The 144,179-nt window shown below is 36.9% G+C and overlaps 8 protein-coding genes and 1 pseudogene across 19 annotated transcripts in view; 5 read left to right on the top strand and 4 right to left on the bottom strand.

The window, feature by feature from the left end:
• LOC306878873 (rhomboid-related protein 3-like) overlaps nt 1–55,840 on the top strand; it is a 74,396-nt gene extending 18,556 nt beyond the window's left edge. Inside the window, exons 1-8 of one of the 4 annotated variants that reach the window (XM_079431452.1) lie at nt 20,509–20,597; nt 23,239–23,397; nt 33,108–33,332; nt 36,978–37,126; nt 41,711–41,823; nt 47,317–47,417; nt 50,490–50,550; nt 53,405–55,828. In XM_079431452.1, the coding sequence (XP_079287578.1) occupies nt 20,535–20,597; nt 23,239–23,397; nt 33,108–33,332; nt 36,978–37,126; nt 41,711–41,823; nt 47,317–47,417; nt 50,490–50,550; nt 53,405–53,676 (1,143 nt within the window). In that variant the 5' untranslated portion in view covers nt 20,509–20,534 and the 3' untranslated portion in view covers nt 53,677–55,828. Of the gene's footprint in view, nt 1–20,508; nt 20,598–23,238; nt 23,422–33,107; nt 33,333–36,977; nt 37,127–41,710; nt 41,824–47,316; nt 47,418–50,489; nt 50,551–53,404 lie in introns of those variants that run through there. The other 3 variants (XM_079431451.1, XM_079431449.1, XM_079431450.1) reach the window with 3 other exon arrangements.
• Nucleotides 55,841–67,363: 11,523 nt separating this feature from the next.
• On the top strand, nt 67,364–76,253 carry znf207b (zinc finger protein 207, b). Of its 4 annotated transcripts, XM_079431231.1 has the most exons (12): nt 67,377–67,556; nt 67,958–68,084; nt 68,170–68,308; nt 68,404–68,586; nt 68,675–68,750; nt 68,833–68,903; nt 69,456–69,598; nt 69,991–70,083; nt 70,550–70,762; nt 70,950–71,115; nt 74,267–74,449; nt 74,672–74,761. In XM_079431231.1, the coding sequence occupies exons 1-11, from the start codon at nt 67,516–67,518 to the stop codon at nt 74,425–74,427; spliced, it is 1,413 nt and encodes a 470-aa protein (XP_079287357.1). In that variant the 5' UTR covers nt 67,377–67,515; the 3' UTR covers nt 74,428–74,449; nt 74,672–74,761. The 4 variants fall into 4 exon arrangements, with proteins under 4 accessions (XP_079287359.1, XP_079287357.1, XP_079287356.1 ...); XM_079431233.1 differs by lacking the exon at nt 69,991–70,083 and having other exon boundaries at nt 67,364–67,385; nt 67,491–67,556; nt 74,267–76,253; XM_079431230.1 differs by having other exon boundaries at nt 74,267–76,253.
• A 1,125-nt stretch (nt 76,254–77,378) lies between these two features.
• cd7al (cd7 antigen-like) lies at nt 77,379–81,391 on the top strand. Its single transcript, XM_079431229.1, has 4 exons — nt 77,379–77,555; nt 77,829–78,182; nt 80,025–80,131; nt 80,731–81,391. The coding sequence occupies exons 1-4, from the start codon at nt 77,492–77,494 to the stop codon at nt 80,905–80,907; spliced, it is 702 nt and encodes a 233-aa protein (XP_079287355.1). The 5' UTR covers nt 77,379–77,491; the 3' UTR covers nt 80,908–81,391.
• On the bottom strand, nt 81,269–96,630 carry rhot1b (ras homolog family member T1). Of its 3 annotated transcripts, none has more exons than XM_079431225.1 (20): nt 96,305–96,630; nt 95,370–95,428; nt 95,211–95,292; nt 95,001–95,044; nt 94,856–94,909; nt 92,182–92,234; nt 90,640–90,748; nt 89,740–89,841; nt 89,533–89,631; nt 87,781–87,889; nt 87,257–87,377; nt 86,790–86,874; nt 86,439–86,584; nt 86,206–86,306; nt 85,671–85,801; nt 84,936–85,019; nt 84,582–84,704; nt 84,205–84,407; nt 83,396–83,518; nt 81,270–81,968 (listed from the first exon to the last, which is right to left on the bottom strand). In XM_079431225.1, the coding sequence occupies exons 1-20, from the start codon at nt 96,339–96,341 to the stop codon at nt 81,851–81,853; spliced, it is 1,983 nt and encodes a 660-aa protein (XP_079287351.1). In that variant the 5' UTR covers nt 96,342–96,630; the 3' UTR covers nt 81,270–81,850. The 3 variants fall into 3 exon arrangements, 2 of the variants coding, with proteins under 2 accessions (XP_079287352.1, XP_079287351.1); XR_013784964.1 differs by having other exon boundaries at nt 81,277–81,968; nt 83,396–83,460; XM_079431226.1 differs by lacking the exon at nt 83,396–83,518 and having other exon boundaries at nt 81,269–81,968.
• On the bottom strand, nt 96,305–104,273 carry rnf135 (ring finger protein 135). Of its 2 annotated transcripts, none has more exons than XM_079431227.1 (5): nt 103,758–104,273; nt 99,333–99,428; nt 99,090–99,236; nt 97,733–97,847; nt 96,305–97,633 (listed from the first exon to the last, which is right to left on the bottom strand). In XM_079431227.1, the coding sequence occupies exons 1-5, from the start codon at nt 104,088–104,090 to the stop codon at nt 97,104–97,106; spliced, it is 1,221 nt and encodes a 406-aa protein (XP_079287353.1). In that variant the 5' UTR covers nt 104,091–104,273; the 3' UTR covers nt 96,305–97,103. The 2 variants fall into 2 exon arrangements, with proteins under 2 accessions (XP_079287353.1, XP_079287354.1); XM_079431228.1 differs by having other exon boundaries at nt 96,726–97,633; nt 97,766–97,847; nt 103,758–104,126.
• A 9-nt stretch (nt 104,274–104,282) lies between these two features.
• Nucleotides 104,283–107,356, top strand: LOC306878721 (transcription elongation factor, mitochondrial-like). Its single transcript, XM_079431223.1, has 4 exons — nt 104,283–104,327; nt 104,792–105,261; nt 105,350–105,499; nt 106,032–107,356. Exons 1-4 carry the CDS (start codon nt 104,285–104,287, stop codon nt 106,455–106,457), a joined length of 1,089 nt encoding a protein of 362 aa, XP_079287349.1. The 5' UTR covers nt 104,283–104,284; the 3' UTR covers nt 106,458–107,356.
• On the bottom strand, nt 106,583–115,621 carry LOC306878720 (ATPase family AAA domain-containing protein 5-like). Of its 2 annotated transcripts, XM_079431222.1 has the most exons (16): nt 115,129–115,621; nt 114,873–115,039; nt 114,637–114,768; nt 113,815–113,965; nt 112,978–113,371; nt 112,277–112,359; nt 112,001–112,146; nt 111,743–111,896; nt 111,393–111,557; nt 110,940–111,085; nt 110,654–110,747; nt 110,521–110,585; nt 110,136–110,321; nt 108,658–109,463; nt 108,398–108,547; nt 106,583–108,265 (listed from the first exon to the last, which is right to left on the bottom strand). In XM_079431222.1, exons 3-16 carry the CDS (start codon nt 114,637–114,639, stop codon nt 108,193–108,195), a joined length of 2,616 nt encoding a protein of 871 aa, XP_079287348.1. In that variant the 5' UTR covers nt 114,640–114,768; nt 114,873–115,039; nt 115,129–115,621; the 3' UTR covers nt 106,583–108,192. The 2 variants fall into 2 exon arrangements, with proteins under 2 accessions (XP_079287348.1, XP_079287347.1); XM_079431221.1 differs by having other exon boundaries at nt 114,637–115,039; nt 115,129–115,618.
• Nucleotides 115,622–115,974: 353 nt separating this feature from the next.
• On the bottom strand, nt 115,975–135,543 carry LOC306878734 (polycomb protein suz12-B). Its single transcript, XM_079431243.1, has 16 exons — nt 134,467–135,543; nt 134,096–134,142; nt 133,927–133,991; nt 131,301–131,369; nt 130,644–130,693; nt 130,486–130,571; nt 130,069–130,300; nt 129,304–129,412; nt 129,088–129,193; nt 128,689–128,863; nt 128,439–128,527; nt 121,247–121,390; nt 120,761–120,918; nt 119,438–119,636; nt 118,067–118,146; nt 115,975–117,367 (listed from the first exon to the last, which is right to left on the bottom strand). The coding sequence occupies exons 1-16, from the start codon at nt 134,612–134,614 to the stop codon at nt 117,067–117,069; spliced, it is 2,058 nt and encodes a 685-aa protein (XP_079287369.1). The 5' UTR covers nt 134,615–135,543; the 3' UTR covers nt 115,975–117,066.
• Nucleotides 135,544–135,555: 12 nt separating this feature from the next.
• On the top strand, nt 135,556–142,061 carry LOC306879230 (U3 small nucleolar RNA-associated protein 6 homolog; annotated as a pseudogene). The gene is made up of 18 exons (XR_013785868.1): nt 135,556–135,755; nt 135,850–135,934; nt 136,105–136,146; nt 136,257–136,349; nt 136,437–136,484; nt 136,596–136,659; nt 136,815–136,933; nt 137,057–137,134; nt 138,830–138,911; nt 138,999–139,080; nt 139,413–139,490; nt 139,612–139,795; nt 140,900–140,979; nt 141,086–141,098; nt 141,169–141,278; nt 141,488–141,550; nt 141,657–141,729; nt 141,829–142,061. The product of XR_013785868.1 is annotated as a U3 small nucleolar RNA-associated protein 6 homolog (transcript).
• The last annotated feature ends 2,118 nt before the right edge of the window (nt 142,062–144,179 follow it).

Below are 144,179 nucleotides of genomic sequence, written 5' to 3'. Positions count from 1 at the left end.
TTACTGTATGCTGCTGCCACACAGATCTAAAATAATCATGCAAATTAATAAACATTTTTTTATTATTTTAGGATGGTTGTGTATGTACACACACTGCCAACACACATTTAAATTCAAACACCATGTAAAAGTGAATTTTGCATCTGATGTGTCCTTCAGCAGAATTACAGCTTGATTGGAAAATGACACACTAATGATATGGTCTGTCTATTTCAGCTCTGTATTTATATATCATAGTTAAATTAATATAATAATTAATAATAATTTTTGATGGTTTTGCAAAGGGAGGTCTGAGACAAGGTTACAAAGGGTATAAAATGATGGCATTTATGTTATGTGTTAGTTTTAATAAAACAAGCAAAAAAGGGACATAAAAGGAAGAAACACTCATATTAGGCAGGGAGATCGAATAAAAAAGAGAGAATATAAAAAATATCGGTAACACAATAAGGTTCATTAGTTAACAACATTAGTAAACATGAACTAAGAATGAACAATACTTCTACAGCATTTATTAATCTTAGTTAATGTTAATTTCAGCATTTACATATGCATCATTAAAATCACAAGTTGTGTTTGTTAACATTAGTTAATGCACTGTGAACTAACATGAATAAACAATGAACAACTGTATTTTCATTAACTAACATTAACAAAGATTAATAAATAGTGTAATAAATGCATTGTCCATTGTTTGTTCATGTTAGTTAATACATTAACTAATGTTAACACATGACACCTTATTGTAAAGTGTTACCAAAATATCGATGAAAACAAAATAATCAAGGGAGGGAGAGAAAGTAAGAGAGAGACTAAAAGTAAGAAAAAGAAAGACAGAAGAAAAGAGAAAAAGAGAAGGTCTGACCTCTGGGGATTACAGCAATAGGATTATGGCACAGATAGAGAATGGAGAGAGATCTCTGCTCCCACGACCTCCACATGGCAGCCTGCTGGATGACTGAAGCAGAAAGCAGAAACACAAGTGAGCCAATACCAAACAAAAGCCCTTTGGCCTTAACAGAACTGAACAATTTCTTCAAAAGAGAGCTTTTTTTCTCTTTATTGCAGAGTTTTTTAACACTCTGGAGCCTTATAGGAATGACAATAACATGGAGGGCCAATGATGGGTTCTTTTGGGCCCAGATGGCAACCTTGAAAATGTCTCAGACAGTGACCTTCTGGTCCCATGGCCCTCTACAACATAACTCCCTCTGCTGAATATAGAGAAGAATCCGAGCCCCCTGTGAGTCACTTCTGGCCTGGTCCCCCCCTATTAGAGACCATAAATCTCTATGGAGAAAGACACTGATTCTTTTTCGGCTGAAGGTCAACTCAGGGTGGGTTGAAGAAGAAAAAAAGAGTGAATGAAGATCAAGACAGTGAAAAACTGTTGCTCTTTTCTTTTGCTTACTGTGATGAGTGCCTTTTGTCAGGGTTTATGGTGAGTGATTGCAGTATTGAGGATGAATGGTGCAATCAATTACATTTTCACTTAAGTTTGTAGAAGAGCTTTAAAAACAGGGGCGGGCGGCCTGATCTGCTATTTTTGACTGGCTAATCCCACTCCTACTTCTAATCCTACAAAAAAACATTTCTTAAAAATATGTACAAAATAAAGAAAAACATGACAGACAGACAAGTGCAAACACAATATTTTCTTAATTTCAAAACTATCAGAATTGACACCAAAAGATGTGGTGCAATCGCAAATCTCTGTGACAGAATTTTGTGAGGTAGAAAGTAGAATGTAAGTTGTTAATAGCTAAAAATCATTTACCAGTCCACTCCACGAAAGCATGCATTTCTCAATCATTTGCACGTCACCCTAAAAACGGCATGTCTGTCTTTGTGATGACCCTGCTGAGAGCATATAAATAAATATATATATATATATATATATATATATATATATATATATATATATATATATAAACAGGGGCGGACTTAGTGATGTGGGGGCCCTAAGCAAATTCTAGGTATGGGGCCCCAACATAATAACCTGGTGCTCTTTTATGCCTAACCCTTATTTTGCACTCTCGCTCTTACAGTTAGTTTATAGTTGGTTTATAGTTTATTTATCCCTTCACAACCAGTAATTAGTCAACCTGATGCTGTTCTAAACCCATATTAGGGTACATAATTTTTTTTTCAGATCACTGAAGAAGAAAATGCTTGCACTTGGCCATTTAATAAATTGTAAACTTTTTCAATCTTTTTACAAACATGAAATTATCCCATGCAACTCATTCCATAGTCCAAGTGTTCTGAAGGCATACGGTAGGAGTTGCCGAGAAACAAATCTAAAATGTAATCTATTATTAAGCAAAAATCTCCAGTCATCGCATTCGTGCATTTACACAAGTACATTTATACGTGCATTTTATATGATTATGTGGCAGTGTGCACTGCCGTGCCAAGAAAAAGCACACAAGAGAGTCATTTTAATACATCAAGACAAATAAAATTATGACTGGAAACACAATACTTCCTTTACTGAGGTGAATATCTCTGTTCTGAGACAGTCAAACAGTAATATACAGCCTAGAATGGTCACAAAGAGCGCCCCCTCATATAATCACTAAAAGCTGTCACTCACTTCAGTTTATTGCAATCTCACGACGTTCCGTTAATAAGCTCTCTGCATTGCACAAGCAATCTCTTATTTTCATCACATCTACACTTTGTTATAATGAGAGGATTCCTGAGCTTGCAGAACTCCCCAAACTCGCCATTTTGTGCGGTGAGTGGATTCTAACTTAAACACTACTGGTCATTGCGTTCAAGAAATTAACAGATATGTCTGTGATTGGCTATATTGCTCAACGCTGCAAATATGTTTCTGCAATATCAGATGGGGCCCCCTGATTCCCCGGGGCCCTAAGTGGCCGCTACTTGAACGCAATTGACATGTTCACCGACAGCCGATTAATGGCCGTTGCGATAAATTTTTTCCTCCGATTAAATTCTGGCAGTGTCAGAAGATTTCAGACACTTTCCTGCAGTGTAACATCTCCTACGACGACCGTCAAACCAAGAACCAATAGGAGCACTGAACTTGATGACGCAATTAGCGCGACAACTTCAAACTTCAACTTCGTTATTTGTAAAAACAATATATGTACAAAGTAAAGTTTACTTAGTTTATTTAATAAGGGGCAGGATGTTTAAACTCGAATAACAAAATTACCTCAAGTTCGCTCTGTAGAACTGGAAGTCCATAAAGGCCTCTTTTGCCCAGCCATGACTTGCTCCACACACGTCGTCTTTTTCGGGGGGGTTTTTTAACATCAAGGCATGTAATTAATAAAACTAACGCTACACATTGCTGTTGTTTGCTAGCTACCATTATAGCGAGAGAACGCGGGTCACGTATTGATGACGTAAAACTCTGGACAAGTCTTCTTGAGTACGTCCGTTTTTATCGTACAGTCTGACATTAAGACAACTGAGATCCTACAGTCTGACATGGGGATCATGTTCATACAGTGTGACAAGCAACAATCGCAAAAGACTATTAAAAATCGCACAGTGTGAGCCCAGCTTAAAGCGAAGGACATCTGGGAAAAGGGAAGTGGTGTGTGGCCAAGTATGGTGACTCATACTCGGAATTTGTGCTCTGCATTTAACCCATCCAAGCGTACACACAGTAGTGAACATACACCTGGAGCAGTGGGCAGCCAATGCTGAGGCACCCGGGGAGCAGTTGGGGGTTTGGTGCCTTACTCAAGGGTCTCACCTCAGTCGTGTTGGTTATTCACTCCCCCCACCTACAATCCCTGCCGGACCTGAGACTTGAACCCACAACCTTCGGGTTACAAGTCCAACTCCCTATCCAATAGGCCGCGACTGGTGGTGGTGAGCAGACAGAAGGCTACGGACTGGATTCATGACAGTCCCATGATGATGTAGTTTCTTCTCTCTTGGACATGTGGTGATGCAGACAGATGCTGTATTCACATTTATCATTGTATGCAGCACCTTTCATGAATAAGGTACTCTTAATGTCCTCAAAGGAGGTAAAATACAATATAATGTCATCTGTTTCATTTTCCATAGATTTTATTTCAACGCTGTGACCAAAATTTCCAAAATCTATTCTAAATACAGTTTAAAATCCCTTTTTTTTTGCATTAAACTTAATTAAATTATTTAAACAACATTTATAAATATACATTTGGGATCAAATATTGGTTTATAATGAGTATGATTATAGTACAATTGTGTATTTCCCATGAAAATAAAAAGAGAAAAAATAAAGAGCAGTCACCATGTTAAAGGCCTAGATACATAGATACATTTACTAGCTATATTCTATGTGAATTACATGTTAGATTATATGTTATTTAATATATCTACTTCTCATTACAAAAACATTGGATTCATGGAAGGCACCATGCAGTTATTGAAATTCATAAGCCATACAGAACAGCTAATCTTTCTCTCTCTTTCTCTCTCTCTGATTCTGTGTTTGGCAATGGTTCATTGGATTTAGCATTATACATTATGATAATGAGCTGAAGACTTCCAGTGGAGCATCTGTGAGAGGTTTATGGTTGGTCTCCATTAGTATTGAATGAAATTATTGTGTTTTGCTTTGGCCTTCACTGAAAGTGTAGCTGTGGGTTCTCTCTCACTTTGGCTCATTATTGAAAATTCAGTATGCTTAAGTTACTTAGGAGGAAAATCAAGGGAAGAATATGCGTGTTGAGAACACACATGGACATATCTCAAAGTTAACATGGAAAAAATCAAAACGAATGAACAGACCATGCTTACAATATCTTACTGTGCATATAAAATGTAATGAATAATCTTTCATTATAATCTAATACTTCCCCTGCTTCTGAAATAACTGCACACTCTAATGTAGAAGGCAGTTATGTGACTAATCCCTGCCAAGACAAACAGAATGGTCAAATCAACTGTTTTACGTGGGTTTAAACTATTATATCATCGTGATTTTATTCTATTTCTGTTGTCTCTGACATCAGAAGAAGTGTGCTTCATTCTCAGGGAGTATCGTTTTGTAGTGTGAAGGCATTGTGATTTGTCCACAACACACAGGGAATTGTGGGATAGCTGGTCTCTGAGGCAGCATTGATTACCCTGTCAAGCTGCCAGCACTTTCTCTCTCTCTATTTCTGTCTGCGTCATTGCGAGCCTGCTGATAACACCTCAAAACTGCTGCTGACGACAAGGGCTTGGATAACAACATTCTTCATCTGCTGCACAAACTGCCCTTTTCCAAACTCAGAAGAAAAACCTGATCCATTAGTAATGTTGCTGATACATTTTGGTCAGTTGTAACAGTAACTGCGGTATCTGCAAATCAATTCCACAAACTTTCCAATATGCAGTGTCTCCCTATTACACTTTAGCATACTTTTAAAAAGAGTACTTATTACTGAAATAAACTTTAAAAGAATATACTTAAGTGCAAACTAAATCTAATAATTTCAGACACATGACTGCATGTTAATTGTATATATTTATCTATGAAATATGGTTGAAATGAACTGCCAAATGTACTAACAAGCATTTCTTCCATGTCAACTCTTGGAATAGATCTGGTACACTGCTACGGCAGAGCAAGTACCGAGACTTGCTTCTGCCAATAATCCACAGACATGCTTCTGTGAGCATGTAAGAAATACTGCTGCTGCACATATAACACAAATTAAATAACCCCTATTTTTATAAAACGTGAAATTACCCCAAAGCATATCTATACTGGTGGAGCAGGGGAAGGTGGAGGGTTTCTGAAGCACACTGCAACTCCTACTGCAAGCACTAGCCAAGTATTTGAATGTTGAACAACAAGCTCATTGGCTGCTGAAAGAAATCAATTGTGCCTGTGAATTTTGATGTAATTATATCAGATTCAGTTAGAACCTATCGACCTGCGGTCCTTTGCCTCTAGAATTTCATGACAGAACTTTGTATTTATAGTAAACTAAAATACACAGTCAATTCTATTGAATTGTCATTATTTTAAATAAGTCATAGCTTTCTGGAACAATATGATGGTGAGTAAACAAAATGTACATGTGCTGGCTGAACTATTCCTTCAGTCTTCAATCTAGGTAGAAGATAGAACATATAAACAGGTTTTGCTTAATGAGCTAGTAGTTCTTTCTAAAAGGCTTCACAGTGACACCAGGGTCAAACGTCTTCTACAAAAGGACATTCTTTGTGTCAGCTGATGTCACCTGAAGGCTCAATTTGATATGTCTTAATTTCTCAAGAAGTTCTTTTTCTTCTAAACATATCATATGTCTATTGTAGATGGTAAAATTGCAAAAAAAATCTAATTATTGAGAAAATCGCAATAAGAAGTTCTTAGCAATGCATATTACTAATCAAAAATTTTGACATATTTATGGTAGGAAATTTACAAAATATCTTCATGGAACATGAGCTTTACTTAATATCCTAATGATTTTTGGTATAAATTAAAATTGGTTAATTTTGACCCATACAATGTATTGTTGGCTATTGCTACAAATATACCCGTGCTACTTATGACTGGTTTTGTGGTCTAGGGTTACATATGCATTTATATATCCTGTGGAAAATATGTACAAAGAAATGTTCTTCCAATCAAAATGTTTGTTCCGAGCATTTTCATTGACTTTCTGCCTGCCTGTCAACATATGTATTTGCATATGTCTGCACATCCTGTTCGCACAGACAGGATACGTCATCAGCCTGATCAGTACTCTCTGTGCAGACAGAGTGAGAATGGCAGGCAAACATCAACAACCTGATCTTCCTTCCTGGTATTGTAGTACTTTTACTAACTGTGCTATAAAGTTTTCTCACCGGTTAATGCCATTTGATGTATTGTAGTCAGAGGTGGGTAGTAACGAGTTACATTTACTTCGTTACATTTCCTTGAGTACATTTTTTGGGTAACTAATACTTTTAGAGTATATTTTAAAATGGGTACTTTTACTCTTACTCAAGTATATTTTTAGAGAAAAAACGGTACTTTTACTTCGTTACTGTGGGCGACTCTCCTCTCGTTACTGTATCTTAATGCAATACAAGTTAAAAATGCTTCGGTTTATTCCAAACGCGCCGTCTACTTTTCTCTGGGCAATGAACGATGCCCATTCGCGAATGATTCATTCTTTTGAGTCGATTCTGTTCAAAGGCTTGATCAAACCAGTTGGCAAACCAGTGAATCGGTTCGAGAATTAGTTTGAATGATTCGTTCAGTTCCCTGCCGCACGCTCTGAGTCTCTGAAGCAGTTCTCACTCAGATAACAGAGAGTTTAAGAACATCAAGAGCGCTGAAGACGTGGCTTTGGATCTACAGTCAGTTGAAAGCAAATCTGCAAAGGCTTGTTTGCTAGAGCTATATGAAGATCTTTTATTAGATGAACACCGTGTGTGCTATAGGCCACGATACCACTATGACATTACCAGTTTGTTGTACATGTACCTTACATTAAATACAATGTATAATTTATACATTAAATAAGCTGTCACAGAGTATGAAATGAACACTCGCGGAACCCGCGTTAGCTCTGCTCAGCGGCGCGCGAGCTGTTCTAGACACAATTAATATTCATATTTTTACTATATTTACGCTTGCAAAAATATAGGCTACATTTGTTTACATTTTGCAGAACAGAAGATCCGTCAATATGCATTTGTTTCGTTATGTTCAGAGCAGTCATGTTAGGTGTTTTCAGAGGTTTCAGAGGTTATAGAATAATACATAATTAATTTACTTTAAAATATAATTTAATTCAGTGATGCAAATCAGAATTTTCATCAGCTGTTACTCCAGTTTTCGGAGTCATATGATCCTTCAGAAATCATTATAATATATCGATTTATTACCAGTGTTGGAAACAGTTTTGCTGCTTAATATTTTTTGGAACCTGTGACATTTTGTTCAGTATTCTTTGATGAATAGAAAGCTAAAAAGAGCAGCACTGATAATAATAAATCAACATGATTTCTGAAGGATTATGTGACTCTGAAGACTGGGGTAAAGGCTGATGAAAATTCTGATTTGCATCACTGAAATTACATTATTATATATATATATATATATATTTTGAACGGCAGTGTGTGTGTGGGTGTGTGGATACACATACACATTACATAAATGTAATCTATATATCTAAATAAAAATAGACTATATTCAGTACCAATATGATCCAAAGTAACTAGTAACTAACTACTTGAGTAGTTTTTTTATCCGATACTTTTTTACTCTTACTCAAGTAACTATTCAGACTATTACTTTTACTTTTACTTGAGTAAATATTTCTAGAAGTACTTTTACTTTTACTTGAGTACAGTTTTTGGGTTCTCTACCCACCTCTGATTGTAGTAATGTTGTCTCTGGTTGTCTGGTCTGTGTGCGTAAATACATTCATGAGGCGTGGCTTTGGACGGCGATTTTCAGGGAGGGTGGGACGTTCGCTTTCATCACTATAAAGGCTAGTTAGCATTTTCCAAGATCTTCTACTGCACCTTTAAATATTTAATGCATTTAAAAAATTTAGGGGGGGCGTATATCTGCCACTTTATCCGTGTAACTCTGGTAAATGATTGTATTCTAACTGCATTGTGTGAGGGAAAGAACAATTTACTGCCTAAATTGTTATCCATGCACATGCATAAACCAAAAACGTACTTTGTATTCTAAATAAATATGTATACCCTACCACCTTGTGAGGAAATATAATAAAATGATATGTTAAAAATACAAATGTAGAGGAATTATAAATCTTACAATAAAGATGAAGAAATCAAAAATAACCTTAATGCATGTGGTTTTATTGTGAATAATTAATCCATGCGTTTTTTATAGATCTTATGTAGTCTTTAATCAAAATTTCATAACTTGTTTTATAATAGTTAAAACATCTGCAGTTGTAATAGTTTTCCTATACAATTGAAGTTAAAGGGATAGTTCACCCAGAAATGAAAATTGTCAATAATTCCTCACCCTCAAGTCGATCCAAAACCGTAAGACCTTCGTTCATCTTCAGAACACAAATTAAGATATTTTTGATGAAAACCGAGAGCTCTCTGATGCTTCATAGGCACCAAGGGTCCTACCACGACCAAGGTACAAAAAAGTAGTAAGGATGTCATTAAAATGGTCAATGTGACATCAGTGGTTCAGCCGTAATTTTATGAAGCTACGAGAATACTTTTTGTGCACAAAAATAACAACTTTATTCAACAATTTCTTCTCTTCCTGGACAATCCTCCGCCATTATCAACGCATGCACATTGCTTTCCTCTGCTTGTGAACAAGGTGAAGTGGATGCATGTTCTACCTCAGCACCACACGCATGCGTAGATAATGGCGGAAGATTGTCCCGGAATTGAAGAAATCATTGAATCCCTGCTGTCTATGCAGGTTTAGAAAGTTCTTGGATTTCATCAAAAATATCATAATTTGTGTTCTTAAGATGAACGAAGGTCTTATGGGTATCGAACGACATGAGGATAAGCAATTAATGACAGAATTTTCATTTTTTTGCTTGAACTAAACCTTTAATGTTCCAAAATTGTTTGGTTACCAGCATTCTTTAAAATACCTTTGTCTTCCACAGAAAAAAAAATTATTAAATTCTTACAGCTTTGTGATGACATGAGAGTGAGTAAATGATGACAGGCATGTTTTATTTTGTGATTGCATTACCCTGACCTGCACTGTGTGGTGCTATTACCATCCCTGCTCCATTTTGGCTTCTAGCAGGTTTTTTTTTTTTTTTTTTTTTTTTGTAATAGGGTGACTGCTTATCCTGTTTCTATGGTTTAGACAAGATACAGATAGAGCAGTGAAGTAAAGCACAGAGAGCTGCTTGGAACAGGCACAATCCCGTGAAATTGGGCCAAATATGGGGCTCACGTCAGAGCTGTCTCTGCAGACTATGCAGAGAATGTCAAAGAATGTTGCGAATGCCAGTATACAGCACAACTCAATCAGTTAGTTTCGCAGTTAATTTGTAATTCTATATTGGAAATGCACATTGTTGTTATTGTTGTTGTTAAACACATGGTAAAGACATTATAATTTGGTCAGATATAGCATTTAGTCTAACAACAAAGTTACTAGGTTTCATTTACTAACCATGCAACTCCTTGTGGCTTGAATGAAAAATTTTATATATTAGGACGGTTTTCAAACTTTAAACATGTTTTCAAAGAGATTAAGGCTAAATTGAGCACGTTTGTGTACAGGTAAATATACACAGAATAAAAAATTGTAATAGTATTTTTAGTTTTACATTTCTGCAAAATTTAGCCTCAGAGAGATTAAATGCATGATTAGGGCCAATCTGAGCTAGACGTAACCTTTAGTGCAAATGTGAGAAATGGTTTCTGGGCAATTAATGGTGTGAAGGATGGCCTGCAGACAAATGCCCAGTGGCCCTGACCGTTAATCCATCAGTTCAGTGTGGCTTCATTGATGGATCTTGTTTACTCCGAGCAGCATCTGAATGGACTGAATAAAGTCTTGTTTTACAATCCTAGGAGAAAGAGACAAAGCATTGGAAATGTGGTACATATTTTTGACTATACATATTTGACTGTAGACCCAGGCAAGGGATTTCATACACAGCTTTGCTAGTTTAATGCATTTCATATCAACTGAAAGCAACATTACACATACAAGACTTCTTTTTTTGCATGCGGGTGCTATTTTATGATAATGGCTGGCTATACATTATCAATTACTTATATTACATGACGGGCTGTACAGGTTGTCTTTAATTTTAGGCAGTGAGCTGAGTCGGAACTGCCTTGATAAGCTGTCTGCTGTTTTGTTTTGGTGGGAGGAAATTCCAGCTGAAGTAGACTCATTTCCGTCTAGACTGTGCATGTTCAACTTTGAACTTTTGGCTATTTCAAGTAGTTTATGGCAATTACACCACAGGAATACAAGACACAAAAACAGAATATCCTCAAACTAAAAACCTCTGAAGGTTGTGTGAGATTTTCTGTTGTTGTTGTTGTTTTTCTGTCTGCACGAAAGATGCAGCAATGTAAAAAGTTGCCTGATTCTTAAAGGAATAGTTCGCCCAGAAATAAAAATGTCCTCATTAATCAACCCCATGTTCTTGTAAAACTAGATCACTTACATTTTTTTTTACCATAAAAGACGTTTTCAGAAATATTTAGTTTTTTAGTCCATTCGATAGAAGCCAAAGGTCACCAAAACAGTCTGGTCAAAATATACAGGAACGGATTGTATCTCTTTATAACACACAATACAAGGCAACTATTTGGCTCTGATTGGTTTCAGCTGGTTAAATCAAATAAAGTAATTTATATAGAACTTTATACAATGCACACTGTTTACAGAAAATGACTGCAGTAGTAATGTTTTATATTCAATTTACAGTGACACTAAAAATGAATATGTGTCTGTAAGCTGTTGTAAGCAAACCAAAAGCCACTGTGTCTAGGAAGGAGAATCTCCAAAAGATCCTTATGAAGAAAAAAAATCCTTGGGAGAAAGCAGGTCCTGCTGGCATGTGTGTCCATCGCATATTGTTTGTGGTGATGAATGTAGATTGGCCCTGTTGGAAGTAACTAACTGAAGCAACTACACCAGCTTCCTAAAACAGTCCTTCAGCACTGAGAGCTGTTCAAAATTATCTGCGCATTCCGTCATATTGAAATTCTCCTCTAAATCACTGTACCCAGCCATTTTCTGGATGTTCGCAAACATGGTTAGGTGCTTACAGAAAATTGTTTGTTCAGCTGTTTCTTGAAAGATGTGGTCTCAGCAATTTAGGTGTAGGTTGGCAGTTCATTCCACCAGAGAGGAACGGAGAGGGTTAAGGTTTTGGCAAGTGATTTTTGGCATCACTCATTCAGAGATCTTATCTGGCAGAAAGGGGCATACACTTGTAGTAGTGTACTTAGGTAGAGAGGTTCCGTTGTAGTGGCAGTCCTAGAATCCAGTCTCAAGACTTGAAATTTGATTCTGGCCACAACTGGGAGCCAGTGGAGTGAGATCAAGAGGGGTATGGGCGTATGTTCTTTTTCACTGATTGAAGACCAGATGTGCTGCTGCATTCTGGATCATCTGCAGAGGTTTAGTCGCAGTGCCTCGAAGGCCCACCAGTAGTAACGTTTCTGTGTAACATTGATCTGATTCTGCAGATCAACGTCATAATGTGATGAAATCTGAAAGGAGTCGTTTTCTGAGCTTGGTTTCAATAAAAGCCATTTTTGGACTAATGAGGAAGTTTTGAGCTCTGAAATTCACTGAATATTTTTATAGTACAGTGACCTCTTACATTTCAAAACAACCAAGAAAATTTGATTTCTCAGTTCATGACCTCTTTAATGATCATTCAGATCAATTCAGTTCGCAAACAGAAACACAGAGTGCAAAATACAGACATTTGACATTCATGAATACTGACATTTACATACAGGGAACATGTGTAACGGACGCCTCGCAGATACAAATGGGGTAAATAATGTTTTGTGTTTTGATGAAAATAAAGTTAACATTGGCTGGCCGCATATCACATTGTTTATGATTCACACTAAATTCACACTAAAGCCTGTGTGCGTTAATGTTTACTCTAACTGTATAGAGATTCTCACAGAGGAAATTAACAAATATCCTGCTCATTTTTTCTGACTTTGAAGCATAGCCTACTACGACATAAAACTCCATGCGATCGCCTAAATATGAGTTACTAATAATGAAAACTGATCAAGCACAGTTTTATCCAACTTTATCCAAATACTGAGGGTGCTTCAGAAATTTGTTTGTTCTAGCCTCAATGCACATACATTTTCATGTAGCTATATTTTTGTCCTGTCCATTGCTCTTGTCATTCCCGAAAATTTGCAGCATGTATGTGGCTGAAAAACAAAAGTTTTATACAAATTCTGAATAGATTATAGCCTAGAAAGCACACAAAGAGCACTTCCCTTATAACCCCCTTATAATCACTAAAAAGCTGTTCCTCGTCATAGTTCATCGTCTTAGATCTGTTTTGCACGAGATTGGCGCCTATGACTAAGAAATTTTTAGTCATTTATACATTTCTGTTGTGCAGCATCTTGCTTGACTATAAAAATGGTATGTTTTGTTATAAATACATTTTATTTGATTACACACACACATATATATATATAGAGAGAGAGAGAGAGAGCGAGAGAGAGCGAGAGAGAGAAACATCAGTCACAATAAAATAACAGTAAAAGAGTGTTTTTATGTCACGTTATATCAGATAGGTTTAGTTTAGTGTAGGTGGTCCGTTATTTTCAAACAAGATTTATTATTAAAATGAGCATTAACCTTACCACCACTCACCTGATATTTCATTTCCAAACTGCCATTTGTACAACAACCATTATAATAAAACATCGCCACATTCGTGCTCATCTGTTTATAGGACGAACTGAGCACACTTCTAGAGCCAATCACTGAACATTTCAATTTGAAAGTGTCAAGAAGCAACATCAATATCATTTTGCAGAAATGACACCACAGGCACATTTTTCAAATGCGCCTGGGTGGTTTTGTACACCCAGTGAAGCTTTTGTTGGTTCACAGCCTGAGGGTAGGGCCGATTTATACTACAGTCTTCTAAAGCTGCTGAGCAGTAGCTAACATATGCAAAACCCTGGAGGCCATGAAAAAACTCAATGGTACTGAGCACCCAGAGAAAACTGGTTAATTTTGTCTGTGCATAATGTTTGATGACACCCTTTGTTTGAAGTGCTAATTACGATTGTCTGTACATTGTTGACTTGTTTCCACACACAATTGCTTTGTAATTTTGAATAGCGTCTTCAGTACTGAAGGCACCAGCCATGAAATTACTGTGCTCCCAAGCAGTGAAAATGAGCTTGTGTTCACACTCCGTGGATAGTGTTCTGTTTTCACATTTCTTTTAATAGCTGCTGTGAATGACATCATACAGTAATCTGGGCACAGTGTTTGTGAATGTTGAATTTTGAGACCCCTCTGAGCAGTTGTTTTTAATTAGCAGATTTTAAGTCATGTTTGTCAGGTTGGTTCTTTATCTAAATGCTGTATGGAGGCTGTTACTCACACCTGATGGCATTTGTGACCTGGCTGCTATTGTTTCATGTCATTATTTGTAGAGATACCACCCTCTGGTCTAGCCATTAATGAGAGAACAGAAGGTCTTGTAACAGCGGTCTGTAATGACATTGAGCTGAAGAGGGATAGCCAGTGTTCCTGTGTGTGTATAGTGTGTTTCTGAATCTAAGCTTCCGAATTTGCATTTTGTTTTGGCACTGAATTTTACAATTGTTCTCCCTTTGAATCAAATAAATGAAACTTACTTATGAATGCAGTATTTGTATTCAGTATCCATTTTTTATAAAAAATTAGTTTTATCTGGATATATGAGCTCCATAATTTTGTTTAAAATTTGCAAACATATTCATGCATTTTGACGATGGAGTTTTTCCCTTTTCTTCAAAGCAAATTTTCTCACTCTCATGATAGAGAGTGTTTCTTCTGCACTCTGACTGCCTTGGGTGGGTCATATGGATGCCAACAATCTTCTTTATAAACCCCACTACCATAAGTGACAGAAGGGCCAACTGATTCATATGTACACTGCATAAAACTAGGAAATATCTTAAGGATTTGACTATTTGACATCTTTAATCTCTTTAACATGGCATAAAAATAAAAATATGCCATTAAGCAAATATTTAAAATATAAGAAATGTAAAGTATTGTCTTAAAGTTCATTCCTCACTAATTTTGAGATTCAGTAAATATTTTTATATGTGTGTGTGTGTATATATATATATACATATTACGAGGGGCCGTACAAGCCATAATTCATTCTGGTGCTCTCACACACATACATTTCTACTCTCATACACATACATTCTCCTTACATATACATACATATATTTCTGCTTTCACACATATACATTCTCCATTCACATACATACATTCCTACTCTCTCACACACACACACACACTCTCCATTCACATACATACATTCCTACTCTCACACACACACACATTCTCCATTCTCATACATACATTTCTGCTTTCACACACACACATTTTCCTTACACACACATACATTTCTACTCTTTTTCACACACACACATTTTCCTTAAACACACATACATTTCTACTCTTTTTCACACACATACATTCTCCATTCACATACATACATGTCTAACTTTTTTTTGGTATCCATTACTTCCTGTTTAAGTAGGAAGTCACTCTCAGCCCAGGAATTACATGTTCAGACTTGCTCAGCTCATCCTAACACAACAATGCTATTCAAAGTCATCCTGTTTTCTTTTCAAGTACATTTTTTTTTTTTAATCTTAATTTTAAAATATCGTTATGTAACCAACTTGTTCTACAGATCTATGCACAAAGGATGCACTGATCAGGATTTTTCGTGACCAAATCCAATTGCCGATTTTTTATATTAAAATGGGCCGATTCCCAAACTCGTTGCCTATTTATTTATTTTCATTTATTAAAGGTGCAATAGGAGATCTCGGAAAATACTAACTTTAGCCTGATAGCACTTAAAGCGAATGTCCCACCCTCCCAGCAATCGCCGTCCAAAGCCACACCCCCTGAACACACAAACGCTCAAAGAGCAGAATATCAGAGACAACATTAAATTACTACAATAGGCTACATCAACGGTTTCCAATTACAGTCCTCACGCCCTCCCTCCCGCACATTTAATATCTTATCACGGTTGTTCTATTCGACCGTATGTCATAAGTGCCCTGCGAAGTGGACATCGCCAAATATTCCGCTATGATTCCAGTTCAAAGCGAGCGTACCATACAAAGGGCATTAAAGTGTCCGAGACATGAATTTAAATTGTATTTATTTACAGAGGTATATTATTTCACACTTCGCTAGTAAGTTTCATCTGTGTGTGAAGACGCTGTGCAGCGTGAATGAATGTTCCGAAGTTAAATAAACTTCAACGGATTTTCCCTGCTCAGGGAGTAGGGAGCAATGAACACTGTGTAGGGAGCATGTCAATCGGAACACAGTTCCTGCACAGAGCTCACTTCTAACGAGCTGGTTATGTAAATTGGGTGTGTTAACTAAATTAAATACATATGTTGACAGGCAGGTAGGAAAGCCAATTAAAACGCTCGGACCAAGCGTTTTGATTGGACGAACATTTCCTGGTCCAACACCTTCCACATAATATATAAATACAGATAAATACATTTAGACCACTTCACTTAATGATTGCTATCAGGATGTGAAGAGACTTTCAACCAGCATAACAAAAAATGTTTCTGAAGACAATCACCTATTGCACCTTTAATTGTTTATTTTGCTCTGTTACTGGTCAAACTAACCTTAAGCAAACAAACAAAAATATCTGCAACATGAAGCAACTGCACAAAACTAAAACATCAGATGAGCTGAATAAATATTTTATTATTACTCTTTATTATTAGTGTTTTATTACCTTAATTATATGCATGTCTGCACTATGTCTGTACTTTCTGTACTGAAGCTCCTGACACCAAGACAAATTTCTTGTGTGTGTGTGTGTGTGTGTGTGTGTGTAAACACACTTGACAATAAAGCTCTTTCTGATTCTGATGAAAAGACAAATTCACTTTATGACAGCAGGTGGCGCTTATAGAACAGCAATAGAAACATAGCGTTTGCACTGCTGTACACAGCTCCGCGCTTATAAACAGGTAAGAGGTAAGAGGAAACGAAAATGCCATCAAAACTTTTCTGAAGACAGTTCTCCTCAGAAATATATTCATAATAACCCCCATCCCAATTCAATATTTATGGTTTTCTTCCATTTCGAGCATCTCAAACAATGAATTTGTTCTCTGGTACAGTATTTTATCTGCTTTATCTGACTATTCTCTCCTCTTCGTGTCCGTCTTCGGTGCATCTTTGTAATATCATGATGATCACTACGTTTGTGTTACCGAATGGTGTCCTGTCAAGAATAACCTTCCCGCACTGTATATGGACCATATGGTGTCTACACTGGACGCGCCGCGCTGCAACAGTCTAGTAGTCTGCACTGGACGCAACAAAGCGACTATTGCAAATCATTTGAACTTTGTGTCAGTACGCCATGAATAGAATGATGCATCAGTTTTACTGTCGGGAATTTATCATGTTGCGCCGCATCCCGTGTAGACAGCATCATTATATACTATATTGTATCACGCCAGGCCGCTTGCGTCCGGTGTAGTAGACACGTGTCAGTTTAAATGCCGGAGATGCAGTGTTGCCATATATTGCTACGAAAAACAAACAAAACTATCTAAAAAGAAATAAACCGCAATGAGTCCAAATTTTGAGTAATGGAAATAATATAAAAATATCGCTGACCCTAACCTGATTCTGCCACCTACCACTTTATTCACTTCCTAAATTGTCACATAGTGGAAAAAATCCATAGACGCTTATATTAAGTGTCTCTGGCAACACGGCTGAGGCTGCGCCTACCTTTCTTCCGTTTTCATCATACTCTCTCACACATACATATATTCTTCTCTTACATATACATATTTTTTTTAGACATGCATTTTCTTCTTACACACATTTATTTTTTATAATATTAAATGTATACTTTGAATACATTTGCATAAGAGCAAAATGTATAAACGTGTGCGTAAAATATATGAATATGAGAGTTAAATATATGAATGTGAAAGGACAATGTAAGTGTGTGAGAATATAAATATATGTATGTGAAAAGAGAATAGAAGTGTGTGTGTGAGAAAAGAAATATATGTGAAAGGACAATGTATGTGTGTGAGAGCACCAGAATGAATTATGGCTTGTACGGCCCCTCATAACATATTGCAATACAGCAGAATAATACATAATTGATGGTGGTGATTACTTTCTTATTGTATGATTGTGTGTAGGGTCTGTAATGTGTTTTAATCCTGTTGTTCGTGTTTCCTATTCATGAGGAGATAATTATGCTAATCCTCTCTGAATTACATTTTTTCCACATGCACATGTATGAGTTTGGTTACAGCGTAACATAAGGTATATGCTGAATGTTATTCTATTCAGCTGCATTTAAAGAGTATGTGAGACACACACCACCCCTTTTCTCCTGTTATTTGTTTGTGCAGGTTTGTTATGGATCATGTCTTCTACGTACTTAGCCCTAAACTTCCATTAGCTAATCAATTATCTACTTTATAATAATACCTTGTGATTATCTATAATAACTCTGATTTGCTGGAGTTTTGTCTATGAACATCCATTTTACCAATAAATTTTACAAGATTTGTTCTATATGTGTAGGAAAAAAATAATTGCCCACAGTTCTAAGCTAAAATGGAGATGTCTGGTGATGCAGAGGTGCTCTAGGTTAGACTTAGTGGGGTGTGAAATTACATATGTTAGTGGTAGAACTAGAAGAACATTTGCAGTTTTGCAGCATTTTGTGTGGATGTGTATACAGTACATCTGTTAATGTGTAAGGAAGGAACAATGAAATTTTACATTTGAGTTTATATATAAATATATTTATTATTATTTATTTATTTATTTATCACATCCAGTCAGCATTGCCAACAAAAAATGAAAATGTTTCAGTTTTCTCTATATTACTAGTGATGAGTCATATGTATTGCTCATGAATCTGCCTCAGAGTAAAAGAAATAAAAAAAGAAGAAATTAGTTTATATTTCCCAATAATATATTTTTTTAAATCAAGTGTTATAGTGGCAATTATTTGCACCTCAGTATTGTAGTAATTATAAAACAGTACGCAATAATAACGTATTGAGTGTAAGTTATAGTTTTAATTCAAATTATTAAATGGATGACCTTATTGGGACAATAAAGCCCTCCCTACACCTACCCTAACCCTACCCAATACTTTATTTTCAACTTTGTTATTATTTTCTTCATTTTTATTGAAAATAAATGCCTTTCCGATGCAATATGAGATTTGAAAAGGGAGAAAAAAGTTCGGGTCAATCGCATCAAAAAGCACGCACCTCACCATCTATGCCACTGAAACTGATGCTGAACAAGCGTCTTTTTTCAGTCTTGACCATCCCAATCACACATTGGTTCGCAGAGTTAGTGTAAATAGCCTTTGCAACAAGGCCAGTAGCCCTCCACTGCATAACAAAGATCCAGGAAGTGGGGCTGGATCCACATCTAGGGGGCGAAGATTGGTAGGTTTAGGGTTTGAGATGGGTGGGTTTAGGGATCAGGGGGTGGAGACAGGTAGGTTTAGGTATATATATGGTGGGAGGAGTTGGATCCTCGCCCCCTGGATCTTGTGTTCTGGATCTCAATAAGGCCAGCTATTTGCACTTAGTGTAAATAAGCACTCCGTTTTTTTATTGCGCATTCCAAGTAATATCAATCAAACTGCAGTTAGGTTGTTTAGATTAAGTAATAATAACTAAATAAATAGAGGCAATTAAAAAAAAAATTTACATATTAAAAGTTTGTTTTATAGCAAAAGCAGATAACTCCACATGTTCATGTTCATGTTTTAGAAATATGTTTGATGTTTGTAATCTCCTCAGATGACAATGTAGATGCCTGACAAATGTTGTTGTTGTTGTGATCATAGATTTATGGATGCGACTTCTCATTTTTTTTTTATGTGGCATTTATCTGTTTTTTCAAATGAACTCTTCATATATATTTCTTATTTATTTCTTAGTTTATCTCACAGTTATTCTTTTATTATAATTTTACTCGGGGGGTGGAAGTAGTTTCCATATGAATCAAAGAATTCAACAATTGTTACTATTTTCAGATGCATTAATCTTTTTATCCCTCCCCTTCCAAACACACACACACACACAAACACACAGATTGTGGCAGTTGGTGAACTCTATTCTCTCTTGTGTAAAGAAGACTGTTTAATATGCGGCTGTATGAAAATGAGGCCTGGAATACCAGGGGTCTCACAAACACACACCACCCCTTTTCTTAGCACTGTAATGAAAGATCAGCTCCAGGACTGTCTTTAAGCAGGATTAATGTGGTATTTAATTATCAGTGCTGCAGTGGTTGGTGTCTACAATATAATCCATTTTATGTACAACAGGGTTTCATAAAAGCACTATCAACTTCACAAACACATCAAAATAATAGAATGAAATTACATTTTAGGAAAGGACTTAGCTTGCTTACATTTAGCTAAGTCATTTTGTGATATGCATTGGTTATATTTGTGCTTTTGCAGGCTCAGCAGAGAGAGTATGTGTGTGATGTAATTAGGTAAGGTGGCAGAATAAACTAGGCCATCAAAACCCCATTGTTGGAGCTGGATTCTCTTAAATCTATCTGTTAGCCAGTTTACTAAAACATAGTTCATGTTGGTATGGCACCAAGAATGTAGGCTAAGGGGTTGAGGGTGGAGTTTGTGGTGGGTGTTTGTTTGCGTGTGTTCTGGGGGTGGGGGTCTACTCTGCACTGAACTGTAAATCCCCAATGGGTAGAGATTAGTCTCTCTCCAGCTTCTCACTCTTTCCCTCTATGGGGACAGTGTGGGAGAGGAACAGATCATACCATGAAAACTTGTGGGGACAAAATTCACAGCACGCAGAAGTTAGCAGAGATCATTCAAGAGAAGGTGGGTGAATCTTTTGAGAGGCTGTTGTGTGTTTGAATGTCTGAATAACAATGGAAATATTTTTTTCTCTCTCTCATATCATCCCTAGTTATCTCTAGATGGTAGCATATTGATTGATCAAGTACATTAATTAAAATAACTGGATAACTAGGTACTAACCCTGAACCTAACTCTAACCATGTAGTTACTGTATTACCCAGTACGTTCTTAGTTAAGTACACTGTAACTACATGTAAGTGCACATACTATAAAATAAAGTGCAACCAAACAGATAATCTATCAATTCCGAATGGATGAGCCATGTTTGAAGCCATTGACAATAAATGCACACCTGTGACCCCACATTCTATATCAGGGGTGTCCAAACCTGTTCCTGGAGGGCCACTGCCCTGGAGAATGTCCTAAAGCCTTAACTAAACAGCTACTCAAGGTCTTCAGGATTACTAGAAACTTGCACAAAACTGTGTTGGAGCTGGTTTGAGGTTAAATCTGCAGGACATTGGTCCTCCAGGAGCAGGGATAGACACCCTAATAAATGCACATGGTTACAGTGTTACTTGCCAATTGTAAACATCCTAATGAACTATATTATGTTTAATGTAATAACTAGCAATAATTGCTTGAATGATTATAAAATTATTCATTATTAATGATTAATGTAATAATTAGAAATTAACTTTCTTATTTGAAATTATTATTATTTAGGAATTAATTTATTAATTTGATCTTTTTTTTAATTTTGTGTATTCCAAAATATATCCATATAATAATAAATATAATTCTTTATGAGTCTTTTATCATGCTGTTTGGTGCACCTTTTGTTAAATTAATAAATAAATAAGATAAAAGTAAGAAAAGAAAAAGAAAAAATAAAGAAAATGATTATGTGCATTACAGTGATTCTACAAAGGTTAAGGGATCCACAAGCCCCACCTGTGGAAAAATCAGTGTAATACTTGGTAAAGTATGAGTGGTTGATTAGGGTTGTACATTAAAGTACTTTTACCTTCCAATCTTGTGTAAAATAAATAGTTTTTAGCAATACTTAAATGAAATTGCAGAATGTTTTGCGTTAACATGATGGGCCAGCTTACATTTAAAGCCTCAATGTTCCCATTCAGTGAGATAAATTTTTCTCTTGGTTTATGCAGATCCATCTGATACTGTATATGTATGTGTTGATTGATCATTTTTAGCTGTAATAATGTTTAGCAAACTGTGTATTAATCTTGAGCCATATTTATATGCAAATTCTCTAGTTTAGAAGAGACTCATGATGTGTGTGTGTGTGTGTGTGTGTGTGTGTGTGTGTGTTTGTGTGAGACAAATGAGGACATAAATTTGTATAATGACACAGGTATGACATATGTATTACAAGGTGAAGGTGACTTTTCAGGACATTGTCTCCTGTGAGGGCTAAGTTTAGGTGTTGGGTAGGTGTAGGGCAATAGCACATACAGTTTGTACAGTATAAAAACCATTACACCTATGGGATGTCCCCACTTTTCACCCAAAAAAAAATGTGTGTGTGTGTGTGTGTGTGTTCGCTGCCCAAGCAAACAATGAATGAATGTTTGAAAGCCTGAAGGGCTGACACATTGACACCAATTACTAGTCAAGTCAAGTCAGTTACTAAAACAGGATGAGCTCTTTGAACTTTGACTCAGTGACACAAAACACAATGTCAGACACAAATAATGTTATTGACATTATGCCATTAAACCATCCTTATCTTTCTGATTACCCAAACACACATTTTTATGTTTGTAAGCCCCAATGGTCAGACTTTAGTTTGGGGACCAAAAGTCACTATTAACTATGATGATTTTGCCTCAATAAACTCAAATACATATGTAATAAAACAACGTTTCACACACTTTATGGACATAATCTGACATGTATTAATATGTTTTGTCACTGGCCTTATGAACTGATGTGGGTGGTATTTTACTTGTTGAGCTTCAATGATAAATATTTGATCATTAAATTTTGCCATAGAAAGAATGCAAATGACTTTTCTTAACGCCCCATCCAACTTTTTCTAGCATATCTGTATAAACAGATCTTTGCCAGAAACTTCGTATGGGACATTTGTGCTCAGTTTCTGTCAGCTCTGAAAGTTCTGTTCAGTTGTTAGAGATCACAGAGAACTGCATGAAACGGTTATAATGCCCTAGTATCAGAGGCAGTTCAGATGCTTCGCTTGTTCTGTGTAAAAGAAAGCATCAGGGCCACCTTCTTCATTGAACACCATGTTTCTGTATTATTAAGTTCATATTAAACAATATAAATATTTAATTCATATTTAATATTTAATTTAATATTTAATTTTGACACTTAAGATACAGTTTCTGTGCAGACTTGGCAGTTTGAAGATGACAATATTCAGTGTTAACACATTAATTTTCGCAATCCCTAATAGTTATTTTCAAACTTATTTAATAGATGAAATTCAGTATGTCCCTCTTCTTATAGTCCTCAGATGGAATGATGGATAAATTCCTCTGTAATGAATATCATCATGTTATGAGTTCAAAGAACTGTTCTTATAATGTTCACCAGTGAGTGTTGTGGAAATGTTTTAGAATCAGAATTTGAAAATGAATTCTAATTTCCTGTTTCTCTTGTGTGATATGTTCAGTATGACCCAGATAATTCAGGCTTCATCAGTACTGAGTGTTTCCGAGACCTGCTTTCGACTCATGGATCAGAACTGGACCCCCACAAGCTGGAGGTTCTTCTTGCCCTGGCTGACGGAAATGCTGATGGAAAGATCTGCTACCAGGATTTTGTTAACCTGGTGAGTTCTGCAGATGAACTTGAGGTGAGGTTTGTAGAACTTCTGACCCTGAACTAAAAGCCAAAACATGGAATGTTTCATTCCACTTGCATGGGAATGCCTTCAAATCTGTGGGAAAATCTGAATACCACCCATCCTCAGTCTCACACCCTCTTCTGCCCTTTTCCCTGTTTCTTTCTCATTCTCTCTCAGTCTTTCTTTCACACATGCAGCAACTCTTCAAAGAGTCTCATTGTTCACCACAGTGGCTGGAGAATAGAGCTATAGTGCAATAAAGCAATGCAGTGAGACTTTGAATCAGATTCAGTGTTTTGATTGGCTGCAGCAAGTCATGTGAAAGTGGGACAGCGAGGAATGAGGAGCATGCAATTGGGGTCTCTACACTTCTTTTGTTCCTGTACAGCTCTCATTCATTGTCCACTATAACAATGTGAGAACAGAGATACAGGGGAAAGACAGATTGTAATAACTAGTGGTGGATGAAATTTTTATTTTAAGGGATGAGAAAAAATAGTAGAAAGGAGATGCAAGAGGGAGACTGGGAGGGATGGAAAATTCTATATACGTGCATGAATTGCCATGTTTCACCATTATGTTCACTGGAACAATGGAAAGCAATTAAAGACAAGTCAAGTTAAGTCAATATTATTTGTATAGCGCTTTTAACAATGCCAATTTTGTCAAAGCAGCTTATCATCGGCTTGATATAAATCTGGGTGGCTTTATATCAGCTTTACAGTATTTAGACGGGGAAATAGTTTGTCAAAATAGTGTCATTCTCCTCTGGCCAGACAAAATCAGCGGTTTAAATCTATGCTAAAGCAGAATCGGATTGTGCAAAGGACTCATCTGGTTCCTGTGGTCTTGTCCCGATGGCCGTCTAGGAGACAGGGTCTTCACTGGGGATCAGTCTCTGGGGCTCATCTAGGTGTCCTGGCTGTAGAAGTCATCTCTAGGTGCTGATCCACCATCTGATCTGGATACAGTCTGGATCTGGGTGGCTACGGTGACCTCGGAATAAGAAAGAAACAGACTAATATTAGCGTAGATGCCATTCTTCTAACAATATAACAATTACATCAGGTGTTTTGGGAAGTGTTCCCGGTTCCGGATGACCTAATTAATGCAGCCTAACAATCCTTTAACAGATTTGAATTATAGAAATGCGATAGTGTATTATGTGTAAACCAGGTTAAAGAGATGGGTCTTCAATCTAGATTTAAACTGACAGAGTATGTCTGCTTCCCGAACAGTGTTAGGTAGATTGTTACAGAGTTTGGGCACTAAATAGGAAAAAGATCTCCCGCCCGCAGTTAATTTTGATATTCTAGTTATTATCAAATGGCCAGAGTTTTGAGATCGCAGCGGACGTGAAAGACTATAATGCGATAAGAGCTCACTCAAATACTGAGGTGCCAAACCATTCAGGGCTTTATAGGTAATTAGCAAGATCTTAAAATGTATACAATGTTTAATAGGGAGCCAGTGCAGTGTTGACAGAACTGGGCTAATGTGGTCATACTTCCTGGTTCTAGTTAGAACTCTAGCTGCTGCATTTTGAACCAGTTGGAGTTTGTTTATTAAACTTGCAGAGCAACCACCCAATAAAGCATTACAATAATCTAGCCTCGAGATCATGAATGTTTCTGCATTTGACATTGAGAGCATATGTCGTAATTTAGATATATTTTTAAGATGGAAAAATGCAGTTTTACAAATGCTAGAAACATGTTTTTCGAAGGAAAGATTGCTATCAAAAAGTACGCCTAGGTTCCTAAGTGATGACGAAGAATTTACAGAGCAGCCATCAAGTATTAGACAGTGATCTAGGTTATTACATGCAAAAGTTTTTGGTCCAATAATTAACACCTCTGTTTTTTCAGAATTTAACAGTAAGAAATTTCTAGTCATCCAGTTTTTGATATCAGCTATACATTCCGTTAGTTTTGCAAATTGGTAAGTTTCATCAGGTCGCAAAGAAATATAGAGCTGGGTACCATCAGCATAACAGTGAAAGCTAACACCATGTTTCCTAATGATATCTCCCAAGGGTAACATGTAAAGTGTGAAAAGTAAGGGGCCAAGTACTGAGCCTTGAGGTACTCCATACTGCACTTGTGATTGGTATGATACCTCTTCATTTACTGCCACAAATTGACGGCGGTCAGATTTGAACCAGATTTGAACCCCTCAGTACGATTTGAACCATGCCGGTGCACTTCCTCTAATGCCAACATAATTTTCTAGTCTATTTAAAAGAATGGTGTGGTCGATAATGTCAAACGCGGCGCTAAGATCCAGTAGCACTAATAGAGAGATACAACCATGATCAGATGATAAAAGCAGGTTGTTTGTAACTCTAATGAGAGCAGTCTCAGTACTATGATATGGTCTAAAACCTGACTGGAAATCCTCACATATATAATTTTTCTCTAAGAAGGAACATAGTTGTGATGATACTACCTTTTCTAATATCTTTGACAGAAAAGGGAGATTCGAGATCGGTCTGTAATTAATTAATTCTTTGGGGTCAAGTTGTGTTTTTTTTAATGAGAGGCTTAATCACAGCCAGTTTGAAGGTTTTTGGGACATATCCTAATGACAATGATGAGTTAGTAATATTCAGAAGAGGATCTATTACTTCTGGAAGCACCACTTTTAGGAGCTTAGATGGAACAGGGTCTAAAATACAGGTTGTTGGTTTAGATGATTTAACAAGTTTATACAATTCTTCATTTCCAATAGAAGAGAATGAGTGGAATTGTTCCTCAGGGGATCTATAGTGCACTATCTGATGCGATACTGTGGCTGACAGCTGCATGGTTACAATTTTATCTCTAATAGTTTCTATCTTGGAAGTAAAGTAGTTCATAAAGTCATTACTACTGTGCTGCTGCGTAATGTCTGCACCTGCTGATGTTATATTTTTTTTAATTTCGCTACTGTATTAAATAAATACTTGGGGTTGTGTTTGTTTTCTTCTAAAAGAGACGTAAAGTAAGCAGATCTAGCAGTTTTAATGCTTTTCTGTAGGATAGGGTACTTTCCCGCCAAGCAATACGAAATACCTCTAATTTTGTTTTTCTCCAGCTGCGCTCCATTTTCCGGGCTGCTCTCTTTAGGGCCCGAGTGTGCTCATTATACCACGGTGTTGGACTCTTTTCCTTAATCTTCCTTAAGCGTAAAGGAGCAACCATATCTAAAGTGCTAGAAAAGTGAGAGTCAATAGTTTCTGTTACATCATCAAGTTGTTCTGAGCTATTGGATATGATGAGGAACTGAGATAAATCAGGAAAATTATTTATAAAGTAGTCTTTTGTGGTAGAAGTGAGGGTTCTACCCTATTTATAACTAGGAGTTGGCTTTACAGCTTTAGCAATGAATGTACACAAAACTAAATAATGATCTGCGATATCATCGCTCTGCTGCATTATTTCAATGCCACTGACATCAATTCCATATGACAGTATTAAATCTAGAGTATGATTTCGACAATGAGTAGGTCCTGAAACGTGTTGTTTAACACCAATGGAGTTTAGAATGTCTATAAATGCTGATCCCAATGAATCTCTTTCATTATCAACATGGATATTAAAATCACCAGCAATTAGGATTCTGCAGCCAGCACTACCTCAGATAGAAAATTAGCAAATTATTTAATAAAGTCTGTATGGTGCCCTGGTAGTCTGTATACAGTAGCCAGTACAAACATCGCAGGGGATTTATCATTAACACTTGTTTCTTTGGATAACGTTATATGAAGCACTTACTTTGAACGAATTATACTTGAAACCCGACCTCGGAGAAACACTGAAAATATTGCTACAAATTGTGGCAACACCTCCCCCTTTACCTTTTGGACGCGGTTCATGTTTGTGACTGTAATCTTGGGGGGTAGATTCGTTTTAAAATAATGTAGTCATCTGGTTTTAGCCAGGTTTCTGTCAAACAAAGCACATCTAGTTTATGGTCAGTGATCATATCATTTTTTAAAAAGTGCTTTTGTAGAAAGGGATCTAATATTCAATAAGCCAAGCTTTATCATTTGTTTATCTGTATTATATCTGTTTTTTATTTGTTGAACATCAATTAAATTGTTACTCTTACTTTGGTTTGGATGTTTTCTATATTTTCTAGTTCGGGGAACAGACACAGTCTCTATAGTGTGATATCTAGGTGAAAGAGTCTCTATGTGCTGAGAATTAACTGACTTCTGTGACGTGAGGCGGCTAGCAGACGGTCGGTTTAGCCAGTCTGTCTGCTTCCTGACCCGGGCCCCAGTTAGTCAAGTACGAACTCTAAGACTATGTGCCATATTTCTAGAGAGAAGAGTGGCACCACCCCAAGAGGGATGAAGACCATCTCTTTTCAACAGGTCAGGTCTGCCCCAAAAATTCTTCCAATTGTCTATGAAACTTGTGTTATCCTGCGGGCACCACTTAGACATCCAGCCATTGAGTGACGACAGTCTGCTATGTATCTCATCACCCTGGTAAGCAGGGAGCGGACCAGAGCATATTACAGTGTCTGACATCGTACTTGCAAGTTCACACACCTCTTTTACATTGTATTTAGTGATCTCCGACTGGCGAAGCCGAACATCATTAGCGCCGACGTGAATAACAATCTTACTGAATTTATGTTTAGCATTAGCCTTTTAAATATGCCAAGATGTCAGGCGCTCTGACTCCCGGTAAACATTGGACAATGGTGGCTGGTGTCTCTATTTTCACGTTCCGTACAATAGAATCGCCAATAACTAGAGCACTTTCATCAGGTTTCTCAGTGGGGAGAACCTGTTTGATGTTTTGATCGGAACGGAAGAGTGGTGTTTTGACCCGCGACTAGGCCGCCTCACAGTCACCCAGTTGCCCTGCTGCACAGGCTCTACCGGAACCGAACAATGTACAGGACTCCCTGAGCTAGTTGCACCCAAAGCAGTATCTACAGCCCTCACATTCTTACTGTCCTCAACTAAAGTTTGGATGCGTGTCTCTAATTCTGAAATGTTCTCTGTCAGCCTAACTATTTCCCTGCATTTATCACATGTGAATCCCTCGTCGCTGACAGAGAGAGAGAGATAAACTGTACATGTGGCAAACAGTGCAAACAACAATAGCAGGAGAAGAAGCCATTACTCACCGTGATTGAAGAATGATTTGCTTACCACTGTTGTTTGATAAACTCGTGAAAAAAAGAAAACAATAATAGGCGCGAATAGAAACGCTAATGGAACCGCGAGTGACAAGCTAACCGGCTAACAAATGATAACGCGCTGCACGCATGGTTTTAAAAAGCGAACGATCAAATTAGTTTGATAGATAATACCAGAAATATGGTGGGAATGAAGTTATATATTATCACTTTAAACAACAGAGAGTGAAAGTAAGATAGATATTCAAGAGAAAAGCGAAGCTACACGGAGCTACAATTGCAAACCTCTCAGCAGCACGACAGACAGGGACAGACAGAAGCAATCGATCAGCAATCCACCGTTCTATGTGTTAAAGTGTGGCAGCACCACTTCATTATGTCATTTTCTGAGAATTCTCTCTTTTCTTCAGCCTTGCAGTCTTTCAGTCTTTCACCATGGTACCCCAACAGTAGAGAACATGATTTGTGTGTGTACTCTTTAAATACCATTTGTGACCCTGGACCACAAAGTCTTAAGTTGCTGGGGTATTTTTGTAGCAATAGCCAAAAATACATAGTTTGGGTCAAAATTATAGATTTTTTTTTGTTTATGCCAAAAAGCATTAGGACATTAAGTAAAGATCATGTTCCATGAAGATATTTTGTAAATTTCCTACTGTAAATATATCAAAACCTAATTTTTGATTAGTAATATGCATTGCTAAGAACTTAATTTGGACAACTTTAAAGACGATTTTCTCAACCTCAGATTCCAGATTTTCAAATAGTTGTATCTCGGCCAAATATTGTCCTATCATAACAAATTTTTAAAAATTGACACTTATGACTGGTTTTGTGGTCACATATTGTTTGACGTTTCGTTGTGTGGTTTCCATGGAAACAAAAATCTTCTACAAGTCATTATGCCACAGAAAAATGCATCCCAGGGAGCACTTAATGTCTGTTTGTTTTTGTGGGGAATGTGTAAAGTGAGTATCAGGTATGTGTATAAAGAATTATGGCACACAGACTGTAACTGTTAATGTGAGATCTTTTATTAAAGCTGATGTGTAACAATAGGAGGAAATTAATAGTGGTTGTTTGTGAGGTTGAAGTAAGCAGCACAAGTCTTGATAAATGCTTTCACTTTCACATCATGATATGGTTATGTTTCCATCTTCAGTGAGTTAATCAAGCATTCACTAACAAAAAAATGTCTGGTGACACTTTTCATTTGGTTATTGTTAAGAATATAGATTAGGCATCATGAATTTAAGAAAATAACAATAATTTGACAGCATTCAGAGTTTATTAATTGCTATTGGTTAATGTTTGCACTATGTATTTTTAACATTTCCAGATTTATACATTAACAATAGTTAATGTATTACAACATTAATTATTAATGAACAACAGCATATGAATAAATTGATAAATGTTTATTAATGTTCATTAATGTAAAGCATTACTAAATGTACCTTTGTGCTTTTTTAGACAAACCGTGGTATTATTATAAAGTATCTTGGAGTATCTTGTAAATACCTGCTAATTCTCATTAGTATATAGTATATATGAAACTGAACTGAGCTAGATGACAACATCGCTGAATCAATGATTAACTGACTTTAAATTTAAAAAAAGGACTGTTTTACTTTTGCATTATCAACACACGCTTTTTCATTCTAATATGCTGATTAACATTTCTTATTCACACCTGAAAACAATTGTGCTGCTTACATTTTTTTTAGGAAACCATGAACCATTTTTTTTTTTTTTTTTTGATGATTCTTTGATTATCTAAAAGTTTCAAAAGAACAGAATTTAAGCTGAAAGTCTTGACTGTCACCTTTTGATCAGTTTAATGAATCCTAGCTGAATTAAAGTATTATTTAATAAAAAAAAATTAAAATAAAAAAAAATAGATCCTTCATTTTTCAATTATAATCTATATCAACACTGGCCAGTGTGTGTACGTATTTTGTTTTGTGTGTCAATGTGTATATCTATATCAAACAAACAGGCCCTGATGTAACATTAGAAACAGCTTGCAGATGGTTGTGTGCACATATTCCTCTACAGAATCTCATTTGAGGTGAGCTGTTATCCAGACAGGGGACTGTGGTCATTATTTTCTGGCTTTAGTTTTTCACAAAGTTGGCTTCTTTCCTGTATTTAACAGTTTTTTATAGCTTTACTGTGTGAATCGTGAAACTGTAAGCTTTGTAGGTCAGCTTAGTCGTGTTTTAAACTATTTCATTTGATCCCAATGTGATGGGAAAGGCAACATCTTTGGGGGCTTTCCAACTAAATTTCTTCATCCTTCTCAGGGCCTCTTCTACAACTTACATAATGCATGACCTGTATTCCTGATCAGGAGCCTGGCATTGGATAAAAGAACATTCCAGGTTTCTGAGGAGGGCTTTTTGCCTCAGCAGTGAAAAGCTTGTTTGAATAGCATTGTCTCATACGCACAAACACACACTCATGCAGTAACTTACACACTGTTTGTTACACAGCTGCTCTGAGACTTGAGATGAGTGTGGAATCTTTAAGCGGTTGCTAAGTGACAACAGTGGCATTCTGTCTGTGGCAGAGAAGAGTGGGGTGGGGGGCATGGGATGTGTGATAGGGTGCACTGTCAAAGACAGAAAGACAGCTCATAGACCAATGACATCAAGCATATTTCCCAAAAAACCCAGGTGGTGAATTACATTTACATTTAGTCATTTGGCAGACGCTTTTATCCAAAGCGACTTACAATTGGGGAATACAAAAAGCGATTCATCTTGAAGAGGCAGTCAGACAGAGGAAGTGCTCGTAACACCAAGTCTCAGTCATTGTTCAAATAAGTACAAACTAGTAGGTGGAGAGAAAGATAGATTTTTTTTTTTTTTTTTTTTTTTGAGTTTAGGATGAAGTCAAGTACTGCCGAAAGAGATGAGTTTTCAGTTGTTGCTTGAAGGTTGCCAGAGATCCGGCGTTCCGAATAGGAGTGGGAAGATTATTCCACCAGCCAGGAATGGTGAACGAGAATGTTCTGGAGAGTGATTTTGAGCCTCTCTGTGATGGTACCACAAGGCGTCGCTCACTAGCAGATCTCAAACTTCTGGAGGGGATGTAGGTTCGTAATAGTGAGTGGAAGTAGGAGGGTGCAGAGCCTGTGGTAGATCTGTACGCAAGCATCAGTGACTTGAACTGGATGCGAGCTGCCACTGGTAGCCAGTGCAAAGAGATGAAGAGAGGTGTAACATGCGCTCTTTTGGGCTCGTTGAAGATCAGTCGTGCCGCTGCATTCTGAATCATTTGTAGAGGTTTGATTGCGTTTGATGGCAGACCAGCCAGAAGAGCATTGCAGTAGTCCAGTCTAGAAACAACCAGGGCCTGGACAAGAAGTTGCGCAGCATGCTCTGTCAGAAAGGGCCTGATCTTTCTGATGTTGTGTAGTGCAAACCTGCAGGAACGAGCAGTCTTTGCAATGTGCTCTTTGAAGGTCAGCTGGTCATCAAAGATTACACCAAGATTTCTGACCGAAGTTGATGGGGTAATCATTGATGAGCCGAACTGAATCGTGAAGTCATGCCGTAGAGTCGGAGTGGCAGGGAAGACCAGAAGTTCCGTCTTTGCCAGGTTGAGCTGTAGGTGATGTTCTTTCATCCATGCCGAGATGTCCGCCAGGCAGCCTGAGATCCGTGCAGCTACCGTTGGGTCATCTGGTTGAAAAGAGAGATAGAGCTGCGTGTCATCGGCATAGCAGTGATAGGAGAAGCCATGTGCATGTATGATGGGACCCAGCGATGTAGTGTATGTGGAGAAGAGGAGGGGTCCAAGAACCGATCCCTGAGGAACTCCAGTGATCAGATGATGTGGTTTGGATACCTCCCCTCCCCAGGTCACCCTGAAGGATCTACCGGTGAGATAGGATTCAAACCAGCGAAGTGGAATTCCAGTGATGCCCAGTGAAGAGAGTGTAGACAGGAGAATCTGATGATTGACAGTGTCAAAAGCAGCAGAGAGATCCAGCAGAATGAGGACTGACGATTTGGAATCAGCCTTTGCAGTTCGCAGGGCTTCAGTGACTGAGAGTAGCGCAGTCTCTGTTGAATGGCCACTCCTGAAACCTGACTGTTTAGCATCCAGCTTGTTGTACTGTGAAAGAAACCGCGAGAGCTGGTTGAAGACAGCTCGTTCGAGTGTTTTCCCTATGAATGGAAGGAGAGAGACAGGTCTGTAGTTATCTAAAAGAGAAGCATTTAATGTAGGTTTTTTGATCAGTGGGGTTACCCGAGCCTGCTTGAATGCTGTGGGGAAGACGCCTGTGAGGAGAGATGTGTTGATAATGTGTGTGAGTGCCGGTAAGAATTAGTGTCAGAGATTCTGAATGAGAAAAAACATCCATAAATATTATTTAGGATTACAGTAAATGAGATCACAGATAAATATAAAAGTTTGTGCCTGTCTGTATATAAAAACTTGATTGACTTTGTTACTGTTACATGATCATTTGCATATTTACAAGAAAAGTGCTGATAAACATGACACAAATTTGTGTCATGTTTTTTTTTGTTTTGTTTTTTCAGATGAGCAACAAGCGCTCAAACAGTTTCCGTCGAGCGATCCTGCAGGGGAGTCGGCAGCTCAGGAATTCTGCACTGAGAGAGGAAGTGGGCTTGGGTCTGTCTCGGAGACTTGTGCGTCACGTTGCCTATGAGACTTTGCCAAAAGAGGTGGACCGCAAGTGGTACTTTGACAGTTACACCTACTGTCCACCACCATGGCTTATGCTGGCAATCACTATAGCAGAGGTAAGAATAAACTTTACTACTGAAGATTATTAAAAGAAAAATATATATTGTCCACTGCTTCTATAAAACAAAAAAAGATATTTTTTTTTACCTCAAAACATAACAGCAGATATGTTTCCACTTTATATTACATGACTTTAGCTATGTAGGCTACTTATGTTAAAAAATGGTGCAGTGTACTTATTGTGTTCTTGTTGGATATTAAAGCATTTGCTATTGAGGTGGGATAAGGGTAAGGTTAGAGACAGGTTTGGTTTAAAGGTGGTTTAAGGGGTATGGGTAGGTACTGTAATTACTGTAAGTATGTAAAACAATGTAAAAGCACAACTTAAAGACTGTTTCAAATTATTGATTTAAATGTTAGTACATGGTAGTTTAAAACATGTATTACTGTATTAAGTGGGCCCATTACTGCTGTTCTAAATAGATTAAAGTCACTAGAGAGCACACTAGTCATCCCTGTGCTTGAACTCTTCTTTAAAATTAATGAACAAATAATGAATTTTAGAGTCATTGAATTGAAAGTCTTCCTCCAGTTCCAGCAGAAATGCAAATGATGCAAGTCTTTATACCAGGCCCCACTTTTCAGTAGGAGATAATATGAATCAAAGCTTAACAGATTCTAGTAAGCTGCTTCAATGCCTACATGTACAACTGCTGAAGCTGCAGATTTTGGGGGAAATTGTGGGAGTACCCAGAGAGAAAGACACATGCAAACTCTAAATTAAAAGGCCTTTCATCTCAAAAGACCTGAACCGGGGATCTTCTTGGTGTGAGGTGACAGTGGAACCCACTGAGTCCAAGTCACTGTACCCCCTGCATGAGTGGCTTGACTAGCAATTAATTTTCCTAAGGTTTGACATGAACATTTTGATAAGCTACAAATCTAATGCTCTAATAAGTATAAAATACTTTGGATAAAATAATAAATATTTAATTAAAATAATTAATTTGTATTAAATTAGTAGTGAATTAAATGTTTATTAATATTGAACATTAACATTTTTCTTACCATCCACACTGTGCTAATTGCTTTAATACATAATATACAAAACAGCACATTGGAATCATGTGACAGAATTACAATTTAATAGTATATATTGTACTGGACTACATCAATACCTCCATTGACAGTGTCACAACAGAGAAACAGATCACAACGTACCCTAATCAGAAGCCATGGATGAACAAGGAAGTGCGGCTCTTGCTGAAAGCCCGCAACACTGCTTTCAGATAAGATGACGCTCAGGCCTACAGCATATCCAGGGCTAACCTGAAGAGGGGCATCAAGAAGGCCAAGCACTGCTACAAGCTAAAGGTAGAGGAGCATTTTTCCAACTCTGACCCCCGGCGCATGTGGCAGGGCATCCAGGTCATCAGTGACTACAAGCCATGCAACTCCACTCCAACGGTCACAGACGTCTCCTTCCTTAACGAGCTAAATGACTTTTATGCTCGCTTTGACAACAACAACAAGGAGACAGCCACCAAGATCACACTCTCAGGAGACCATCAGACCCTCAAACTCACCTCCACAGATGTCTGCACAGCATTGAGCCGGATCAACGCATACAAGGCTGCTGGCCCCGACGGCATTCCTGGACATGTGCTCAGGACATGTGCAGAGCAGCTCGCAGGGGTCTTCACAGACATTTTCAATCTGTCACTCACGCAAGCAATGGTGCCAACATGCTTTAAGTCCACATCCATTGTGCCAGTGCCTAAACACTCCTCCCCAACGTGCCTGAATGACTACCGCCCCGTAGCACTCACACCCATTGTTATGAAGTGCTTTGAGCGACTGGTCCTGGCACACCTCAAGAACTGCCTCCCACCCACACTGGACCCACACCAATTTGCCTATAGAAGCAATAGAAGCACTGAGGATGCAGTAGGCACAGTACTGCACTTGGTACTCACACACCTGGAAAACAACAACACATATGCACGGATATTGTTTGTTGATTTCAGCTCAGCATTCAACACCGTCATTCCCTCCAAGCTGACCACTAAACTTGGAGACTTGGGTGTTAACACCTCCCTTTGCAGCTGGATTATGGACTTTCTGGACCTATGGACCAACAGACCTCAGCATGTTAGGTCAGGCCTCACCTGCTCCACCACCATCACACTCAACACCGGCGTACCACAGGGCTGTGTGCTGAGCCCATTTCTCTACTCCCTCTACACCCATGACTGCAGGCCTGTGCATGGATCCAACTCCATCATCAAGTTTGCTGACGACACCACAGTGATTGGCCTCATCAGAGACAACGATGAGACTGCCTACAGGGAGGAGGTACAGCACCTGGCTGCATGGTGTGCTGACAATAGCCTGCTCCTCAACACCAGCAAGACAAAGGAACTTATTGTGGACTTCAGGAAGAAGAAAAGTGGAACGCATGACCCCATCCACATTAACGGGATGGTTGTTGAACTTGTCTCCAGCTTCAAGTTCCTGGGAACCCACATCTCGGAGGACCTGACCTGGACCACCAACATATCCAGCCTAGTCAAGAAGGCTCACCAACGCCTCTTCTTCCTTAGGACACTGAAGAAGAACCACCTGTCTCCAATCATCCAGCGGAACTTCTACCGGTGTGCAATTGAAAGCATCCTGACCAACTGCATCACAGTCTGGTATGGGAACTGCTCAGCTGCTGACCGCAAGGCACTACAGAGGGTGGTGAAAACAGCCCAACGCATCACAGGGACACCACTCCCTGCCATTGAGGACGTCCAGAGAAAACGCTGTTTACGTCGAGCTCGCGGCATTCTTAAGGACTCCTCTCACCCTGACCATAGACTGTTTAACTTACTGCCCTCTGGGAGGCGCTTCAGGAGCCTCTGAACAAGGACAAGCAGACTCAGGAACAGCTTTTTCCCTACAGCTGTTTCCCTACTAAACTCTGCCCAATGATACCCCCCTCACACACCACTACAAACTCTTCACCCCTCCCCATCATTAAATCGATTAAAAAAACAAAACAAAAAAAACAACCAATCTACACACTGAGTACTATGTACTGTAAATTTTTATTTCTATGCACTTTCAGTGTTCATTGCACTAGTGTTTATATATCTTATTCATATCCATTTGTAATTATTTTCATAGTTTTTGCTCATAGTGTACATACATTTACTGCACAATCCATCTGTATAGTATGTTCATATCACCCATCTGTATATCATACTGATAGTATTTAAAAACTTGTAAATTATGTCCATAGTACTGCCTTATCTGTATATTCTGTACATATGTAACATATTGTAGGCACTGTATATCCTGTACCTCTGCTTATTGCACTTCTGGTTAGATGCTAACTGCATTTCGTTGCCCTGTACCTTACATGTGCAATGACAATAAAGTTGAATCTAATCTAATCTAATCTAATCTATATTAAAATAGAAAAAGGTTTTAAACTGTTTTTAAATTGTAATATTTCTCAGTGTTACAGTTGTTGCTGTATTTATGATCAAATACATGTAGTCTTGGTGAGCATACAATATTGAAAACACTTTTAGAGCAGCCATTGTGTGAAGAGTGCCCTTAAAATGCTTCCTCTGTAGGCGGCCCACTATGTTTTGAAGGACAGCACAAGTGTCACATTAGTAACAGGCTCTTACTTTCCACATTGTTCACAGGTTGTTGTCTTTATGTATTACGGATTCCAACTTAACCGCTGGGTTCTGCAAGTCTCATCACCATACTTCCTGAAGGGCCCATTGCCATACCACCCGCAGCTCAGAGCTCAGGCCTGGCGCTACCTTAGCTACATCTTCATGCACGCAGGGTGAGTTACACACTAGTTATATTATTACGAGATAACTCATTATTAATATGAATATATGAACATAAAATAGTTCTTTGATTTCAAATTATTCTAATATTAAATGAAGATTAGCTTAAACTTCCTTTGGAGAAAAATAGTCCATGACAATCATCCTGGCAGCAATATAAAAATATTAATTTCTATACGAGAATTTAATTGAAAGTTAGGTAACACTTTCTAATATATTATAAAGGAATTTTTAAGGCATTATAATGAGTGTATAATGCATTTTAAAAAACCTTATGTTATATCATCTTATGAATGTTCATAAGAAAAGTTTTAATTATAATATTTACTTATTTGTGTTTATAGCTTTTAAGAGTATGATGATTTATAACACACAGTGAACACGTTGCACCCACTTAAGTTACAATGGATTTTTCTCATAGTTATAATGTGTAGTCTCATATCTTGTCACCTTTCTTATGCTACTTTACTGAAATCAACAATGACCACTTATAAGTATAATAATAATAATAATAATTGTTTTTCTCTCAAAAAGCCATTAGATCAGATATCAGATGAATGTGTAATATGACATATTTGCTTTGAACTATTTTTATTTTAATATAAGTTTGATTAATTTGATGGTCCCCTTTAGACAGCTGTTGATAAGTAACTCTGTCAACTACATGTCAACTAGCAGTCATTGGAGTATTAGTAGTATGCTAACATTTTATTTTGATGGTTCCCCAACAGGCAAACTGACTATAAGTAACTTTGCAAGTACATCAATATTATACCTACCCTAACCTTAACCTAAGCCTACTAATACTCTAATGAGAGTTAGTTGACATGTAATTGTAAAGTTGCTTATAGTCAATAGACTAAGGGGACCATTGCATTGGACCAAAACATTGCATTATAACTAGCTCACATCAAAATTAATATTAGCCTCACAGGGAATACTCAAGTAACACTCCACACCTAACCACTTACAAGATGTACTGTAGTAAGATACTATACAGATCTTAAATAATGTCAAGATATATAGTCCATTATAAATGTACAAGCAGATTTAATATGGTGTTCATTGTGTTATGAATAATCATAATCTTAAAAGTTATAACCACAAATACGTAAGCATTATTATGTATTATAATTGTTGTCATGATTATTTATAAGATGATATAACATATTATAAGGTTTTGTAAAATGCATTATGCATTCATTATAATGCCTTAAGAATAATGTATTATAAATATAGGTTTCATAGAAATTGTTACCGAAAGTTATTTTTGTACTAGCTAGCTAACATAGTCAGACCTGTGTCCTGTCTTGTTGTTTTCTGTCTCGTGCTCCCCTTGACCTAGTTTTACCTCGTGTATGTTTTTCCTGTTTCCGTTTAGTTCCCATTTAGTTAGTTCCCACCTGTGTTTTATTAATTTACCTCGATTAGTTGATAGTATTTAAGCCCTGTGTTTTCCTGTCTCAAGTGTCCGGTATGAACACCGATGTCCTGTTTCTTGTGTCTCTGCCTGCCTTGTGTTACTCTTTTTGGATTAAAGACTGTTATTTTGAAGTTTACCTCTCGTCTCCTCGCTTCCCTTGTGTGTGCTGCTCGTGACAAACATACATTAATCATGAGATCTCTTATGATCTCTTACCCACAGTTAAACCTGTCCTGAGCATGGTAGTTGTTGCATGTAGAAAAAAGCAGAATTTGCTCAAACTAAACTCAAACTACTTACTACATTTTCTAGTTAATGCTTTTGAGATACTGTAAAATTGGTATGAAAAGAGAAAGAGATCTCTAAATGAGATAAACTGCTGGTGTGTTATAGTTTAGTTGTCATTACACAGAAATAGTTGACAGTGCAATGCTACAATTGACAAATCTAAATACAGAGAGCTGTAAATAAGCAGGAATAAAAACTTTCTCAGGTGCATATCAGGCTTTCATGGTGCTTAACAAATGTATTACCCTTTTCTCTGTTGTAATTTAAAGATGTATTTGTGTCTCAAATCATCCAAGAGTATTGCAGCCTCAAAATGTGGTTCACTGCTGCTAATTCATGCCATTTTTAGATACTGCTTTGATTAGCTGTTTCTTTTCTGGCATTTTAAAATGCTTACATCCTCAATGCAACATTTTCAGGCACACAAAATGCTATTAAACCACATTTCTAAAAGCTTTTTTTCTGGCATGAAGGATGAAAGGCCTGTGTCAGAGGTTGATAGAGGGCTTGAGCCCCTGTAATATGTCTGATATGCTGTGATCTGTGGGGTTTAATGTTTTATATTACACTCATCTACAGAGTAATCTCCCCATTAACCCAAGCTAGTGATCCGCTCTGTCTGCTGTACCAACAGAATCCCAATAGGAGAACACACAGACTCTTTCACACAGACACAGGCTTTTCAAAAGTCACTGTCTAACTTGGTTTCATCAGCAGCAGTGGGTAGGACATGACTCATTCTGAGATGGTGTCACAGCATTGCAGCATTAAACACCACATGATCTCAGATGATGTTGTATCAAAGTTGTATCAAACATCATTTTGTTTGGAACAGAAACAGAAATGTTTTGCATTGACAAACAGAAATTTGCATTGTCCACTAACCTTTTATTTTGCCCTTCTAAATCCCCTTCAGATGATTCTGCTTGTAATCTGATGGGTAAAGGCCATTTTAAAGGTCAATGCCAGATGAAAACTGCTACTTACTGTACGTGTGTTGTTTTTGGTATTATCCTGTCCTTGAAAGTTTTGAGATTCTTTTAATATATCTCACCACACAAAAGACTGCTGGGACAATTTTTAACATGCTAATGCTATTCCTTTTTTTTTTTAAATATGTTTTAATATTTAAACTATACATTGGATCACATCTTGACACTTTTTAAAATGTTTTTTTCCTTTTTTACATCTATAACTTTTTTATGAGAGGCGAATGTTTACTGGAGGAGCAAAGCAAGTGTGTTGTTGCTCTGATCTCATGTGGTGATAATTAAACCAACAGCCTGATTACGATCAGTTCAATAAACAAGAAGTCAATACCAAACAAAAATATTTAAACGAAGCCTCAGCAGAATTATTTGTCACACGTCTTTATTAAAGTACAGTACAGTGTGTACGTACAGTATCTTTTGTATGTGATTGTATGTACTGTAGACACCCTTTTTTCATGAAAAATGTGTGAAATGTGTTCTTGCTTTATCAGATTAAAATGTCCCTCTTATTTCAATCTTTTCATGGCAGTGATTGAATTATCTTTTATTCTGGAAACTGGGTTTTGTTGAAGCAGAGATCAGTTTCAGATCAGACCCCTAGCCATTCATAATTCAAGCTCATTCATGCAGATTGTCCTGATAAGTAATTCAGTTACTTTTAAATGTTGTTTCTGGGGACATGAACTGTCTTTTGTTTTGAAAGATGGACAGTGCTCGTACTGAAGATTGGCTAATATATTCAGAGATGTTCACATTCAGTTCAGATATTTTATTAAAGGCTCTTCGGTTTCATTTCTTTGTTTCTTTTGTCTGTCAGGCTGATGTCTTTATCAGCAACCTGAATAAGCTGTTTGTCAGTGATTCTTTCTTTTAGCTCTGTATGATCATCCTACACCATGATTTAAGTTATATGCCCCAGTTATCTGAAGCTTTGGATTTCAGTTCCTTGTTCTACAAGGATAATTATTCTGACCTTGTCCTGCTTCTTATTATTTTATTTATCTGGGCCCAAATTTTGCCCCACTGGGCTTCTATCGGATCTGTTTGGCAATGTTGGGGAGAGCCAAGTATGTGACATGAGCAACATTAGTTAAGTGTTTCTCTGTCACCCAGATATGTCACTATGCTTAGATGTGAAGGACTTCAAGTGTAACAGTTTGCATGTGCAGTACTGAAAGTCAAATAATTAGAGCAGTTGGTGAAGTGAACAGGGCTTTAGAAAAAAAGCTGGACTAAACAAAGTTGGAATGGGGTGGAATTGGGAAATGATTCATGCCAGAATCAGGTCACTCATGTGTCAGAGCACAACCACTACAGGCCTCATCTCTGACAGATGAGTTTATTGAAAGAAGAGCTTGTAAAGAAACAAAATTTAAAACTGTTCTCTGCTATTGACTGACCATATATTCTTGAGTTCACCACTGACATCTGGAGGTTGATAAGGGCAGGTGGTGGTAATCATATTATTTTTTGCACTTTTGATCTGTGCTCAATTAGAGAATCTTCAATGAAAAATGAAGTCCACGCAACCTTCAAAAAGAACTTGAAGATATTGTAAAAGTAATCCAAATGAATAGAGTGATTTAATCCAACTCTTCTGAAAAGATATGATTATTTATATGATAAACAGATTTAATTGAGGCTTTTATTCATGTATAAACATTAACGAGTGCACATACATAGATACATACAACACATCAAATATGGTAAACAGAAGGAGGTTTTTATGGGAGTGCACCAAATTGTAAATTCTAGCTACTTCTGAAAATAACTAAATATACAGACACTCTGATCTAATCTAATCTGGGGAAAAAATATCAATCCCTTTCTCAGGCACATCTGTAATTGTGCTAATGCTGAATTATATGTTTCAGAATTGAACACCTGGGTCTAAATATGGCCATGCAACTTTTGGTGGGTGTGCCATTAGAGATGGTCCACGGCGCTTTGAGAATCGGCCTGGTGTATGTGTGTGGCGTACTGGCAGGTGAGTCAAACTCAGCATATATTTTAGCTTTGAGAATGATTTTGAGATGAGAAAGTATTTTTTAGTGCAATATCCTTCAATTGCCCGCTTTTTTCGGATATTACCTTTCATGTTGTGTGTAATATAGCTGTTTGTGAATGTAAAAGGTCTGCAAAATTTCAAAGAGCAAAGTACATAACAATTGGAGTTATTGCCTCCCAGAATAAATCACCAATACTGAACTGTCTGAAACATGTCATCAGTAATTCCACACTTTACATTCTGCATAAACAGGATAGGTTACATAGGTTACAAATTTGCATAATTCCTACCTATAGTCTTCTTTGGCTGCCTATGAACAATGTGTACTTTGACCTGTCCTCAAAAACTGTAGCTGTGGCCTGGAAGAGTTTGGTTCGTGTTGTCGTCATATTTCATAGCACTGCGAAAGTAAAAAACACTTAGCATGTGCTCCCAAAGGATAAGGATGTGAATAGTCAGTGGTTACAATACATTTTTACAGTGACACCACAGCAGTATAACTCCAACCTTTTGTTGTGTCCCTGTCATTTTACTGACGACAGCTTCTCAAATCTTGCTGAGTTCAACATGGGATTTACAAAATGCTTATTCACTAAAGATAAAGCAATACCCACTTTTTTTGTACTATCTTGCACTTCTGGGTCACAACCATATGATTAATCATTTATGTACATATTTTCTACCGGGTTTTCAAAACATGTTGTTTGCTTTATATGTGTACACCCAGTGCACTGCTGTCGCCTTCTGCTAACTATTATTAAATATTATTGTCTTGAAATACTGTGGGCCCACTATTACTGTCTGTCTGTTATTCTTACTACTTTGAGTAGTGATACAGTGTAGAGCAAGGTTTTGATACTGTTTATATCAATGTGTATACAACTGCTGAGGAAGCCTACTGAGCTGGCATTCAGATATGGTAATGGAAGTTTAGTTTCTGACATCCACTGTTAGCAGTAGACCAGTCACAACAGATTGGTCGAGTCAGAGCAGAATAGGTGCTTGGAAATGACTGGTTTAGAGAGATGGGATCCTTACAAACCATTTCAGAGAAAGAGCTAATGCTGCATTGTATATTAATAGAAATTTAAAGTGTTTTTGGACCTTGAATGCATTTACACCTCCAAAACATGTTCGGTGAATATACATTTTTAATTTTAACCAAAGACTGAAAGCTGTGATTACCACAGTTCATCTTTGTGTTTGGGGATAATTATTTGAAAGTCATTAATATGTAATTGTAATATGTTAATTATAGAAATGCTAATAAACAACTAGTTAATAGTGAGAATTGGTCCCTATACTAAAGTGTTACCCTATACTTTCAGCCATGATGAAGGCCTGTGTGCCGAAACACGTTGGCAAAATAAACAGTTTTATTGGTTGGCAGGGTCATTATGGTTGGCAGTACTGGCAACATTCACATTATATACTGGGAAAAAAAAAGGAAAGGGAAGTGGTGTGTGGTGCTCTGCAATTTGTGCTCTGCATTTAACCCATCCAAGTGTACATACAGTAGTGAACATACACCCGGAGCAGTGGGCAGCCAATGCTGCGGTGCCCAGGGAGCAGTTGGGGGTTCGGTGCCTTGCTCAAGGGTCTCACCTCAGTCGTGGTATTGAGGGTGGAGAGAGTGTTGATTATTCACTCCCCCACCTACAATCCCTGATGGACCTTAGACTCGAACCCACAACCTTCAGGTAACAAAACCTAAACAAACGTAGGTTTTGGCTTCAGGTAGGCTCCGACTGCCTAATGGATACTGCTGCCTGTTGATCCCTTGATATCATCCTAGGGTTCTTTTTGACTTTCTGAAGCATCTTGTGCTCTGCTTTTGAGGTGAGTTTGGTGAAGTGGTCCAGCCTGGACAGATTACCAGTGGTCTGAAACCTTCTCCTTTTGTAGGTTATTTCAGATAGATTGGAATAGAGGATTTAAAGAAGTTAGAAATGACTATAAGGGTGCTTCTCAAATGGAAGAGCACATCCATTTTGGGCTGCATATCTAGGCTGCTATGTCATCAAGCTTTGTCAAAGGGCATCTCAATTTGAAGGATCCTTAGAAGACAGTCTGCATGTCCTTTATTCAGCTTGTTTTGAAGGATGCATCTGGTGCATCCTTCACGTCCTTCAATCATCGACAATCCTTTGCATAGATTCCATCCAATTCATGAAAAATTGATTTGCTAAAAATAAATCAAGACTTTCATTATGTTATGTAAGAATGTGTTTTGAGATGAATGCAATATGTCTTCTTTCGTGTTGTAAATGAATCACATAATGCTAAACTGTGCATGAAAATTGTCCAACCCAAAATGAAAATTTTGTCATTAATCACTCACCCCCGTGTCATTCCAAACCTGTAAAAGCTTTGTTCGCTGTTCTGTGTCAGCCGCACTGCACGGATACGTTTGTTTAGGTTTTGATTAGAACAAAAACAGCATATCCAGAACAGCGTACGCTGCTTGTGTCCAAAATATCTTAAATTGTTTTTCATTTTGGAGTGGAGTAACCCTTTAATACAGCAAGTTAATATAAGTAAAGTGTTCTTCTAATTATAATTTGAATAGTATTTTCATTCTGTAACCAGGCAGGCGGAAACATATATGACCATGCACACTTACTAGACCATCTCATTCTAGCGTTTGATGCTTAGAAGGACTCTAGTCTCGAAGCATCAGAAGGACTACAGAACGCTTTCCTGTAGCTCAAATAGTAGAGCATGGCGCTAGCAACGCCAAGATCATGGGTTCGATTCCCAGGGAAAGCAAGAGCTGATAAAATGTAAAACTGTAACTTGAATGCAATGTAAGTCGCTTTGGATAAAAGCGTCTGCTAAATGCATAAATGTAAGGACACATCCTTACTAGGATGCAGCCTTCCCTTTGAGAAATACCCATCATCCCTTTCCAGACTCAATACTCAACGGCTTTCATTCAAGGGTTCAGACAGCTCTTTTGATCATGATGACACTTATGATTTAACCGGACTAGTTTGAGGTTACATTTATCTTTATTGTTGTTCTATTAATTTTCCCTTATTTCTACAAATTGCCGTTAATTCATCTAATCATTGGGCATTAGATTAAGTGACACGTGCAAACTTTTCCCACACATTTAACCATACAAATCATTACAAAATGTATAAAATGTTCAAAATGTATCCAATAGTCATCAATTATATGAATTTTATACATTGTCATTGGTAAAATGTCAATTTTGATTTGATGTGGTACTCCAACCACTATAATTGTATGTCATTTACTTGTGAAACAAATGAAGTCAAAATCCTGGAAATTATTCAAATGAGTCAACTGGATGGAAGCAAATATGTTGGTATAACACGATGATTATATAATTGTTTCCATGTCCAGCCATGTGCTTTCTGACTTGTGAAGATTAACAAATGGAAAGCTGATTAAACGCTACAAACACTGAGCTTTTCCAACATTAGAAAACCTCACACAACAGTCTGTGACTCCTGCTGAGAGGAACAGAGAGGTAAAAACAGCAAAAAAAACAAACAAACTGGAGGATACAAGAAAAACAGATATGAAGAGGCATGAGGAGTGAAAGTGAGAATGATGCAGAGCAAAGGAGAGAAGAAAGGAGGGGGGAAGTTCGCCTGCATTTTCCATCAGCTGTGGGGTTTTATGTGAGGTGGAAATGTCATTTCATTCTCCCTGATGACATTAGCAGCTAATATCTCTGTCTGTGTGTGTGTGTGTGTGTGTGTGTGTGTGTGTGTGTGTGTGTGTGTGTGTGTGTGTGTGTGTGTGTGTGTGTGTGTGTGTGTGTGTGTGTGTACGTACTCATGGAGAATCAGTAGCAGATGTCATGAGGGGGGAGTTTAACCCCAGCCCTCACTTTACTGCAGCCCAGAACTGGGAAATTAGTCATACATTTTTGGAATATTTTGGAAAAGGAGCAAGTTAGAATGTGAAATGCTAAAGACTTACAGCATATATAAACTGGTTTGGTTATGCAAGTTCATAAATTTTATATACTGCAATACTTTGTCAAAAACCTTTGTGAATGACATAGCCAGAGGACTTACCTGGTCTAATCTTTTGTTCTAAACTGAGTGGAATTTGAGAGAAAAAGCTTGATAAATGAAAAGATGAATATTAAAACCTCCCGCTTATACAAACAGAAAAGACTGAACCAAGCTAACTGAGTGTAAAGAACGCAATATCTCATATTGATGTCTTTATTCTCACATTTCATAAAAAAAAAAAAAATACAAAATATAAACAGATTTGAAGCCTAAAATAAAATATAATTCCACAACAAAAGTGTTTGTATTAAGTAAAAACCTTTATAAACCATTTGGGGAGCATGTCCCATGAATATTCAGATTTATGGCCATCATTTAAATTCCTACATTATTACACTACATTCATTACATTTGTTTCTCCCCAATCATAAATATTTGGTTACATAATTGAGTTACTTGCATGAGGGTGTGTAAATGATGACCATTTTCGTTTTTAGTGAAATAAACTTTTAATATCTGATGGTTCTTCTGCACATTTAAATTCCTTTCTTAGCACATGGATATCCTATTAGAACGTGTAAAAGTTGTAGAGACTTATGCATTGCAGCTACAGAAACATGAACAGTCCAGTTAAAGATGAAATAACCCCATGAGGTGTCACTAAGTCACATCCCTCTACTAGTATTTCACATTCATCAACAGTGGTGTGTAGGTCTGATCACAATGTGTGTATTCACTGTGTGAATGTGGATGTACATAATTACATCTTTACAAGGCACTGCCATTGTCTGCCTAGAGAAACTTGATATAGTAATTAGAGGATGCGTGTTTGTTTTCATCTCCACATGCAGACGTTACACTTTTTACACTTGTTCACTTGATATTGCTGTTTTCTTTAGTAGTATCCAAATATCATGATCAGAATGGGTGCCTAATTTTCTCCAGATACAGAACTTACTTGTTTTTGCGCGTATGTGTGCGTTTTACCTTGCATTATCCCACAGAATAAATATTGTGCAACCTGCATTTTTAAATTAATAATTGTACATAATAAATAAAAAATTATAATAAATACATATTTTTAAATATATATTCTATGTAAATTTTAAGTTGGTTATATTTGAAAATACTGTACATATTTTTAAATGAATTCTTCAACTGGATTTTCATAATCTTGCAGATATGTCATGAGAATCAGCACGAAGCTATCATAGTCTCAAGAGTCATGTGCTATGAATAAAATATTTACAAGGATGCCTTTATACAGTAAATCAAGTTTCAGTTTGTTCTGATTTCATTAAAACACTCACATTAAGGAATAGTTACAATTTTATATAAATTTTGTCATTTTTGTACCCATTCCAACCCCATTATTTTCTTTCTTCTGGGAAACACAAAAGGAGATCTTAGGCAGAATGTCTCATGAACTTACGATAGCTTTTAAGTCATTGTTCACTGATACTCTTTCCATTTGCAGGTTCATTGGCAGTGTCAGTGACGGACATGACAGCACCTGTGGTCGGTTCATCAGGCGGAGTCTACGCTCTGGTCTCCGCCCACCTCGCCAATGTTGTCATGGTAATAAAGAAATAAGTATATATTCTTGTTATGGCAGTTTGAGCAGTTGTGAAAATGTTTTGTTCTAGAAAATGAATATTGTTCAGCATCAATTTTGTGATAATGCTTAGAAACATCAAATCTATAAGTGGAACTGTATGTGTAGTATATAGACTTACTTAATTAAATCGTAATTCAGCTCCTGTTTAAAATCTCTTTTGAAAAATATCAGGATGCCCTTGACTCAGACTAAATCATTTATCCTAACTTTGTCAGGATAAATGATGAGTGTGAAGTTCAGCCTGATGTCTCTTGTCACAAAGAATTACTAAAACTCGAACAGTTAACCCTCTCTGTCGTGTAAGCGCATGATTCATCTGCCTCTTTTTCCACCTTTATTTTCAGATACAGTTATATATTTATAGATACAGTCAAATAGCTGAAAGATTGTAAGGTTCGCCTTTTAGTCATGCATATGATATTGAGTATGTTTTACTTGCACACCAGTAAACTGATAACTCACAAATATCCACTATTTAAAATAATAGTTTTCCCCATTTACATGCACATCAGTAACCTGACATTGCAAGTAGCTGCGTTTACATAACTTAATTAACAAATCAGGTTACTTCCCTGTAGTGACTTCAAAATACAATTATTTGTGTGTCTGACTCCGGGTATTCCATACATTGTCAGTTGTGATGTTAAATAAAGCTTTCAACATGTCTTAGGGAAACTTACAGCTCATATATGTGACCCTGGACTACAAAAACAGTCTTAAGTCGCACAGGTATATTTGTAGCTATAACCAACAATACATTGTATGGGTCAAAATTATCGATTTTTCTTTTATGCCAAAAATCATTAGGATATTAAGTAAAGATCATGTTCCATGAAGATATTTTGTAAATGTCCTACTGTATATCAAAATTTAATTTTTTATTAGTAATATGCATTGCTAAGAACTTTATTTGGACAACTTTTAAGGTGATTTTCTCAATATTCTTATATTTTTGCACCCTCAGATTCCAGATTTTCAAGTAGTTGTATCTCGGCCAAATATTGTCCTATCCTAACAAACCATACATCAAAGCTTATTTATTCAGCTTTCAGATTATGTATAAATCTCTATTTCATCAAATTGACCCTTATGACTGGTTTTGTGGTCCATGGTCACATATTATTTTGACTGAAACACATTTTTAGCTTTTTCTGAGTCATGATAGAATCTGCTTTTGTTATAGGCCTATATTTCCTTCTTTCTTTACTGCAAAATATTTGCTTTGTCTAGATGCACTTAAACGTTGCATTCCTGTCACGTATCACACATGCACACTTTAAAGGGATAGTTCACCCAAAAATTCTAATTTGATGTTCATCTGCTTACCCCAAGGGCATCCAAGATGTAGGTTACTTTGTTTCTTCAGTAGAACACAAACAAAGATTTTTAACTCAAACCGTTGCAGTCTGTCAGTCATATAATGTCAGTCAATGGTACTCACGGCTTTGAAAGAAAAAAAACATACACAGACAAAACCAAATTAAACCCTGCAGCTCGTGACGATACATTGAGGTCTAAAGACACAAAACGATCAGTCTGTGCAAGAAACTGAACAGTATTTATATGGTTTTTTGCCTCTGATCCACCACACGGTCCAACGCTCCTGAGCGCGTACACAACAGACGGCACGTGACACATCTTCTTCTTCCTCTTGCTTTATGGCAGATCGCAGACTTATAAGTGCATTACCGCCACCTATCTCTCAAATGGACCATTGACACTCCTAATTGAGATTGTAGATAGTGTCAATGGTCCATTTGAGAGGTAGGTGTCGGTAATGCACTTATAAGTCTGCGATCCGCCGTAAATCAAGAAGAAGAAGACGACGCATAATGCGCCGGCTGTTGTGTGAACGCGCTCATGATAGTTGGACAGTGCAGCGGATCAGAGGTAAAAAACTATATAAATACTGTTCAGTTTCTTGCACAGACCGATCGTTTTGTGTCTTTAGACCTCAATGTATCGCCACGAGCCTCAGGGTTTAATTTGGTTTTGCCTGTGTATGTCTTTTTTCTCTCAGAGCCGTGAGTACCATTGACTGATATTATATGACTGACAGACTGCAACGGTTTGAGTTAAAAATCTTAATTTGTGTTCTACTTAAGAAATAAAGTCACCTTCATCTTCGATACCCTCGGGGAAAACAGATCAAATTTTCATTTTTGGGTGAACTATCCCTTTAATGAGCCGACAAAAAACGTTTTATTGTGTTTACATACCACGCGAAATCGGGGTAAGAGGCAAAAACTACCGGTTTATGCTTACGCTGTTTATGACCTTACTCCGATAAAAGAAAATGGGTTACGTTCACATGACCATGTGCGTTTTCAGCTTATTAAGCATAATAAGCATAATCTTCTTGTTTCTGTTTTCTTCAGTAGTATCTAAATAACACGGTCAGAACTGATGATATATAATAATACAATACAATAACTGTCTACTTTGTAGCTCCTCCTTCTCTGTCATTGACCAATCAAAGACCTATGTGCTGTTTCCCAAAGCTTTGACCTTCTCTCTAAGTGAATGGAGGTGTTTTGTACTGCATAATGACCTGGTCAGAGTCATTAAATATTAACACCGGGACTGTCCCTATTCTGTTGAGTCAGGTCATGAAACCTCCTGTACTTGCTCAGCATTTCAGATAGAACTTTTAGTGTCAGCTCTGGTATGGTATGGACTCAGATTACATATAGACTGTCTACAACAAAAACTGAACTCTCATTAGGTCAAATCTGATTTAGTTATTATTTATAATACATGCAGAAATGCAAGACTAACCTTGAATTAGCTGATGAATCACAGGTGCTAATGCTGCTCCCTTTGCCAGCTGTGAGAGTCACAGCATCACTGAAAACCAATTGAACAAATATGCATCTTAGTCTGAAGCAACCTTAATAAAATTATGTACCAAAACCAATTCCCTGGAACAACACCAGAAGATTATAAGAACGAATACTGAAGTGTTTTCTCTCTTAACTACCAATTTTCTTGTCATTTCTTCTAATTTGATGTTTCTCTCCCTCGCTTTACAGAACTGGTCAGGGATGAAGTGTCAGTTCAAGCTCTTTCGCATGGCAATGGCTCTGGTGTGCAGTATGTAAACTGTTTTTTTTATGTTATTCATGTTAAAATAGTCTTTAGTTTATAAGACTGTAAGTCTGTGCTCGAAATATTGAATGACCATGATATTCTAGGGGATTGACAATATATCTATACCATATTGGTTATCAGATTTTTTTTTTTATTTATTGGATATTTATTTGTGCATTTTCTTACCCTTTAAAAAATAATAGATATGATCTTGTAAATGTCAAAAATATAAAAAATTTTATATTGCAGTTATAATTATTTTTTATATAATTAATTATATTTTTTAGAATCTATTTTATTTTGCAGTGCTTAAAGGCGCCATAGAATGGAAAACTGCGTTTACCTTGGCATAGTTGAATAATAACAGTTCAGTTCATGGAAATGGCATACCGTGAGCCTTAAACACTATTGTTTCCTCCTTCTTATGTAAATCTTGTGAATGCAAAAGACCACTGAAAAATAGACGAATCAGAACATAACACTAATCACTAATATTTACGTCCCCAACATTTGCATATACCTGCCCATGTTCTATGCCAGCTGCCAGCCGAACCTGCACAGCCGAATCATCAGAAGTTCTGCAGGTATTGTGAAGAAACAAGTGAGGACAACAGTGAAAATGACAGATCATGGAAATAAATGTTATGTTCCAGGCTGTGCAGGGATGGGTTGGTGTCTGTATTCAGAAAGGCACGGAAAGCAAATAACGCGTTCTAATAAAATAACGCAAGCCACTAAAGGGACATTGTTAGCTTTTTGCTAGCAGTAGCCTGTTACATTACAGAACATAAGATTTCACTTACCACATAAACAGAGTAAGGAGAGATGACTGAGGTTAATGGCGAATGATTTACAGAATCTGAGCACCACTGACAAGCATCTGATCTTGTAAAATGTGTGCAAGAAGTACTGCCGCTCCATAGTGTAAACAGAGTACGTACGACTCTCGAAAGTGAAAGTCAAACTAAAAAGCGATCGTGCATTCCAAAGCAGTTTCAATGCACCGTATATTAATAGCGGTTCCCTGATGCCCGCATTTTATTTACAGTATAACTACCCACCGATATAACTGCGTGAGAATGTACTGAAATATATATTTCCCTGTGTTTCCTTCCTGCTGTTTTAAATTTAAAATATTGTATCAGTGCATTCTATGGCACCTTTAACTTTAAAGGGGTCATATGATACGATTTCAAATTTGGAGTGTTACAAGCTGTTTGTGCATAGATAAGATCCCTGAAGTTGCAAAGACTAAAGTCTCAACACCAAAGAGATATTCTTTATAAAAGTTAAGACTTGACCAAGCCCTCCTAAAATGCATAATTCAAACCCACCCCCACATGTCTACGTCACTGTGTGGGAAGATTTGCAAAACACCGCCCAAATGTATACGCAAAGAAAGAAGGCGGAACTATTATTCTTGCTGTAGTATTGTTGTTGCCACCGGCACCATGTCATGGAGACGTTGTGTGTTTCGTTGTGAAAGCGAAACTACTTTGTTTGGGCTTCCAAAAAAGGACACAACTAGAAATCAGTGGTTAAGTTGTATTTACAACACTGTTCCAGAACAGTTCAACCCAAATATTAGAGTGTGTGCAGCGCATTTTACGGAGGACTATTTCCTGAACCTGGGAGTAGCCTGCCAGCTATGTACAAAGGCTGTTTCTATAAAGTGGGGCAATTCCAACTTTTTTGCAAGGGCATTCTGGTGCTTCTGACTCACAGCCTGTAAGTGTGTTTTCTTATTTAAAGAATTTGCCACTGACGATTCAAACACGAGTTTTGAGCTGTGTAGAGTAGCGTTTGTTGTTTGTCGTTTCTCCGATGACAAATGCAGACATGGTAATGTTTACACGGCGCGATGCATAAAAAGACTCATTTATAGTGGGTTTTATTGTTTTAGTCTCATCACGCCGGGACACGGCATCATGTCACACGCTTGAGGTATTTGGCCAATCACAATGCACTGGATAGCTGGCCAATCAGAGAACACCTCGCTTCTCAGAATGATGAGCTTTGTAAAAACCGACGTGTTTCAGAAAGGCGGGGCATAGAGGACCAACAATAATGTACAGTGTGTGGAAAATAATGTTTAATTTTTTTTACCTTAAACCGCATAAACACATTGCATTACACCAAATACACAAAATAATGTCCTTTTTAGCAACGTCAGATGACCCCTTTTAAATTCAACAAGAAACACTGAATTTTAATATAGTTGTCAGGTGTTGTAGTTCACATGCACAACACGGAATAAATTATAGACACTTCACTTAGCCAGGAGAATCAACACTACAAGCTACACAAAATCACAGACAACACTGATCAATGAACAGAAAGAACTGAAGGCTTAAATACAGAGAGGGAACAAACAGTGGAACAGGGAATAGGTGTGAAGTTCAAACAGAAGCCATTGGAATATGGGAACCACATGAACACTAGAACAAAACCAAAACAGAACATACTCATGATAATAGTCCAGTTCTTCCAGAACTAGGAGGATATGTACAGAATTGTTCTAATCAATGAAACTGCATTAAGTAATTTTTTCCCCACAATTTTATTGTGCATATCATAAGGTGGTTCACAAGATAAGAGGACATGTTGAATGCTACTCACTTTTTTTGGCATACAGTTTAAATAATTATAGTTACTAAATACCTGTGAATAGACCAACAATGGCACGGATAACTTTTGCATCCATTGTCAGTATAAGTCCAAGAAACAAAAATATAAACAAAAGCAAAACTTAAAAATTGACTTAGTGCACTTAAGTTTTCTGCATTTAAGATTTGCTGTCTTTTTAAATGAAATGTGTAATATATCTAAACCCTCACATTGCTTTCTGTATCTACAGTGAGTGTGGAGTTTGGTCGTGCCGTCTGGCTTCGATTCTATCCCCAAGCCTTCCCACCATGCCCTAATCCCAGCTTTGTGGCCCATCTGGGGGGTGTGGCAGTGGGCCTCACCCTTGGCGTTGTGGTTCTTCAGAACTATGAACAGCGTTTGCAGGAACAGTCCTTGTTCTGGATCTTCTTCAGTGTCTACACACTCTTTATCCTCTGTGGAATCTTCTGGAACATATTTGCTTACAGTCTATTGGATGTCAAGTTACCCCCACCACCATAAAGCCCAGAGTGTGTGTTTGTGTGTGTACGAAATGACAGGCAACATAATTTAACAGTTGTAGAGGTCATAAATGAGAAACAAATGCTAAGTACCTTACTGCAGTCCTCCTGCAATTTTGCAGTTTGTGTTAGTGCCTAAACCATGCCAAGTCATCAAAGCAGCTAAAACAGTAGATTCCGATTTTTGAGCAATATTGAATGTAAATTTGCAGGAGAAGCCCAAAGGTTGATGCTTTTTACAGCTACATACTTTGTGCCAGCCATCGAGGGCTATCAGCGATGGCACAAGTATTCATTTCAAAATAAAACTTGGGTTTAATAGCTGCTGCTGGTTTGTCAGCTTTTCAAGGTGCCAGGTAAAATCGTTTTCAGTAGTTGAAGGAATGAATATAGTCCTTTAAAGCACAGCATCTGAAGTTGCATGAGCAAAGAGAAATATCAGTATTTTATGAGGACATTTTAGTAAGTGTTCTATATTTTTATAAACATCTAAATATAAGTACATGAGGTAGAGAGCACTGTTACAGCTCATTGTGTGTGAAGGACCTTTAAAAGATATTTAAGAGTAACCGAAGTAGCAAGGAAACAGCTAGATTAACTTCTTTCTATCTTTCAAACAATGTGTTATTTTCTGATAAATGTTTGAATGTTAAAAGGTCCCTTACCATTCTCAGTGGCGGTCTGCAACACAATTCCCCGCTTTTTAAAATATCAGTTAATATTAATCTAATAAATAAAGGATTATATAATAATGTTCCCATACAACAGGAGATTTGTCCCTTATATGTGACCCTGGACCACAAAACCAGTCTTAAGACGCTGGGGTATATTTGTAGCAATAGCCAACAATACATTGTATGGGTCAAAATTATAATTTTTTCTTTTTTTGCCAAAAATCATTAGGATATTAAGTAAAGATCATGTTCCATAAAGAAATTTGGTAAATTTCCTTCCGTAAATATACCAAAACATAATTTTGATTGGTAATATGCATTGCTAAAGACTTCATTTGGACAACTTTAAAGGTGATTTTCTCAATATTTTGATTTTTTTTTTTTTTGCACCCTCAGATTCCAGATTTTCAAATAGTTGTATCTCAGACAAATATTGTCCTATCCTAACAAACCTTATCAATAGAAAGCTTATTTATTCAGCTTTCAGATTATGTATAAATCTCAATTTCAAAAAGATTGACCCTTATGACTGGTTTTGTGGTCCAAGTTTACATATATAAAAATATTAGTAATTGGGCTGACTTGATAATTAATGATAACTTATAATCTTTTTGATTGGAGTTTGGACTTTCATTTTTAGGTTATGTGTTTGAAAGTCTGTAACCTGTGGCTTTAAGCACAGCCTTCATGATGTACTAAAATAATACTGAAAGCTAATTAATTTTAATTGTTACCTCATTTATGCCAAAGGAAGTAAAACTAATAATTTTTTTCTCAGCTACATTGCATCATTTGAATATTCGTTCTATCAATTTACTAATCAGTAGAGCACCACACTGAGACACTGGTATTCCTTTAGTCATTGAAGCTCCTCTGACAGACCAACACTGTTTATTTTTGTTGTTGTTGTTGTTGCTATCAAGAAATGTGATTTGAAGTACAACATATTACACACTTGATTAGATTAATTGAATCATATTTATTTGTATATATTTGAATCATGTGTTAGTGGAATGGACAGCATGACCGAAGAGTCATCAGAACTCAATTTCAAATCATTGATCAACTGAATAATAACAAAAAACAAGTAATTTACTACTATACATGCTACAAATAACTAAACTGATCTGTTCTGCTGTTTATTATAAAATATGTATTGCAGTAGTTTTTGAATGAATTGTGATTGTGTGACATCTACTGTACCTCAAATACTGTAAGTGGTCTATGTTATGAAGTTTATTTCTATTGGTGCTGTAGTTTTGGACAGGTTGCTGAATGTCTGTGCCTCTGGTAACTGGTTAGCTCCTCTCGGTTCTGTGCACAGTCATTCTTTACAGCAAAACTGATCCTGGTACAGCTTTGTATGTACTCTTGAGTATCTTCTGCCTGTAGTGTATGTGTGTGTGTGTGTATGTGTGTTGCCTCTGATTCTCAAACTATGAGGAAAAGAGGAAAGTCTAAATAAAGACAACTTCTGACAATGTTTGAATTCAGTACTTCAGTCCCAGTTTATACTAGTACTCTGAGAACAACTGGATCTGCTTTACGCTAATTTTGAAGTGCCAGTATACTTGTTTTACATTGTGCTGACTTCACTGTATCAAAATATAATGCTGGGATGTAGGTAACCTGAGATTGTGTGTAAAGGGCTATGGCACTGGAAATAATGAGTTATTTTAACTTGCCAAGCATATTTTAACATACATTTTGTAGATTTGATATGTAAATATAGAGTGATAAAAATCTGTGACATTTTCTGTACTTTCATTGTGAATCAAGACAGTGGTTCTGTTATAGTGTGTATAAACCCTGAAGCTTGTGATAAACTTGCTTAAATGTTTTTATTATTTTAGCCAAGTTTGGGTCAGATAATCTTAAAACCATTGCTCAAAAGTTAATGACTCTTGATACAGAACCATTTACACTGATAACACTGAGCACTGAGGACACTAAGTGAGGCCATATTTTGACATTTAGGAAATTAACCAAGTGGTTTATAAAAAAAAATTTTATAAAATCAAACAAATCAAGTCAAGTCAAGTCACCTTTATTTATATAGCGCTTTATAATATATAGCGCTTTTTTTGCAGCTGTCAAAACAGCTGCAAAATAGGAAAATAGTGTGTCAATAATGTAAAATTACAAGATTAAACACTAAATTTTCAGTTAAAGGCATTTCATTATTGAATTCAGTGATGTCATCATCCAGCTCAGTTCAGTTTAAATAGTGTCTTTGCAATCAGGTCGACGAGATCACTGGAAATGAAGTGTCCCCAACTAAGCAAGCCAGAGCGGCAAGGAACCAAAACTCCATCGGTGACAGAATGGAGAAAAAACCTTGGGAGAAACCAGGCTCAGTCGGGGGGGCAGTTCTCCTCTGGCCAAACGAACCAGCAGTTCAATTCCAGCTGCAGAAAAGTCAGATTGTAAGGGCTCAACTGGTTCCAGTGGTCTTTCCCGATGGCTGTCTAAGTGGCGGGGTCCTCACTGGGGATCTGTCTCTGGGGCTCATCGAGGTGTCCTGATCTCCGCTGACATTTAGGGCTGTTAGAGGTCATCTCTGGGTGCTGATCCACCATCTGATGAACTGGATATGAACTTGATCTGGTGACTGCAGTGACCATCTGGGCTGGATACGGACCAGATCGGGTGGCTACGGTGACCTCGGAATAAGAGAGAAACAGACTATTAGCATAGATGTCAATCTTCTTACGATGTAACAAGTACATCGTGTGTTATGGGAAGTGTTCCCAGTTCCGGTTGACCTAGTTAATGTAGTCTAACAATCCTTTAACAGATTTGAATATTAAAAGCGTATCAGTGTGTTATGTGTACGCCAGGTTAAAGAGATGGGCCTTTAATCTAGATTTAATCTGATTCAATTTTGCTTCAGTGTAGTTATGCATCAACAAATGTCATAAAATCTAACACAATATTGTTCAACCAATATTAATTATTTCAAAGAAAAAAAAATTCTTTACATACACCATTATAAAAATCCAATGACTATGTCAGATTGTTTGCCTGATATTAATACTCTCTGTTTGAATCCCGCACATCACATATGAATCTATGCTTTTGTAATTAATTAAAGTTGTGATTCTAAACTAGTGGATGTATAACAGGATGTGACAGCATCAGGATCTAATTTGGTTCCATTTTATTTAGTGAATTCACCGACTTGATTAGCTTGCCCTCAAATCAATAGTGAATCTTGAACATAAATGCAATCGTGCACTAAATATTACATTTATGCATTAAAAGTGAACTAATATTCAGAACAAAATTATGTTGTCATGGAAATATTTCAACATTTTTCTAGTTTTACAAATAAAACGGGACTCCCCCCTTTTCTTTTTTACCATACATTATGTGGCAATCTTGGTTTTACCTCCAAGGCCACAGTATTTTTCAGTACAATTACATATTATACAATGTTAATCCATTTACATTTATTCACCATAACAATTAATAATTAATTCAATCTCAGGGCCAACTCACATCTATGGTAAATTTTGTGTTTTATTTACACCTATCATGTATGTCTTTAGATTTTGGGGGAAACCAAAGCATATGGAAGAAACCCACATTAAGACACAAGGGAGAATATGCAAGCTCCACACAGAAAGTCATCCTGGCTCAGAGACCAGCTGTAATGTTCTTAGTCTGAGTGAATTGTGCTGTCACCACAATAATGTTCGTAATGTTAGTCTAAAATTACTGATTAAATATTGAAACCAAGCCTATCTCTGTATGCTCAGATTCCTGTGTCAAGTTCTGCAGCATTCATTCTGTTTGTCTGAGTCTCTGTCAGTACTCATTAAGGCCAACACTGTGAGTCACTTCTTTGTCATGTTGCTCCTTAAAGGTGAAGTTTGTAAGATTTCAAATGTATTATCTTAACCCATTTTATTGCTCATTGACTCATATGCCTTAATGAGTGTATCTCACCCTTAAATGTGTAAACACTGAGCCTCCCAGCTACATTAAAAACATTTAGAGCTCCTTTCAGCTCAACCGTGAGAGTTTTGGGCTACTGTAGCAGGCAGAGTCAGAGGGTGCTTAGCTGGTGTGGGACCTGGTCACTGTGTTAAATGTCTAAAGAAATTCATATTCGGTTACAGAAGTGCAAGCCAAAATATGCAGAGACAGGAAATGAAGTCAAACAAGGGTAAACATCAGTGGTGCTTTTACAAGATGGAGAAATTTGGTGTTCAAGATGCTGAACTTCACTGTAAAAAAAATCAAAAGTTGAGCCAAGTTGAGCCATTTTATGGCAACCAGCTTCAGCAGATTTTTTAGTTTTCTCAACTTGTTGTTTTAAGTTTATACAACAAAAAGTTGAGAATATTCTACAAAAATAAGTTGAGAGAATTCAAAAATCTGCTGAAGCTGGTTGCCTTAAAATTTTAAGTTGGCTCAACTTTTTTTCTTTTTTTTTTTTTTACAGTGTTGCAGAGTTTCAAGTCCCAGATAAAATAATAAGTTCTTGTAAGTATAATAATAATCATATGGCAGTGATGAGTGTATAGGGCATTTGCAAAGGTTATATCAAGGTTAAAAGTTTAAATATACTCTATTTATTTCTTATCTTTCTTATATATGGTGTGACCATTTGAATATTCAAAGTGTCCCATAAGATGTCAGTACCATCTTACACTGTTGTCAAATTTCCAAGTTAGAGGTTGTTCAAAAAATATGGAGCAAGGTCAATCTCGCTCCATATTTCAAAAGCATAAAAAGATAAATCATTATGTGAGCAAAACAATTTTATTTTCTCCTCACTAGCTTTCACAAGATGTACTTTAAAGCCCATTTCGTAGAGGGGTTAAGAACTGCAGTAAACCATGACGCACTGTCACACTGACTATATAATCAAATGACTCCATTGCTCTTGTGACACTTTCGTGTAACTGCATTTCCAATCTATCTCTGACTATATGAGAAATTGTGGAGTGCGAGTCTGTTTCATTTAATCAACTCTTTTCAAAGAGGCATATTATGAACGACTGGTAGCTTTGTAAACTGGACAAAAGCCAAAGGCATGATTCATACAGAGGAATAAAGTACTCAGATGTTTGTACAACACATAAATTCTTGTAACTTTGAGTCCTAGATGGAGTCAAAGTTTGTATGATAGAACTTTCCATAACTAAAACCAATTAAGACACTGTAAAAGATGCAATTCTGTGATACAATAAGCGAAGGAGTCTGTTGAAACCTAAATATTCTGTGTGCTATGGGAGCTCTTTTTCATAACAACTGTATATTCTAAATTCCTGAGAAAATGTTATCTTGTTCTCTCGAAGAGGAAAATATTATTATGTATTGTAGGGCAATGTCCTTATGCCTGTTTCACAACAGGGAAAAGCCACTTTTAAACATTTGCTAAAAACCTGTGTGAAGGATCTAAGGATCCTCAAATGCAAACTGTGTGTTGCATCAAAAGAGCAATCATACATTTGTGTTGTTTTTATTTCCTTGTTTGTACATTTACATTTAGTCATTTGGCAGACGCTTTTATCCAAAGCGACTTACAAATGAGGACAATGGAAGCAATCAAAATCAACAAAAGAGCAATATGCAAGTGTAAGGGGAAGTCGTGGCCTAATGGTTAGAGAGTCGGCCTTGTAATCCAAAGGTTGCGGGTTCGAGTCTCCGGCCGGCAGGGATTGTAGGTGGGAGGAGTGAATGTCCAGCGCTCTCTCCACCCTCAATACCACGACTGAGGTGCCCTTGAGCAAGGCACCGAACCCCCAACTGCTCCCCGGGCGCTGCAGCATAAATGGCTGCCCACTGCTCCAGGTGTATGTTCATGGTGTGTGTGTGTTCACTGCTGTGTGTGCACGTTGGATGGGTTAAATGCAGAGCACGAATTCCGAGTATGGGTCACCATACTTGGCTGAATGTCACTTCACACTTCACTTCACTCTATGACAAGTCTCATTTAGCCTAAGGCAGTACACGTAGCAAAGTTTTCTTTTTTAATATAATAAATAAAAAGAAAACAGATAGAACAGAAAAAGAATAGGGCAAGCTAGTGTTAGAGGCCTTTTTTGCTTTTTGTTAATTGTATAATAAATAAAAGAAAACAAATAGAACACAAAAAGAATAGAGAAGCTAGTGTTAGGGTTTTTTTAAAGAAAACAAGCAGTTAGAAAATGAATAGAGTGCAAGTCTAAAAGGGGCAAGTTTTTTTGTTTTTTGTCTGTTTGTTTGTTTTTAAGAATAGAATTAGAATAGAGAGTGCTAGAGTTAGAGGGTCAAATAAAGATGAAAGAGATTTAGCTGATTCTTGAAGATGGCTAAGGACTCAGCTGCTCGGATTGAGTTGGGCAGGTCATTCCACCAGGAGGGAACATTTAATGTAAAAGTCTGTGAAAGTGATTTTGGGCCTCTTTGGGATGGCACAATAATGTGCCGTTCACTTGCAGAACGCAAGCCTCTAGACGGCACATAAGTCTGAAGTAATAAATTTAGGTAAAGGGGTGCAGAGCCAATGGTAGTTTTTTAGGCAAACATTAATGCCTTGAATTTTATGCGAGCAGCTATTGGTAGCCCGTGCAAATTGATAAATAAAGGTGTGACGTGCATTCCTTTTGGCTCATTAAAAATTAATATTTCTGCCACGTACTGGATTAATTGTAAAGGTTTGATAGAACTGACTGGAAGACCTGCCAAGAGAGCATTGCAATAGTCCAGCCTGGACAGAACAAGAGCCTGAACAAGGAGTTGTGTTGCATGTTCCGAAAGAAAGGGTCTGATCTTCTTGATGTTGAATAAAGCAAATCTGCAGGACCGGGCAGTTTTAGTAATGTGGTCTGTGAAAGTCAGCTGATCATCAATCATAACTCCAAGGTTTCTGGCTGTTTTTAAAGAGTTATGGTTGATGTTCTTAACTGGATGGTGAAATTCTGATGAAACGATGGGTTTGATGGAACCACAAGCAGTTCTGTCTTGTCAAGGTTGAGTTGAAGGTAATGGTTCTTGCTCCAGCAATGACTGTTAGACAAGCTGAGATGTGAGCAGCTACAGGTATCGTCGGATCATCAAGATGGAATGAGAGGTAGAGTTGAATGTCATCAACATAGCAGTGATGTGAAAAGATATCAATAAATATAATATGATATAAATAAATATAATTATTTATTCATATATTCACATAATCATTAATAATCATTGGCCATTTATGTAATTTATTACTTGGTTATTTTTATCATTTATCATTTTAATCATTTATATCATTTTTATTATTTAATCATTGATGCTTTTTATATTTTACATTTCTTATCATTTTCCTTGCTTATGCATTTTCATTGTTTAATCTTATGATTGTGGAGATTCATGAAATGTTTTGTCTGTATGAAAAAGAGATAAGAGGAAATGTTTATGAGAATTTCTAGGTTTATGGGATGTTGTAATGAAGCAGTTTGTATAACACTACTTGTTGGATTTGTGCTGACAGACGAAGTCTGAGCATTGAAATATACACAACTAAGATTATTCAATAAACTCTGTTCTTTTTTATAATCATTACTTTGTCTCCTGCTTCGGCTCTTCTCTGGCTTTAATCAGTCAACCCTTGGCTGATGGAAGACTGTTAATAAAGTTTTGGGTACCAGACAAAACAGTGGTTTTGGGTTCCAGACAAGACTTGATATTAATTGGTTTTGGGTAGCGACAATCCTGCTGACTAGTTGTTTGGATACCAGACAAAATGGATATGTTATCTGGGGCTATCAGGCCTGGAGACTCAATCTAACATGTGGGACTAATGACAGATTGAACAGGATTCTTTAATACTTTAGGCCTATCCAAGTATGCAAACCTAAGGAATTATCTGTGAAAGAAGTAAATATTTATGTGAAAGTAAACCAAATCAATTATTCTGACAAACTGATCGACGGAGCACTGGTGTCAATAACCTGAACAAATATTTCTAGAAGCTTGATTAACACAAATACTGTAAAACCAAAATGGGGCAAATTGATAAGCATTTACATTGAACTTTACACTGTTCATTTACACTGCTTCACTTTATATTTTACAAGCTGCAACAGTTTGGAAAGAGAACTCTCTCCCCTGATATCCCTATTGAACAAAAAAAAAACAATATTAGGTATGTTTTGAAGCATGGTGGCTGTTTTGAGCTGGTCCTTAGCTGGTTATAAGCTGGTTTAAGATGGTCATGTGCTGGTCCTGAGCTGGTCCTAAGCAAATAGCCCCTGCTCATGACCAGCTCATAACCAGCTTATAACCAGTTTAGGACCAGCGTAAACCAGCTCATGGCCAACTAAGGACCAAAAATCAACTCAATCAGCTTAAATCAACTCAAACCACCCACCATGCTTCAAAACATACCTGCTGTTTTTTCAACAAGGATAGTCCCATCATATGACCTTAGCCTTGCACTGTGCCATGAGAGGAGTGCAAAATTAGGTCATCACAGAGATTTCATCACAGAGGACTGGTTTTGGCAACCTGGTGCCTGTCTCCTAATTTCCTAGAAAACCTGGTAAATTGACAAAACCACAGAACTCATTTAACGCTTGTGTTGCTCATTTAAACATCATCTGGCAGAGAATTATTAAACGAAACAGCATCTTTGGGTGGAGATGGAAGATCACTGAATCCATTTTTACCATGTCCATCTGTCTGGCTTAACTTTTGGGTGTAGGATCAGACAAGCAGGTTAAGGTTAACAAGGCAAAGTACTTTACTTTTTTCATCTCAGTCTGTGCTGCCTATCATCTCAGCATCCAAGTAGAGATCAGAGAGACACCACCAGCTTCCTGACTCCATTGGGCCTCCAGCACCTGTTGCAAATAATTCTAGGCTCTAATCTTCCTTATATCCAACTGGAATAAATGACTGTTTACTCAGCAACTAATTGGTCCCCCATTTATTTTTTCAGTCTGTCATCATAATAAACGCAGGTCTTTATCCCAGTAACAAAGCAGATATGGATGGGTTTGAGCCCAACCTTATTAAATGCAGGGAAATGATCCAAATACCCTGGAATAAAAATAAGAAAATACCCTGGAATAAAAGAATAAAAAAAGATTGTGCCCATTCTGACAACATATAGAATGAGAAGAGACCAGCCCTAATTTCCATTTAACGGGGGAAGATTTAATTTATTTCCTTTAACTCATGCAGATAGAAAGAGTGCATGGATGGGGAAGGACCACTCATTTTCTTTCCTTCTTTTTTCTAGCTTGTCTGTGAAACATACAGAGTTGTAACTAGAACTTTCATTGTCCCAATTGCAATGATACATAGGGCATGCAAGGCTATCTGCAAAGTACTAATAAAACATCTTCCATAAAAAGGGAGAATTTGAGCAGCTGCTGCGATATTGATGAAATATTAATGGCTGCCACATTACAGTAAATGCCATGACACACCAAAACCCCATCAAAACATTAGCAGCAAAGCCAACTATAACCAACATCTAGCTTGTAGTTTTGTGACTGCCTGAGAAGAAATAACTATCTATTTTGGAAGGTGACAGTAGCCTATATTTGTCATTCAAAAAGGGGCCAAAAAGCCCCTGATGGGTTCCACCTAGCACAGACAGTGCAAAACCCACCACACAAACTGAGCTGAAAGACACTCAACGTCCAACGTTGGCCAACGAGTATTTGAGTAAAAAACTATTGAATTTAAATGTTGTTAGTTAATATTTTAAAATATTTGTATTCACATTATTTTATTTAAAATATTAAGAAATAACAACTACAAGACTTTAAGTTCATTAATAAATATTTTGTTTAATGAGACATTATTAGGCTATGTTTTGTACACCTATTGTAACAGTTTAAGAATCAGTCAATCAAACAAACTGTGACAGGAAATGCTCCTCTCCTCTTCTGCTCTCTCCCTTGCATCTTTTTCCTCTTCCAACTTCAGGAAGTCCAAAAGGTAACTGGATCTTTTCCTTTTGCATCCAGCCAGGGTGAAGTGCGGAGTGGTATCTACAAACAAATGAATCTGATTAGTTCTTGCTGAGCAGTTGAGGATATTAAAACAGGTGGTGTAATAGAGCAATGATTGTCAATAGCCTCATTCATTAGGATGAACCAAGGCCATGTTGCAGCAGTAGCCTCTCCTGACTCTGATCCTACTGCTAGCCATAAGCCTCTAAACCACAAAAAGATCAACTTTGCAAGAAATTATAGAATTATTTAGAAGAAAAATAATATTTCTGGAGATGATACTAACATACCACTGAAAGAAATTTCAAAAGCATCAACTGGATGAGTCTTACCTAACACTTTATCACACTTAACAGCTGGTCATCCTCACAGTTAAACATCCACATCTGCACTCAAATCTCAGCCTTCACAATTTACATAGTGCTGCCATGTTTCTTGCCCTCATGCGGTGGAGATGTGAATTGCATCAGATGTGAAGGCATAAGATTAGATTTATGCCAAATTTGTGAAAATAGACTGAAACCTTTCAAGAAACACAATTATAAACTGAGAAATGATAAAATCACTCTGAAACTTCCATTAACCCTAAGATGCTCTTGTCAACTTCTACATTACAAGATAGAAGTTGGCAAAACAACCAAGTGTCAAAGAGTGAAATACCTCTGTTATGCAGAACTACTGAGTAACAAATGTAGTAAACGAAGGTGCTGTTTTGCTTTCAAGGATTTCATGCAAATACTCAGTTATAGATATCTTGTCTGTATGCATGTTCTTTCTAAATAATTATATTTTGCTGAGGCTTTAAACGTCTCATGACAAACACTCCACCCTATAGCTTGATCATGGCACTAATTGTAGTGAACTAAAAACACTTGTTGAACTCATAGAGCTTTACAAACCTATATAAGAACAAATTTGTGCCAGGTGTTCTACCAAGTAATGCTACCTATCAGATTATGCTACCAACACTGTATTTTTTATACTGTAAGGGTAGGTTTGGGGTTGGGGTGTACACCTTAAGCTGGAAATGGGGGGGGACGCGGGGGGACGGAGTCGAGATTGAGGTCTCTGCAGAGTAAAAGAGGGCGTTTCTGAATTTGTGGGTGTTTTCAAACTGCTGGGAGTTTCTCAATCATACAAACAAAATGATCCCCCTTACCTAACCCCACCCCTAAACCTACCATCACTATGACGTCAGCCAATCAGGACACATGGTCTAAAAACGCCCCGATCTGGTAACTCCCATTACTTTGCTGCAGAGACCTATACTTGGCGGAGTCCGGGGAGTGAATTTCGAGGGGGACGGCGTTTCATTTCCAACTGGTTAGATTTATTTGAAAATTAAAATGATTTCTATATTATATCCATTCAAAAGACTACAAAAGCGATCCCAGTTCTGCATAAACCGTAGTGCAGTGCAGACTAAACAAAATGTAGCGGGATATTTGTGTCTATGGTTTGCTGGCAATGCCGTCTTTGATTGGCCATCAAGAGCAGACTGCAGCCAATGGAAATGCTTCTCTATTGCTGCGCATGCTGCTCCTCACAGAACAGATCGTGAAAGCAGACTGCAGTTTGTCATTCATTGTAACAAAGTGTAGACATAATAGATTCAGTTTGCAGTGTAGAGAGCTTCATTCACTAAAATAGAAGTTTGTGAGATCGCGATGAACTTAATGATTATAAAGAGTTTGCAAATGTGAAATTTAATTAATACAACAGATTTATACATTATTGATTTTATTCAAAAGTTAATATAAAGCGACTTACATTTTAGGAACACTTGTCTGATCTGTTGAGAACTATTTTGTTGATGAAATAAAATCACAGCTGAGCCACTGCGCATTTCCAAGCAAACAGCGCTGTTTCAATTATGAATGAATCTTTGTTTTTGAACAAATCTAGTGAGTCGATGATTCTATGATCCATTCATAAAGAGAGTCACTTGCTTCATTCCTTAATGAATCAGCAGTTTGAACGAATCGATTAGATGAATGATTCAGTGACAGACAGTGACTTGCTGCCACCTACTGGGAGTTTCATTTTTAAAGTATAAATTTTAATTGTTTAATGTTTCTGTATTCAATCTCATAACATTGTTTTTATTAAATGTATTAATGCCACCTCTGAGTCTTGTTAAAAAGTCTGTAAATATTCCACATTTGTGCTCTTCTGTTCCGTGCAAAGATTAATTGTTGATGCTGATTTCAGGTCTTCCTGATTGTATCTTATTATTTTAAATTAATTTATTGTTTAATAATTTATTTATTTATTTTTTACAAAAAGTTAATAAATCTAATTTTGGCACAACATATGACATACATTTAATAAAGATAAAAATGGCATTACAAAGGTTAAAAAAATACTTTAAGGAGTCAAACATCATCTTATAATAGTAAGTTTAATTTCTGTCATTGATCAGAAGGTGTTCCTAATTTCTTTATTTATTTTTTAAAGTATAAGCACTAGTGCTCCTGAAAAGAAACGTAAGTGTTGAGTCCTTAAGAATGTAATGTTACCTTTTAAAACTAATTGAAAAGGTTTTTGCAAAGTGTAAACTATTAAATATAATCTACAAATCATGCAATACTGTACCGCTAAATAAGACGTGTTTTGAGGGCTTAGCTAATCAGGCCAATGAGAGACAATCATTCTAATATTTTATGAAATCATTAGTTCATTTCACTAATCAATGTTTTTTTGTTTGTTTTTTATTAAACACAAGAGGTCATTAATAATAATTATATTATAAGATGCACAAATTCAAACACAACGCATCTTTAATTTGGGCAGAATTGCAGGTGCCTGTCTTAATGTACAAGAAGGTTTAGAGAAAATATGACATAAATTCTTAATAAATGTTTTCATAGATTATAAATGTTTTTATGATAAAATACATCCGAAAGGTAGTCTAAAATTATCATTTTTAACATAATTGTGCATTTGTGATGCAATGAGACGGACAGAATCCCCTATTTTATGGAGTGATGGGTTGTGCATGTTCTCTAGGGGAGGGGTTGTGTCACGCCGGCGCACGGACGACATTGCGTGTTGCGTCTTGCGTCTTGCGTCTTGCGTCATATCCCGCTGCATTGTGGGTGAGAGACATCAGCAGAGTCGCTCCATTTTTTTTGTGTGTTCCGAACTGAAATCAAAAGCTGCGTTTGGTGACTGTTTCAATCCTTTCCCCCCTCTTGGTTTAGGAGACAATAACGACTTATTGTTAAAATGGGACGAAAGAAGAAGAAGCAATTGAAGCCGTGGTGCTGGTATCCTTTTCATGGCCCAATGCGGCCTGTTCAGCAGCGTGATCATGAATTTGAGCGCATGCTGTCAGTTTCACACTGCAGTCAGAAAGACAGAAGCCTGCATGTTTCTTCATTTAATGCCATGTGTGGTGTATCTTGTTTATTAGGATTAAGAGCGTATTATTGACACAATAGCTGTGTCTCGCTGTCGCACTAGACCGTATTGGGCATCATAGGCGCTTTTTGGGTTGGGAATGTATGTATGTTAATCTATAACCGCAGTCAGATGCTTATTTGACCATTATCAGCGCATTTAACTTACTTGTTCTTTACACACTGCAGTTTGATCTCAATCTCATTACGTATTTCCATTCATAACGTTCTCTCCTCTCCTTCATTGTGATCCTTAATCAGGCTTTCAGGTACTGCAACAGAGATTTCGACGATGAAAAAATTCTTATTCAGCACCAAAAAGCCAAACATTTCAAATGTCATATATGTCACAAGAAGTTGTACACAGGACCTGGATTAGCCATACACTGCATGCAGGTATGGATAGTGGTGATGTGTTAACTGATACATTTGCTTTGATGTTTGTTAAAGGTTGTTTAGTTATTAAATCTGTATTTTAAAGGTGCACAAAGAAACAATAGACGCAGTTCCTAATGCTATACCGGGAAGAACAGACATAGAACTGGAAATCTACGGCATGGAGGGTATTCCAGAAAAAGACATGCAAGATCGGAGAAGAGTACTTGAACAAAAGTCACAAGGTATGGTGTTATAGTGCTTAGCCAAACTAATTTGTGCATAAAGTATATATAGAATGATTTGTGACAAATATAAACTTGTTCTGCTCTCCGAGCAGAGAGTCAGAAGAAGAAGCAGAACCAGGATGATTCTGATGAGGACGATGATGATGATGAAGCTGGACCATCATCATTCCAGCAGCCTGCTGCTCAGCCTCAGGCTGCCTACATGCCCCCAATGACCCAGGCGGGCATGCATCCTGGTCCTCGGGCTCAAGGCATGCCACCCGCTGGTTATGCAGGTGTGTATGCCAATAGTTTAAATAGCCTAAGTAGTTTAAATACCTCTCAAGCTAAAGTGTGCCCCATACTTCATATCTCTTCCTAAAGGCATGCCACCGATGTTGACTGGTGTCCCACCAATGATTCCTGGGATGCCACCATTAATGCCAGGCATGCCACCTGGGTAGGTCTTAATTTTCAGTTATAGAGGTTATAAGATGATATATTATGTTCCAGTGATTTATCTTTGGTCCTGTTTTGCATAGCATGATGCCAATGGGAGGGATGATGCCCCCAGGTCCAGGAATGCCTCCGATGATGCACGGCATGCCACCAGGTCTGTGTAGTTAACAATTATTGGTGATAAATTACTTTAAGCCCAGTTCATATTATTAATAAACAGTCATTATTTTTAGTGTTAAAACGAATTCTGGTGTGATTGCTCTGTTAGTGCAGTTCATTTGAGTAAGTGTGAATGCTGCCATCCGAACCCTGGTGCGCACACCAAACAAGCGGACCTTATTCTATTCTATTCTTTTTGGTTCAATTTATTTAAAAAAAAAAAAAAAACTTGCTATGTGCACTGTGTTAGACTAACTGAGACTTGTCACAGCACTTGTATATTGTTGCTCTATCGTTGTTCTGATTGCTTCTACTTTGTAAGTCGCTTTGGATAAAAGCGTCTGCTAAATGTAAATGCTCATTTTGTTTTTGATACACCGCTCGTTCTGTGTCGTTAAATCATGTCGCGTAGCATCGCTTCATTTGATCAGCGCTAGTTGAACATCACGTTTTTGGTTATTGATAATAGCCATTTTTTGCATCAGTTTGAGTACAAAAAAAGTCCCAGTCAAACGTTTGTGGTTGTTGATAATTTTCTTGTTGTTAGGAATGCCGCCTCATGTTGCCAGGCCTGGCATGCCTCCTATGGCACATGCAGCCCCTGTCACTGCTCCTGTAATGGCCAGCAGACCAGCTGTACCAGCCACACAGTCTGCTGCATCTAAACCTCTCTTCCCCAGCGCTGTGCAGGTACTGAATATAGAACCAGACTTGTTTGCCGGTTGAGAATGTGTAGCCACTGTTTGTGAATAAATAAACTTAAGGGATCATCAAAAAAGGTATTGGATTTAGCCTAAAGAAACTATCAAAAGTTAGTTTTTCTTTTTGATAAATACAGTGCCAGTAAAGGACAATAGCTAGTGTCACTGTAAAATAAGAATTTATATGTTTAATGTTACAACAACTTGCAATTGAAGGAGTACCCTTTTAGAGATAACGTTGTACCTTATCTCCCACTAAATCTTCTCTTTCTGTAAAAACAGATCTTGCCACTAAAGAGAATAACTGAATAAATTCAAGGTTCAGTTTTCTCTGGAAGTCAAAGGAAACTGTTACTGTTATCCTTTCTCTCTGTGCTTCAGATGGGGACTGGTGTTGCGAGCCCCAGCGCAGCCCCTGCGAGTGCAGAGACACAGTCTGCCTCCTCTAAGCCTCTGTTCCCTAGCTATGCCCAAGTACGCACTAGTTTGTGTGCTTCTCTTTACATCAGTACAACATGCAGATCAGACACGCTTGTCTCTGTCATTAGTAGATATGCACATGCATATAAAGATGCATATAAAGCTGTGTTGCTACTTAGGCAGATATTTAGTTGGTTGGTGTTTTGATTCGTTTCTTCATGCATGCATATGCTTTTTGCATTGGGCATGTTAAATATTACTTGTCTTATTTGAAAAAAAATTGTGGTAAAGAGTTGCTACCTATAATACCCTGTTTGGACTTCATAGGTTATGTAGTTTGCTTTTGTAGGATTTTTATTTATTTGCCAAAATGTTATTACTTCTGTAATTATCCAAAATGGCTTTACTTGACTTTTTTAAAATTATTATTGATGATGATGATTTGGCAGTGTGCACTTTGATTGGGGAGGACCTTTGCCTTAATTGCGAACATGTTTTGAAATTGTTGCTTTCATTTCAGGCGCAGCAGACGGTATCAGGACCGTCATCAACCACCTCTGATTCTCCTAAGGTGACATTCCCTGCCTACACCCAGCCTTCTTCCACTCCCTCTGTTACTACCTCCTCCAGCACTGTGGCCAAGCCCCCTGCCACAGTCACAAGTAAGCCAGCCACCCTCACCACCTTGAGTGCTACCAGTAAGTTGATGCACCCTGATGAGGATATCTCGCTGGTGAGTGCTTGAGTTTTGCTCTAACTACTTTTTTTGACAGTAAGTAATTGTGAATGCATTAACTGGTATTAGGAAAAATTGCTGAAGCACAAATGAAGTTGTGATGTTGTGAGAATACATGCAGTCCAAAGTGTGTTCTTGTTACGACAAGTGTCTGATTTCATTGTTATTGTCTTGGCCAATTCAGGAAGAGAGACGGGCTCAGCTGCCTAGGTACCAGAGGCTATTTTCTCGGCCTGGGCAGACTGTAGCAGCTGCTGCCTCGGCTCCCCCTAGTGGAGCAGTGGGAGGAATGATACCTGCCCAGCAGGTTATATCTCCTCAGCAGCCTGGAATGAGGCATCCCATACATGGTAAGATTGTGTCTGTAGATCATATTATTTCTGTTTAAGATTAAATTAAAATTCAATTTATTTTATTATTTTTATTTGTTACTCCTATTTATTATTTACTACGGCGTTTTAGTGCCACATTAAAAAAATTAAAAAAATCTAAGATTACAAGATTAAAGTCGTAATATTTTGATAATGAAGTCGAAATTACGAGAATAAAGTCGAAATGCTACAAGAATGAAGTCAAAATATTTTGAGAGAAGTCAGTTTCAGGAGTGACAACCGTATTTAAATGCGGGAGTGAATCCCCTAAATTATCGTTACGTGCATGTATGGAACAAGACTCTTCGACTCTTGTTTCGCTGCATTTACTGCATTTACAATGTACAGATAAGTGCAACGGTAATATGTATTGTTTATTGTTCTTTAATTCTAACATTATAACATGAATTGCAGTGAAACTGTTATAGTTGAATTTATACTATAGTCCCACAGACCTACACTATTTGTGGCTGCATATGCAAATTAATTCTCTGCCAGAGGGAGGCGCTGTTGGAGTGGTAGAGAGCGAGGTTTCTCCGGTAACGCTGTACACAAAGCAGAGCTCCGCTCACAAACGCTGCTTTATCAGACATTACATGCAAGATGAAATGAAAATTACATCCAAAATTTTCTGAAGACAGTCGGTTTCCTTCAGAAATACTGTGATATAAAAACACCCGTTTTGATTTTGAAACATGCAGTGCTCAACCAAGCGTACTCCCCACCCGCCAACCATTTGAATTTCTGTAGGTGGGATTTATTTTTGTGATATCACAAATACAAGAAAACAACTTTGTAGTCCAAACGAGTCATTCGTTGGACTTTGAGATTTGTAACTTTGTAGATCTTTTTATGCCCAAACATGCACACTACACACTGACTAAAAGTGAAAAAGCATAATAGGACCTCTTTAATGTTATAGCCTACCTCAGAAAAGACAACACAACTTATGTCAACGAGTTGCAGTCGTTTTTAATTAAATACATGTGAGGAATGAAAGGTTGGATGCCACAGATGTTTTTTACGGAGTAGGTGGTGGAATTTTCACAAAGAAAGCAGTAAAATTTAATGAATTGATTCACATGAATACAGAAATCTGACACGCCACATTAAAGATTTTGAAAAACACATTATTGTAAGACACATTGTTTGTATTTCGCTATAAAACTTATTTTGAAAGCTGAGGCTTTGTTTATATTAAAAGTACCAAAAGCACAAGGGGAGCTGGCACACTACAAATAACAAATGCAATCGAAGACATGAAATATTATTTCCAAGCATACTGTCCCTGCGAGTATGACACGTGGTATGATTTCTGCTAATCCACATATATTTGTAGAGTATTAATAAGGGTTAAATAAGAGAGCTACGGCGCACCCTAAAGGGATGTCGATTGGGTGTGTGAGCTGATGTTAAAGGGGTCATCGGATGCAAAATTCACATACAAGTTGTTTGTACATAAATGTGTTGGAAGTGTGTGTACATATCCATCCTATAATGATAATCCACCCAGTGTTTTTTTTTTTTTTAATCCCTATTTTAAAATCCCCTTTCTCAAATTGGGCTGTTCTGAGATTCCTGTCAGAATGACGTAGTTCTGTACAGGCCGCTCCCACGATAGTTGATTGACGAGATCGTCTTATCTTGCATTCTCCATAATAATCACTGAATATCCAAAGATATACAAGAGTATAACTTGCTGTTTGTTGTAGACGCGCACAATGCGCTGAAAGATTCGCAGACCGTTCCAAAAATGGCAGATGGCTTACATATCGCGGCCCATAGAAACAGTCGATAATGAGGCATTTAGGTATATACAGTCATCAATTAATCCCTCCATAAGTATTGGAACAGTAAAGACAAAATTGCTCTGTTGGCTGTGGAGTCAAGACATTTGCAAATATGATTAAAAGATGAATGAGACAACACTACAGAATGTCACATTTTATTATTAGCCTTTTCAACACATTAAGTTTTACCAAATAAAAAGAACAGCACTTTTACAGTTCATCCCCCTCATTGATGTGAGCATAGGTATTGGGACAGTTGAACATAAGGCAGGATATAAAAGATTAAAAGCTATTATTTAGTTGCAGATCCCTTGCGCACAATCACAGCAGTGATTATAGACATCACCAGACTCTTGCTCTCATCCTTTGAAATACTTTTCCCAGCCTTTAATGCAGCCAATTCCAATTGTTGCTCGTTTTGGGGAGTTTCTGCCTTTACTCTCCTCTCCAGCTCTTCAATTCATGTTCAATCGGATTTAAATCTGGAGATTGACTTTGGCAATCTAAGACTTTCCATTTCTTTGCCCTTATAAATTCCTCGACTGAACTGGCAGGGTATTTTGGGTCATTGTCCTGATGCAATATGAAGCACTTCCCAATGAATCTGGTGGCATTTTCTTGAATATTGGTAGGCAAGAAGGATTTGAAAGACCTGTGAGGTGCTATGCTCCAATACTTATGCTCACATCAGATACAGGAATGAAACTCAAAGTGCTGATCATCTTAGCTGGTAAAACATCTATGTGTTGAATCACCCAATAATTAAATGTGACATTCTATAGTTTTGTCTCATATTCATCTTTTAATCATATTTGCAAATGTGTTGACTCCACAGCCAACAGAGCAATTTTGTCTTTACTGTTCCAATACTTTTGGAGGGCACTGTCTATCTATGGAGCAAACTAAACTTCAGCCACGGAACTGGCTAACTAGCACATTGTTAGGAAAGGCGATTTGCAAAGATTCATAACCTTTATACTCACTTTTTCTGTAGAAGATCTTCTGATTTGCACGAACATAGATGCATATGTAGATCGGGTATGTCGGGAGTAACTGACGACTGCTATATTCATTAAACACTTCAATCGTTTCATCTGAGGCTTAAGACGTTCACCAGCATAACTCTTCGCAAAGTTTGCAGATTGCTTATGTAATATCCATTCCATTGGCTTGCCTTCAAAGTTTAAGACAGAAATATTTCCAACATTGTGACGTAAGCAGCACCCCCGACCCCCGTATCGAAAATGTACGGAACTGAAAGGGAATTTTAAATCATAAAATATGGTAGACCTAACTGCTTCAAGCTTAGGCTTTTATTCACTATGTATTTTTGCTTTCAGGTCAGTATGGTGGTCCTCCACAGGGCATGCCTGGTTATATGGGTGGTGGCATGCCTCCTTATGGACAGAGTGCTCCAATGGTGCCCCCATACCAAGCTGGCCCACATGGGCCTCCCTTGGGCATAAGGCCACCTGTAATGTCTCCAGGCAGCCGATACTGAAACGGCGCTGTCGTCCCACTAGGTTTGGAGGTTAAACCTTTTCTCATCTTGTGCTTTTAAGGTAGCCAAACCAATGAGCTCTAAACCCACTGCTGAAGAAAAACTGCATACTGGACATTTGAGATATGTAATATCACACAAGAGTTTTGGATTCAGCCCTTAGATAAAGACAAAGAAGATAACAGCAGTATCAATGTTACAGTTGATACATGTATTGCTTTTCTTCCTATTGTGTTTCATTCAGGTTGTACAAGTACAGTATATTAGACAAAGGTTCATAATATATTGAAGCCGCTGGCCTAACAGTATCTCCATACTCAAGGCAAGTTCCCAGTAAGATTTCTGCTTTTATCTTAGTAATGAAGCCCTCACAGCACCATACTGTGCTGTTGGACTTTATGTCCCCAACATCAGCTTGGTGAGGGCTTCAGATCACTGTTGTCATGGTGTTAGTTTTTTTTTTTTTTACTACTGCTTGCATCCATTTATTCAGGGTTTAAATAGCACAAGAGTAAATGTGTCTCTCTGTATTTTTTTTTTTTTGCTATATGTATTTGTAATAAAACATACTTAATTAGATTTTGTTTTTTTTTTCTTCTTGATTTTGTTTTTGTGAGTGTGTTTCCTGAACAGTGGAGTCCTTCAGGCAGGTTGGTTTTCTTGATAAAGCCATAATGTCATTACATATACACTCGCTCTGTCAATAACAAGTTTGTTCTGGAATGTTCATAAAGATATTAAGTGTTAACACCATTATAAGTCATCTATAGTGAAAAAGCCGTAATCACTCCTTAATATATTTAAATAACACATTTATGCTTGATAACCTAGTTGCATGAATGATCTTTCCAGAAGTTGGATTTAAAATGCACCACACATTTTTCTGTGACATGCTTGATTGATATTTCTCAGTTACCAGTATTAAATTGGTACAATGGCTTGGAAGCATTTCCTGGTCTGCAGGTAAGAGCCACTGTGTGAATTACATTGTAAAGGATCTGATTTTATTGCATGTTTTTGTATTTCACCCATGGTTTTACTCTTTCACATGTAATGAATTGACCAGAAACTGTTTTAGCTTTTGGGGAAAAGTGTTTGCCAGACAGTCACGCCATTTAGAGTAACGTCTGTTTACATCTATCAGACTTTTAATGCCCTTAAAGCAGAGGTTTGCCAACCCTGCACTCGAAGAGCTACTGTCTACAGAGTTTAGTTTTAACCCTATTCCAACACACCATAACCATGTAACCATGGTATTTACAATTGTCAAAATTACAGATGTGCTACTTCATTTCACACCGTAAGTTTTTATCTTTCCTTCCCAATTCGGTGTTATTTGGAAGGAAAAAGTTCTATATTTATTGCGAAGTCAAAACATGAAAATTCAGTGCCGAAAAGTACTGTAAGGATTTATAGCAGAAAAGTTTTTGTTTGTACTGAGATGTTACAAATGTGAAATAAACATCTGTATTCTAATTTGACTGTTTCATTGCTTGGATTTGTATATGCAATATACAGTCCCAGTTTAAGTTCAAGTTTTCTACACATTACAGGAAAAAAAAGAACAATTAAAAAAGAGCAAGCTATCTGCCAAGCTTTGTGTTATAAGACCACAATTACGCTTCTAATCCAAAGGCTTCATTAACAATATCTTTTTAATTTGGTAATGCCATTTCTAGTTTTGGATTAAAAAAAGAGTGTGAAATATAAAATGATCTGTGTTTATCTGTCGTCTAAATCTAAATCACAGATGATTGCCAGACCATGAGAAATTTGTCTACAGAAATCCAGTGCTTCTGCAGCCCTAAAGGGAAGTTAAATCTTAAAATATTAAAAAAAAAAAAAAAAATCTGATTGACCTGTTCAAAACATTCATGAGAATACACTTGCTCTACAAAAACAAGAAACCACACTCGCTGTGGTTTCCTTTACCTCTTGCACTTTCAAAAGTCTCAAAACACCACCTCTTATAAAGGTGAAGTTGACCATTTTATTAAAATGCTTTTTTTATAGTCTGCGTTAAACACTAATACTTGAATATTTTTAACATTTTTTTTTTTTTTTTTTTTTTTTTTTTTTGAGCTTGAAAGGGGTCTTTAAAGGTGTAAAATCATCTCAACAGGGAATCAATATGGTGTTTATCTTCTCCCACGCTCATGAATTTAAAAAGATCAACAGCAAACTGGTTGGAGCTTTGTTCTTTCCAATTTGCAGCAACTCAGCCAAAAGTGAGTCAGTGCCTGCGAGAATGGCTGCTATTAATACAATGTAATAACTGATTACCCTGTAGTCAATGTATGCTTTATTTTCTGAGCTTTTTGTTATTAATATTATTATTATTCCATGATATGCTAGAGTTTGCCTTTCTTGCCCAAATAATTTTTCAATTTTAATAACTTAGTAAATTTAATGTATTATTTTTCCCATACTCTTTTGTTTTGTGGTCTTTTGTGATCTTACAAAAATAATCCCTATTTGCTTTGCTAAATGACAATATTTTGCTGATCTTGAAAAGGATACAATAATTCCATGGCTCTAATTACATAGTAGCATGTCCTACATAAGATAACAGTCCTTTTTTGGACTACTTGCTTTCCTTTACCCTCTCAGATGTGTAATAGCATGTAATAGAATCTGATGTAAACAGATGTCATTTTTAAGTACTAGTAAACAACTAATGTGTTCTAACATATTGGCTGATTATTAGTCCTTATAAAGCACATATTGCCTTATTCTGCGTGATGATATTCTACATCCCTTAATCCTACCCCATATGTAGTTATAAGAATTGGTCCCCAAACTAAATTGTGACATTATTAAATACATACTACACTTTTGACTTACTAAACAATATAAAGATGACTCCGTACTCAAAAATCTGTATGTTTTCACAATGATGAAACTGAAATTGACAAACTACTTAACACTGGTTTCCTTTTCCTCTTCAAGGTGGAGTCAAAACACTGGTTAAAATTTTCACGTGGCATGATTTCGTTACGCTCAGAGACTATCTGGCTTTCTAACCAGTCACTATTTTCTTTTTTTTCTTTTTTTTTACTTTTTAATGATGTTAGGTTTTAAGTATGCTCATGTTGTTCTCTTGTTTCTTATCACCCCTTCCGTAACGGGTAAGTTAATACTTCATTCAGTTTGAGCCTTTTTGTTGTAATTTTTGAAGATTATAAAAGACTGACTACATTGTGGTAATTTCATAAAATGGCCAGCAGTGAAACTAAAGTTTACATGCAGAAATGTTTGTACTCGACACTTGTATTCTCCTAAGACTTTATGCTGGATTTTATTAGAGCAGTTGTGTTAGGAAACTGTGTAACTTGCATGTGTTTTGCAATGTATGTGATTCATCTATCAAATGTGACTAACTTTAAGTCATTTCACCTCAGCACATGGGGGTATTGTTTATATCAACAGAGTAAGAAATTCAACCATTGACATTTCCTGTGAATCGGCAAAAAAAGAAGAAAAACCATTTGCCTTTTCGCTGAAACGCAGATTGCTGCAGTCCAGACGAGTGATGTATCTTTCTAAAGGATTCCCTCCGTTTATCAATAAATCTGAGGACAAGGATCGCATCGCTGTACGTGATGAGCTGGACAACCACACAGTTCATCTGACAATCTCAAACGTGCAAGGACGGGACACAGACATATACCACTGTGAATTCCACTATGGTGATCTTCCATTTGATAAGAATGTTCCTGGCAAGACGGAGTTCTTCATCTACGTTGAAGACTTCTGTAGGTGACCTTTACTGATATCACTTCAAATATGAGGTCTATGGTAATATCCCCTCCAAATGCAGTGAATAGCCCAAAATAGGTCTATACCATTATCTTAAAAAAAGAAAAATCATAAAGATGCATTTTATTTTCAACTGAAAATTGTTTGATGTTGATTGGCTAGCCATTTATTATACCTTGCCTCAACAAGAACAGACTGATTACTGTTATTTTTCACTACATTGGCATTCTGTCAACTGTATGGAAATGTTGTAATCCATTAAATCATGACAGTAGATACAGTGGCATGCAAAAGTTGGGGAACCCCTTGCAGAATCTGTGAAAATGTGAATAATTTTAACAAAATAAGACAGATCATACAAAATGCATGTTATTTTTTTTATTTAGTACTGTCCTAAGATATTTTCAATAAAAGATGTAAGACTCAAACACAACAATTAAAAAAGGTTCAAACATTCACTGATGCTCCAGAAGGAAACACGATGCATTAAGAGCCGGGGGTGAAAACTTTTGAACAGAATGAAGATGTCCAAATTTTTCTTATTTTGTAGAAATATAATTTTTTTCCATTTAGTACTGCCCTTCTGACACGACAGAAGATACTTGCATGTTTCCTGGAAGACAAATTAAGTGCAATTTACCTTGATCTTCAAATTCAAAAAGTTTTCCCCCCCGGCTCTTAATGCATCGTGTTTCCTTCTGGAGCATCAGTGAATGTTTGAACCTTTTTTAATTGTTGTGTTTGAGTCCCTCAATTGTCCTCAGTGTGAAAAGATGGATCTCAAAATCATACAGTTACTGCTGGAAAGGGTTCAAATATGCAAAAGATGCTGGAAAACTGAAGATTCTGCAGGACCTGGGAGATTTTTCTGAAGAACAGTGCTCAGTTTAACTGTTCAGAACAAACAAGGGACTCATGAACAACCATCACAAAACAAAAAAACAGTCGTAGATCATCCAGGTAACCACACACAGTATTAAGAACCAAGGGTTCCCAAACTTTTGAATGGGGTTATTTTAATAATTTCAGCAATTTTTTGGTCTTGTGGACTAAATGTAAACATCTTTTATTGAAAATATCTTACTCAGGACAGTACTTAATAAAAAATAACATGCATTTTTATGATCTCTCTTATTTTGTTAAAATTATTCACATTTTCACAGATTCTGCAAGGGGTTCCCAAACTTTTGCATGCCACTGTACCTGCGAAACCCCAAAGTACTACTGAAAGAATATCTGATACACTCTAGCAATGAAAGTCTTAAATTACTCAAAAGCAGCAGCCACAAAAGGATTATGATTGTCATTATCATTATTATATCAAGTGGTTCATATTTTCTAGAAATGATGAAAAAATGCTTTAGTGAATATTAGTGTAGACACAAAGCCTAGAAACTAACTCACTATTCTTATAGTATGGATTGTAAAATCTGCAAAATATGTTATACAATAAAAATGTACCACTCTTGCACAGCGCTTCACCAATCAGAGGACCAAAAGTACCTGCTGTGTAATGTGTCTTTTTTAGCCTTTTTATTTTCAGCTGATGATTACAGAACCTGAGAAAATTTAAATAAGATAAAGAAACCTAACTAGTACAATTAGCTATAGAGAAAGAGAGAAGATCAGTTTTGTGCATAATTATTTTAGATTCTACTTTCCTCTGTTTCCTTCTATGTTTTTTTTTTATAAATATAATCCAAATGACTACAGTAATAGCAGTCATCATAAATAGTGTATCTTACATAAAATGTAAATAACCATATAACGTGTGGAAATACAACGGATTATATCACTGAGCATTTTTTCTGTTTGTGTTTTTGTTGTGACTGCTGCAGCTCATGAGCCTTGTAAATGTTCAAGTTACCTGCCATTGCTGTATGTGATCTCTGGAGCTGCATGTCTGCTGGGTGTTCTGGTTTTCGCTCTCGCTACAGCTTACTGTGTAAGTAGTTTCATTCTAGTTTCATATTTGATTTTAGGGGAGAGTGAGTTTTGTTCTTTAGGCAAGAAGAAATAAGATAGAAATACAACATACTTCTAAATTATAGTCAATGAAGACTGCTTTTAACTAAAATTAGAAGAAAATGCATAACAATGGGGCCAGTAGTTTTCTCCAAAAAGTGGTCTTCATTATTGGGGAATATGCTCTCTAAAAACTGCTGGGTTAAATACTACCATATTTGTCCATATTTCACCCAGCGCTGGGTTGTATTTAACCCAGCATTTTTTAGAGCGTGTAAAATATTACATTAAAAAAGAAGATATGAGAAAACCATTTTACCTCATTTCAGTTTTAGGTTAATTTGAACTTAATGTATATTATTTTACATATCCAATATTCCAATACCAAAATAAAAATGATTGTTCTTTTTTTAAACAAAGGAATTGGAATACTTTTCTCAATCATTTGGCCCATATTTGCATTTAAATCTTATGTGACAGATTTGCTGTCTAATATGTGATTTAAAGAAGCTGTCTTTCCGACTATATATGGTTTACGCCTCACTACATATTCTTCTACCGATTTCCTCTCACATACAGTGTAAATGGCTTAACGGTAGAAAGCCACCGCCTGTAGTTCCTGTTTATGAGGAGATGGCTGGGGTGCGGCCCACCAAAGGAAAAGCCACAAGCTTTCACACTGATATTGCAAAACTGGAGGAAGCAAACAGCTCTGTGGCCCATTTGTTCAGCAACAAAAACCTTTATGTCAATTGATTTAACAAAATGTATTGACTGGGAAGTGACTCTACCGAAGTGCTGATGTTCATGATGATGATGCTCCAGCTCACCCACAAAACCTTTCGGAATCATCAGCTTTAAAAGTTGTTTGTTAGCATAAAATTTGTCTTTTCATCTTTCATCTATACCTTCATGTTAATGGTACTTCAAGACTTATAATGCTACAAAAACAAAATGTCAGCTAACAGCATTTTTGATAGAGACATGATCTGCTTTTTTGTCTGTAACACAAAAAAGTTCTGATAAAAGAAAGTATTTTGTGATACAGGCAACAGTGTTTTTCCCATTGTCTGCACGTTCTCTGCATTAAAAAAAAGTGTTGTGAATTCACAAAAATACATTGTTGAAGGACTCGTTTATTGAAATGTTGGCAAAGGCGGAAACTGAAAAGGAAAAAATCCAGTTGACAGACTTTCACATGATTTTTCTGTTCAGACATTTGTCAAATATTAAAGCATGCAAATAACATACAAGATTGAGTGTTTGCACAGCTTTGCATTTACACAAGCAGTAGAGGTGACTTCCTGTCTTGTCTCACACTTGGTTGATTTTGGACTGCAAACAGTCCATCAGACATTTTGAGACCAAAGTGAGAGTAAAGTGTAGCATTTGTTGCCTTTAAATATGAATGCTATATGTTTTTATTCACTTTGTAACAAATACATATTTTCTCTCATTTACATATTTACAGTTTGCTTGCATCATATTTAAAGAAAAACATTCTGGTTTTCTCTCTCATATAGAGTCCCAAGACCTGGGAATGTACATACTACAGTAATAATTAAATAGAAACATAAATATAACAGCTAGGTTACTTTATGCTTACTTTTTCAAAACTAAATATTTCTATTGGCTTTCCCTGTACATGGGAAATAACTAGGGTAGACAGGAAATGAAGGAAGTAAGTTTTGGGGTCTGCTCATCGAGATCTGAGGAGGGCTCTGTACATGGCAAAGCCAAGCATAGCACAAACTGTGGCTCCAACACTCGCTCGGAGCCAAAACGTAGAGCTTTTCAGGTCAGCATGGGTAATGTGCCTAAAAAAGGAAATAGAGATGAATAGTTACACACAAAATTACATTTGTTTTAGTACCTTACATTACTATACAGCTTTTGAAATGAAAATCACGTCATCATTTACTCACCCTCATGTCGTTCCAAACCTGTATAAGTTTATTTTATATGTCAAACACAAAAGAAGGTATTTTCACCTACTAATTAAACAACTATTAACTATTTCACCTATTAAACAACTGTTTAATTAACAGCATTCTTCAAAATATCTTCTTTTTTGTTCAACATAGGAAAGAGACTTATACATGTTTGGAATGACATGAGTATTCTGTTCTGAACATTCAAATAAAACTAAAACACAAGTTTAGTAGACAATAATGCCTGTAAAGAGACAGACCAATGAATTCAAATGAACAGGAGGATAAATGCTGGAACAAAGTGTTATGTAAAGGGAACGAAGAAAATTATATTAATGTGCAACACTAAAACATTACAAAACTCAATCCAAGATGAAGAATGAAGAAATAAATGACAAATTTCAGTGTCAGGAAATAGCAATGGCATAAGGAGAACATAAAGAAACTTTAAGAAGGGGAAATAAAGAGGAAAATGGTAATAACTAGATCACTGTGTTGCAACTTGTAGGAGAATGAAACATTGAACTGCTGCAAGTCAGATGAGAATGACATGAATTTAGACACATTTTAAAAGCATGAAGAATGTGCAGGATCGTGCTTAAATCTAAACTCCAAATCCATACCTGCCGCCCATTTGCCATGACGGTCTCAAGACCAGCCATAACCTGTTTTTGTCATATGTGATATATCCGAGGGTATATAAAGGGGTGTATCATTCTATTTGCATATCGTGTTTATTAGAAGTCAGTGTAGTCATTCTGTATAATTAAACAATATAGTCCATATTACCATTAAAACTAAAAATGCATGTTTGTATAAAGCACAAGAAAGTGGACTTCCCCAGCCTTAAAGTCCCTACTTTCTTGGTTCCATCAAAGGATTTTTCTTATCTACCAAAACATCTTAGGGAGTTTCTTCCTTGTCATTTGACTTGTTCACTCGGGGATTTGTCTGGCACTACTCTTTGTTAAGCTCCTTTGGATCTACATGTTTGTGAAAAGTGTTATACAACTAATCTAGGCTGAATTGAAAAAGTATCCAAAAGCATCCACAAATCTACAGACCAACACTGAAATAAGCTAAAAAAAGTCCACAGAACTGCAGCAACTCTACTGCCTAGGCCTGTCCACTAATGTATTTTCATGTAGTCTATATGATCAAGTGTTTATTAACATGCTAACTGCCAAATTAATGTCAATCAGAATGAGAATAATTAAATGGAGAAAAAAAAGCAGATGAATTACGATAAAAAAAAAATCAAGAGATAAGTGCAGAGGAAAGGTGATGAACCAAGATAAAGCCATCCTGAGAACCTGCTAAAGATGACAGTGTAGAGTTTGGTCCGAACCGTCTGCACGAGCTCAGAGTTCAGGAAGTTCTGACACAGACAGAAGGTACACCTGTTACAGGTACACATGCAGCGCAGACGCGCATGGCTGCCAACACACAGAAAGATACAGGCAAACAGCAAAAATGAGTCACTTAGAAACAGGATATAAAATAGTGTACTTCTGAGTTGACAGAGAAAAGTCTTGAAATAAAGAAGTGAAAGACTTAAATGCACATTGTTGATTTGAATGTTCCATCAAGTTCTTTCAAACGAGCATAACATTCGCTAGTATTTTCTGTCTATTGTCTCTCTTGTTGTCTTACACAACGAGGGGAAAATCTGGGAAAAACACGATTTATATCACATGCTTGGAGATTTTGCAAACTGTACTAAATATAAATGCATAGATAATGTAGACGATGTAATTTCATGATGAGACTGCAGTTGAAGAACAGAAAACTGTCATCTGACTCATAAGATGCTTGGCAGCCAGACAGTTTGGAGAAGCTTTCTGTTTTTAGGGAAATAATTGATCCTGAGTAAACCACCTAAGCATGTATTGTTTTCATTGTTATTTGTGTGTGGAAATAACCCCTGAGAGATAAACAAGCGTGGTCAATTAAGAATACTAAAAGACAAAAAAAAATAATAATAATTTGAATTGTGACATCCTACAAGTAATTGATGAACAAAGGTAACAGTAAGAATTCCTTATAGACTGTAATTTATATAGAATTCCGGGTCCTGTGTTAAAGTATCCTCAACAATTGTGGCTAATAAGAGCTCACTTACGGATACACAGCCATGATGGTGAGTTTGATGAAGATGTCTTTGCTGGGAGCCGCAGCTGTGTTACAGGTATAGGACTGAGGCGGCGGCATCTTGTGCTTGCGACAGAACTCCAGTGGAGTCATACAGTATTGCTGCTTTGTTTCTGGCAGATCTGACTTTGCAGCAATCAACATACATGGAGTCTTACTATCCATGAAGTATTGCTGGTAAATAAAGTAAAAAATGCATTTAGAACACGTATAATATAAAAAGAAAACAGTAAATATCACAAGTTAATGTATTGCAGTTTAATTCCTCTGTATTTAATAATTAGACATAGTATTGGCTTTGCTCTTTCTGTAAAGCAAAAAAGGTTAGGTGAAAGTGTAAAAGCAAACCTTGAAGATCCGTGCACAGTACTCAAAAGAGCAAGGGTTGCTGACATCATAGATCAGACACACAATGTCACATGAAAGTTCAGTCTCAGACAGGAAATCAAAATCTGGAAAGATTTCATGGAGCTGAAGGAAAAACAAACAAACGTAGAACAACGTTTCAAAGATTCAGCATCTTTTTTTGGGAAACTCATGATAAATAGTGGTCAAATCTCTGAACTCTTCATATGGCATGTCGTAAGAGCAAATGGTTTGAGGAATAGTTTTCCACAAATAAAAGTGTGTAGTATCATTATAGTTGAACAGACTGAAAAAAAACCTAAAGTGTAAGTTCCTGTAAGCCAAATTACTATTTACCAACAAGTACTTCTCCTGTCCGTACACATGTGCAGTGCTGATTGCATAATATGATTTGTGTTCTTCTTTTATGGCCTTCTGACGCTGTGAGGAACAGACAATAAATAAAACAATTAATCATGACAATGTCACATCTGAAATAACCTTCATTTTTGTTTTTTACAAATCTTTTGATGAATGGAAATCAAATGATGTCAGAAATATCACAGATGAGATATTAAAATACCTTGGTTTCAATATTATGCTGTTGGGCATTTCTCTCAACACACAGCACCTCTGATGAAATCTAACACTGCGCAAGGGCTCATAAAAATGCTTCATTTGCAATCCTTTACATTTGTTAATACCTCAAGTATCATAAACTAACAATGAACTATACCTTTAAAGTATTTATTAATATAATGTTTACGTCACATTTTTCATGCTAATGCAGTTTCAACATTTCAAGTTGTATAATTTAATATTAATTAACTATGAAAAAACATGAATTAATAATAAACAATCGTATATTTACAGAATAACAGTAACCTATATTAATAAATCCTGTAGAAACTGTTTATCATAAACCCTAATGCATTAGCAAATTTGAACAAACTGAACTTTATTGGAAAGTGTTAACTAAACTGCTTATTTCATTCCAAAGACAAAAAAAAAAAAATATCACAATTAAGTTAATAGGTCTGTGTGTGTTATGGTTTTTCACTTAGATAGAGTATTTTTCTTGTTGCAACTGACCACAAGGTTTCTGCCCAGGAAGCCCTGCAGGAAACCAGTTTTGCCACTTCCAGTTATTCCAAACACATGACAGCGAAATACATTCCGTTGCGTCTGTTTCTTCTGAAGGTCGAGCTTCTTGTCACGGGTCACTACCATGTGCAAATACATTCAGTGAGGACCACAGGTGTCATACTGCACTTTAAAAATTATAAATAAAATACACATTAACAAATACATAATGTTTTGAGGTTGCCAGTCATGTGACTTTTGCATTCTGCATCTGTAGTTACTCTATCAACCACAAGAGGGCTCAATTTCATGTCACTTCAAACACCCATTTTGTTTCTAATGTGGATTGCAGAAGAAACAGACAAAAGAAAAGAAAATCAAACAGTTTTGTAGTGTGAAGTGTACAAGCTTGGTGGTAATTTAACCAATCTAAAAGTTAAGTTTTAAAAATGCCCCAGATAGAATTTTTGCATGTTCTAATATCCAAAACTACCATGTATATAATTATAAATGTTATATAGCAAATATATGTCTTTCAACTTACCTGTTATGGCAGATGCCTGAGATTCCTGCTCAGCAATGATAGAGTAACCAAGGTAACCAAGATATTCAAGACATCGCTGGACATCCAGGTAAGTCGTTAACCTGCAAAAAGACATTAGTGATAACTGATAAACTCCTGAATCATTCCAAAACCATCCAGACAGCAATGCATAATTGTTCATTAAGGATGACTATAATTCTTGAACTGAGACACATGGCATGTTTGATACACACGTCCACTGAGAGAGATAGCCTTGGTATGTGATCCAGCCCTGGTCATTAGTGCAAACCGTACTGTTCACATCCAGTCCCCAGGGGACATAGGGGAAAACATCAAATAGATCCATAAGCTCTTCAGTGGACAATGCACAGTCTCTGTCCTAAAGCAGATACAAACATGCTTCAGTAAAAACAAGATACAATTGAACATCCTGAAAACAGTAATTAAAGCCTCTTAGAATTTAATCTATTACTACTTTTGTGACCGACATTTTTATATAAACCTTTTAATAAAATGGGTTTCTTTCTTTGGATTCGGATAAACAGTTAAAATCAGTCATGTCTGAGGCAGTCAAACACTTTTACCTTATCATGTTTGTCAAAGACACTCTGTAGGAACAGGTAAGCATTGTGATTGAGCTCTGTGGTGCAGTCTGTTGGTATTTTTAACCTGTAGGAACATAAACATTAAGTCAGATGTTGCTAACTGTAAGATTAGCATAGTTGGATTAAATTGGGATTTCTACAAAATCTCGAATACGGAGCAATCAAAGCAGATTAAGAAAGGGGCTTAAAGAGTTCAACACTGTTCTTAATTACTCATAGGAAACTTTCACACACACACACATATATACATTACATACACATATATCAGGTTTGCTGTACTGGACAGTGAACAATTTTTTTTTCCTGAGAAATGTAAAACTACATGTTTTAACCAAAACTCTGAAGATTTACTGCAGTCTCTTCAGAAAAGCCAAATTAATAGAACTTATCTTCATAATAAATGTGAAGTGTTAATAGATTGACTGATTGGAAGCAGGTGTTCTCACAGGGGAAACAGGTAGTCCTGATGCAGCTCAAGATCGTCATCATATCCAAACCTCCGCAGTACAGCCCACGTTGTCTCATGCCTTCCTCTTTGGATGAAGAGAGTATGTAGGAAGAGGAAACCTGTTCAAAACAATTACCATGTTGATTGATTAAATCAAGAAGTTCAGCATATTCCTTTCTGAACAGAATTGCTAAGCAAACACAAGGCTGCCTGCCACTAAAATTCACTCAAATTCTAAGCGTTTTCACAGTCTGGGTCATTTACCTGCCCTAGGCAACAAGGATAACTGACAGTCAGTGGAACCATTGCCTCAAAGGTTAAGGCTGTAGAACATGGTCCTGCAGTACCCAAGCACTGCTCTTTTTTTCACCCAGTTCAGGTCATGGAGCCTTAATTAATGAATTGATGATACAATGAATTGGAAGATATTCAAAAGTTGCAGTTCTTGGGAACGACAGCACCTGGAATGAGAACCAGTGCTCAAGACCTGCAAATGTTAAAACTTCACAAATGCAGCCTCACCTTTGAGAGTGAGCCCATTATCACGCACTCCATCTGTCAGGTTTTTTCTCACAACATTTTTTACATCCTCCAGGGCCTGTGGGGCTAGTGGGGTGTTGAAACAAGTTCTCTACAAATAAGAATCAGACAATGATATTGATTACACAAATACTAACCTTACCCAATCCTTAAAGAAGACAATTTGAACGAAGTCAAACCATAACCTTATGAATGAATTTACAGGGATATTTGACCAAAAAGGAAAATTCTGTTACCCACAGTTGCCACCTTCATGTCGTTCAAAACCCACAAGACTTTCATTCATCTTCAAAACCAAAACAAAGTATGAAAGTGAGCACATTTGTCCTTCCATTCACCACATTTGATGTGCTCTATGCATGTGTGCTGATCATAGTTTCTGTGAATAACAATCTAAACTGAATCCGTTCATATTGTAAAAACGACCAAGTCTATTTATATCATATTAAAGCAACATCATATTAAAGCAACCATGTCTCTTCAGAAGAATCATATGGATTTATTTTATGATCGCTTAACTTGGTGGAATGGACTTTCAATTATAGAGGGACAGATATCTCAAGTTTTATTAAAATAACTTCATTTGTGTTTCGAAGATCAACATTTTTATGAGAATTTTAACAAGAACAACATGAAGGTGAGTAAATGGCAACAATTTTAAACTGGGGGTAAACTAACCCTTGGTTAGGACTGACAAATGTTTTTTGTCATAGAATAAATAGAAAATATGTCCTTATGGGACAAAGAAGACCACAAATACAATTCCATAGTCCAAGAATAATCATTGAGCAATTATTTCAAAATCACTGGCATTTATAGGGAGTTGATCGTCTAACAGTTTCCACTCACCTGGGAAGACTCTTTACTGTCTGTTAAAATATGGCTGCAGGGATTTATTTCCTCCCATTCAGACACAAGAACATCAATGAAGTCAGGCACTGATGTTGGCGGTGGGACCTGGCTTGGTTTTAGTTTTTTTTTTCAAGTTGTCAAAGTGGTTCAGTTCTTGCCTTCCCCATCATTGTAAACCATTTTATTATGGACCTCACTTTGCACACAACACAAAAGTTATGCTGGAGCAGAAAGGGCACTCCCTGAACTGTTGCAGCAGTTGGAAACAAACAAGTCTCTAGAATTTCATGATTAGGGGTGTGTAAGATTTATCATCTATGCTAATATTGTAATTAATGTTTTAAAGATGTGCAAGAGTGCACGATCCCACTGTTTGATGGAAGCTATTTAAATCCCATTAGAATGCCACATCACATCAGAACTGTTTTGCTTCTCAGAGCAGCACACAACAGTGCTTTGTAACTCAGTGAGCCCGTGTTTTGAAAACAATCTGTTTAATGAATAATTCAATGACCGAAAAAATTTTAACGAATCATCCAATTAATTGAATGACTCAATGACACAACTCATGAAGACAGTGACTTGCCACCACCTACTGGCCATTGGCATTTTTTTCAATAATTTCATAACGTCAATCATTTCATTTTTATATTTTTTTTATAAAAAAGGGGAATAATCATTGCATTATTTATGCAACTTGTGCACAAAAACACACTCAGCAAAATATTGCTAATTATCATAATCAACAAATTCTAAATATTTTTTGTCAATATTCCACACCCCTAAATATGATATAACCCTACTAATTAGAAGTGGATGTCCACAAATTGTGTTGTGCACCTTAGAAAGACAATAATATACTCTACTCAGCAGAAATCTGACCTGAAAAAAGGTGAGCTCATGATCATTGAGAATGCCATCATTGTCCAAATCTGAAACCTTAAAGATACGCGTCAACGCCCGAACACAGGCAGACCTCATCTGTAAAACAAATAAAATACAGTTAAACTTCAGAACACAATACATCAGTACAACACAAGTACTGTATGTTTACATAAATCATTAGAAAGTAGTCATATATGTGCAGACCTCTTTCTTCTCTGGACAGTAGAGTGGCCCTGTAGGGTGAAGAACAGCCTTCTGTGCATAGTAAAATAACTCCGAAATATTCTTCAGATTCTTTGCTGAACACTATAGAAAGAGGTAAAACACTTAATTTACATTAGGGGTAGTAAACTGTGGCCAAGTTTCCATCCAAATTTGTGAATTTACCTTGTGCACAAAATTGAAATAGCACAAAACATTTGCGAATAAGCACCGTTTCCATCCAACAAGACAAAGTGCAAAGTCACATTACTTTTTTGATGCGCATGGAGGAATTTGCTCGGCAAATGCATTTCCATCTCCCATTATTCACATTAAAACTTTTTCGCACAAGTCAAAAACCACCTCAAGCGAGTGTAAAAACTTTTTTGCGAATTAAAGGATTTTAGTCGAAATCTGGCGTTTCCATCACTCGTTTCTGATGTGATACTTCAAACTGTGCATAAAAACAGTACTGTGCCTGTACCAAGGTTTGAGTTTAAGATGTTCTAGGTTCATTCTGACTCTGCTGAACCCAAAGTGTTAGATGTACTTTGTCACTACTACACTGCAATAAACGTTTTAATAAAGATCTTCAAAATCCTCATCATGCTTCTTTAAATACCTTTTTTTTTTAACTATCATAAATAATGTTCTTATACATCATTGACATTGTCTTGCAATTGACACTGCACCTCACATAGAGGCATATACATTGATGGAGATTGTTAGAGTGGCTGCCTCTTTCTTTGATTGCCCAGATTTTTAATTATTTAATTGTATTAGAATCCACACAACACACAGACTGACATCACATGACCTATATGACAGTTAAAGTTTAGGGGTTAAGAGACATTCAGCTGCTGCTCAGTACGCAAATATATAAATATTCATGGTTTGGCATACCTCCACACAGGTCTCTATCTCTGTGTATTTGTTCATGATGGGAAGGACAGTCTCCATACTGCTGTGCTCAACCAGATCAGATTTATTCCCCACAAGGATCAGAGGAACCCTTAAACAAACACACACAGTAAACGGTGAACACAAATAGCTTCTGGCTATTTGTAGTATACCAGGGAATTAACACACTGACTGCTGTTAACTCTTAATCTTGGAATTGTAAGGCAATTTTGTTTAAGTTTGGCATGAAATGAAAATACACTATATTTTAGATCTTGATTGATATGTAAAATATCTTATTGTGAATGATTATTCCATGGATATGCTTCAAATTAAAAAAAGCAGCTCACCTTCATCTGGATCTATTTATGGATTTATCTATTAACAACCAATGCACAGAACCAATTCCCCACCCCACATTTTTATTTTTTGATAATCTGTTACACTTGGATATTTGGCACAAAATGGAAGAAAAGATCTGTCCCTACTTCCATTTCATTGTGACTTTAGGCAATAAAATACAAGAGGCTGTGCAAAAGAATAATATATAATTTGGGGTTTTGGGATGTGAAATAAGCAACAGTCACACAAAGTTTGACAAACTTCGGGCCTCATTTATGAAATACGAGCAAAAATAACTGTTGTATAAAGAATTCACAAAACAGTTTTGATGTAAATTTTCAGATTCTTGTTCATATTTTTATAACATTAGCTGGTACTACAAAAAATGAAGCGTTAAACTTGTGAACTATATGCAATCTGGTAACTGCATCTTGATGACACTAGTCAGCATAACAATATATAAATATATTAATTAATAAATCAATTAGTTCAATATAAACTCAATTTCTTGATAAACAAAAATGATTGAAAACAGCCGCATCCTGTTTTCCTTTTTATTATAGATTAGCATATTCTGAGCACCAGTAGTACTTGTCTGCAAGCTTTCGTTGAATAATTTCTGTTATCTGCTTATAGCCACTTAGTTTCTTTTGCATTTATGCAATATACTGGAGCCAAATTTGAAAAGGGAGTCCAGAAGATCCCACAGCATTCCTGTGCATATAATTCACATAGTTGCAATTCCTGACTGAAGATTATGCCAAACACACATTTAACTATCATATCTGAGAGATGTCAAATTATTTGTAATTCCAGAGATGAGTGTTTGGAAAGGTTCATTATTCATGGAAATTACTCATACGTTAAAACATTTTTTTAATGAATGAGACTGGGTGGGCCAAGTTTCTGATCATCACCCAAGAGGTATTACTGACATGTAAATGTGCCCGATTTCAATAATTGCTCTAGCTGGACAAATAATGATTCAGCTTCTGAAAGTTACAGTATGTTTTAATAGTTAATAAATTTTGCCTATAGCAAAACAAATAAAAAAACATGTAAGCATGATATGATCTATAATATATGATATGCCCCCCTTAAAATTCAATCTATCTTTAAAGAAGAACATATAATTGCATATTAATTTTGTATTTGTCAGAAAGACACACAGAACTAATGCATTATGCACTAGTGTTTACCTACCTGCTGTCTTTGTCTGTTCTCTCATTTATCAAAGGAATCCAATGACTTGTCACCTGTGACAATGACATGAATTATTAAATCTGAAAGCTATAGAAATATGTTTTAAGACCCATTCACTTCAAGGACAGTAACTATAGCCATAATTAAAACTATACAGTTAACTATAAACTATGAAATTAATCTAATTAATACAGGAGCAATATAGTTGAAATTGCGATGATTAATGATAAAATCAATCAGAATCCACACAATTTTAAAGCGCTTGAGAATTTAGTTCACATATAGTGAAAAAAAACACACTTGACCCTCTATCAATTGCATATTTATTCTGTTACTGCTAGCTTTTCTTAAAAAACTAACACTAGCTTTCTTTTTTTCTATTCTATCTACCTGCTACATGTACTGCATTAGGTACTGCATTACATGTACTTGTCATAGCACTTGCATGTTGTTGCTCTTTTGTTGGTTTTGATTGCTTCTATTGTCCTCATTTGTAAGTCGCTTTGGATAAAAGCATCTGCTAAATGACTAAATGTACATTTAAATGTAATATACTGTATCATGACTGAGCCTGGTTTCTACCAACATTTTTTTTTTCTCCATTTCTGTCATCTAATGGAGTTCCATGCCATTGTCGCCTTCAGCTTGCTTAGCTGGGGTTTAAAAGACATTGAATATTTACTACTACTATTACAGTATCTCACAGAAGTGAGTACGCCCCTCACATTTTTGTAAATATTTTATTATATCTTTTCATGTGACAACACTGAAGAAATGACACTTTGCTACAATGTAAAGTAGTGAGTGTACAGCTTGTATAACAGTGTATATTTGCTGTCCCCTCAAAATAACTCAACACACAGCTATTAATGTCTAAACTGCTGGCCACAAAAGTGAGTACACCCCTAAGTGAAAATGTCCAAATTGGGCCCAAAGTGTCAATATTTTGTGTGGCCACCATTATTTTCCAGCACTGCCTTAACCCTCTTGGGCATGGAGTTCACCAGAGCTTAACAGGTTGCCGCTGGAGTCCTCTTCCACTCCTCCATAACGACATCACGGAGCTGGTGGATGTTAGAGACCTTGCGCTCCTTCACCTTCCGTTTGAGGATGCCCCACAGATGCTCAATAGGGTTTAGGTCTGGAGACATGCTTGGCCAGTCCATCACCTTTACCCTCAGCTTCTTTAGCAAGGCAGTGGTCGTCTTGGAGGTGTGTTTGGAGTTGTTATCATGTTGGAATACTGCCCTGCGGCCCAGTCTCTGCTTCAGTATGTCACAGTACATGTTGGCATTCATGGTTCCCTCAATGAACTGTAGCTCCCCAGTGCTGGCAGCACTCATGCAGCCCCAGACCATGACGCTCCCACCACCAAGAAGATCAAGATTCAAGATTTTTTTATTTGTCACATACACAATTATACAGAATATAACCAGCAGTGAAATGTAGGTCAGGTCCGCTCCAAGGACAGTGCAATTATATAGAATACAAATATTAAGGAAAAGAAAAAAAATTAAAGAATAAAATAAAATAAAATAAAATAAAATAAGATAAAACATTTAAATATAAATGTGCAGGTCAGTATGTTGTTGACTTAATAATAAAGAGGAATGTGCAAAAAAAAAAAATGTGCAAAAAAGTTGTGGGTATGTACAGTAATTGACGCGTAAAAAGTCCATGCAAAACCCAAGTAAAATGCAAAGTGTTGTTTATTGTGCTCCAATGAATAAACCAAATCATTGCATCTAGTTCACAGAGTACGAAAATCCATACCTTGTAGACACCTTGTAGGCATTTGTTCAACTCAGTCCAAACACCTAATCCAATAATTTGGTATGATGAAGCACGATCCAAACCAGTCCAAAACAGTCAAAAACTGTGTGCTTCCTTACTACCAATACACACCTCTTGTCTCATTAACCAAACACCCTGATTTACTATTTCCAATGCGCCACCCAATGGACAAATACATAATTGCATTAAAATGGCTCCTGCAGTGTCATTTCTTCAGTGTTGTCACATGAAAAGATATAATAAAATATTTACAAAAGTGTGAGGGGTGTACTCACTTCTGTGAGATACTGTATAATTTTGACTGCACTGACACAATCAAACGAGAACAAAACTTAAACTGATTTGAGCTGGATGATGACATTATTATTTTCTGTACAGCTGCTTTATAGCTGAATCAAATTTGTTTCATAATTAATTAATTTTGCATTACTGTGAAGCTGCTTTGAAAAAATGTACACTATAAATCGCTATATAAATAAAACTAATTGATTTGGCATTTAAAGCATTAGACAACAACTGCAGTGCTCATTTATAGTAAGCAGAACATTATTGTGAGTCAACATTTGAAGTGGATCAAAACTTGGAACAAAGTTGTCCTAAAACCAAAATGCGTTCTTGTCTTTGGACAACTTTGATTAATTTTTTTGTATGCACTTCAAATGTTAACTACTGTAGTTTTTGTTCTACGTATCTTCATAGCAATTGTTCGTGGTGTGAATGGGCCTTTACACGTGTTATGCAAGAGCAAGTAAAATATATGTATATTGTATAATCAGTCAAACTAGAAAATCATGGATCAATTCACTGATTATTCTAATGAATGATTAAATTATTATGATTTACTGCGTGAAGACTAGGTTGTATGATCAAGTTCTCTCACCTTCTCAATAGACTTCTTGTTGTTCACTGAGTAGACTATACATATAACATTGGCCTAAAAAGGAATGCAAATATAATTTCTCTGAGGAAATCAAAATGTCATACATATATATGTGCGTGTATTAAGTTTTGTGTATACATCTTACCTTTGATATCTCTTGATAAAGCTGTTCATCTGTCTGTTCAGCTTCTGTGTATATTTAAAAAACACTGTTATGTCCACACCAATAAATCATGATAATTAGCATTTTTTGTGAATTTTGAGTAAATATATAATTGCATATTTTAAAAAACATTTTCATTAAGTGTCGTACAAAGAACTATAATAGATAACACAATTTTATTTCGTTTAATACCCGAGTAGTCAACTATATGAGTGGGGACTCTCTCTGGTGTGACATCTGCTGGTATAGTGATCTCCTCAGCTCTGTAAGGAACCTATTATGACAAAAATATCCATTTTGACGAATAATAATTATTAAAGAGGCTGTAATATTATTAATAATAATACATACCACAGCTGGGAACTCCTCACTGACAAGTGTCATGATCAGAGACGTCTTCCCCACTTTGGCTGTTCACACACAGGAAATATAAGAGTAATAACAGATCCCTTATCTCCAGACATCAATCTGATCAACCTTGAAGTCTTTAACATTTCGCAAGCAATTTTAATTTATATTTCAGTGTTGAAGAGCTTTTATAATATGTTGGCATTTATAATAAGCTTGTATAATATGTCTATATATATAATATAGGCTAACAGGTCTAGAGTGAAGCCATATGTAGCCCTCTTATGGTTATAAAACTTAGAAATATGTTGTATGTCTTTGCAGAGCTTATGTGCAAATACAAACTGTAATGTTTACCAACCCCTTTGCATAAAAAAACAAAAATGTTTGTCACAGATGAACCTATGTTTTTGTCTTTATCATAAGTCTTTATGGACCACAGCAGAACTTCTTACTGTATTTTGCAAATGCTGCCTGCCTAGACAACATTGTGTAAAGCTACTGAACTGGCTTCCAAGGCAGCATTCCCAAAAGACACTGAACTGCCTGCTTAAACAACATTCTCTGAAGTGAGCGCTTTACCTAGACAGTGTTATTAGGCACTACACACTCATTTAAGCTCAAACTGAACCCCTACAGTCGGATGACTTGAAACACGCACGGAAAGATGGCCAAAAACGTTGACTACTGTAGATACTGTAGGAAATCCCTCAATGCGCTGTCATTAGGGGATGGATGGGCAGGATGACACGGAAATCTTCATCAGACATGATAGCGATTTTATTTAATGTTACAATGCTTCAAACAACAACTTCAAACATTTATATCGTATAAGCTCAATATTTCAGTGGAAGAGTGTAAATGTTTCATTCGTTTTAAGGTTATGGTCGTTTCGTAACAGTGAATCAAGGAGACCATGAAATCAATAAGACACTTACGTTCTCCAACCAACAGAATCCTCACGTCTTTTCGCATATTTTCCACTTGTGAAGTCAGAATGACCCTATTATTATCTTCAGGATTTTACATACGTCCACAACAACGCACATCAGCCCCGACACTAAGTAAGCTTGACATTATAAACAATTAAACTGATTAGATTTTCTTTAAAATCATGGGATACGACGTTCTCTAGATGATATAAGCATCGGCATCTATTGGTACTGATGGAGTCTAAAGGGATGGAGACACTCAGCGGATGTTAACTGATGTAGATGTGTTGCGCACACACCTCCCTCTGACCTCCACCATGCCTACGGGTCTCATTGAGGGACAAAGTATGCAAAATTCAAAAGAAAACGCACGATTCATTGAACGATTGAAAACCACCATTTACATATGTTATCAAGATGCATCAATAACATTACATCTATTTTATTAACCATTAAGATTACAGTATATTACAGCAATCAGCAGTAGGCTACATTTACATGCGTGTAGGCTATTCTTTAACTTTTATCTAAAGCGCCCAAAATACAATTAAGAAAACATCATAAAGGAGCCAACAATTAGCAGTATCACAATCCAAAATTTTAGAAATAATTAGGATAGCAAAAAATGGACATTCTTTAGTCCTATAGAATAATTACGGTAGTGTAAAAAACCAAATGAGATTACACAGATGTGTAAAGGAAAAAAAAGAAATACAAGATTCCTTTATATACAATACATAGTCTATAAACAAACTGGAGTGTAAAAAGTATATTGTAAATGCTACAGATCTATGTTATCCTTAACTCAGTGTCTAGGAAAGGTTAAGGCATTATGTGACAGTCCACAAATCCAGAAGACAGGTGCGAGGTGGCCAGAGGAATCCACTTGGAAACTGTGTAATTCAAGCAGGCTATCACACAGACTCTGAAAGGACAACTGTCCTTTTGTCATGTCCAGAATGACTCTGATCCCATTAGAGATGCTATGCTTAACAGAGGTCTTTATGTTATTGTGCCAAGCATTCAGATGCCCACTGCTCCACTCCAAACACCAAGATGAGGAAGATCTTCCCAACCTCTCGTTACGCCTCAGACTGGGATACGCCACACCAATAGCCCATGCAGTGCTGAATGTGGTGTCCACGTCCCAGTAAACCCACCCTTCTTTAAATTCCTGCTCAGCCATCCACTGACAGGCATCAAAACGCCCGTGTGATCTTCTTGCTTGGAGCCCTGGTTGTATTTCCACTTGATGGCTCTCTGTGTGAAAAATGAGCCGTTTGTTTCCCAGCTGTGGAGAAAAGGAAAGCTCAACGAACTCTGCAGGAAGAGCAGCTGGGAGGGAGAGATATTTAAGTTAGAACCTGAATATCACAAGAGACACATTTTTAATTCCAGTGAGCATAAAAATAAATGTTAGCATAAAAACATTACCCTCAGCACTGTCACTGTTGTGCTGCTGCGCACCTGCACTGGGAGTAAGATGAGCATCCTCAGACAGAAATTCTGAATTCTCTGGAGCCTCCTCTACAAACTCCTGTGAACTCTCCTGAGAAAGATTATGTTTTTTACAATCAGCTCCTTCCCATGAGTAAATAGCATTGACTATATATTTGTAAATATATTTCTCAGAATTATTCATTACTTAAATATGATCAAGATCCTCGAATCACTAGTAAGTAAATACATGTACTTGCTAGGTTGATTTGATGAAAACACTTTGGTTCCCAAACCTCTCATCTAGACATCTCGCCAGAACATTATTGGGTCTCATTCACTTCCCATGTGCACACACTTATGCTTTGAAATAATGTGTATTTTTATATAAATAAAGGTGACTTGACATAATTTATAACGAATAACGTGCACTAACGTTTAACAATTTGGGGTGTATAAGATTTTTTAAATATTTTTTTGAAAGTCTCCTGTGCTCAGCAAGGCCACATTTATTTGATCAAAAAACTGTAAAACAGTAATATTGTGAAATATTATTACAATTCACAGTAAATGTTTTTTTTTTCCATTACATTTTAAAACATAATTTATTTAAAACAGATTTTTTTTTTTAATCATTATTCCACTCTTCAGTGTCATGATCTTTTAAAAATGATTCTAACATGCTGATTTGGTACTGAGTTATATTTCAAATGTTTATCAATGATGAAAACAGTAGTCCTGTTTAATATTATTGAACAGCATTTATTTTAAATCTTTTGAAACATTATAAAGGTATTTACTGTCATTTTTAATGTGTCATTGCTGAATAGAAAGAAGTTGCAAATGGAAATGCAGATTAATATTTTAATAAATTGGATAAATCAGTGGCCTTACAATAAACATAAAAACCAACCATTTCTAGTTTTTGCCCGTATAAATGTCACTTTCTTTGTTTAGCAGATCAAAGGACATTTGAGGTGCTTTCTGCATGTCAATCATTTACAATGTCACAGTGCTTTAGACAAACTTTTACCTTTTTAAAACTATTTGGGAGGTCCAACAACAATAGTTTAAAAACAGCTTAAAAAGACTACAAAAGAAGCAAGGCGTATGTAAACATCAGTAAAGCTTTCAATAAAGGAAGCTGAGAGGGACAAAGTGCATTTGAACAGATGCAGATCATATTTTGTGGTTTGTAGATAGGGCGTGGCTTATTATGTTATGTAGTGTTTTCCCACACAGAGAACTGTACACATACATACAAACACAACTTTTTCGTGGGTCTTGCTCAGGGTCATAATGTTATTGTTATAAGTCAGTTACAGTATATCATCAGATACCAAAGGTGTTGTACCTCTTCAGACTGAGAAGGTAGTTCCTGGTGATCCACTGATGTCAGACTAAAACTTCTGCCTGCATAACAACTTGAAGCATCACTGTCTAACGATGAACTGGAAACATCCATCGAAACAATGCAGGAATTGTGAATGCCTAAACCATCCTGAGTGTGATACAAAATTAACTCATTATTTCTTAAGATACTTTTTTTTTGTCATATGCATGCAAATTTAAAAATATTAAGCATTAGACTTATTACCTCAGAGGCCTGATTTGAATTTAGCTCAGCTGAAAGTGTATCTTCCGTCTTTTCTATTTCAGCTTTTAACCAATCCAGACGTTTCATTAAACTATCCTAAAGAGCAAGCAATCACAGTAAAAGTTAGAAAGCTAGAAAAAGCTCAAAGTTAGCACTCCAGGGGCCTGTTTCATAAAACAAGTTTACCAAATAAGCCAGTCTTATTTCAGTTAGTCTGATTTATTGTCAGTAGATTTGGTTCAAAATAAGTCAGACTAACTGAAATAAGACTGGCTTATTTGGTAAACTTGTTTTATGAAACAGGGCCAGTTGCATAAACTTAGCCTCTATGTTAAGACAGTGTCTTAAGAGCTAGTCTGATCAATTAGCAATTAGCCAAGGGGTGATCAGTTATATTTTTTGGATTCATCTTACACTAATCTAAGTTTTTATGTAACCAGATTTTTTTAAATTTGACCAGTCTTAAATAAGTTTGATGAGTAACTTTTAAGACTAGTCTAAACCTTTTATGCAACCAGCCCACTGACCTCAGCCCCAGGTCCCATATATTTATCTGCCCTGTACGTATGCATGAGTGTGTGATTAACATCAGTTCTTTGTTAGCTAAACAATAACACAAATAACTTTGTTAAATTTTACATCAAGAATTTAGATTAAAATTAAATAGTTCCCTACTGAAAAGGACTATTTAAACCAGTCTAAGATGGTTTTCTGGGGCCAGTTGTATAGCCAACCATTAAGACTGTGTCTTAAGAACTAGTTTGACCAGCAGTTGCCAAGGGGTAATCATAGTCTTACTTTTGCAATACAAATAAGACCAATCTACCTTTTTATGACTGAATTTAAAAAGTTATGACCAGCCTTGAAGAAAAAAATTAGATGATAAACTTTTTAAGACTAAACAGTTTATGCAACCGGCCCCTGATCTTAGATGGGTAAAAACGTTTTAGGCTGGTCTACCACCCCCTCCCATTCCATGCAGTCTCTGAATTAATACGTAAAATGTGATAGTTTTGTTATAGTCGTGTTATAGTTTTAGATTAAGTGGCATATCACGCTGCAGGACAACACTTGGCTTTTCAAGTCAACTACCCACTTACACTGTTAAAAATAAAGGTGCTTCAAAAGGTTCTTCAAGCGATGCCATAGAGGAACCATTTTTGGTTCCACAAAGAACCATTCTGTCAAAAGTTCTTTAAAGATCCATCTCTTCCTTACCTTTTTATAATCTGAAGAACCTTCTTTCACCACAAAGAACCTTTTGTGAAACAGAAAGGTTCTTCAGATGTTAAAGTGCATATTGCAGGTTAAAACATTTTTTCAAATGAATATATAACCTTGTATGAAAATACCACATGAACCGTTAATGCAGGATTTGAAAATGTTTTACAAGACCCGAGGGCACAAATTTAGATAAAAAAGTGAGTTCTCAAAAACCGCTTTTTTTCAACATCACGTCATATTAGGGCACATAAGGGAGTCGTGTGCCGCGCTCTGCTTTGAGCGCGCGCGAGTCAGTGTGTTTTCGGTAGTTATTTTTATTTCAATTGATCATTGTCATGATGAATTATTGTGTTCGTGGAGGTTGCACAAACTCCAGCCTGTCAGGACATCGAATCCACAGGTTTCCTAACAAGAAATAGGACGGTATCTTCCGGGCCTCGGTGCGTTAGTGCAGCTGAAGAGACTGGACTTCACTAATGCATCTGCTTCAAACACCGCGGTGGTGTGTAACTTAACAAATGTGATGGAGGCCAAGTGGAAAAGCATGGTCAGCAGTGAATGTGATCTAAACTTGTGTTTGCTTCTCCCAGCATATGCCGTCTGAGAGAGGAATACTGCAGATCACCACAGGCTCCAGGAGAACACAGCACTGTCATGTCCACTACACCTGCTCCTCTCTCCAGATCCCTCCAGTCATGTCCACTACACCTGCTCCTCTCTCCAGATCCCTCCAGTCATGTCCACTACACCTGCTCCTCTCTCCAGATCCCTCCAGTCATGTCCACTACACCTGCTCCTCTCTCCAGATCCCTCCAGTCATGTCCACTACACCTGCTCCTCTCTCCAGATCTCTCCAGTCATGTCCACTACACCTGCTCCTCTTTCCAGATCCCTCCAGTCATGTCCACTACACCTGCTCCTCTCTCCAGATCCCTCCAGTCATGTCCACTACACCTGCTCCTCTCTCCAGATCCCTCCAGTCATGTCCACTACACCTGCTCCTCTCTCCAGATCCCTCCAGTCATGTCCACTACACCTGCTCCTCTCTCCAGATCCCTCCAGTCATGTCCACTACACCTGCTCCTCTTTCCAGATCCCTCCAGTCATGTCCACTACACCTGCTCCTCTTTCCAGATCCCTCCAGTCATGTCCACTACACCTGCTCCTCTCTCCAGATCCCTCCAGTCATGTCCACTACACCTGCTCCTCTCTCCAGTCATGTCCACTACACCTGCTCCTCTCTCCAGATCCCTCCAGTCATGTCCACTACACCTGCTCCTCTCTCCAGATCCCTCCAGTCATGTCCACTACACCTGCTCCTCTCTCCAGATTCCTCCAGTCATGTCCACTACACCTGCTCCTCTCTCCAGATCCCTCCAGTCATGTCCACTACACCTGCTCCTCTCTCCAGATCTCTCCAGTCATGTCCACTACACCTGCTCCTCTTTCCAGATCCCTCCAGTCAAGTCCACTACACTGTCCCCTACACCTGCTCCTCTCTCCAGATCCCTCCAGTCAAGTCCACTACACCTGCTCCTCTCTCCAGATCCCTCCAGAGGATCAACATGATCAGGCTGTTGGTGTATATCTAGCACAGCCTTCACCATTTAACACACTTTAACAACACATTAGTGTGATACCCAGACTGAAACATTGTTAAATGTTTTTTAAATATGTCAGATGGTATTTCTTTTGGTAGTATATGTTTGGTACATCTACATATACAGGGCTCGACATTAACGCTTGTCTGGGACAAATTAATGTTTTGGTCGGGCAAGTGAAAGAGAAATTTACTTGCCCAATCGGACAAGTAACTTGAAAAAGTCAATACCAAAAACAATAATAACTGCCTTTATTTATGATACAGCCTTTGTTATAGTGGTGTTATTATATATATCGTTTGTGATAATTTTGTTGTTTTATCGAGTGTACTGCAAGAATCAAAACACACAGGGAGCACGCATACATTACTTGTAGAAATCTAGGTTAGACTAGCTCACATGCGGGTGAGTTCCTTCACTGCATGATTCAGTTTTACAATGCTTGAAGAATGATCAGAAAATTCAAGATATGGGAGAAGAAAATGTATATATTTATATAATTTCATATATACATGATTTTATTTTTTATTGATTGTCAACAAAATGGGGCCATTCAAAACCTTTATAAAGTCCTCCTTCCTCTGTAAACTATCTTCTAATGGCTGAAACAACACATGCACCATAGGCCCAGCGGACAACTTGTCTGTATGCTATCATTATTGATTGTGTTATATCAATGGCATCAAAAAGTGTTACTTTCATGCCCTAAATAGAGTTGTAATTGAGTAACTTGTAATTGAGAATCAAAATTATTCAGACCGTTTTAATATTAAAATCTTTAACAATGTATTTACATGTATACAAGTATTTAGCTTAGAGTAATAAATGATTTCTGCTGGCCTGGAGAGGTCTATGCTTTCCTCGCATTTCCCACACAAGCACCTATGAATCAAAAACGTGTTTATCTCTCTCTCCTGCGGTGATAAGAAACCACTATCACGTTAGTGTCGGATATTAACGAGTGTGACACGCCTGATCAAGGCTTATTAGTTTCTATTACTGGTAGTATCAATACTAGCATTGCTATTGCCTGATTACATTAGCTAACGTGTGTATATCTGTAAGCTAACACTGATCTCTCAACAAACACCTCCTCACATCAACTCAATTTGTCTTCTCTGACCGTTGTTCTGTCTAATCCTGGCCTGTCCTGCTCTTTTGGCTGCATAGCAGGCTCATGATTTTATCTGTGGTCCGTCATACGAGTGTAAATACACATTTAAAATTTCCTCAGCGTCCGAACTGTCATTGCGATCCATTGTTTTCCTGTGGTTTAAATGGACCGCTCTCCCTTTTGATGCGTCACTTCCGGTTTTGGCGCGTTTCAGATGCGGAAGTAAAATTCTTTCACAAAAACGACTCCAGAAGCCTTAATAGCGTATTTTAAAGTATATTTTAAAGAAAATCTAGTTCCTACAGTATTTTTCTATACACCGACTCACTGGAGTCTCTAACCTGCAATATGCCCGTTAAAGGTTCTTTATGGAACCATTTAGACAAAAAGGTTATTCTATGGCATCGTGAAGAACCTTTATTTTTAAGAGTGTATTCATTACTACATTGTATTATTAAGCTGTTTAGCAAAAGACCATGAACTTGCCACTTTTGTAATAGTTCTCCGAGAGTGTTGCGCTTCTGGTTGATCTGTTTCTGCCAGAATTTGCTCCCATTTCTCGCGACCACCAAGGTCCTGTAGTTCCAGAATGTGACAAAGAGTGAAATTAATCTCTAGTTTACTACTGCTTACATCTGTCCGGCATTGTGGGCAATCTTTCTTTCCGCTGCTTCTCGCCCAAAATGCATTAATGCACTTCTGACAATAGTTATGCCCACAAACTAGTGTAACCGGCTTTGTGAAAATCTCCATACATATCGAGCATTTAAGGTTATTTGCGACGAACTTAGCAATATCCTCATATAATAGCGACATCATGTCAAGATGTTTCTCGGAATCGAAACTGAAAGCCCACGAATCGCTTTATTTTCTTAAGCTAAGCGTCTATTCGTATTCGGAACCGAAGTCACACACGCCGTGTTTCCACACGAGCCCTTTACGTCGTACTTCTGAGGGAATGCATGCATGGGGCACTGCCATATGTAATAAAAACAGAGCTGTGGCGATTAAACATGTGGATCGCAAAACGCCTCCTGTCCTCCGTCTTCCTCAAAGGTAATAAAAACTAACAACACTTGTAAAGATATTAGATTATGGAATTGAATTAGAACTAACCCTTGCGGTGACAATCTCAAGGACTATGAAGTATCTTTAAACATCACAGATCTTGTTCGATGGTGGCTTATCAGTTGCACTTATTTAATTGTAAGTTTTTTTTATTGAATCTGTGAATTTATTTATGTTTATTAGACTTTTTGTTTGTTGAATTAAGTTTTTTATTTGGGACTTAAAATACTAAGATCTAACTCTACCGACACTTATCTAATAAGAACACAACTTTGATATAATAACTGAATAATGACACTTTTGTCTTTTGTAGAGCTGCTTTATAGCTGAATTTTGATTGTGGATTGATTAAATTTACAATAATGACTATAATAAAAAATGTGATGGATATTGTAGTCTTATAGTGCATGCATCTTTAATTATTTTCTCACTAAATCATTGATTGATTACAGGGCATTACAGTCTGTTCTGTCGCCCCCCGAGCTCCTTGCCTGAATACGAGCTCAGATTTTTGCACTGCACCTGTTGCAGAAGGAGCAGAATCATGATCTCAGGCCTTGACACCCTGAATGCATCTGTTACCTCTGAATTATGCCAAGAAAAGGACAAACCCCTGGACTCATGTTATACTGCAGAGCAGTGTTCTGTCATCCTCCAGCGACTCAATACAGCCTCAGAGTCAGAACTGGAACAGGTCAAATTGCTACGAGGACGGAAAGCTGTTAACATTGTCAAATACAGAACCGCACATGGACCATTCAACAGTCTGGAGAGTGTCATGAATGTGCCCTTACTGAAACACAAGAGTGCTGTCATAGTTTTTAACTCTATCCTTAATCCAGTTGACAAGAAAGAGAGGAAAAAGGGAAAAGTCCATTTGGCTAAATTTATAAGACCTGAGGTTGACCGAGCTCTGTTGGAGGTGAAGCAAATCTGTCTAAATCACTACATTTAATGAATTTTGTGAATGATGTGTTCTTTGTTTATTTCTGTTTTTTTTTTTTTTGCAGGATGCAAGCTCTATAGTGTCCATTGTTTGTGGTACTAATAAAATTGCATGGACACACATGGATCGTGCAAGAACTGTCTTAGACTGGCAGCAGGCAGAGTGCAAGAGTTTTATGAAAGGAATGTACATGGCATCCGATTATTTGGAAGATGTGAGTTAATAAATTGTGCTTTTTGACATTCATTTTTTAAGACTCAGCAGTATTGAGGTTTATATTCATATTACAATTTGTTCATATTCTTTTAAGAAAGTAAACCAGCAACCCTTGTGGATTGAAGAATTTAGAGCAATGTAACAGAAGTAGCGACAGATCCTTTCCTTTAGTGCTGTGACATAGATCTGAGTTAAAAGGATTATGGTAAAGAAACAGATGGAGGGTAGTTCTGTGCAATAGCTGTTGATTGGATTGAGGCAGATCTGAATGCAAACTTGCAGTCAATAGTAAGAAAGGGGCAAATCAAATCATAAAATGATTGAGAGACATCTGATCGAATATCCAGTTATGACATTTTGATTAAAAATTATTAGGCCAAACTGTTTAAAAATGAAACAGATGAATTTTTCACAGCAAGATCAAGAACATGTTTTTAGTAAATAGATTTGTGAATTTCTAATTGATGATAGTGAATTTGCACTGTGATAACCAGCAGATACTTATAATGTATATTCTTTGTCAACCCTAGATCTCAACTGTTATTTCAAGCTTCCCTCCTGCCGACTTTTTTTTGGTGGAGAAGCCAAGCATCTCTCCCCAGAATACTTCTCTTTATCCAGTCTTGGTCCATCTTCGAACAGTAGAGGCCATGCTATTTGCTTTACTCACTCCAGCGAGGGACCCAGGAAGCCCCCCAAAAGTCCTTAACATGATGCGCACAGCTGTCGGCCGCCATTTCAACCTAATGGTGGGAGATTGTCGGACAAGTGGAGCTGAGACGGTGAAGAAGATGATGACGGAGTCTGTGATGAAGCAAGATCCACATGTTCTTTTTCCTCATGACTTGGTGTTGAAGCACAGAAATTCCTTTCATATGAGCAGTAGGAACAGAGGGGAAGAACTATGCGACGCTCTCCTGCAAGCGGTTGCATTTTTCGAACTCCTGCGGGAATGAATCACTACTGAGTGGCTATTTATCATTTGTTGGACATTGGAGCTCCTAAAACTTCATGCAATGCTTTCTCTGAAACAAGGACTATATAATAAAATTAAAGTTACTTGAAACTGACACAGGATTTTATAGAAATATTTTTTTTATTTCTCCAAGTGTTAAACTAGAACCTAGTCAGCGTTGGGGAGAAACTTTACAAATGTAAATGTTATGTTGAATAAAATCTACAGTAACACATTATACACATTGTTATAGCAGTGTTAAAGAGGGACAGTTAACCACAAAATGAAAATTGTCATTTACTCACCCTCAAATTGTTCCTGTATGAGCTTCGTTCTTTGTTCTGATGAACACAAAAGAATGTCTTGAAGAATGTGGGTAAGCAAATAGTTGCTGGAAGCCATCGACTTAGTATGAAAAAACCTAAAAATCAGGAAAACCTAAATAAAAACCTGGAAATCAGTGGCTGCCGGCAACTGTTTGGTTTCCAGTGTTCTTCAAAATATTTGTGCAAAATAAAGAATTTCATCCTGGTTTGGAAAGACTCAAAGGTGAGTAAATGATGGCAACTTTCTTTTTGAGGGAACGATCCCTGCCACACTAAATGTTATACACTATTTAACTGTTGGTCCTTGCTGCACTTCTCTATCAACTAATTATAGTGGTTCCCAGTCCTGGACCTGGATACCCCCAACTCTGCACATTTTGTATGTCTCCCTAATTAAACACTCCTGATTCAATGCATCAACTTGTTAGTAGGGACTTCAAGACCTGAAATGGTTGTCAGATGAGACATCCAAAATGTGTACTGTTAGGGATACTCCAGGACAAAATAATGTGAACACCCATTATTATAGGAATAAATATTATTTGTTGGTTACAGTGAAAAAAGAACATGCTGTGATTACCTTTCCGTTGTTTATATTCTCTAAGTTGTATACAAGTGTAGGATACATCTTGCAAGTATCATTACAAGTATCACTTGGGTGAACTGTCCCTATAAGGAGAAATTGAAAATTGGTTAAAATAACTGAATAAGTGGTCTAAGAAAACTAAAGTAAAATCAGAGAAAAGTTCTAGCCTTATTTGTTCACAGATGACACTTGGATTGACATTTTGTGTCTAATACAGTGAAGTTCAGACATTTTTAAATTACATTGTCATTTAGCAGACATTTTATCCAAAGCGACTTGAGGACAATGGAAGCAATCAAAATCAACAAAAGAGCAATGATATGCAAGTGCTGTAACAAGTCTCAGTTAGCTTAACGCAGTACACGTAACAAGTTTTTTTTTTTAAATGATATAATGAAAAAAAAGAACAGATAGAATAGAGCAAGCTAGTGTTAGAGGCCTTTTTTGCTTTTGTTAATTATATAATAAATAAAAATAGATAGAATACAAAGATTAGAAAAGCTAGTGTTAGTTGAATGAAAGTTAAATGAAATGAATGAATGTTAGTTAAATGAAACTTAAGTGTCTTTTTGGTGCCAGTGTATACAGACAGTATGAGTGCTACTGAAATGCTTAAAGAGACTTGGCATTATGCTCATTTGAGGTAATGGTGAAAATTCCCACTGCTAATTAGAAAAATATATATTTTCTTTATTTTGCCAAGAATAAATGATCGATCAGACAAATATATATCTGTGACTCTACAATCTACAAACACAAGTCACAATACAGTAAACATTTTGGAAATCATGGAGGATTTTCGAAAGCAGTATGTCAATCACACATCAAGGGAAATCCAAGGCCATGAATTCCAGCAAGCTTCTGGGCAGGTGAAGGCTTGAGAGGTAGTGTGAATGTCTGAAAGTGAGAAACAAAACAAAGAGCATTAAAAAATAACAAATGTGTTTAAATCACATAAATTGAAGAAATATCAAACAATTACTGTATATACATTTTTCATGAAGCAATATAAGTTTCCTTTCAAAATACCTTAAGGAGCGCTGTTCTTTAACTTTCTCAGCTCTGCAGATTGAGCGCATAGTGGGCAGGTAGTCCATGGAAATAACATGTTTATTACTACGACAGATCTTTTTGCTGGAGATCAGATTGGATACAATCTCATTGCGCTTCTGGACACCACTATAAAAAGAAGTCAAAATCATATACAACAAAAAATGAGTGTGCACATAATATACGCACAGATGAAGTTAACGCTTCATGTAAACTTAATATTAATTTAAAATGCACACCTAGGTTCACAGAATTTGCATCGACACATTCTGAGGTTTTTTTTGTCAGATGGCAGAGACAGGGCACAAATCATTTGTTCCCATCTCTCTGAAGACAACATCTTCCTCAGTTTTGCAGCTTCCGTCCATATCCTAGAGAGTTCAGTCTGACACTGATGGAAACCCAAACCCTCTACAATGGCCAATATCTGTGATGAATTCTCAAAACATTGTCCGATCTGCTCCTCTCTTGGTAAGTCCAATAAGCCGTCCTTCAATGTGGCGCCCATCCAACCAAGAGGTTCTGACTTACAAAGTCCAGTTCCTCTGAGGGATGGTCTTTGCAAATAAGCATCCAGAAAAGACATGTTTTCAAAAAACTTTGCAATGCACACCATGTGCTGAAAAACCAGAATGAGTGATTCATCTTGTCCATGGACATCTGATTCAGAAGCCAAATATTTTGTTTGCTTTGGAGGGACTGAGGACTCATAAGATGCATCCAAAGAGAAAAGTTTGAGATGTGGGGTTGAATGTGGGTAATAAAAAGTGTGTGGCTCATAAAATGACAAATGCTTTTTTCTTCTGCATGTAGACAGCCTGTCTGGTCTAACCTCGTGTACATTTGCGGAGGTCTGTAACATCAAGCCTTTGACTGGCTTTTCTCCTTTCGTCTTCAGATTTATTGACTGTTGCTGATAAGAGGATTGAGATGAGAAATGTGGAGAAAAGAGACTTTCGATGTTAGAGTACAGTAAACCTGCTCCCATTTTCTCTGCCAGGATCTCCAGATACCTGCTGTTTTCCTGCTCAGTCCAGGCTCCACACTGTAATTTAAAACAGATTACATGCATCAATTTCTGCTTATGAATCAGTGCAAGTGGTTTACTAGTTCTGCGAGACTATCAGCATAAAGTTTTGTCCACTTTGACGCTTATTCATGTTAAGATCCACCCACTTAAAGGGGTATAAAAAATGAAAGATTTCTCAATTTACTCACCCCCATTTCATCCGATATATGTGATTTACTTTCTTCAGATGGACACAACTGCAGATTTTTAGAAAAATAATCCAAATAATACAAGAAAATAGGTTCTGAAATGTTGATGCTTCAAAAGCTTCTGAAGCAAAGCAGTAGGTGTGTGTAAAGAAAATACTAATCTATATTTTGTTTTTCTTAAACTATAAACCATCGCTTCCAGCCAATTGGTCTAAATGCGTTCATTAGAGGGTCAAGTCTGCTTGATGTAAACCCAAGCACATTGTGAAGCTCATGCAAGATGTGACACAGAAACATCACAGAGATTATAGGATTATATTTCTAAAAATCTTTGTGAAAGAAAGTCACATCTGGGATAGAGGACAGGTGTGACCAACCACAGTTCAATTTCAGTTCAAACTGATAATCCCATAATAATACACTAAGTCTTTTACACTTCAGTGAAAACTTAATAAAGTAGTAGTAAATGCTTTAGTAAATAAATAAAAGTCTGGCTCACTTTAAGTATGTTCTTGAGAATTTGTAGTTCTGTGCTCCCTCCACCACTACAGACCCAGAGCTGAAGCTGGAGAATACTCTGTCTGATATCCCCCTTATTCTGACACAGCAAAAAGGCCATGTCCTCTGGATCAGTCCTCATGTTCTCCACCACACACAAACACTGCAGATAGCTCCTGATGGTTTCCTAAATTTAAAATGATACATAATATCCTTACTTCAAATAATTATGCAGTTATCCGAAATAACAACAATGCCATCATATAACAGCTACTTTAAACAAATGCACAACAATTGTGGCATAAAAAGGTGAACAGTAGTTTTCCATATAAGTGGCATAAAAATGTGTGCAATAATATCTGCTTTCGAATATTGTTTTTTCTCACCAGTGAAGGAGTTTGGAAATGGATTTCATCAAAATGCCCCTTAAGTCTTCCACTAAATGATGGGTCTGTGAAGAAGAAACATTTTAAACAAATAAATGCTTAAGTGCATTTTATGCAGTAAAGCATTGCTCACCATTGGTTGTCAGAATTATTGGTCTTTTGGTTGTGCTCATGAAAGTCTTAATAGCTGCAAGAAATCCAACATCTTCAGGGAAAATGACATCAACCTGGGGGACATATTTAACATTGGCAGCACATTAAAAACTTGTGCCAACAAGTAAAAAGGAGTTGAAATCAGCAAAACCAGTTAGACAATTAATTTATTCATTAATTCTGATGCTTTTATAATCATTAAACACAGCTAAGATACAAATCATGACGTGTTATGTAATCTGTTTCAGTATCCCTATCACTCTTACCTCCTCAAATAGTATAAGTGACATGGGGACTGTTTGGCTCTGTGAAGTAGGACCTTTAGAAGGACATGTTGATTTTTGATCACCTTGTCTATTGTCCTTAAAACCAGACACTGATCTCTGAAGACCATCTGGTTTCAGTTTTCCAGCTGTTGTAATTACATTTGTGATGAATTATCAAAATAATAATCACAATTGTTCATAATATGAAAATATAATGTCTGAAAAAATTATAATTGAGTATGTACTGGATAGTATAAATATTTTATATTTAATTTTATTTTATTAATATTTTAATAACAGTATAGTACAATTATTATTTTTTCAGACATTATACAAATGTTTACTTATTTTACCCAGACAAAGCAGAGACATCTATTGTAGTGAACCAGGCCCTTTGTTGTTCATTCAAGTACATTTTTGAAGTTCTTATAAAACTAGTTCTAGTACACTTACCGTGTATATAATGTTCAGGACCATCAGAGGTTTTACCTTCAGACTTTTTGCTACTCAACTTGAAAAAGCGAGTGAGTTTTACTGGCTGTGGTTTAGTGCTTGGACGGGAAATGCTAGGAGAACGTGAAGTTTTCCTTAGATGATGATTCATATGGCCTTCCTTGCCTGTGGAAAAAAGATACAGTCATTGTTTTCTAAATTATTCAAATATAAATAAATTATAGTTTTATCCATTTTTACTGATGTTTAATGCATGCGAGAATCCATGAGACTCCATTTAGTTTTCATCTGTGCAAAACAACGTCAACTAAACAAGAATTAATCTTGTATAATCTAAGAAGTTCACTCACAAGGTGGATCAGGTTTGATTTTGCTTTGGTTAATGATTTCAGACTTGAGAGTTTTAATTTTCTGAATGTCCACCTGATGAGACTGAGTTGCTTCTGTCAGCTGGGAGAGAATGAGACGACCACAGCGCAGGACTGAGCTATTCACCTCAAACACCTGTGAGACCATAAAGCAGAGGAAGATACAATTAAGGCTGGTTTAACAGACAGTCAGGATTTTGCTTATTGTAATATTTGTAATAGCATTGATATAAAAAGAACCTTGAATCCCAGCTCTTGTGCACAGGCATACACAGCAGCCGTTTTGCCCACTCCTGATGGACCAATCATGAGCACTGTGTTACACAGCTCCTGTTCATGGTCTATGGATACAGTATCACCTTCAAAATCACCACAGTCCCATGACTCTACAGGTAAACAGATTCGTACACATATTTCTCAGTTTCAGGAATTAAAGAAAAAATACAGATTGACATATGTTATATCATATATTGTTATTACAATAACTGCATGTGTTGGCAATTTCATTACCACTACCATTTTCTCTCTTCATCCTCCTTTCTTCTTGTCGTCTTCTCCTCTCCTCAGTGTCTGCTCTTATTTTCCATTCTTTCAACCAGCTGCCAATGGAGAAATGAACAAAATGAGATACACTTTCGTATGTCAATATTGTCTAGTATATTAATAATTGGCCATTATTATTGTGTAACATACTTAAAAGACGATTTTTATTTTAAGTGACATAATTCTAGAAAGTGTCCAGTGGTTCTCAAGCTTTTTGAGTTTAAGGCTCCTATTGTCTAAAATATTTTGTGTGTGTGTGTTTATATAAAATAACCAACTAGTCACCTTTATTTATAGTGTTTTATACAATACAGATTGTGTCAAAGCAGAAATTTGAGGAACAATTAAGAATTCCATAAGTTTTGAGAGCTGAATGTTCTTAATAGATTACATTATTTTTAACCAATTAATTTTTCATGAATCTTCAAGGCATTTACTTAATAATGATTAAGGATAAGCACTTACAATATATACATATTTAGTTTAATTTAGTATTTTCTATCATTTTTTTTTTTCTGAATTTCACTGAGGGCCACCAGTGGGCCCCAGCCCCCTGGTTGAGAACCGCTGTTTTAGAATATTCTAGAATGTCTAGAATAAACATGTTCATTGGTTAACCATCCCCTCAATTACCAGGCTATAAAACAACCATCATTAATGCAATGACATTTCACCTGTGTAGTTGCCCTACTGATGCAGAGTTGCCAATGACTTCACTAGACTGTTGAGGCTGATATTTATCTGTCCAGAGAACATCCTCTCTTTGTAGATGACCAGGCCATGGGTCCTGATGAACAGAGTCATTCTGCACTGGTTCAGTGACTAAAGCACAGAATGTAGTCTGTTGTTGTCTGCGTTTTGTTCTGCTCAGTCTGTTTCTGTACTTAGCATTAGAGGGAGCCAAATCATCTGAAAATTTTTCAAAATCCAACTTATCGGCAGAAACACAGCCTTTGTTTGTCCTGTGACGTTTGTATGTCCTGTCACACGTCTGCTCCTCCAACTCTTGTTTTCTCTTTCTCTGGACAGAAGCTGAAGGATGCTTGGAATCATCAGGTTCATCTGCTTCTGAAAATTAATGGTAGACTAAGAATTCCAACATGGACAAAAATACTTTCACAAAATGTTAAGTATGTTATAGTAAAATCAGATCTTTTTATACCTTTAATGTAATATTGAACAATTCATGTAACATACATATAGAAAATTTTAAGGTAAAAAGAAAAATCCTAAAATTATCTATATACACACCCTTTTGTTTGAACTCCAACTCTTGCTGAAAAGTAATCATGATCCTCTGGTCATTTTTTAAGTAATTCTGATTAACCCTGAATAACAATCAGCTATTTCAACAGGATTTTTTAGCATCTGCTTGGTCATATTTTATTGGCTTGGATATTTTTATACCCAGGGTACATACAACATAAAGAGCAACGTCTGTTACCTCCTTTTAAATATTGAGAGGTTAAGTTGAAAACAGTTTGTTGTTAAAAACATGTTTATTTTCCTACCCAAAGCAGAAATATCTTCCTTAGGAGCAGTTCTCTTCCTCAGGAGAAGAGTGAAGAACCTCTGGACAGGAAACTGCAAATTGAGCATCTGAATCTCTTCCAGCAACTCACTGCTCTTTTCATTGCTCAATTCATTCCTCCATCCAGATTTCTGAGGAAAAATAAGACAAAAGACTGAGCAAATTAATTATTCTACTGCACTCCACAAAATAATCAGCAATATAAATGTATCATATATGTATGTTGTTTTGCATACACTGTTGAATTATTTTGATATAAATGTCAAGAAGGTGAACCTTACCACCTAACCCAGTGGTTCTCAACCTTTTTGACTCAAAGGCAAATTTATAATATTAAATTAACTAACCACAATTAATCTCGGTATTCTACAAGTTATGCTCTGTATTTTAGAACTGTATGTTCCTCAACAAAAACAATAGATATTAAGGGAAAACTAACAAGAAATATCATTTGATTTGTTTATTTTTAACTTAAACTATTTTAATACATTAATAATTAATTTTAATAATACTAGATATAAAGTCATCCTGCAGCCCCCTTGGAAGTTCGAGGCCCCTAGAGGACCCGGCCCCCTGGTTGAGAACTGCTGACCTAACACAAATGCCATCTATCTGATAAACATAGGTGACTGACATTTACGGAAAGTAATTTACTTAAAAGTCACTATAAAACAGCTTTTAAAACTATTTCAACATTAAAAACTTATATATTTTTTTTTCTGACAATAATAAAAAGCTACACTGGAAATTATGAATATATATACAGTAGTTCCATCAGCAAGACAGATGTGAGCAAACCCACCATTTCTCTGAGGGTTTTGATATTGGTTGGTTCTCTACAGATGTGCCGAGTATCCGGATGAGTGATGGGAGCCAGGGCTTGGCCAGTACCATGTTTACTGCTCTCTGGGATTTGTCCAGTGTTAACCTCCGGCTGATCTATCAAAAGGTCCTTGTCACTGGCGTTTATTCGTAAACAGCTGGACAACGCCTCTTTATCAGCTCTAAAATGATCAATGTTTTTTAAGCTTTTGTCACCTGAGTCACGTTCTCTCTCTGCAGGAATGGGGACGAACTGCAAACTCATATTGCCCCTCATCCTCTTTAATGTCAGTTTACTGCGTTTCATTCCCTCGCTTTGCATTTGAGAAACTTTTTGCACCGTTTGAGAATGATGTGCTTCCTTCCGCTTTCTGTGGGAGGATCTGGTGATGTAACGTTAGGAAGAAGAGCTGAAATGTCTTCGTCACCAGTAACGTTAGATATTGTAGCATCTGTATATAGTTTTCCTTACCGTTACAGTTATTCAGAATATCATCACAAAATGACCTGGACTCGGTGGTCTCGGTTACATGGGTGGGATTGTTTCCGCAGCCAGTGAAATTCTCCGATCGTTTTTGTGTTTTCGCTCGTTTTAGCCTGTTGTGTTTTGGATCTGCTGTCCGTCTCTAGTAGGTTCTCCGCATACAAGGCCTTCTGTCAGAGACACTTCCGGTAGAGTTCTTGATTCTAGTATGCTGAGGTAGAAAGAATGGTGTCTCCATTTTGCCATAAATTAGATATAATCCATTTCTAAAATAAACACTGCAGCAAATAGCAGTCAGCAGTGCTATCTTGAAATACCATTGTTCCCGGATGCCATTTCTGGCTTTTGACATAAAGTCATAACCCTACATTAACGAAGAGTACAGTACGCGTTTTGTGCCTTATAGCACTTTTTAATTAAGATTTGTAGAAGTCTAATGTTAAATTTCGCGCCTAGCAGAAGGGCGCTTGCATCATCCAATAAGATTCCTTCTCACGTATGACGTTCACTCCGCCCATTGGATATGATTGTTGCGAGGGCGTGGCTTCTTGCTTTACGCCCGTAGAAACCACTGATCTATATATAGAGAACATTTATAGATCGGTGGTAGAAACCCACTTCAAGTTTCATTTCATGCACAGATGATAAAGGAGAAAAAAACTAGTATTTACTGTATATGCTAAATAAATACTGTATATGTATAAATTGTTGCTCTAGCATTGTAAACACTTGTTTCCTGAAAATGTTTTTATGTGAAATCACATACTCATGAAACATTGTAACTTCTTAAATGTACCCCCATAGCATTTTGAGCACAATTAATTAAAATCCATTTAAACCAAGCATTTACACATCTTTAATTTGTAAATAGTTTTTTTTGTGTACACCAAACTTGTGCATTTTGAAGAGGAAACAAATCGAAGGAAAAAGGATGCTGTATCTTATATACTTTGGCATGTACAACATCTGAACCTTGTAACGGCAACAAACTATTATATAACCACATACCCGGTATTAACAAAATCTTGACATCACCTACATTGGATTGAAAACTTTTCTGGATCCTCACTTTAAATGACAATTAGGTTGATTTACAAAGATTTATGAAACGAGGACTTCTAGTGGCTCAAACATTTGGCAGTTCTCCTTTTATGTGTTCATTTATATTGCTAATTAACAAGAGGACTGGTATTTTTTTTTAATTATACACAGAGAAGATGCCATTGTAAGATGGAAGGATCTTCACCCTCCACATGTGAAACAAGGAGCTGATAACAGACTGCAACATATTGATTGGTCAAATCTAAAACAGGTAAAAATAGTATATGTACGTAATGAAAAAAAGAGAAGAAAATGTCAAATTGCTTAGCTTTCAAATCCAACTTGAGAAACCTGAATATCAACTTAGTGTCCATGTCAACAATTCTGAGTCTACAGCCACTGAATAAGTAGTAACACAAGTGCTACCATGTGCTAAATAATCACTGAACTCACAGCGGTTAAACAAAATCATAAAATGTATACAGAAAATGTCAACTAACCGTACTCCCAATTCTACAGTAACTCACTTAATCGCATAATGGGTTTTCAGAGAGGAAAAAAAAAACCGATTATACTAAACATGACTGCTGAAATGATACTGTTCATAAGTATGACAAACTACACTGGAAAACGTTGAAAGATTGCATCAATTCAGTCAACAGCACTTGTGTCAGTCTGTAATACCAGCAGCTAACTCACTCAAGTCTCAAATGGGCTCATTATTAATAAATGGGTATATGGGCAGATCAGAAATAGAACAATTGTTCTAAGCCACAGATATTGTTGATTGAGATTGATGATTCCATGGGATAAGTATGGACAATTTGAGTTCAAACTAGATCTCTTTCATTATGTTCATAATTTATCTTGTAAAACCAACTGTTGTCAGTCTGACACTCCACTTTTGGTGCGTTTGCCATGTAGTGAAACACCCGAGGACACAGCATGACCATTGCAAGTGGCATCTGACAACTCCTGCCCCTCCTCTAGTTCAGGAAGTGACTCTTCTATCTCCTTCATACGGACCATGGCCTGGTCAAGGGTTGCTGTGGTGACCAGATTGAAGTCGTGCAGATTGACCAGGTGAAGCAGAAAGTTCCGACATAGATTCCTGCGGATAATATATGGCCCGCAGTTCTCCACAAACAGCATGCTCGCCTGACTCATCTGATTATCAGCAATGAATCTGGAGAAAGGAAGATAGCAAGATAAGAACAGCACCGATATTCCACCAGTGTTGGATGTTTTTGTAAGTCTATGTGATCAAGTAGGCCTGGGCAATAAAATGGTATCTGTATTTATTGACAGTACACTATTATAGATAATGACAGAAAAAAATGTTTGATACAGTGAATGATATAGGCGCGTGCTATGAGTGACAAGCAGACAGCAAACACGAACATGCTGAAATGAGTGCTGTGCCTGCCTGCGATGAGGAGATTTTGAATAAAAAAAGAACATTAGTCAAATTTAAAATAAAAAATTTGCATTTGAATGCAAAAGTGGTGCAATCGAACAAATATGACTGCTGCACTCACGTCTCACACAAGAAATGTATAGAAAGCCATGCAAAAGAGTTTAAACTTTTAGAAAATAGAAGATCATTTGTGGAGGTTTATTCCATTTCACTGCATCTCATATGTTCTTAAATGCAAATGCATGACTTGTTTAATCTACATATAAAACACAATAAAGGAGATATGTTTACATTTTATTTTGAGTTTTTTCTATTGCTCTGTTTTAAAAATGTCAATAATTATCAATACCAAATGATACAAAACATCGTTGATACATTTTTTTAGCTATAATGCCCAGCCCTATGATCAAGGTTCTACAAATACAATTAACATAAGGATGAGACAGACAGGTATGAATGCATTTTTACCCATTCTTCATAACGTGAAGATTCCACAACTTCATTACTTCCTTTTCTCCTTCATTCACATCTGTGAATTCTTCAATTTGCTTCAGGCAAAATAAAACATACTACATCATGAAGCATAAACTAAATAGTTTCAGTCAGACTCATAATACATAAAAGAGCATAAACTGTTCAATTCAAATGCAATTAGTGTTGGGCGGTATACTGGTTCATACCGAATACCGGTGTTTATTTTTCTTATGATATGGGTATACTGGTTCATGCCGAATACCGGTGTTTATTTTTCTTATGATATGAATTTTTAAAATACCGAAATACACTGTTTCATGTTTGTCATTTAAACAACGTTCGGAATGCGACACTGTTTGAGAGGGGTCTCTTTTCACTGTTGCACTGTGGCGAGGACACAGCTGTATGTGATAAGCGTGAAAGTTCTGAAACTGAAGGTGTAGAACGTGATGACAGAAGAACATATCCACAATACCCACATTGACCGCCACAAATATCCTCCACCCCCTGCCACCAGCTCCCGCTTCTCACACACGAGCGCGACTTCAGCACTATATTTATCAACTTTCAGACCCTTTTAGCTGCTTTTTTTCCATAGAATATACAAACCGACAAACCTAGCGACTTTTTTGGATAAACCCAAGCTATCGTTCAGTTGGAATATGTCGCCAGTGTTGCCCCACAAGCGCGAGGTCTGACTGTCCCGGCGGAGTGTCGCCTCTCTCTGCGTCTGTTCTGTGCAGTGAGCGGCAGAGAAACCTTGTTTTCAGTTGAAATATATACTATATATACTAAATAATACTCGTCAATAAATGAGTACAAAACAGCATTTCCAAGCACCTCTCACTTACTGACGGTTTGGAATTATAAATATGAGCATAGTTCGTCTATTATGCACGTTTTATTTGTTGTTTTTTTTAGTTTGTTACTAAGACCCAGGCAGTGCGCTGCATGAGACAAAAAAGTAATACACCCAAAACCACCGCATAGCCGCTCTTTAGTGTAGATGCATGTTGATTTTGTAAGACGATGTCGCAGTTATTAATGAGACTGACTCCTGGTTAACGTATTAATGGATCGTGTCTAGTCACTATTAATGTGGAATTTTTCTACAATATTCACTCATCATGACAGTAAAATAGAGCATTCTAAGTCAATCTACTGCAGTATTTCCTCTCTCAATCAGTAGAAAATGTGGTTAACACCCAGTCATGCATGAAAAAAATAAATACCGTCATATACCGTGAAACGGTATAATTTTGAAAAATACCGTGATATACATTTTTGGTCATACTGCCCAGCACTAAATGCAATTATTAATTATTATCTTGTTGGAATCAGTACTTATTTGACCAGTCGACTAACCGTGGTGGTCTTTTCTTTGAGCCACTCTGGATCCCGCTCATCCTCACTGTCCACCTCCATCTCCTGTGGACGGAGGGGCATGCAGCTGTCACTGTGGAAATACAGACGATTATGTCCGCTCACATAAGTACGCTGCTGCTCTGGCTCACCGTCCTCTGACTCTAAAAACTCAGACAGACTTGGCTTGATTCGCTTTGGCCTAAAAGAAAGTGAAGGATTAAGAAAAATCAGTGATTAACAATTCTTGCATCACAACCATATATAGAACAGGAGAATTCTGCATTTATCATGCAGCACACACATGATTTTGTTAATAAAAAGAACACTGTACACTTTTTTGTAAAAATTGTACATTGAGTATGCTTAATATGCCAACAATAAGGTCATGTAAATGCCTAAGCAGTGTTTTATCAAGTAAAACTCATACCCCCGGTTTCACAGACAAGGCTTAAGCCTAGTCCCAGACTAAAATGTAAGTCTGAGCTGTTTCAACTGAAAGAAACTTCCACTGATGTTATGACTGATCTTAATATATAAATCAGTGCCTTTGTTTTGTCTCTACATGCACATAAGTAATGTTTTTTCTAAGGCACATTTATAAAAATGACTTAAATGTCCTAATTGAACTATGGCCTAATCCTGGTTTAAGGCCCGTTCACATCAAGGACAATAACTATAAAGATAACGATTAAAGATATAGTTTTAAAAATCGTTCTCAATATTAAAGAACAGCAGAGTCCACACTACAGCTATAACGATAAAGAAACAGAGAAACGGTATCGTAGGAATCACTTCCAGAGCGATTTTTTCCAGCTGATGAACGATACAAACGTTGACACCCAATCAGAACCCATCCTGCTATCACGAGCTCAAGAATTTAAAGTGGCAAATGAGCACGATGCAATTAAAATAAACAGACGATATCGTTCGCTGGTGTGGACACTAATATCGTCATCTTTATAGTTATCATTCTTGGTGTGAATGGGGCTTTAGTTTAAAACCAGGCCATAATGGTTTAAGCAAAACCCAATTTGAAGACTTTGGACATTACCCAGATTTTTTTCTACATTAAATACTTTACAGGCATTCTGGCAGTTTATTCAATATGCACAACCTTGAATATATTTTGACATCAAAACTGGGGAAATTGTGACAATGCTTTTTTTAGTATGGATAAATCATTTCTAATATAAATGGCAAAATTAATAATAGGAAATTGTGAATTTACATTTAATTCTAGGTTCAAACATAAAACTAAAATATCAAAATGACCCTGTAGTCAATAATAGCATTTTTCCCAAAACACTGAGATCTGTTTCATACCGACAAACAAGTATGTGGGTGACAGCTGTCCTCTTAACAGGGCCATTGCGGCTAAAGGCAAAGCCAGGCTGGCTATGGATGTCTTGCGGATTGCCAACATATGAGCCATCATAGCACTCATTTATGGACACGTCTATCTGAGCACCTTTAGGATGAGGCTGGAAAACAGCATTCAAGAACAATAAGTTATAGGATAACAAACTCACTTGTCATTTTTTCTTAATTGTTCACAGCTTACTGTACTTCTTACACTTTATTTTCTCATTCATGTATCTTGCTTCACACTAGTGCATCAATAACTTTTAATACTGCTTTTGGATATATTTACATACCATATATATTAAAATCTCTATCTATAAACACATATCATCATACCACCCAGCCCTATGTATAACTATATAAGGAATTTTTAACCTAATAAATTGATTCTATTGAACTATTGAAATTAAACAGGCAGAGATTAATGAATGTTCCTACTGTGCTCACCACATAGTTAAAGATGAATCTACTGTGGGAGAGTTTGAGGTGTTTCAGCAGGCTGTAGAGTTTACTGCAGTTGAGCGTGCACCAGGGACAGTGCAAGTCGTCTCTGGCCTCTGTCTGCTGACGAGTATTATTGTTGTACAGAAACTGTGGACAAACAGAAATACCAGCATGTTGCATAAAGTTCTTGAGATTTGATTTTACATTGCAGATGGTTCTCCAGTAAACCTACTGAGTAAATTGTGTTTTCTATTAGGGATGCATCGTTCTGATACGCAGTATCGGTATCGGCTCCGATACTGGCATTTTCTGGGGTATCGGTCTGATCCAAATCCAATATTGTGCGTATACTACTTTGTGTTATTGTTAAGCCTCTCGAAAAGGCACAAAAACATTATAAAGCACCATTAAGTTCACTATATTTTAAGGGTGCTTTCACACCTGACTCATTTAGTTTGATTGAATCGCACTAGAGTTCGTTTTCCCTCTTGGTGCGGTAGAAATCCTCATAGAAATTTGTAATAGTAATGTAATAGCAGTGTGCTGTCTGCTGCATTTTACTCCTGTCTTTGTTTACTTCCGGGAGCACCGTTGGAATTTTCCCGTACGCTCTTTCTAACCAATCGAAAAGCAGTTTAGGGAATGCGTTCAAAGACACATCTAGCCACCAAGTGAAGCGGATGTTGTCACGTGACTGCATTTTGGTTCGTTTCAGCTGGTTCAGACCAGAGCAAACAGTGTGGTGTGAAAAGGAACCAAAATGGCTAAAAATAGCTACAATGTATAATTTTTTGCCTTTGGTCCGGACCAAATGAACCGAACTACGCCATTCCATAATTTCATGTAGGGGTGTGCGATATGACGATTTTTGATCATGGACAATAAAAATGTCTCCACGATCTGCTTTTGAAGAAATATCGTAGCATCATGCAGATTATGTCAAATACAGTTCTGGCGCCTCCGTCTCTATATACTGTACAACACGACATACAGCAGTAGAGTTACTCTGACAGGACACTGTACTTACTCGCGATCGCAAAAGTACATTATTTGCATACAAGCCTTGCTGGTTAAATGTTTAATTCGTGCGCTGGTCTGACGTGCGCTTTTTCTGAGCGCATACACCTGAAGCACGCGCACTAAAAAGCCTGTCTAACAGCGCCTGATTACTCAACTAACTTATCTTTTGCGCTAATACTGTCAAAACACACAAGGTTTACATACAGACTGAGTTGGTTATCTCTAAAATGAAAGTAAATAGTTAAGAGAGAAACGGATGCGTGCCTGTATATTAGATGCGTGCAGCTCTTAAAGAGACAGGACACTAAACATGCTGTCGACTGTCATTAAAGGGATAGTTCACCCTAAAATTTAATTTCTGTCATTATTTACTCACTCACATGTTTCCCAAACCTCTATTAATTTCTTTTGCTGAACCCAAAATAAGATATTTTGAAGAATGAGGGTAAACAAACAGTTGCTGGTCCACATTGAATTTGATAGTAGGAAAGAAAAATCCTATGGAAGTCACTGAGGACCAGCAACTGTTTGGTTTTCCACCTTCTTCAAAATAGCATTTATGTTCAGCAGAAGAAAGAAACTCATTCAGGTTTAAAACAACTTTTGAGTAAATGATAGTATAAAAATAAAATATTATGACAGAATTGACAGACAGATGACAATATTTATTTTTGGGGGAACTATTCATTTAACATTAACAAAACGCAAAGAGAAAAATCACTCCCTATTCTTGACTGAAAAACTTTAATACATTTGCTTTAGGAATCAGTCTATGTAGTGTTTTATTTTTATATTTGTTCATTCAATTTCATTGAATGCTCCTGCTACACCTATTGTACCTGAAAATAAAGCACTGTTTGTTTTATTTGTATATTATGTGTATTTGTAATGTGTATCTTTGTTCTTATTTTTTAATAAGAAAGATAAAATAATGACAAAGATTTTTATCTTCGCCCACTTTGGCCTAAATATCTGCCATGTCTTTTTTTTTTTTTTTTTTTCTAGTTTCTAGTTTGGCTGTAATGCTTGTAAAACCCAAATAGTAAAACCAACATGACAAAGAATCATGAGAAAATCGTGAATCGTAATATTTAAAAAAAAAAAAATAAATAAATCGTGATATTTTTTCCATATCGCCCACCCCTAATTTAATGTGAAGTACAGATGAATATTTAAGTCAAGTTCACGTAAACTCTTCTCCCCGCTGCATTCAGCATTCAAACTGCGTGTCGCGTACGGTTACTACAGTCAAAACGATAGGGGGGGAAAACGATTCACTTAACTATCGCCATTCTTTTTAAAACTATTTAAAAATCGATTGGTTTACCTCAGAATCGATTTTTATTAAAAAAAATTATTTTTCCTATGAGGTGGTGGAGAGAAGTCAGCACTTTGTAATTCTAACAAAGGGCGAAATGTATCGGTGTGTGTTCGACTTGGAGCAACACCACGCAGACGATCAGCGTATGACATCAAAGTACTGCGAGAGCGATTCGAAAGCATGTGGAGCCGTCATTATATATAGATCGGAGGGAGCCGTCTTCTGCTCTCTGTAGCTCTCGCGGTGCTTTGATGTCATACAACGATCGTTTTGCGTGCGCAGTGCCGCTGCATTAGATGACGTCATATACGTTTAAAGCCGGCGCGAGAAAGCAAAACCATGACGGAGGCAGAGGATCAAACCTCTTCCAGAATTCTTTCTGCACCTTCACGTTTTGAATCCCAACTGCCGGAAAACATGACTAAACATGACTAAAACGGTATACAAAGTAACATAGCACTTTATTTTATTTCAAAAAGTATTTTTTCTGCTCATTTTGTTGAACATTTGACTATTATATTCATGTGCAAGTTCAGGGTTTTGGTACTTTAAAGTTTCATGGTTCAAGGTACTTTAAATATACACTGTGTATGTGTATGCTCCTGAAATAAAAAAAGAAAAAAAAGTTTAGAAAGATGTGATGCATTGTTTTTGTTAATATGACTCATCATATACAGTCTCTTTTAAGGGTATAATAAACTATTTTCCATTGTCTAGTCTTTAATAATAAAACAAAAATCACAATAAATTGTAATATTGAATCGCAATAGTGACTGCTAAGATGTGTTTTTTTTTTTTTTATTGTGACAGTCTGTATATTAAAGGTGCCATAGAATGAAAAACTGTCTTTACCCTGGCATATTTAAATAATAACAGTTCTGTACATGGAAATGACATACAGTGAGCCTCAAACACCATAGTTTCCTCCTTCATATGTAAATCTCGTGATTAAAAAAGACCACTGAAAAACAGGCGAATCAGAACATAACACCGACTGTGACGCAACAGTCGGGATCACTACACCCCCAACATTTGCATAAACCCGCCCTTGTTCTAAGCCGGCCGAACCATCAGAAGCTCTGCAGGTATTGTAAATAAACAAGCGCGGACAACAGCGAAAATAACAAAATAAATTTTATGTTCCAGGCCGTGCAGGGGGTGTGAAGTGCAGGGATGGGTTGGTGTCTGTATTCAGAAAGGCACAGAAAGCAAATAACGCGAGCCACTAAAGGGACATGGTTAGCTCCTTGCTAGCGGTAGCCTGTGACAGTACATAAGATTTCACTCTCAGTAAGGAGAGATGAGGATGATGGCGAATGACTTACTTGATCCTGAGCACCACTGACAAGCATCTGATCTTGTGAAATGTGTGGTAAGTACTGTTGCTCCATAATGTAAACATAGTTTGTGTGATCGCGTCTCTTGAAAGTGAAACTATAACGCGATCGATGGATCGTTCAAAAGCAGTTTCAATGCCTCGCATATTAATAACGGCTCCCTGATGCCCGCGTTTTATAATACAGTATAATTACCCGACGATATAACTGCGAGAGAAAGTATTTAAATATATATTTTCCTCCCTGTGCTTCCTTCTTGCTGATGAGCCGTACTGTGAAACAGCCAATCAGAGCAGAGCTCAACATTGAGCAGCACTGTGAAACAGCCAATCAGAGCAGAGCTCATTATTATTCATGACCCTGCCAAATAAGCCAATAACAGGCCGTTTCATTCTAGGGAGAAATCCTAGGGTTGTAAATGGACATGTAAAATCGTTTCTGGAGATTTTTTGCCCTTACCTAAGCCACATACCTTCTGTGTAGATATCAGAGAACAATTTAAAATACTGTATCAATGCATTCTATGGCACCTTTAAGTGCATCATCATTCAACTTTTTCCCATGATCTAGAGTTAAAAAACTAAAACCGCAAAACATAGCAATATCGAATCGCAATACTTGTAGAATCTGAATTCTTAAAAAAAAAAATAATAAAAAATAATTAATTTGCAATACATATCGTATCAGCACCCAAGTATCGTGATAGTATCGAATCAGGAGGTAGGTGTATCGTCCCATCCCTTCAAAACGATGACTGAGACACAACAACTGAGATTTAAAACTGTTAAAAGAAAAGGCTCAATAAAATATCGCACAGATACACTACGCATCAATATCTCTTCCCTTTTTTATGCACAGAATTGCACGCTGTGACTCCGTGTTGCTTCAAGCGCATCATTCTGCACACGGGATGCACATAAGCACTTTGTGCCGCTCTGTATTGGAGCCATACCCTTTCGTATTCTACTTTTGTGCAAATAGAACTTGATCTGGAATGTCACCGTTTCTGTCACTGCAACTTCCCGATCAGATGAACACACACACAATTTAAATCGTCTGCCTGAAGAAAAAATGTATTTAAAAAAAAATAAAAAATTTAGTTAATATTTGCATCATTTATAATTTATTTTATCCACCCGCAAATAATCAGAATGCTTTTTTTATTACCCGACCCGCGAATTATCCACAGCAGCCGTTTCTATTTCTTTTTTCCCCTTCAGTCTTATATTGGACAGTATTAAACCTTATGAGTTACATCAGACTTCTCCATGTTGGAGTTTAAATGTTTCTATTTATTTTGTCCTCTCTCTAACATTGGACAATGTTAATTGTTAAATTAAACCGGAGTTGCATCAAACTACACCAATTAGTTCTTTTAGGAGTATTTTTATTTATTTATTTTTTATTAATTTTATCCTGCTCAGACTTGTATTGGACAATGTTACATCAGACTTAATTTTAGCAGGTTAAATGTTTATTTTAGTATTATTACATATGTTATATAAAGCTTGAAGCATCAGAATCGGCCGATCACCATGACAAGAAATCTGTACTCAGTATCTGCTGCAAAAATCCTGATCGGAGCATCCCTATTGTATGTATGTATGTGTATATATATATATATATATATAAAAAAGGGGTGTAATGGTTCACAAAATTGACGGTTCGGTATAACAGTGGTGTCACGGTTCAGTACGGGGGTAATTGCTTATGTCGCAATGTTGGAAATATTTCTGTTTTAAACCATGAAGGCGAGCCAATGGATAACACACAAGGAACGTGCAAACTTTACGCAAGAGTTATGCCGGTGAACGTTTTAATCTCAGTCGATTCAATATGCTGAAAGTTAATGTAAAAACGGAATGACGGAGTAATAATGGAGCTTTTGACATCTGACGCATATTTTCTCAGAGACGACGACAGACAAATCTACTTAACATATGCTGATAACGGTATATAGCTAACTGTTTTCATTTATTCCCTTAATATTTCTAATATTACATAGTGAAAAAAAATGAGAACCAGCATACAGTATTTCATGTTAAACAGGTTGTTTTTGAAAGTTGGTGCTTGAAATAAAAGCTATTATTATAGTAACTTCAATAATAATAATAGGCCTAATAAAAATAAGAATGTAATAGGCCTACATTAATTGGAAACGCCAAATATCTTAATATTGCCAACAATTGATACAAGATCATCGTTTTTCAACACAAACCCGCAAGGGGAGGTTATCATGGGGCCTTTCGCAGCGCGTGCCTGTCCGCTAACGTTACGCCACTGGAAGACAGCACTTTGCCTGTTACGTTGTTTGGGTTGTCTTGTTGAGCGCAGTGGCACTGGGAACATTATATTTCACACACTTTAAGCTCTTTTATTTTCCAGATGTAATAGGATTAGTCCAAAGAATCGAATCGTTCTGTTTGAAATGCATAACGAACCGAAAGCCTCGTACCAAACGGTTCAATATCAGAATCAGAATCAGAATGAGCTTTATTGGCCAAGAATGTTTACACATACAAGGAATTTGTTATAGTGACAGAAGCTCCACAGTGCAACAGAAAGACAGTAACAGGACAGGACACAGGTAATGAAACAAAATAACAGGAAATAGCCAATAACCAATGTACAAAGCAGCAAAAAAAATAAAAACAAATACACAATATATAATATATAATATAGGCGACTATGTATGTACAGGTCAAGTATGTGCAAATTAGAAATGAGAAAATTAAATAAAATAAGTGAGTGTGGTGAATGGATAATGTATTAGTTGTGTGTTCCACGTTTATTTATTGAGTGTTCATGAGATGTATTGACTGAGGGAAGAAACTGTTCCTGTGTCTGGTCGTTCTGGTGCTCAGAGCTCTGTAGCGTCGACCAGCTGGTAAAAGTTCAAAGAGGTTGTGTGCTGGATGTGAGGGGTCCAGAGTGATTTTACCAGCCTTTTTGCTCACTCTGGATAAGTACAGTTCTTGGAGAGTGGGGAGGGTTGTGTATCATTACACTCCTAATATATAGGCTACTTGTTTTTATTGAATGTATTTTACAACAATACAAAGAGCATTGTGTAACATTTTACCAGATTTAGTCCTACACTTACTTACTTTTATTTGTTCCCCACTAAATAATGTTTCACTAAATGTTTAGTTTAATGTTTTTATAAATTATTGTGCACCCATGATTTTTCTAGAATAACTTTTGCTGCTGAATTATCCATTAACCTAGTTTATAATAGTATTTTTGTCAGATTGTGATTATATATTTTTTCATTTGTTATTTTTCATTAAAATTAAGTTGTCTATAATTAGAGTTATGATCAGGTCAACACACAGAAGCATAGAAATTCTACATTGATTTAAAAGAAAAAGTGCGCTGATAGGAATCAGCCGATACAAATTTTTGGGATCGGATCAGATCGGTTCTGAAAAATGGTATCATTGCATCCCTATTTTCTATGAAGTAATATAGTGCAATATACATAAATGTACTATAATAAAGAGTTCATAATTCCTACCTGATAAAAGATGCGTAGTTTTTGTCTGGGTTCACAGGGGGACTGCTCTCTCCTGGTCTGCATGCTGGTGCTTACTGAATCCTTCGCCACTGAGAGAATAAATTGTTAAACACCTATATTCACCTTTACAGGTCCATCACAAACAAAACGCTTTGATCAGATATTACGGAACAGGAAACCTCACAAAAACTAAACAGACCATATCTGATAACAAACTTAAACTAGACCAGATGCAAGTTTGCTTCCTTACCAACATGTGCAGTTCGGAGAGTGCTGGGTCTGCTCTCTGTGGTGCTGGTGTCAGAACTGCGGGTGGAGAGAGGTTTGGCCACAGGGGCCATTGAAGGGTCACTGGGGTCAACTGTCCAGCGAAGGGTGAATTGCAAAGTAGGTCCCTGAGAGAAGGTCTCAAACGGGGGCAGCCTCTTCAAAATACAAGAATCAACAGTTACAATCTACAACTGTGACTGAATGAAATCATACATCTACTACAATTTGGGAAATAAAGCTTTATTTCTGAAAGCTAGATTTTTTTTTCATAAGAACATATAACTAGATTTGACTGCCAAGCAACACCCCACTGGTTTTGTTTAGAACTTTAAATGCTCAACAGGAAAGCTAGCAGCGTACTTTCTCCAGACATACCAACCTTTCCATCCAGTATGGTCTCCCATGTGGCCCTCTTCTTGCTGACTGGACAGTCTTCAATCTGTTGCATGGAAACCTCATACTCTCCATCCAGCAGCTGCAGCCGTCTGAAGGACAATCATTATAGAGCTATACTGTGCAGTTTTTCCATCACACAAGAATTTTTCTGTCAGTTCTACGTAAATTGAAGCCTTTTGAAAACACTGCTAGTACTAACCGGTTTTTATCAAAAACAGTCATCTGAGCAACAAATGTTTCTGGGATCTCTCCGTCACCTCTGTGGGATGCGTTTCTCTTCTTTCTGGATGGGAGTTCCTCTTTTACATCTACAAATAAAAGCATCAGGACTGTTTTGTTCCATCTAGCATTTGTGAGGCTGAGGCTACAATAACTGCAGAAGGCAGTGCTCAATTAACTGTATTGACTATTTGAAAATGTAGGGTGCTGACTTTAATTGTTCTTCACATCATCATGGATAGACGACAGAAAAGGTTCGATTTCAGTCAGTCACTCACCATCAGATTTTCTGAAAAAACATGATACTACTTAAACTGTCATCCATCTGATATATGGATATTAAAGGGCTAGTTCACCCCAAAATTAAAATGCTGTCTTCGCTTTATCACCCACGTTGTTCCAACCTGTATGATGTTCTTTACTCTGTAGAACACAACATTTAAAAGAACCGTTTTTGTGCTCATAATCAAAGTCAGTGGGTTCCAAAGAACGCTGGACCCCACTGACTTTCATTGTATGAACCAAAATTGTATTTTCTGTTCCAAAGAAGAAAGTCATATAGGTTTGAAAAAACATGAGAATGAGTAAATGATACCATTTTCATTTCTGAGTGAACTCTCTTTACCCTAACACTCTAAACCCATGAACCAAACGAGGATAAAGTCTGCAGAGCCTTTACACAGCATTCAACACTTTTTTTTTTTTTTTTTCCAGATGTCACAGGTGTACATGCACTGCCACTCACCAATATTCTCATCTGCCTCACAGTTGATGAAACCGTTGGGGTCTCTTTTGCCTGTACGAGACACCCTGAAGAGAAGAGAATAGGATTTGACCATGTGACTGTTACTTGGCTCAAACTCATTGCTGGACACCAGCAGGGAAGGGAAGGCACCAGACTTGGTTTGGCTGAGATCCGGGTTCAAAGGCACCTGCTTTTTCCCCGTAGGCACTTGCTTTATAGGGCAGCTGACATCCTAAGGGAGCAAAATGACCATCATAACAAAAAGAATGAGATCTGAATGAGTGGCATACTTTAATTGTTTATTCACTTATTTGTTTTAAGGGATAGCTCACACAAACATGAACATTTACTTACCCATAATTCCCTCCAAACCCAAAAAAACACATTCATATAAAATAACATGAAAGAGAAGCTCACCTTACGCTTTTTGTGACAGACTTTGACAAGTAGCACCTCAAGTGAAACTGAGTTTTGATCATTTTCTGAGTTTTGACATGGCTTATCTGGTTAAAGAACAAAATTATATCAGAATCCTAAAATGATGGTTGTACATTAATATGATAATTCAGACTCACCATTTTTGTGAAAAAATCCAGTGAATGTCAGTTGCAGATGTGAAGTCAAACTGAAATCACAAATGAAGCATAACTAAAAATCACCATTTGGAACCAAATGATCCTATCACATTTTCCTGTAACACCAATGAAAATCACTCAGTCACTCTGAAACACCATCAATCTATACAAACAGCCGACCAATACCATCTCTACATAGCAATTCAATAGACTACACAACTTTTGGCCACATTTTTATCCCACTTTGCTGACTGGAAGAGTCAACACTAGTTGCCAAAAATCAGAACCACTTTGGAAATTTTGGGCAGTTGGATTGCAAAGAAAGTTGTATAATATATGATAGGCACAGACTTTTTTAGCTTTAGACTATGACTTAATTCAGTCGGAGGATCTCAGACATGTTAACATTTGGAGCTGATTTTATGACAATATTGTTTTTATTTGTTTTGTCTCTCCTAGTAACAAGGCGTATATTTCTGCATCAGTTTGTTGTGTCTGTTAAGTGTATGATTTTCATACACTCTGAAATAATTTACAAAGTCAGCAAGCCTATGATGCCTATTGTTAAGATGTTAAAAGTTGTGTAGTGTATTCCAACCTTTAGGCTCATATCTGTGTAAGACAACAGCATGAAAAACATCTGTAGAAAAACAGTACCTCTGAGACTCAGGCTCCCCTTTCATTCTCTCCACATTGGACAGCAAATCATCCACTTTAAATGTTCTCCTGAAGAAAAAGGCCAGTTTATTCAATAAAAATGCTGAAAGCAAAGCAAAGCCGTAGGGCTGCAAAACCATTGGTTGCATTCAAAATAAAAGTTTATGTTTACATACTATTATGTGTGTGTGTGTGTACTGTGTATATTTATTACGTACATCTGAATGAGTTATACTGCAGGTTTGAAAAAACACCTTTCACTGCAGATCAGTGAAGAGGAATTGCGCCAGGTCTTCAGAAAGAACAAGAGAAGTGAGACACCAGGCCCAGACGCTGTGACACCAGCCTGTCTGAAATCCTGTGCTGACCAGCTGGCCCCCATCTTAACACAGATCTTCAATAGATCACTGGAGCTGTGTGAAGTCCCCTCATGCTTCAAACGCTCCACCATCATCCCCATCCCAAAGAAAACCAAGATAACAGGACTTAATGACTACAGACCTGTGGCTCTAACATTTGTGGTCATGAAGTCATTGTACCATTACTGGACCCCCTGCAGTTTACCTACAGAGCAAACAGGTCAGTGGATGATGCAGTCAACATGGGACTGCATTACATCCTGCAACATCTGGACAGACCAGGGACTTATGTGAGGATCCTGTTTGTGGACGTCCGCTCAGCCATTAACACTATCATTCCAAACCTCCTCCTGCCCAAACTTACTCAGCACTCTGTCCCCACCTCTGTCTGTCAGTGGATCACCAGCTTCCTGACAGGCAGCAGCTAGTGAGGCTAGGAAAATACACATCCAACACCCGCACCATCAGCACTGGAGCTCCTCAGGGCTGTGTTCTCTCCCCACTCTTCTCCCTGTACACCAACAACTGCACATCTAAAGACCCCTCTATCAAGCTCCTGAAGTTTGCAGATGACACCACACTGATCGGCCTCATCCAGGACGGTGACAAGTCTGCCAACAGACAGGAGGTTAAGGAGCTGGCTGTCTAGTGCAGTCTTAACAACCTGGAGCTCAACACGCTCAAAACAGTGGAGATGATCGTGGACTTCAGGAGAAACCCCCCTGCTCTACCCCCACTCACCATCATGAACAGCCCTGTACCGACAGTGGAGTCATTCAGATTCCTGGGCAGCACCATCTCTCATCTCTCAATCCCTCTTTGAACTGTTACCGTCTGGTCGACGCTACATAGCTCTGAGCACCAGAACGGCCAGGCACAGGAACAGTTTCTTCCCTCAGGCAATCCATCTCATGAACATTTGAACTCTTAACATTAAACATGAAACACACAACACTATCATACTTTTTATTTAACCCACATACTTATTACATTTCAAATTTGCACCTAACATACTAAATTATATATTTTGTATATTGTGTTTGTGCTACTTTGCACATTGTCCATGTTGTATATTTGTACATTATTTTTATTATCTGTGTCCTGTCCTGTAGCTGTCATTCTGTCGCACTGTGGAGCTTGTCACCAAAACAAATTCCTCATATGTGCAAACATATCTGGCAATAAAGCTAATTCTGATTCTGATATATAAATACACACACGTATATGTATACATTTTAAAAAATAATTGCATGTATATACATTTATACTTGATATATTTATATATAAGTTATATACATTCAAGAAATCATATCACCAGGTCAAGAAATTATGATCATATTACCCCAATTTTACAGTCTCTGCACTGGCTACCTATTCAGTTCCGTATCATTTACAAAATATTATTACTTGCCTATAAGACCCTAAATGGTTTAGCTCCTGTGTACCTAACTCGTCTTCTACCACGCTACAATCCAACCCGCTCCCTAAGGTCGCAGAACTCTGGACTTTTGGTAGTACCTTGGATAGCAAAGTCCACTAAAGGAGGTAGAGCTTTTTCACATTTGGCTCCCAAACTCTGGAATAGCCTTCCTGATAACGTTCGGGGTTCAGACACACTCTATCTGTTTAAATCTAGATTAAATACACATCTCTTTAGCCAAGCATTCACATAATGCATCTTATAATCTTGTACTGCAGTTATATCTGATCAAATGTACATTATTATTATTCTTTAGCTTGGGTTGAACAAATCATGTTTGCTTAGATGGAACAGCAGCTACGCTAATTATGTCTCTATTTGTTTCTCTGTTTCTGCCATTAACATCCCGAGGTAACTAGGAATTACAGAAGCTTCAGTCTGGATCCAACCCTTAAATGATCTGAGATGACCGAACACCTGAGAAAAGATAATGCCAACCCCTCAGAGGACCTCAGAGGATGCCAATGCTCAGACAACATACAGAATTGCCAAAGTTAAATATATTAAGGTTCTGCAATATATAAATATATTGTGGAAACAATTTCCTGTAGAGCTGCTTTGCAACGATTTTGTATCGTAAAAAGCGCTATACAAATAAACTTAAAACTTGATCATATTTTTCCTTAATATATGCATGCATGTGTGTATACTTATAGATACATAATAAATATACACAGTACACACACATATAGTATGGAAACAAAACTGTATTTTGAATGCAATTAATAATTCTACAGCCCTACAAAGCAGATTTTCAGATAATTATTAGAACATAGAGAAGACCTACCTTTTGGCATTTGTTCGTGAGTTTCTATGAGACATAAAGGTGAGGGTCCTATGAAGTAATATCGGCTGTGAAAGAGCAGGAAAAATAAATAAAACCAAGTACAAACAGACCTGACGTTAACAATAATTCAGCGTTAAGCCTTATGATTAATCTATAAAGGTATACATACAGCTATTAGGTTCCTTGTTCGTAGGAATCTGTATATTTGAGTAGGCTCTGAAGAGAAAATGCAGAAGTATTAATAAAAACATACTATTTTAAAGTTTCAAAGTGAAAACAACTTCTGTCAATAAACTAGAGGGTTTTAAGTAACTGTCTGCAAAATTAGTTATTACTTAGTAATAAAAAACAGCATCACGTTAAAAAACAGCCACAAGACATTACAAAAGTACCAAGGACTCCACATATCTAATGGCAGTAACTTAATAGCAGACCAGAGAACAGATGTGAGTGTTAATATATTTTCCCAAAGGCCAAAAGATACAGATAATAGTTTTACTATGGTGTGTTGAATTAAGACAGATAATAACTTAGACTCACTTTCAAAGGCCTGTAGGAAGAGCTCATGGTCGGCCTGCAGCTGCTCCATTTTGGGCTTCTTTATGGAGCTCACGCCAGAGGATGGGTATACAGCACCATTGGCTTTACAGTTCATCACCTGAGCCGAGTATTTCTGAGGAGCCATCATAAACTAACAACTACCCAAAACTTCACACCAAATAAATATCTGCACATTAATGACCTCGCTCCTTTAAACAGCCCTCTACCATCACCTAAACATCAGATATTGGTGGTCACCAGTCTCTGTGACTAGTACATGTTTTAATATGACTCATATGAATGATTCACATGAGTTGTAAATATGTTCTTGATGTGTGTCCTCAGTCTGGTCACTGATCCTCAACAGATGAAAATTAGCAGTTAGTTTGCGGTCCTTCACAGCGACGAAAACACAGTTAAACCGCATCGGGTTATCCATCCATACAGGCAGCCGTTCACGTACCGGATTAAATAAACGACTTTGTTCATAAATATCTGTTATTTGCGACCGAAATTGCGTTTACTTTAGATGGGAAAATCCTACCAAGTGATGGATATCGGTAGTACTGTTTTGCCCGAGCCCTTGAGGAAAGTGCGGTGAGAACCCGCCCATGACAATGTGGCAGCCAATCGGAGACGTCGTCTGGTGACATCGAGGTTTTCTATTGGCTGAACTCACCTTGATAGACGCGAGACTAAGATTGGTAGAGGAGACAAATTGCCGCCAAGAATGTTTTGGTTCTGGGAAATAACACATATCGGGAGCTCCGTTTAGTTACTTATCTCATGTAAATTATCATTTCAAATAAAAATTCAAATGAAAATATGCACCGAAATAATATTTGTGTGGTCTACATTTCAAACGAATGATAGAGTGAAAACTGTTGAAAACCGTTGGCCCTCGCCATTCCACAAAGTTTCGCAATTCAGGAAAACTTGTCTAAGTATTAATGCTCTAAATTATGATATTTAGCTAATTTAAAGAGGTTTAGACTATAGCAATGAATACCGAGGATCCATCAATCGAGTGCTGAACTCCGTCGGAGATTTTTTCTGATGAGCAACCGGATGTAGAGTACATGACAACTTCCCGTCCTCATGTGTGTAGGGATGTGAAGCAAGTCAGGTTTCATTATTCTACTAAACCTCTGAATATCTTACCCATTTATCTGAAGATTTACCTCACAACACACAGAAATGGCTGACATTGTGCAACAACGATTAGAGGACAGAATACCAGCTCTTGAACAGTTGGAAAGAGTCGGTTTGTTCACCAATAAAGAAGTCAAGTGAGTATCGCAGTGCACACACAAACACAACAAACAGAAACAAATGGTTCTCTCCTGAAACAAACAGATTCCTCAATTAAGACTTTTGTTTCAGGTCTATTTTGAAAAGATCTACTGCTCTTGAATACAAGCTGCTCCGAACAGTTCAAAGTAAAGACGATTTTATTACATACATACAGGTCTGTATTGACAAAAAGCTGTTTAATATATTTTTGTCTTGCACATCAATCATCAGTACCTGGAACATGATAGGTTGGGTTTTGCAAATGACCTTTCTAACCAGCTGCAAGGTCCAAATAACTTGATATGTGGCATGTAATTGGGTGTTTTTGTTTATGATTTTCATCAGTATGAAATAAACGTCCTAGAGCTTATCAAGAAGAGGAGAGCAGTGAGTAGAGCTTTGGTTTATTTATTTTTTTGTAGAATATATTAAGAAATTGTGAAATGGTAAATGTAAATGGGCTATATGCACCCTGAACTGTACTGTTGTGTGTACAGAGAATTGGATACCATTTTAAACGGGAGGAAATTGAGTATCCCATCATTCATAGCATAAACCATGTTTTCAGAAGGGCTACAACAAAATGGCAGGTTGGTCAACATGAAAAAAATAACCTTACTTTAGATGTTGTAATTTGATGTCCAGTTTTTAACTTCAAATCAATGCTTTTTCTGCAGGAAGATGTGCAGCTCTGGCTTTCTCAGGTTGCCTTTAATAAGAAATGGGTATGTGATTTTGTTATTAAACATTAATCAAAAACAAGCAGATCTGTGGTAAAGTGTTGTTTTATTATGATTGCCAATTATTTCATTCTGTTCTTATCATCTTTCAATTAGGGCACAAAGTCTCAGCTCAGCAAGGTTTTGTCATCTATGTTAGCTATCCATCCTGACAAACCAGGTAAGCTTTTATTTAAAAATGAAAGTAGTTTTAGTTTTAGTTGGTTTATCTAAAAGATTTATTGTTCTATATAGCGTTCATATTTATTTACTTTAGAGGTGTACGAAATTTCATAGCAGATGGCCAGAAATAAAATAATTTCATAATGCTTGCAGCTTTGTGGATAATGGCTGCTAAGTGTGAGATGGAAGACAGGAACTCTTCAGAGAGCGCCCGGCATCTCTTCCTCCGTGCCTTCCGCTTTCATCCTGAGAATAAGAAAGTCTATCAGGAGGTTAGAGAACACGGCATCTCTTTGACTTGGCCTGAAACAACTAATAAAACATTATATTATTATAAACAGTCCACACACTGATGTTCATATAATAAAACTGTGTTAATTTGTGTGCATGCACAGTATTTCCGGATGGAGCTCATGCATGCGGAGAAACTGAGGAAACAGCAGCAGGAGTTGGAACAAGCTAAAATAGATTTGGTATGGTTATACAGTGCCCTCCAAAAGTATTGGAACAGTAAGGCCAATTCCTTTATTTTTGCTGTAGACTGAAAACATTTGGGTTTGACGTCAAAAGATGAATATGAGATGAGAGATTAACATTTCAGCTTTTATTTACAGGTATTTTCATCTGGATCTGATACACAACTTAGAAGATAGCACCTTTAGTTTGAACCCACCCATTTTTCATGTTACCAAAAGTATTGGAACAGATAGAATTATCATAGATTAAAGTGAAAAAGACTTAATATTTAGTTGCAAATCCTTTGCTTTCAATAACTGCATCAAGCCTGTGACCCTTTGACATCACCAAACTTTTGCATTCTTTTGTGATGCTTTTCCAGGCTTTCACTGCAGCCTCTTTCAGTTTTAGGGGTTGCTCCCTTCAGTCTCTTCTTTAGCAGGTAAAATGCATACTCTACAGGGTTTAAGTGTGGAGATTGACTTGGCCAGTCTAAAACCTTCCACGTCTTGCCCCTGATGAACTCCTTTGTTGTTTTGGCACTATGTTTTGGGTCATTATCTTGCTGCATGATGAAGGATCTCCCAATCAGTTTGGTTGCATCTTTCTGTAAATTGTCAGACAAAATATTTCTGTAGACTTCAGAATTAATTTTGCTGCTGCCATCATGTGTTATATCATTAATGAAGATTAATGAGCCTGTCCCAGAAGAAGCGATGAAAGCCCAAGCCATTACATTACTTGTGTAATATGTACTATAATGTACACCTTTGTACACTGTGTTTCAGATGAGCTTGTATGTTTGGGATCATGAGCAGATCCTTTCTTTCTCCAAACTTTAGCCTTTCCATCACTTTGGTCCATAAAATCAGTCCATAAAACCTTGTCCCAGAATTTTTGAGGCTCGTCTCCTATTCTTCTTGCTAATGAGTGGTTTTCATCTTCTGGTGTAGCCTCTGTACTTTTGTTCATGAAGTCTTCTGCGAACAGTAGATAGTGATACCTTCACTCATGCCCTCTGGAGGTTGTTGCTGATGTCACTAACAGTTGTTTTAGGGTCTTTCTTTACAGCTGTCACAATGTTTCTGTCATCAACTGCAGATGTTTTCCTTGATCTACCCGTTTGAGGTGTGTTACTTAGTACACCAGTGGTTTCTTTCTTCCTCAGGAGATTCCAAATGGTTGTACTTGCTATTGCCAGTGTTTGTGCAGTGGTTTGATTGATTTTTCATCTTCTCAGCTTCACAATTGCTCGTTTTTCACCCATGGACACCTCTCTGGTTTGCATGTTGGTTACACGTCTAACTAAATATAAATGCAGTCTGCACGGATCTGAAACTGAGCGCAGACATTCAGTGCTATTTATTGTTTGAAGAATCAATTAATAGGACATACCAGGGCAACAAAACACACCTGTCAGTCACATGTTCCAATACTTTTGGTAACATGAAAAATGGGTGGGTTCAAACAAAAGGTGCTATCTTCTAAGTTGTGTATCAGATCCAGATGAAAATACCTGTAAATAAAAGCTGAAATGTTAATCTCTCATCTCATATTCATCTTTTGATATCAAACCCAAATGTGTACAGTCTACAGCAAAAATAAAGGAATTGGCCTTAATGTTCCAATACTTTTGGAGGGCACTAGATCTGAGTCCTTTCTAATTTTTGCTAATTAAAAAGCAAGTGACAAAACATGTTTTCTAAATTTAGGGGGAATATACTTTTTCTTCGGACATTTTGAGTGGAAAACTTGCTGAGGTGGTGTACAGAGATGCTGCACAAAAAATTAAAGGTCAGCTAAATTCCACAGAACTATTCAACTCAACAGGTTGCATTAGCTGAGTGCTGTACATTATCTGTATCTGTCGTTTCTTATCAGGGGCTGAATTCATCTTGTCGCTGCTACAGATTGCTGCCATCTTTGACTTCACAAAGGAGCTACAGGACATCATCCTGCAAGAGTACAGTGTTTTTTTCCCTATTTTGCTTTGCTTATCATTTCTGAGATAGGACGATTTAAGCAGACATATTTCTTATTGTATTTCTTTTCTTCGTTTTTAGATGATCACCTTAATTGACTGATCTGTCATTTTTGTTGAATAATCAGCAATAAAAATGCTGCAGGAGCTATTATAAATGAACAGATTAACACTGAAACCAGTATTGGGGAAAATGCATTTACAGGAAGTCATGAAAAAGGTTATTTTTTTGGTATTTGTTTATTATATTGGTTTGTGGGTGATTTTAATCTAAGTCAGATTGACATATATTGTTTGACTGTTCATTTTTTCAGAGAAAGGAACGATTACTCTGAGTCTTCCAGAGTGCTCATGATGCCAAGCTTTTGCAAGAGACATTCTATAAGAACTGGGTAATGTTCACGGTTAACATTGGAATCTCATTGCAAAATCTCCTCCTTACACACCTTATGCAGCACTTGATTAAAATGGTGCTACTGTAGTAATATAGGCCACTTTCTATCGCCTCAAAAGACAGCTACAGGTCCTGTTGTCGTCAGGGGATACAGTATCTGCTACCCAGATCGCCATCACAGCCACCCAGTGCTTCAGCCAATCAGTTGAGATGTGGAGCTTCAGCCTCCAGACATTGGTCCATCTGGAGAGCCCAGAGGCGGGACATCTATTCCAGGAAGCCCTGAAACACGTGAATCCCAAGGTAGCAGTTGTGCCACAGCTGCCTCTAAGTGGGACAACAGATTTGCCCTAATTTGTCCATTTGAACAAATGAACTTCTTCTGAATGCTTTTCTTTAAAAAAAAGTTGAATTATAATTGAATAACAGTTCTATAGTTACATTAATGACTTGCATTGCTTTTAAGACATACAGTTTTATCCGTTAATACATTCCCTGGGACCTGACCTTGGTGTTGCAAGCACCATGCTCTACTGCTTGAGCTACAAGAATTCCTACATGTAACTGTAGTTAAGCCTCTGCTCAGTTCTGTCCTCAGTGCTCTTTGTAAACCAGCTAGTGAGAAATAGCCATGTGTGTGGGATTATGGATTATCCAACCACATGGGAACATGATACTATAGAGTGATATCCGCATGCATAATTGTCCTGTTTCATTTCTCAGTGTTTTGTCCAAACAATATGGTTCTGTCAGTTTCTTGTGGAATTAGAGATATTAAGGGAGAAAAGTGAAGGAACCCATTACTGCAATGAAATGTAATAAAATACAATGAGGTCCAAATCCTTGTAGCAGTAGTGCAAATGCTCTTATTTTCATGAATTATATAATTAGTGCAACAATTGTACATGAATTTCTGAATTTCTTTGACACAGTGTGAAGCATAAATGTTTGTGCAAAACATGTTGATCCAATTTGAGAATGTTCTAAAGAACATCTTTTGTACTTCAGTGAAAGGAAATTGATTTGAGTTGTACAAATGAGCTCCAAGAGTCAAATGTCATAAATTTGCTTGTATATATGAAGTTTATTTGCAAAAACAGATTACTCCATTTTTATTTTTATTTTCAAAAATGTTTGTGTTTTTGAGTTAATTAGCTAGTATTTTTTAGTTATTTTTTACCTAATCAAAATGACCCAACTGCAGTTTGAGTGAGATCAACTGGAATGCACAATGAAAAAACATGATTTTGGAAAATTGTTCAAATGTTTTTGCATATGAACTCTTCAAATATTAATATATTTTTTTTTATTTTCACTTTTCATTTAAACCTTAATATATTTCACTGTGGTATAGGGAGTTTGAACCCAAAGATATATTTAATAATATATCTATAATATGTTCTACAGGAAAGTCTGCCATTATGGCAGCTGCAGGCAGATTGGAGCATGACCTCACAGATACCAGAGGACACAGACCTTTTTTTCAGGCGAGACATGACTTAATATGTTTGCGTTAAAACTCATCTAAGACCAATTGATCATGGTTGATATAAAGGCAATCAGATCTTTGGCTCTTTTTTTTTTTTTTTATAGTCCTGATTACATCGTTTAATTTGAATTCTAATGTAGTTAATGTATAAAATGTATTTAAATTGCTCCTGATCCTGTACTTGCAGAAAGGGCTTCTGTCTCCAGTACCTGCAGTGTCATCTGCCATGAAGGAAAAATACCTTGAATGGTTATATAAAACTGGTGGTTACAAAAGGGCTAGAAAAACATTCACAAGGTACACATCAAATACAGCTGTGCTCTATGGTGGGGTCTGAAAAGCTGAAGCCACTAGTAAAAATATTTATTATTTTGCATTGTTCTTATGTAAAATAATTGTTTTACAAATCCCTAAACGTTATTTTCCGTTTGTTATCTACTGATATACCACTGTATATCTACTAAGGCACAAGCAATTTAAAAACAAACTCTTCTCTTGGGTGTCAGCTTACATGAACACAGACCCTTTACTAAGACATTCTTCATGAAGATGACTGAGAAAAAGAGCAGGTAAAAGTGATTTAGCATCTGGTGACAGGTGTCTAAAATATTTAGTAACCAGCAGATATGTTTATAAACACACACAGTGTATTACTGATGTGTATTATTCTCTCAGGAGACACCAAAGATGAGTAACCTGAGAGACTACTATGAGCGAGCGCTTCGTGAATTCGGATCCTCGGATGAAGGTGAGTGTGTTTCAGTGCTTTTAGCCTTTTAAAGAGGCAACTCTTTCATTCTTTGAGTAGTATATTTCACTGATCAACCAAAATAATTTGATGTCTTAGATCTCTGGATGGAATACATCAAGGAAGAGCTGGGAAGGCATGGAAACCCAGAGAACTGCGGGAAGCTCCGTTGGAGGGCTGTTAAGACCCTGGAGGGCGAATGTGTTGAGCGCTTTACCACGAAGTACACACTTCTGCAGACCGGGCATATGTAAAACCAGCATGAATCTTCAACGTGTTTTCTGTATTGTTCATTTTTGGACCACAAACTGGCTTCAGCGATTTCTCTTTGAAAAGCCCAATTTCCTGGTCCTTCTGAAATGTTTCAAACATGCTGGTATGTAGATATTTATGCTTTTCTGTTGTTCCAGTAATAAAAAAATGTATTATGACATTGTCTTTGTTAAAGAAATGCTTTACATTGAATTTTAAACAGTCTATCACTTAGACCCGCACACCAAATAAAACAAAAGTTCAATTCAAACGTAGTACAGTAGAGAAATGCTTTAGTGGGTAGCATCAATTCAAAGTCAAAATATTGACTTTTCTTTTGCATTATAAAGCTAGACATTCATTTTGCTATGATAGGTGTAATAAGTTTTTTTTTTTTTTTTTTGCCTCATGAAAAAAGTTTCTGAGGAAATATGGTAAAGAACAATGTAAAACCTATAAAACACAATGCTGCGTTAACATGAAATCAACGTAAAAACCCACCTGAAAAGTTTGACACTTGCATATAGTAGTTAATACACTGATAACATTATCAAGTTGATTACATCATATACCTTTAGTGATTAAGGACACTTCAAGTTCTCTATCAAGTTGTAAAATCAAGAATTTAAGTCATTGATTCCTCTCATTAACCATAATGTTAAGAAATAAGCTGAGATGTCATAGGTTAATGTAATAAATAAATTGCATTGTGCTTAGTCATTGGCAAGTTGAATGTTTTGTTAAAAGTAACCAAGACACACAAGCTGACTCCACTGATGATAGCAGCAAACAGGCTGAAAAGCCTGCTGATCCAGTAGTTGTTTTGTGTTTGTTCAGCTGTCACCAAGCTTTGTGTAAAGAACTGTGAACAGGTAGCATCTCTGAATCTTTCCTCTGTGGTAGCCATCAATGAGCTTAAAAGTCCATTATAAGACATGGTGGGAGACTACTTTTAATTTAGAGATACGCTTATTTTGGTTTACCAGATTACTCTTAATCACATCAACCCAGATAATACAGTAGTGAAATTTTAACAGAGTTAGAAACTAATAAAGTTTAGTAAATAATCAATTAGGTAAAAGTCAGACATGTTAAAATCCCTTTAAAATGAACTGAACAAAGCTTGGCATCAACATGGTTCCAGAATTACCCCCGATGTCATGGATGTAGTCTTGCATACAAAAAAATGTCTGAAATCCTGGGTCAGTGTTTCCTTAGCAGAATGTAGGTGAAGAGGGCCACAAGTCCAGCAGAGAGCAGGCCAATGACACACTGGTGGATGGTTATAGCACTCTCCAGTGAGTGAATGCGCTCTTCCATGGCACTGGTGTGGATGTAGTCATAGATTGAGGCCCCAATGCTCCACACCACCCAGACTGCATCCACCAACGCCTTCATTGTGGGAGACACCATTCGGTGTGTGGCTGCCCCACAGTGTAGGATCCTCACAGCAGCCCTCACTCACCCCACCCCCACTATGGGACAGAATAGAGAGTAGAATTGGTACAGCATTCTGAAAGCCTGAGGAGCAAGTAGTATTGACAGAAGACAGTATAAGCTTGACCAGCATTACCTTTTTTTAAAAAAGATTTTAGAAAAAATACCTGTAGTAGTACAACTCATAGTAAAATTTAAATATACCCTCAAAATAAAGTAGTAACACTGTCTGAAATAATGTACATACATATACAATGTACATACATATGTGACCCTGGACCACAAAACCAGTCATAAGTCGCACGGCTATATTAAAATTACATTGTATGGGTCAAAATTATTGATTTTTCTTTTAGGCCAAAAATCATTAGGATATTAAGTAAAGCTACATGTTCCATTAAGATATTTTGTAAATTTCCTACCATAGATATATCGAAATTGAATTTTTTTGATTAGTAATATATGCATTGCTAAGAACTTAATTTGGACAACTTTTCTCAATATTTGATTTTATTTGATTTATTTTGCATCCACAGATTCCAGATTTTCAAATAGTTGTATCTCAGCTAAATATTGTCCTATACTAACAAACCATACATCAATGGAAAGCTTATTTATTCAGACTATGTATAAATTTCCATAAAAAATCTATACATAGTTCCTTTTCAAAAAATTAGCATAGTGATAAAGTTCATTATTTTCTGTAATGTACTGATAAACATTAGACTTTCATATATTTTAGATTCATTACAACACAACTG

The sequence above is a fragment of the Barbus barbus genome (assembly GCF_936440315.1).
Source record: "Barbus barbus genome assembly, chromosome: 13".
Classification (NCBI taxonomy): domain Eukaryota; kingdom Metazoa; phylum Chordata; class Actinopteri; order Cypriniformes; family Cyprinidae; genus Barbus; species Barbus barbus.
Note: the sequence above shows the minus strand (reverse complement) of the source record. Positions and strands in the feature narration are given on the sequence as shown.

Coding starts and splice junctions, on each gene's coding strand:
- rnf135 (XM_079431227.1), bottom strand. CDS start 104,090: ATGATGTCGCTATTATATGAGGATATTGCTAAGTTCGTCGCAAATAAC. Junction 99,429..103,757: donor GGAGAACTATTACAAAAGTG/GCAAGTTCATGG, acceptor CTTGCTCTTTAG/GATAGTTTAATGAAACGTCT. Junction 99,237..99,332: donor ATTCAAATCAGGCCTCTGAG/GTAATAAGTCTA, acceptor TATCACACTCAG/GATGGTTTAGGCATTCACAA.
- znf207b (XM_079431230.1), top strand. CDS start 67,516: ATGGGACGAAAGAAGAAGAAGCAATTGAAGCCGTGGTGCTG. Junction 69,599..69,990: donor TCTTCCCCAGCGCTGTGCAG/GTACTGAATATA, acceptor TCTGTGCTTCAG/ATGGGGACTGGTGTTGCGAG. Junction 70,084..70,549: donor TGTTCCCTAGCTATGCCCAA/GTACGCACTAGT, acceptor CTTTCATTTCAG/GCGCAGCAGACGGTATCAGG.
- rhot1b (XM_079431225.1), bottom strand. CDS start 96,341: ATGCGAAAAGACGTGAGGATTCTGTTGGTTGGAGAAC. Junction 87,378..87,780: donor TAATGGGCTCACTCTCAAAG/GTGAGGCTGCAT, acceptor TGTTTTGAACAG/GTTTCCTCTTCCTACATACT. Junction 84,408..84,581: donor ACTGTGCACGGATCTTCAAG/GTTTGCTTTTAC, acceptor TTTATTTACCAG/CAATACTTCATGGATAGTAA.
- cd7al (XM_079431229.1), top strand. CDS start 77,492: ATGATGTTAGGTTTTAAGTATGCTCATGTTGTTCTCTTGTTTCTTATC. Junction 77,556..77,828: donor TATCACCCCTTCCGTAACGG/GTAAGTTAATAC, acceptor ATTTCACCTCAG/CACATGGGGGTATTGTTTAT. Junction 78,183..80,024: donor CATCTACGTTGAAGACTTCT/GTAGGTGACCTT, acceptor TGACTGCTGCAG/CTCATGAGCCTTGTAAATGT.
- LOC306878721 (XM_079431223.1), top strand. CDS start 104,285: ATGTGGATCGCAAAACGCCTCCTGTCCTCCGTCTTCCTCAAAG. Junction 104,328..104,791: donor GTCCTCCGTCTTCCTCAAAG/GTAATAAAAACT, acceptor GATTGATTACAG/GGCATTACAGTCTGTTCTGT. Junction 105,262..105,349: donor TTGACCGAGCTCTGTTGGAG/GTGAAGCAAATC, acceptor TTTTTTTTGCAG/GATGCAAGCTCTATAGTGTC.
- LOC306878734 (XM_079431243.1), bottom strand. CDS start 134,614: ATGATGGCTCCTCAGAAATACTCGGCTCAGGTGATGAACTGTAAAGCC. Junction 133,992..134,095: donor GAACAAGGAACCTAATAGCT/GTATGTATACCT, acceptor GCTCTTTCACAG/CCGATATTACTTCATAGGAC. Junction 120,919..121,246: donor GATTCATCTTTAACTATGTG/GTGAGCACAGTA, acceptor GCTGTTTTCCAG/CCTCATCCTAAAGGTGCTCA.
- LOC306878720 (XM_079431221.1), bottom strand. CDS start 114,978: ATGCAAAGCGAGGGAATGAAACGCAGTAAACTGACATTAAAGAGGATG. Junction 111,086..111,392: donor TCCTGAACATTATATACACG/GTAAGTGTACTA, acceptor TAATTACAACAG/CTGGAAAACTGAAACCAGAT. Junction 110,322..110,520: donor ATTTCCAAACTCCTTCACTG/GTGAGAAAAAAC, acceptor TTTTAAATTTAG/GAAACCATCAGGAGCTATCT.